Source organism: Onychomys torridus, chromosome 6 (genome assembly GCF_903995425.1).
Source record: "Onychomys torridus chromosome 6, mOncTor1.1, whole genome shotgun sequence".
Taxonomy (NCBI): domain Eukaryota; kingdom Metazoa; phylum Chordata; class Mammalia; order Rodentia; family Cricetidae; genus Onychomys; species Onychomys torridus.
Window position 1 is genome coordinate 89,276,660 of NC_050448.1, and position 144,179 is coordinate 89,420,838.

At 36.8% G+C, this 144,179-nt stretch overlaps 2 protein-coding genes and 1 pseudogene across 7 annotated transcripts; all 3 read right to left on the reverse strand.

The window, feature by feature from the left end:
- Positions 1-11,908: 11,908 nt before the first annotated feature.
- Positions 11,909-62,036, reverse strand: LOC118585281 (alpha-amylase 1). 3 transcript variants are annotated; one of them, XM_036189629.1, is made up of 11 exons: positions 61,985-62,036; positions 19,671-19,884; positions 19,210-19,356; positions 18,277-18,474; positions 17,607-17,837; positions 16,772-16,905; positions 15,940-16,062; positions 15,747-15,846; positions 13,584-13,702; positions 13,348-13,473; positions 11,909-12,130 (listed from the first exon to the last, which is right to left on the reverse strand). In XM_036189629.1, exons 2-11 carry the CDS (start codon positions 19,836-19,838, stop codon positions 11,941-11,943), a joined length of 1,536 nt encoding a protein of 511 aa, XP_036045522.1. In that variant the 5' UTR covers positions 19,839-19,884; positions 61,985-62,036; the 3' UTR covers positions 11,909-11,940. The 3 variants fall into 3 exon arrangements, with proteins under 3 accessions (XP_036045522.1, XP_036045521.1, XP_036045523.1); XM_036189628.1 differs by lacking the exon at positions 61,985-62,036 and adding an exon at positions 34,762-34,820; XM_036189630.1 differs by lacking the exon at positions 61,985-62,036 and adding an exon at positions 27,814-28,771.
- Positions 35,884-90,337, reverse strand: Rnpc3 (RNA binding region (RNP1, RRM) containing 3). 4 transcript variants are annotated; one of them, XR_004945172.1, is made up of 16 exons: positions 90,064-90,337; positions 88,549-88,596; positions 84,101-84,219; positions 81,826-81,909; positions 81,377-81,488; positions 80,471-80,539; positions 79,322-79,464; positions 75,474-75,599; positions 74,145-74,293; positions 69,388-69,546; positions 67,969-68,063; positions 67,800-67,858; positions 65,506-65,638; positions 64,806-64,877; positions 61,985-62,060; positions 35,884-36,236 (listed from the first exon to the last, which is right to left on the reverse strand). XR_004945172.1 is itself a non-coding variant. In XM_036189626.1 (15 exons), exons 1-14 carry the CDS (start codon positions 90,253-90,255, stop codon positions 64,821-64,823), a joined length of 1,545 nt encoding a protein of 514 aa, XP_036045519.1. In that variant the 5' UTR covers positions 90,256-90,337; the 3' UTR covers positions 61,984-62,060; positions 64,806-64,820. The 4 variants fall into 4 exon arrangements, 3 of the variants coding, with proteins under 3 accessions (XP_036045519.1, XP_036045520.1, XP_036045518.1); XM_036189626.1 differs by lacking the exon at positions 35,884-36,236 and having other exon boundaries at positions 61,984-62,060; XM_036189627.1 differs by lacking the exons at positions 35,884-36,236; positions 61,985-62,060 and adding an exon at positions 62,793-63,759 and having other exon boundaries at positions 69,388-69,513.
- On the reverse strand, positions 90,334-98,483 carry LOC118586241 (annotated as a pseudogene).
- Between the last annotated feature and the right edge of the window lie 45,696 nt (positions 98,484-144,179).

Genomic DNA, 144,179 nt, shown 5'->3' on the forward strand with positions numbered 1-144,179 from the left:
TGCTGGGACACTTTGCTCAGCCTGGGTGAAGGGAGGAGGGGACTAAACCTACCTGGACTGAATCTAACAGGCTGAGCTGAATCCCCAGGGGAGTCCTTGCCTTGGAGGAGATAGAAATGGGGAATGTTGGGGGGGGGGGGGGAGTACAGGTAGAGGGAGGACTGGGAAATCTGTGGCTGATATGTAAAATTAGATTAATTATAAAAATTTTTTAAATGTGAACAAAAGTCCAAAAATCAAGCAGTAGCCAAGAGCTAAGACCAAGACCACCTTCTTGCCACTCGCTGTTGCTGTCATCCTTTGCCTCAGAAAGAGGCCTACTTCCTGTGTGTCTGTCTTTTTATTGACTTTCTGTTCTGCCTTCTCATTGGTTGTAAACCCAACCACATGACCTCTTTGTCTGTCTATACAGACTTCCAGGTGTCTACAGTTGGTATTGAGATTAAAGGCGTGTGTCTCCATGCTGGTGGTGTCCTTGAACACATAGAGATCTTCTTGTCATATGATCAGGATTAAGGGCATGTGATATCACTGCCAGACTTCTGCTAAATGGCTTGCTATTAGCTCTGACCCCCAGGCACTTTTATTTATTAACATACAAATAAAATCACATTTCAGCACAAAAAAAATATATATATCACCATAGGCCAGGGACGTAGACATGGCCCTTGGAAGCAGCTCAGGCCTGGATGTCTCTGTGGCCCCAGGTGTCAGCACAGGCCACTCAGATCAGGATGGCCCCTGTAGTGGCATGGCCCTTGGGCACCAACAGGGCCATATGTGATGGCCCAGTTCCCAGGCAATCTCATAGCCTTCAGTGATAACTGGAGCCATGGACATCAACACAGACTGTGGATGCAGTAGGACTATGTATCCAAACATGGCCCTGGGCAGCAGCCTCAGCACAGACATCACTGTGGCCCACAGTACCAAGCAGGTCACCCACAACATTCCATTCCTCACCATCTTCACCTCTTCAGATCTGCCTCTCTCCACAGGACATGAGCCATTCTGCCTTTTTCTTTCATACCTCAATTTACTGAGAATAAAGGCACCAGGTGGGTCATTGGTTTCTTCTACCTGCCCAGGCCAAATAGCCACAGACTAAGGTGTGGGATGACTCATCCCTAACAGGCTTGTGGGCCAAGTAAAAAGGATACTTTCTGAGAGCCAGCCTGGGTCTGCCTCCTGGTCTTAGCAACAGCAGCTGAAACATGATCTGGAGATGACCTGGACCAATGAGAGGCAGCCATGTCACACCAGCACATGCATATTCATCAGACCTCTCCCCAGGGTAGGGTGGAGGGTATATAAGGCTTGCCTCCTTCTGAATAAACCGAGCTTGTTGTTTTGACATTCTCCTTGACTCTGTGTGGTTTGACTGTGTGCCTACATGGCCCCCACCCCAAAGGGAACAACAGCAAAGACCCTGCTACACTAAGGAGTGGAGTTCTTCATCTACTCAGTCCTAATTGCACCAGACAGCCCCATGGTGTCTTCCCCCTGCCCAGGCCACCCATCTGATCCTAATGGTGCCAGCTTGTTCTTTTCTAGAGAGACAGACAAAGAATGTATCCTAATGGGAGGGGGGGGGTGGAGACTGGAAGTACTGCAGGGAGGATAACTGTAACCAGAATGTATTTGGTGAGGAAATCATCTATTCTTTGTAAAAGAGGAAAATGAGTTTTTAAAATGACTTCAATTTGAAGTTGAACATGTAAGGTTGTTATATATGTATGTAAACTCTGCATTTAAACTGTGAAAAGCAATTCCTTGTACCCACCCACTCCAAATCCTTTGAGAGCTAAGCATTGCTCACATTCCCTGGCACTATCAAACCAGTGTCCACTATTCAAACATGTGGACAATAGCAGTCTGTCCCTATTGAGTCTATACCTGTGTCATACTGAACCGAGCAGCACCCAATAGCTGAACACAGCAGGAAATCTTTATTTTGCACTGAAGTTGCCAGTGATGAATCATACACTGAACATGCATGCATACAGGAAATAAATAAACATTTAGAATACAAACTAATCATTCATCATGAGAATGATTGCCAGTAATAATGTTAACAGGTGAAGCACACTCAGAAAATCTCACAGGAAAATAAAGGAAATGCCTGTTGAGAACATGCATTATTTCAATGGTTATTGAATCTTATTTCTGATGCCATCTCCTAGCACCAGGAAATCAAAATTGAAGCTGAAACAGGATTCTCAGTTCATCTTGGTTTTTCTTCTTTTACTCAGGTTTTTTTAATTATTTTATATTAGAAACATGAGTCATAAAATCCTTGTCTTAATCAGTATCTATACCAACAGGATTGTGGTGGTAGATTTTTCCTCCTTCCACAATTATCTTTTATACCTAAAAAAAAAAAAAAAAAAAAAACTAATAAAATAATTAAAATGCCCTTTCTTACTCACTGTTAGTGAAATCCTATGAGAGAGAATGACACTACAGGTACGAAACACCCTTCCCCAGCCACTCAACAGGTGTTGAATGAGTGTCCTCAGGTTGCCAGGCACTGGGGGTATTGATATTGATATGATGATGAACAAGACAGACAGGTCCCCATGCTTGAAGTCCCTTTTAGATGAAAGAGAAGAAAACATGTTAATAAATATAACTATGATTATAAAATGTTGATAAAATATTTCAGGTAGAATAAAGATCAATGAAATAAAAGTGATAAAATATTGAGTTCAATATTGAGGTCTTCCATACTTGATTATCAGGGAACACCTCGCTGATGGCTCTGACTTACAGGGTGAAAGCCATCAGTCCTTTGAAGGACAGGGAAAGAGCAACCTATGTAGAATAAAGCATAGGAATGAAGTAAGCTTTGAGTAAATGGTAAGAAGTATAAGGTGTGCTTTACAGACACAATAGGTGTGAGGGGCTAAGAGTGCCAAAGTAGGAAAGGTATTATTGCATATGTTCAAAGTTAGGAAGAAGGAAGCACATTTTTTTTCTGAGAGACAGATGAATCTATCTGTTATATTTGAGATTTTATATTTTTGAATTGTATTAAAGGTACTAAAATGCAGAGACTACTGAGAAATACTAGAAAACTTGTTCATTAGTAATCAGTTTAGTACTTTTATGGTACTCCTGAATGTTTGAACCAGTGGGGCTGTGATTCTTAGATCTTCTCTTGGGATGATTTTTCTTCTGTTGGTTTGCCTTATCGAACTTTGATGTGATGGTTTTGTTTTAGCTTATAATGTTTTATTATGTTAAAAACACTATTGAGGGGTTGGGGATTTAGCTCAGTGGTAGAGCACTTGCCTAGCAAGCGCAAGGCCCTGGGTTCGGTCCTCAGCTCCGGCAAAAAACAAACAAACAAACAAAAAACACTATTGAGACAAAAGTCCTCTAAGCATCTTTAATTGATGACAATTATGGTTGAAAGGAATTATATTGTGTAAAGAAACTGAAGCATAGAAAAATAAAACCAGGAATTTTTGATGGTAATCACTAACTCTAGAGAAAAGCAAAAGCAGAGAGTCTATTATCAGAAAGAAATAAGCAGATAAAACTTTACAAACATTATGTTGCATAATAACCTATTTTGATTTTGATTTTCTTTTTCACAATTTTCTATGTTGAATAAATTTTCTACAAATGTAAAAATAAGAAATCAAAGGAAGTTAATTATTTCTTGAAATTAATTTGATATTTTAATAAATACAAAATTTATAAATATCAAATATGTATATAGTATAAATCAGTGACAACCTAGCTACAATCTGTAGACCAAAGAGGTTAGCCACAGAGGAAGGGACTAAGGGAATGCATAGATCTCCTGAGGTGGGTGAAGTTGAATAGATTTTATAGGAGGACCTGGGCTGGGGGAGGGGAGGACTGGAGCAGGAAAATTAGATGTGGAGAGAGAGGGAAGATGGAGCTGATGGCGGAAACACAGGGAGAGACAGCTAGAATTGGGGGGCATTTGATGGGTGGTTTGGAAACTGAGTACAGCAGAAACTTCCTAAAATACATGAAGGCAAGCCTAATGAAGGCTCCAAGTAATGAGGGAGATGTATCTTCAACTGGCCATCTCTTGTCACCAAATAAAGCCTCCAGAATAGTTTGCATCTAATTGAGTTTTTGGCCAAAGGGGTCCTATGGAAATTCCCAAACAACTCAGCCTGTTACCAAGACAATTGGTTCCTCTCCAAAAACTGACAGCAAGATCCCATTGCTAAAGAAAATACCCACACAATTCATTGAATATGGAAAGCTAGGGTTAGTACCTACATAGGACCTTCACCTCCTAGTGTCTTTTGTATGGGAAGGTACTCTGCAGGCTGCCAGAAAAGAAGAGTGAACACTAACCCAGCCACAAACCCTGTGACCTACAATCTATCCTGTCTGTAAACTATGCTAGTGACATGGTGACACAAGGCTTGTGGAAGTCACCAACCAATGTCTGATTTGACTTAGGGCCCACTCCACAAGATGGAACCCATTCCTAACACTATTTGGGTGACCAACAACCAGAGACCAGATAGCCCAGAGACCTAGAGTAAAACCAAACACTGCCAAGCTAGGGAGGATAGAAGACATTAAGAGAACAAGGCCTTCTGAATCAACTGAGCAAAGCTCATATGAACTCCCAGAGACTGAAGCAGCACTCACTCGCTTAGCCTCCACAGATCTGTGGCATGTTCTCTGTGACTATATTACTTAGCACAGTAATGGAGGCTTGATCACTTGCATCTTAAGACTGTTGAACTTTGTACATAGTTGTGATGAAAGTCTACACAAACAGATCTACTTGTCCCTCTTCATACCAAATATTTATGTGGGTTAGCTAATGAACCACAGTTAAATGGCATTCTAAGCTAATCCAGACAAAAACAATATACTCCACCTGTAGTCTTATGACACACAGATTATCATACATGAATAACTAATGTGACAGAAGAGAGTGAGGTAGGTGAGTATAGAGGACAGGATAGGAGGGACATTTCTATAGTTTGAAAGTAAATATAAAATGTCTCTCATAGGCTCATGAACTTGACAATTTGGCACTCCAGTTATGGTAAATTTAGGGAAGCTATGAAACCTCTAGAAAATGGAACCTTGCTAGGAGAGGTTGATCATTGGAGGAAGGTTCAATTTTATAACCTTGCCCCATTTCCTTTTCCCTGTTTGCTTCTGCAGGGCAGTGGGAAAAGCACCCGAAGGCTGCTTTCTCTAACCTTATGGTTTGTATCCTTTCAACCATTAAATTGTTTCTGTCCAAGTCTTTTGTGATTGCCATGAGAAAACTTATTAATAATTAAGACCAAGAAGTGCCCCGTCACTCTGAAAATCCACATGATCCATAGGCTTTAGAACAGCTTTGATGGACAAATAAGGAAAAATTTGGAATTAGGGATTAGAAAAGCCATTAAATGTTGAAAGTAGATATATCGGGCTTTTCTTCCTGGATATGGAAGGCTACTAACAGTCGAAGCCAGGTTCATGCAGCTTCATAGCAAAATATGGACTCTGGAAGCTCCTGGGCTTGAAGTCCTTCACAGTATAGTCCAACAAAATCTGCTGTATTCTCCGAGAACTAGTCTGAGGCTAAATTTTGACATGATGGAATAATGTGCTTGGCAGAGGAAGTTTCAATTTAGGCTCTGGAATGATTTTGCTCACCATTCTAATCAAGGTCCATATAGAAAAGAGCAATAAATATGGAAGAAAGATATGTATTAAAAATGTTCAGTTTGGGGTAATAAATGGCTCACAAACTACAGGCAAGACCAGTTCTTGAAAAGCAATTATAATCCTTAAGGGGAAGCCTATTGTAATTATAATCCTCAAGGGGAAGCCTATTGCTAATCACTGGGACAAATAAAAGAGCTGTCCTAAAGGACAGCTACATGTCACATGCTTCAACTCATGGAAATGAAGATTCATTTGAAAAGAATGTCACTGATGTGTTTTCCTGGTTTCTCTAAGGCAGGATTTCTTCAGAGTCAATACCATAACCAATCTGAGGAGCAGGAAATTTCACAAGTTATACCTTTAAAGAGCTAAAATATATTACTATTGTGAGGAAATCTGTAAATAAATTGTTGATGTATGTGATAACAATTCACACTCTTACAGTCCCTCCTCTTTCTCAACAATTGGACTCCTGGAGCTCCACCTGGGGCCTGGCCGAGAATCTCTGCATCCACTTCCATTAGTTATTGGATGAGAGTTCCAGCTTGACTGTTAGGGTGTTTGGCCATCTGATCACCAGACTAGGTCAGATCAGGCTTTCTCTCAACCATTGCCAGCAGTCAATCATACCATAAGGGCATTTGCTCAGCTGTGTTCATATCAGCATTGTTTGTAATAGCCAGAACCTGGAAACAACCTAGATGCCCTTCAACTGAAAAATGGATAAAGAAAATATGGTACATATACACAATGGAGTACTACTTAGCAGAGAAAAACAATGACATTGTGAGGTTTGCAGGCAAATGGATGAATCTAGGAAAAATCATCCTAAGTGATATAACCCAGACTCAGAAGGACAAACATGGTATATACTCACTCATAGGAGGATACTAGGTGTAAAACAAAGATGACTAGACTGCTACACAACTCCAGGGAGGCTACCTAGAAAATGGGACCCTAGGAAAGACACAGGGATCACCCAATGACAGAGAAATGGATGAGATCTACATAAACAACCTAGACGACAGTGGGAGTAATGAAGGGCAAGGTTTGAGGGAAAGAAAGCTTAGGGGAGCAGGAGATCCCAGCTGGATCAAGAACAGAAAGGGTTGCTAGTGTGGGGTAGATTATATTCCTCAGTGTTTTATACACTAGTCAGTTGCTTTTGTTCATGTAATTACTTTCTACCCAGGCTCAAGCAGGCAACTCTACTTAAGAGTGGGTCTACTGCGCTAAGAAGGCATCCTGGTCTACAGAGCGAGATCTAGGATAGGCACAATGCTACACAGAGAAACCCTGTCTCAAAAAAACAAAAAGAAAAAGAAAAAAAATGAGGAAAGGAGGGATTTGTTGGGCAGAAGGGATCTGATGAAAAATGGGAGGAAATAATGGAAGATAAGGGAGTGAATAAGATCAAAGTTATTATATATGTATATATGTATATATATATATACTTACATATATATGAAATCAAGAAAACAAAGAGAACTTAAGGTACTATGAAACATATGGTACTTGTGGTAAAACAATATATTTATCAGGATGTCTTCATAGATCTGAAAATTGCCTTTGACAAATAATTTAAAGATAATCTTTAGAACATATTAAAACTTATATTTAATTTTCTCATAAATATATATGATTTTAATGAGCTTTTTATTACCAATTCAGGTTCACTGTTATAATAGATTTTACTACATATGAATGAAGTATAAAAATTAAAATCATCCCTGAGATGCAGGGATGGTTCAATATACAAAAAAACTGTCAATAGAATCCATCAGATAAACAAATTGAAAGAAAAAAAAAAACACATGATCATCTCATTACATACTGAAAAAGCCTTTGGAAAAAATTCAGCACCCCTTCATTGTAGATGTAACCATCTTGTTAAATAAGAAACACAGAACCAATTGCAGAGTTAAAAACCATGAGGTCAGAGCAAGAACGGAAAACCTTACCCTTCACTGCTTCTGCTGTCCTTCCTCTCTCCCAGAGACCTTCTGCTGTGTGTCCTATCTTTTTTATAGACTTTCTGTTCTGTTTTCTCATTGGTTGTAAACCCAGCCACATGACCTCCTCATCACTGCCTGTTTGTACAGACCTCCAGGTCTTCTATGGTTGGTATTGAGATTAAAGGTGTGTGTCTGCCATGCGGGCTGTGTCCTTGAACACACAGAGATCTACCTAGCTCTGCCTCCCAAGTGCTGGGATTAAAGGCATGCACCACTACCACCCAGGTTCTGTTCTGGCTTGCTCTGACCTCAAGGCAACTTTATTAACATACAAATAAAATCACATTTCAATACAAATAAAATATTACTATACTTCATGATAAAGGTCTGGGGGAGATTCAGAAATAAAAGGAACATATCTAAAGACAATAAAGGCAATTTACAGCAAGCCAACAACCAACATCAAGTTACATGGTGAGAAACTCAAAGTGATTCCACTAAAGGCTGTACTCAAAGTTCTAGCCAGAGAAATAAGGCAACAAAAGGAGATCAAGGGGATAAAAATAACAAAGGAAGAAGTCATTTTTTTGTTATTGGCAGATGATATGATGTGACCCAAAAAATTCTTATACATAAGTGACCCAAAAAATTCTACCAGGCAACTCCTACAGCTGATAAACTCCTCCAGTAATGTGGCAGGACATAAGTTTAACTCAAAAAATCAGTAGCCCTCCTATAAACAAATGATAAATGGGGTGAGAAAGAAGTCAGAGAAACATCATCCTTTATAACAGCGAAAAATAATACAAAATACCTTGGGACTCTAACCAAGCAAGTGATAGAACAGTCTGACAAGAACTTTAAGTCTCTGAAGAAAGAACTTGAAGAAGATATCAGAAAATGGAAAGATCTCCCATGCTCATGGATAGGTAGAACTAACATAATAAAAATGGCAATCTTACCAAAAGCAATCTACAGATTCATTGCAATCCCCATCAAAATTCCAACAAAATTCTTCACAGGCATTGAAAGAATACTCAACTTCTTATGGAAAAACAAAATGCCAGGATACACAAAACAATCCTTTACAATAAACTAACTTCTGGGGGCATCATTATTCCTGATGTCAAGCTCTGCTATAAAGCTATAATAATAAAAACAACTTGATGTTGGCATAAAAAAAGACACATGGACCAATGGAATTGAATTGAAGACCCTGACATTCACCTATGAACACCTGATTTTTGACAAAGAAGTCAAAACTATAAATGAAAAAAAGAGAGCATCTTCAAAAATGGTACTGACATAACTGGACATCAACATGTAGAAGATTGCAAATGATCCATATCAGTCACCATGCACAAAACTCAAGTACAAATGAATCAAAGACTTCAACATAAATCCAGCTGCACTGAATCTGATAGAACAGAAAGTGGGAAGTAGCCTAGAACACATTGGCTCAGCACACCACTTCCTAAATATAACACCAGTAGCACAGACACTGAAAGCAACATATAACAAATGGGACTTCTTGAAACCGAGAAGCTTCTGTAAGGCAAAAGACATGGTAAATGAGACAAAACAACAGCCTACAGAATGGGATCTTCACCAACCTCACATCTGACAGAGGACTGATCTCCAAAATATATAAAGAACTCAAGAAAGTAGGCCTCAAAATACCAAACAACCCAATTAAAAATGAACTACAGAGCTAAACAGAGAAATGTCAACAGAGAAATCTCAAATGGTTGAAATATATTTAAGGAATTGCTCAACATCCTTAGTCATCATGGAGATGTAAATCAAAATGACTCTGAGATACCATCTTTTACCTGTTAGAATGGCTAAGATCAAAAACACTGATCATGGCAGCTTATGTTGGAGAGAATGTGGAGCAAGGGGAACACTCCTCCACTGTTGGTGGGAAACCAAACTTGTACAACCACTTTAGAAATCAGTATGGTGACTTCTCAGAAAATTGGGAATCAATCTACCTCAAGACCCAAGGATACCACTCTTGGGCATATACCCACAGACACTTGCTCAACTATGTTCATAGCAGCATTATTCATAATAACCAGAACCTGGAAACAACCTAGATACCCCTCAACTGAAGAGTGGATTTAAAAAAAAAATGGTACATATATACAATGATTACTCAGCTTAAAAAAATAGTGACATCATGAAATTTGCAGGCAAATGGATGGAACTAGAAAATATCACTGAGTGAGATAATCCAGACTCAGAAAGACAAACATGATACGTACTTATTGAGATCTGCTCATAGCAAAAGGCCATGGGAGTATACAGCAGGTGCAACTACTGTTTAGAAGGTCAATTGATCAGAACCAAGGGTTCTGTTGGAGGAAACCATCACACAAGGCATTTTGGAATTACTGCCTTTTGATTGAACTGGCTGTTTCTTGTTGTAAACTTCTTGTGAAATAACAGCTATGCTATTTTCCCATTACCATACATCTTCATGTAATATATATATATGAAATCTCATGATTATATCTCAATCTTATGGATAGGCACATATATCTGTGGGTAATCAAGAAGATGACTTTTCATTTAGCTGTATATTATTGATATATAGAAAATATACTAGGATATACTTCATAGCAAGATCTATTTTCCCATGAGACTGTAGACACTTAAAGCCTGCTTTGTTCCTTTTGCTCAGATAACACAGAAAATAATAATGTCCTCAGTCTAACACAAACTGCATACATTTAGTTAATTTTCACCTCAGAGCAAACTAGACTAAATGACTTTGTGTATAGATTATAAGTTTAAAACTTTGCAGTTATGCACAAGATCAGAGTTGCAGGTGTCTGCCAAGGTTACTAACACAAAACACCCTAAGAAAAGCCTGCCAATTCTTTGCTTACCAAGTCTGCTGATAAAAAGCTATGTCTCAAAGTTTATTGCATTGGCCACTGCACCCCCTCCCTCTGGTCCTAAGACCTTGAAACCTTGTGTTACTATGGTATTGGCTCTGCTCCTTCTCATCTATTCTAGGAATGTGTGATGGCCTTGAGGGTTTTGAAACTTTTCTCAGGATTTTCGGTAGTCTCTAGTTAGAAATGTAGGAAGTCAGGCAAGAGAAAGGATGAGAGGAGAGAATTAGCTTGCATAGAACAATAAAGTGAATGTACTGAAAGAGCTCGGTGTGCATAGATTAAATTGATATCCCTCAGATTAGATATCTTTCACTTATATCTTCCACAGGACTCCAGGAGAAATCTCCTGTGGCAGGTACCCCTGAGACTTTTGATATGTACTCACTCATAAGTGGATACTAGATGTAAAACAAAAGATAATCAGACTACAATCCACAGCTCCAGAGAAGCTAGGAAAGAAGGAGGACCCTAAGAGGGATGCATGGATCACCCTGGGAAGGGGAAATAGATGAGATCTCCATAAGTAAACTGGGGACAAGGGGAGGAAATAGAGGGGAGGAGATGAGGGATGAGAACATGAGGGAAGGGGATGGTTGAGCTGAGAGAGGGATAGTGTGGGAAAGCAATGAAAGAGATATCTTGATAGGGTTAGAGAAAAACCTGGTGCAAGGGGAATTCCCAAAAATCCAAAAGGCAACCCAGGTTAGACTACTAGCAATAATGGAGAGGGCACCTGTACTGGCCTACCCTGGTAATCAGATTTGTGAATACCCTAACTGTCGTCATAGACCTTTCATCCAGTGACTGATGAAAGCAGATATAGAGATCCACAGCCAAGAACCAGACCAGGCTTCAGGAGTCTAGCTGAAGAGAGGGAAGAGAGACTATATGAACATGGGGGGGAGGCTGTCAAGATCATGATTGGGAAATCTACAGAGACAACTGAACCAAGCGCATAGGCACTCACAAACTTTAGACCGACAGCTGTGGAACCTGCATGGGACTGGACTAGGCCCTCTGTGTATGAGAGACAGTTGTGGTCTGTTTTAGGGGCCCCTGGAATTGTGATCAGGATCTATCCCTGTTGCATGAGCTGGCTTTCTGGAGCCCACTACCTATGATGGGATGCCTTACTCAGCCTTGATGAATGGTAGGGCTTGGTCCTGCCTCACCTGAATGTACCAGGTTTTGCTGATTCCCCTTGGGATCCCTTCCCTTTTTGGAGGAGAGGGTGGGAGGAAGCCAAGGGAGGGGGTAAGGCTGGGGGGGGGGAGTGGGAGGAGGGATGTGGGGGGATCAGTAGTTGGTATATAAAATAAATTTTTAAATGTCTTAAATGAAAAATTAAATTATACAAAAGAAAAGAAATACAAATGATTGATGCTCTCAATATGTATTTATTTTAAACTTTATATTTTTGATTCCACATGGATTGCAATAAATGGGTCTTCAGCAGAGTTACTAATAGAAAAGTGAGCATTGCCATCACTGCCAACATAGACTTTAATTCCAGTGCAATTGCCATCAATTTTGTCTCCAGAAATGACATCACAGTATGTGCCAGCAGGAAGACCAGTTTGTAAAGTTGTTGACAATTCCCTGAAAAAGTAAAAAGAAGTCAAATTCAAAATAGGAAAAATCAAGAAAGCAAACTATCTCCAAATTAAATAATTGTCTAAACTTTGTGATGTGCAAATAAAAATTATAATTTACTGGCCAGAAATCAAGTAAGTGAAATAGATAGAAGATAGATAGATAGATAGATAGATAGATAGATAGATAGATAGATAGATACATAGATAGATAGATAGATAGATAGATAGATAGATAGATAGATAGATAGAAAAAGCCCTTGGTAAGTTAAAATGTTGGTCCCCATATAGTGACATAGTTTGGGGATGTTAGGTAAAGGGGACTTACTGGAGGAATTGTGTCACTGAAGGCAGTGCCTTGAGAGAGAAAGAGTCCTACCCTTGCTAGTCAGCTCTTTCTGTGTTGTGATGTGGTGCAAAGTGTGAGCCATTGGTTTCTTGCTCCTCCCCCATAGCTTTCTTTCAAGGAGTCTAGTCTATTCCCAGAATTGCAAGACCAAATAAATTTTCTTCTATAAAGTACCTTGCACATGGTATTTAATAACAGATTTAATACAATAATCTAAGTGAACAAAAGATAATTTTCAAATGAGATAGTCAACTGCTTACATGGAAATTTTCTAAGAATAGTTGTATAAATATATATGAGGAAATTATTAAAGGAGAAGAAAAAAATGCATGCACCAAAAATGGAAGACCAGACATTGGAAACTGTAGAACCAAACTTCAGCTGCCTCTTGAGGAAAACCACCAGCCATAAGTATACAAAAGCATTGAAACTACTCATCCCAGAGAGGCAGAGAATTTAAGATTATATATTTAAAAAAAAAAAAACAGAAAAATAAATAGTTGAGATACAGAGCTGGGAATGTGGGGAGTACTTTGAATCTAATAATGCCCATACTTACACTGATTTTTAGGATTTTATTGAATGCTTAGACTTGTACAGATGTCACATGAGTATATGAGTGAGAATATATGCACATGACAGTTTAAGACTACACCAAAAACAACATTAGCAACCAAACTCTACTTAAAACAAAATCTATAGAAATGGAAAAACAAATTAAGAGCAGGTATCCTTTTTTTCTACAGTTTTCAGGTCACTCTGGTTTCTTAAATCCATTAATGAAAAGATTTTCAGGTACACATGAGTAGGAAACAAAAAAGAATGTTCTAAAAATATAAGAGTATACAATCCTACTTTAATTGATTTCCTCTTACCAGTCGTCATTGTTAAAGACAATGAATCCTCTGTTCCCTCTGCCAAAAGCCACTTGGTTGCTGCCATTATCCCACCAGTTAGAGAAAGGCTGACCATTGACGACATTTCTGAAGGCAACCATGTTCCTAAAAGCACAATATCATGTGAAATGCTGGTACCCTTAAACTTCAACAATTTAAAACATGAAGTTAAACAACTTTCTTATTTGACAAGATCTGCAGGGGACACTCCCAACCTTATTTGACGCCATCGATGTTCACAGACCCAGTCATTGCCACAAGTGGTGTCTGGATTAAGGGTTACTTCTTTGGTTACTCCATTGTCATTTGGTGGTCCAACCCAGTCATTAATATCCTTAATTGTAGGGAAAATTTTAGGATTTTCACATGAATATTTCATTTCTACTGCACAAAACTCAAAAAGTTCTGCTACTTGAGTCTCTATAGTATCTATTTAGTGTCTAACTTATTCAGTATTTATACAGATCTTTACCTAGTCTTTACTATTTGAGTGTATACACCACAGTTCTCTAGAGTCATATTTCAAAGAATTACACATTTTTATTCACTCAGAGCCATTTCATGCAACAGCTTCTTATATCTCTCTGACTTCTTTAATGTCACTAAAATGGCAAGAACATTAGTATTGGGAAGATTAGGTGGAAAGAACAGTCTCCAGTACCAATGACTTTAAAAACTACTCATTCAAGATAAATAAATTCCCTAGGCCTGAATTTCATCATTTATAAAATGGAAATATTGTTTGGTTGCTACACAAAAATCAGTGTCTGTAAAGCCTTAAAATTTTTTAACAAATATAATTAATTCCAAATTAATATCAGTTTAGGTTTTGTACAATCTTTTAAATAAAAGAGCTAATAAATATACCCTGATATTCTGTGATAAATTTTCTGAAATTTTAATATGCCATTTTATGATTATCAACACATTTAAACATCTTCCTAAAACAATCAAACAAACATTCTCTCCATTGTCAATAGAGGGTCTGTCCCCTAAATCCAGAGCTGGCCAGTTTTATGATCCAGGAATCTTGGTCTCCATTTGTTGGGCAATTGCCTTACAGGTGAGATACCAACCTGCTCAGCATTGCAAGGTGACAGCAAACTGAACCCCTGTTCCTCCTGCAAGAGCTTTACCCTCTAAGTCATCTCCCATGACCCTTAGTTGCTTTTTGAAATTATTCAGATTAATGTATTGCATAAGATTTTTGGAATGCTTAGTATTCTTGAATAAGTCTTCAAATTTATTTGCTTAATTTAGTATAATCTCTCTGTGTCTCTCTGTGTCTCTCTTTCTGTCTCTCTCTCTGTCTCTCTCTCTGTCTCTCTCTCTCTGTCTCTCTCTCTCTGTCTCTCTCTCTCTGTCTCTCTCTGTCTCTCTCTGTCTCTCTCTGTCTCTCTCTCTCACACACACACACACACACACACACACACACACACACACACACTCAAAGTTAACCTCAGTTAAATTGAATGATTTCTTTCCGTTCCATAGGAAAAAATCTAAAATTATTTAGCAAATACTTATCTTGGTCAAGTTTTAAACTGCAGATGTGGCATGAAACTAAGAAGGGGTCGAAGCATGCCTACAACCCCAGACTTTCTCATCCTGAAAGCAGCAGGAGTTGGGCTGCTCCATCCCCAAACCCATACTTGCATCCCCCATGCCCCACTTTGCTCTGCATCAACAAACCCCAGAAAATAGACTGGGTGCTGATGTGCCCTGGTGCATGTAGCAACTGATAAACTCATGCATCTCCAAGGCTATGAAGACTAGTTGTTGTTTATCTGAATGCTAAAACATTCCAGGCTGGACTTCCTTTCTTTTCCATATGACCTCATAAGATTCCTTGCCCTGGCCTTTGCTGCTCCCGGGTATGCAAGTGAAGCACCCTGGTTGTTTGTGCCCGAACCAATGACATACCACCATATGGATCCAACCGGTCATTCTACCTAGGGTATACTGTCCCCTGCTCCCTCTTAATAAACAAGTTGTCCTCCAACAGTCTCCTGCTCTTCTTTCTGGTAGTACTTAGGATCCTCCTTCAGCCCTGATTGATGTTTGCCCAGGATGAAGGGGAATCCAGTTGGGCATTAAACAAATTTGTTCACCTTCTTTACAGGTGTTACTCTACACAATCTCCATATTAAATGGATGAGGTAAGTGCTATTAGACTCCTATGTTTTGCTATATGTACCTCGTTTTCTAATATTCCAGGTTTTTTTCATAGTGATAAAGTAGTGGATACTTCTATGATATACTTACTTTACTAAAATTACATTAAATAAATATTTGATGACAGGCACTTTATGCAACAATTTTTATGTAAAATTAAAACAGGACTGCTTCTCTTCTCTTGAAAATATATATTCACTTACCTTTCCATTCTCAAAATACCTTGGCCAATGGTAACTTGACATTACTCGTGTGAATCCGTAAGGATGAGCCAACATAAATCCAATTGCCATTTTATATAATCTGAAAATTACAAAATACATTATAATAGAAGAATAGAAAACTTGCCATCATTAAAGGGGAAGTAACAAAACAGTGAAGAATGGTTTTACCTACCTAGCATCCCAGAATGTCAGGATGGATGCTCCTCCAGCCCCATGTCCTCGCTGATTATCATGGTTGTCCACAAAGACAAGGGCTCTGTCAGAAGGCATGAAACCCCAACCTTCTCCCCAGTTCCTGTTTTTAGAAAAATATGCATATATTATTCTTTTACAACACCTTTAGTTTACCCTAAGTCTGCATCTCTTTTTATAATCTATTTTCACTTAACTACTGATTCTCTAACTAAATGATTATTCCATAGGAAATTTTTATTTTACATATGTGCATATATATGTATGCAATTGTCTAATATGTTCCATGATTCTATGTATGGTAAGTTTATTTGCATTTCATTCACATTGCTCCTATAAGATTGTAATGTAGATGGACTCAAGAAGGGTAAATATTCATATCATATTACATAATAAAAAATAAATAAAATGAGGGTTGAATATTACACTGTATTATAGACAGTTAAACATTTCAGATTAATTTATTGCAATGTATAAGTGTAACAGTATGACCACATTATAGTTTTATTTATGTGTAGTAGGGTTTTTAAAGTAGTATCTTGACTCTAACAGATCATAATTACCAAAATCTAGTTGACTCATATCACAGGCAGAAAAAATCTCTAGGTGATGTTTTGTGTTTCAGGAATGCCTCCTTGTTATTGACATTTAAAATGAAAATTATTAATTCCAGATGATTAATTGTGATTTAGAGAAAAATGAACCTTCTGGATAAATATTTAATAAATTACAATGTTCTAAGATGATTGTATATTGTGATAATAGGACAACAGATACGTGGCAGATGAAATTACAAAGTGTGTTGTATTTACTTTAAGTAGGCCATCTTCTCTCCATTCCACTTGCGAATGACTGTGCCCAGTTTTGCTCCATACTTGAATTCTGTCACACGGCCATTTCCAAAGTACTCACTGCTTGTCACTGCTTCACCTCCCAGATCAATGACCTAGGAGAGATGTAGGGGAAACTGTTATTTGAATAAAGTCATATTAAAATGTTTAACATGAAATAATATCCTACAAATTCCTTATGCTGTTGATGCTCAAACTGGTTTTCTTTATTTCTTTATAAATATATACATCACTCTTGAAAGAAACTTAACAATGCCATCTCTTGTCCAATAAAGATGGCTGACAAATTTCAATTAAACATATAACTGAAAATTCAGAAATTCATATCAACAAATTACTTACTGTCAGATAAACAATTTTATCACTTACAAATTATTTTAGTTCATCAAAGAAATCAAATACAAAACAGTACTAACCTCTTCACATGAAAAATTTGCACAAAAATATTAATCAGTTTACCCAAAATTTACTCATTTAATAATACCTCAGACAAAATTGAACTCTAGAAAGACTGGCTTGAGTCAACGACTAAGACTTTCTGTCTTGCATAATGGTCCCTGAGTAAATATCAAGTGATGCAATAATGTCGCAGGCTACACAAATTCCCTATACACTCTCAGACCTTTATTTTGGAAAATAATTAAGCCTGTTATATCCAAACAAAGGAAGTTAAAGAAACGACATATGTAATAAGGCATTCAGACATTAATCTACTAAACTTATGTTTAATAAAACTTTCCCTCTATCTTCTAGTTAAAATGGTGTCATTTATATGCACATATATGTATTACTTTACCTCTTGATAAATGAAAGGTCTGCTTCCTTGGGAGAACCACTGTGTATTTAAGTCATGCAGTTTGTCCAAAACAGCCTTTATGTCTCCAGGCCACATGTGCTTAGAAGCATCAAGTCTGAAACCTGCTACACCCATGTCAATGAGATGGTTCATATAATTAGCCACTGTGGTACGAACATAATCTTTCTCAAGTGCAAGATCCAGAAGGCCAGACAGACGACAGTCTCTGACCTGTTGAGACAAACAAATAAATAAATAAAACAAAATGGTGATTGATTTGTAAATGTCAGCTCTCACCCAAGAATCCTTTGGTCTATAGGAAGCTTCATAAAGCCTCTTCATGGGACACCGGGAACATTCACATTCTACTGTGGATACACTCTAAGGATATTTTCCCATATGAAGACTGAATTATGAGGAATAAAGTAGATAATATTACCCGTTGATGGAGGAAACACTTTTTCTTCCTCTCTCTTTTCCTTTCTTAGTGTGGTGTAAGAATCAAACCCTGAGCCATCACATAACTAGGAGCTCTTTGATGATTGAATTGCATTTCTAATTCTTAGTAATATGTTTCATGAGGTATCTAAACCACATGTCAAATGGTATTCCAACTGTTCTATGTGCACAATAAGGCCAGATTATTTTTTATTCTGATCATTTTCCTCACCTGATAAGCATCATTGTAGTTCTCAATGCCTCCACTTCCACTTCTACATTTGCCATCATTAAAATCCCAACCAGAGTATGGAACTGCAGGGAAGTCCCTGTTGTGTGGGTTGAAATAACTTCCACACGTGCTGCTTGTTCCTGCTTGAACTCCTTCTCCACACATGTGGTTAATAACAGCATCCACATAAATACGGACCTGAAGAGACAAGTGTGTGCTTCAATTCAATGTAGAGAGCTAAAACTTATATAATTAAACTTCACAGCATGTAAGTAAAACTAATAAATAGATAAATAGATAGGAGATAGATAGATAGATAGATAGATAGATAGATAGATAGATAGATAGATAGATATGTTATTTCAGAATTTAATTTTAGATAAGTCAAACAGTGAAGTATAAAAGAAAACCAGCGTGAAATGAAGATCACCAACAGTCCTAATATTTAGTTAAGGATTTATAGAACTGATCAGTGGAAAACCAGGAACTGTCATCACTAAAATCAAATGAAAAATGCTGGGTTTTTTTAAAAACTAGAATTAGCTTAAAAATAATTGGACGTTCTTGATTTTAAAAGGAGTTAATGTGAGTCCATTTTTAGTCTCTGAAGGAAAAAAGGTTAGATACTGATCTTTATTAAAAGAAGAAATAGCTATTTATCATAAAAATGACAGTAAGTATTGCATCTGAAATTTCTAATCAATGATGAGAAAGGGGTTAGTAGAAAATAAGTGTGGTTATAAGCATTAATAGTCAAAGTTTTGCTTTATATGTATTCTTCTTTATATGGTTCATATGAAAGAATTTGTCAAAGTTGACCATAAAGGAGTATTTAATTTTGAGTTATAGCTAAAAGGTAAAAAAAAAATTAAAGTATAAAGTTTTTTGCTCAAGAAGAATAAGAAACTTCAAAGGAAATATGAATTCACTTACACCAACATTGTTGCACCTTGTTACCATGTCCCTGAATTCATCTTCATTTCCAGACCTTGAGCATATTTTGTAGCTAATTGGTTGGTATCTTTCCCACCAGGGTCTTGAAGGATTGTTAACTACTAGATTTTCATTGGGTGGAGAGACCTACAAATAAAACAATTAAGATTGTGAGATTATGGTTTACTCCTGTAGAAAACTATAAGTGATCCTAAAATTTTTGAACTGTGTACTTGTAGATATGTGTACTTGTAGATACATATTGCTTTAGAAGGACTAAATCATTGACAGCATGATGGAGAGGGCCTCCTGGTGTCCTAAAACATCACATAAAGTCACCGACCTTTTTTCTTCCTCAAGAAAATTATGCATGAAGTGAAATACTGCTTCAGAATAATTATAAGCTATTCGAAAACAATTTTATATAACCTCTATTCATTTAAGTTGTGAACAAATCTTACCTGCACCCCTCCAAATCCATGAGGAGCTAAGTATCGCTCACATTCCTTGGCAATATCAACCCAGCGCCACTCGAACAGGTGGACAATAGCAGTTCGTCCATATGCAGTATGTGGGTCATATTGAGCCCAGCAGAACCCAATGAGGGAAAACAGCAGGAAGAACTTCATTTTGGTATGATGTTGTTAGTGTTTTTTTCTAAAAACCACTTTATTCCTGAAAAATAAAAAATAGAAAAAAAGCATAATGAAATAAAAGCTAACATGAATCAATATTTGAATACTAACTAATTTTCAACTGTGAAGGATTACTAGTAATATGGTCAACAAGAACCTAATAACAGGAAAAAGAGAAACACTAAACATCCAGGTATTTGAAGGTGATATCACCTATTAAGGAGAAGAAATTAGAAAGTATTAGAATTCTGAGAAGGTTTTTCAAGACTGATACAGATATTACTTATTTCTCTATCAATTATGATGCTCTCTTTTTCTTCTTCTCCAACAAACTATATGAACACTACCCTTAATAGAACTAGACTTTTCCATATTTCACAGGCAACTCCATACTACTCCATGTTCTCCCTATGACCCACCACCCTTAGGTACATGGCACATATTCAACTGGAAGAATATTTTTGTTTTAGTCTACATTTATATTCCCAGGTGAAATTAATAAATAATCTGTGTGACAGCTTTTAGATTATGCTAATGAATTGTTTGATTTATATTATAAATATATTAATATTTACTCATTTACCTTTCTGAAACAAACTTTATTAAAGATGTAATTCATATCTAGCAAATGTTTGTAAAGTCTCTTATGTTCTCAGTTAATGGATATAACAGGCGTACACTAAGTTCTAGGTATTGTACAAGATATTGACATGAATTGTGTCCTAACTTTTAGTAAATGAAAAGTATATCAGAAAATGTATTTTATGGTCAATTATAAGCCTTGTAATACACACAAAAATATACACACAGGACTAGGGAAACTGTCAATTAGGTTTATGTAATGATTGACAATGTCAGAATTTGATAATATGTCTAACTAAAAATCAGTGTATTCTTTATTTTAACAAAATTTCTGATGTTCTACTTCACAATATGATACCCATTAGTAAGGAGTACTTGTTGAATCAAATTAAATGGAAGGAAATTACAGCAACTCCATTAAAATCAGGAACATTACAAAGTTGTACACTCTTTCCATATCTATTCAATATAGTCCTTGAAATTCTAGATAGAGCAGTAAAACAACTGATGGAGATCAAAGATATATAAATTGGAAAGGAAAAGTACCATTATTTACAGATTATATCATAGTGTGCATAAATGACTCCAAACATTACACCAGAGAACTCCTACATCTGATAAATGGACTGAATCTACCAGGTTGAGCTGAATCCCCAGGGGAGTCTTTGCCATGGAGGAGATGGAAATGGGGGGGGGGGTATCCTGGGGGGAAGGCTGGTCAGAGGTGGGAGGGGGAGGACAGGGGAATCCATGGCTGATATGTAAAATTAAATTAAATTAAAAAAATATGAATAAAAAATGAGTAACCCACCTATAAACAAATGACAGACAGACTGAGAAAAAAATATCAGGTAAACAACAACTTTCACAATAACCTCAAATATATTGGGGTAACTTTAGCCAAGCAAGTGAAAGACTTGTACAACAAAAACTTCAAGTCTCTGAAGACAGAAGTTGAAGAAGATATCAGAAGATGGAAGGGTCTCCCATGCTCATGGCTCCATAGGATTAACATAATAAAAATGGCCATCCTACCACAAGCAAACTAAAGATTCAATGCAATCCCCATAAAAACTCCAACACAGTTATTTGAAGACCTTTAGAGGAAAATTCTCAACTTCATATAGAAAAACAAAAAACCCAGGATAGCAAACATTCCTGAAAACTAAAAGAACTGCTGGAAGTTTCACCATCTCTAATATGACCTTGTACTGCAGAGCTATAGCAATAAAACCCATGTAGTATTGGAATAAAAACAGACATGTTGATCAATGGAATCAATTGGACACACAGGAAGAAACCCAAACACCTATGGACACTATTATTTTTATAAAGAAGTCAGAAAAATACACTGGAAAAAAGAAAGTATCTTCAGCAAATGGTGGTGGTCAAACTAGATCTCAGCACAAAGAATAAAAATAAATACATATCTTCACCCTGCACAAAACTCAAGTTCAAATAGATTAAAGACCTCAGAGACAGTGAACTAGCCTTGAAATCATTGGAACAGAAGATGATTTTCTGAACTGAAACTGCCAGAGCAGGCACTGAGATCAGCACTTAATAAATGGGAAATCATGAAACTGAAAATCTTCAGAAAGAGAAAGAACACTGTCAATTGGACAAAGTCACAGCTTAGAGAATAGGAAAAGAATTTTGCCAACTCCACATCCAATAGAAAGTCTTCTATCTAATACCCAAAATATATAAAGAACTCAGGAAAGTAAATATCCAAACACCAGGTAATGAAATTTAAAAATGGCATACATACATATCTAAACAGAGAATTTTCAAGAGAAGAATCTCAAATGGCTGATAAACACTTGATGAAATGTTCTTGGCACCAAATCAACTAAGCAGGACTCACATGGGCTCACAGAGACTGATATGGCAAGCACAGAAACTACATGCCTTTGCATCATGTTCTCTGTTTATATGTTATGGCTGTTAGTTTGGTGTTTTATGGGACTCCTAACAGGGAGAGTAGGTGCATCTCTGACTTGTGTCATCTGCTCTTAGGAGTCTTTTCTTCCTATGGAGTTGCCTTGTCCAGCCTTGCTATGAGGGCCTTTGCTTTGTCTCATTTTGTCCCATTTGACTATTGTCTCTTAGAGGACTGTTCTTTTCTGAAGAGTAAACGGAGGGGAAGTGGATCTAAATGAGAGGGGAGGTGAAGGGAATCTGGGAGGAGTGGAGGGAGGGAAACCCATGGTCAGTATGTACTGTAAAAGAGAAGAACCTATTTTCAATTAAAAAAAAATAAAAGGTAGAAATTTTCAACATCCTTAGCCATTAAGGAAATGCAATCAAAACTACTTTGAGATTCCATCTTATACCTGTCAGAATGGCTAAGTTCAATAACACAAGTGTCAGATCATACTGGCAAGGACATGGAGTAAGGGGAACATTCGTCCATTGCTTGTGGGAGTACAAACTTGTACATTCACTATGGAAATCAAAACATCAATTTAAGAATGTTGAGAATTGATCTATCCCAAGAACCAGTTACATCATCTTGGGCATATACCCAAAGGATGTTCTATCCTACCACAAGGACATTTTCTCAACCATCTTCATTACAGCTTTATTCATCATATCCAGAACCTGGAAACAACCTAAATGTCCCTTAACAAAAGAATGGATAAAGAAAATGTGGTATGATTACACAATGGAGTATTACTGAACTGCTAAAAAAATGATATCATGAAGTTTGCAAGCAAATGGATGAAATTAGAAAAAATAATCTTAAATGAGGTAACCCAGACCCAAAAGATAAATATGGTATGTATTCACTTATTGGGGGATACTGGCTCTTAAGTAACTGATAACCAAGCTACACTCCATAGACCCAAAGTGGTTAAGGAAAAATGAGTGGTCTAGGGGGAAATACAGGGATCACCTTGGGAGGGGAAATCAAAGTATGGACAGACTGGAGGAAAGCAGGAACAGGAGTGGGAGAAGAGATATGAAGGAAGGAGAGAGTTCAGGGAGAGGTGGGTAGAATGGGGGACACTTGGGAGGTGGTATGTAAACTTAGTACAGTGGAAACTTCCAGGAATCTATGAAGGTCATCCTAATGATGACTCCTAGTAATTAGGGATATGGAGCCTGAACTAGCCAGCTCTTGTAATCAGTTGGCGCTTCCAGTGGTGGGACTAGTGTGCATTCAATTGTTGTTGGGCAAGAGATCCCTTGTAAATCCCCAAATAAGCAAGCCTGTTACTAAGGCAAAAAGGTGCTTTTCACAAACTGACAATAAGGCCCAGCTGCTGAGGACAACACCCACAGAACTAGCTAAACATGGAGAAGTTGAGCTAGTGACTACATGGAGCCCTAATCCTTATTTTCTACTCCTTGTGGTGTGGGAAGGTAGTCTGCAGGCTTCTGAAAGAGAAACAGGGATACCAAGCCAGCCCCAAAACATGTGACCTACAGTCTGTGCGGTCTACAAAATATGCTAGGGCAATGGTGGCATATGGGGATAGCCAACAAATGTCTAATTTGATCTAAGATCCACTCTGTAAGAATGAACCCATACCCAACACTGCTTGGGTAACCAAGGACCAGAGACTAGATAGTCCAGAGGTCCAGGATAAAATAAAAAATTACTGGCCAAAATCTAAAATCAATAAAATGATTCCTAATAACATTCTGCTATATTCATATATCAGTACCTCTCCCAGTCATCATCATAGACGATTATTCCAGCAGCAGATAGGAACAGATGCAGAGGCCCACAGTCATAAATTATGTGGAGAGAAAAATCTAAGTTGGAGATCTTTATCAAATCTCTACCCAGAAGAGGAGGCAGAAAAACTGTATAATCCAGAGGGGATGGGGGATGCCAGGAGAAAAAGGCCCTCTGAATCAACTAAGCAAAGTGTATGTGTGTGTGTGTGTGTGTGTGTGTGTGTGTGTGTGTGTGTGTTCACAGACACTGAAGCAGCAAGCACATGGCCTATAGGGTCTGCACTATATCCTCTACATATATACTATAGCCTTTAGCCTCATATTTTTATGGGACTTCTGGCTGTGAGAAAGAGTGGGTCTCTGACTCTTGTGCCTGCTCTTGGGACTCTTTTTCTCCTATTGGGTTCCCATGTCCAACTTCAATATGAAAGGTTTTGCTTCATCTTCATATATTTTATTATGTCATGTTTGGTTGCTATCTCTTAGAAACCCGTTCTTTTATGAGAGACAGAAAGAGAGTCATTCTAAAAGGGAAGGATGGTGAGAGGGAATTGGGAGGAGTAGAAGGAAGGTAAACTATAATCAGGATGTATTGTTTGAGAAAAGAATCTATTTTTAATAAAAGAAAAAAGGAGGAATTGGGCATATAATTTTGCCTGGGATAATATTCAGCTAGCTAGAAAGTGTTCATATAAATGTAGATGAGCTAACAATGTAGTAAACTAATATTTCCAAGTGATTGAATGATCAATGAGCTCATTGAAAAAAAAATTATCTGTTGAACTATTAAAATGCTGGTAGTCTGAACAGACCAAAGCTCTTCCCAGAAATTATATGTTTTTAAGGCAAAATCCCAGTGTCACATGTGAAATGAATGCCCTACAAGTTGTTGGCCAGGGAGCCCCCAAGGCAATACATGTATTGCTATTGCTAATGATTCTGGTTACCTGCCAAAAGAAAACTCAATGTGTTGAGCACAACACGTTATTTGGATAAAGAACACAAAAATCAAGTTGAATTGAGTTGGAAGTTTCCTTCCCATTGACTAGTTTTCATAGTACTGGAAGGTTCTGTACAAGTGATGGAGAGAGAAAATTCAGCGATGATCTAATGCAGTCTTGAACCCTGTATTATAATAGCAAGAAGTATTAATAACATGGAAATCCCAGGGACAAACTATCACTTTCTTTTTGGATCTTGGGGCTGCAGGAATACACACTTCATACTGTAAACCTGGTCAAGTATTTATGGCCTGGGATATCATGGGTCCCATGGTAGACTCTACTACCAATGTTTTGTTAAATAAACTAGTTGAATTGCTTTCTAAATATTTGTGTTTACAACCATAGATTGGTATAAGTCTCAGCCTTAGCCAAAGGACTCTTTAGCAATTGATGACAGTCAAAGCAATTACTCAAAACTCTTCAAAGGGCTGAGAATTAGGGAATTTAGAGTGTTCAGCCACAAATAGGTGCTGTGGATATCGCTCTGTGTAAATAAAGTTCTGATTGGCCAGTGGCCAGGCAGGAAGTATAAGTGGGACAAGAGAGAAGAGAATTCTGGGAAGTAGAAGGTTGAGGAGAGACACTGCCAGCCGCTGCCATGAGAAGCAACATATAAAGACACCGGTAAGCCACAAGCCACGTGGCAAAGTATAGATTAACAGAAATGGGTTAATTTAAGATAGAAAAGGTAGATAACAAGCAGCCTGCCACTGCCATACAGTTTGTAAGCAATATAAGTTTCTATGTGCTTTCTTGGTTGGGTCTGAGCAACTGTGGGACTGGCAGGTAAGAGAGATTTGTCCTGACTCTGGGTCAGGCAGAAAAACTCCAACTACAAATAGGATTTCTTTATTATCCACAATGGGCCCCACAGAGCATCATGGAAGAGGATCAGGAAAGCTAGTAAGAGTTTGGGGCTGGAGTGATAATTCAGACCACAGGACCTGTTTTTGATTCTCATCACCCACATGCAACTCACAACCATCTGTAACTCCAGTTCCTGAGGATACAACTTCCTCTTCCAGCCTCTGGGGGCACTACATGCATGAAAGCAAAGCATTCAAACATATACTAAGTAATCTTTCAATTTTTTAAAAAAGAATCTAAGATCTGGAGGATGGAGTTAAACAGTGTAATATGTTACCTTCTGGATATAAGACAATTTTTGCAAACATAAGCACAAAGCAAATATGATCATATGTACAAGACTTGCATAGAAGAATAATAAAAGGCATAAAAATAGTAGTTGGACTAGTTAGGAAAGACATCAAAAGTGTGAGTATAGATAGGACTAAAAAGGTAAAAGGGAAGAGAATGTGATCACAATATCTTGTATACAAGTAAGAAATTTTAAATAATAACAATGTCAAATAGGGCTAAGAACAGTTCATTGCCTGAATCTGTGCCTAGTATTTATGTGGCTTGGAGTTCAATTTCCAATACACATACACACACACACACACACACACACACACACACACACACACACATATATATATATGGATAGCAATTACAGATTTAGCAAAAACTTTGAGGTGGAAATGCTGACAACCCCAATTTTGTTATTGTTTGAATAATTATTGAATCAACACATAATATTTCATAGTTATGCATAATGCAAATTAAAATATGTAATAAGAAAAATAAAAAATCTTAACTATCATTAAGAAATATAACTGAAAATTAAACATAATATTATCAACAGAATTTTTCTAATCAATGTTCTAAAATAGGTCTTATTACTTCAGTATAAATATTAAAGAGGTAAGACTATTTTAAATTCAAGATTCCTCTTAATGCATCAGCTATCATAAATTTAGGCACTTAGCTTAATTCTACTTAGGGACACCAAAATCAAGTAATTTGAAGAAACTTCATCTAAATGTTAAGAAAAAGGTAGTAGTAATCTCTAATTTGTATTTGTATCTCTATATATCCATGCTTACATATGTAAATACTAATTATTTACAAAATTATTTTTACTGGAATCTGCCTGAAATTGATGACACACTAAGACATTATAAAAATGAATTAACAATGATCAATAAGAAGTAGCTCATCTACTCCCATAGATGACTCATAGTTAAGAATCCTTACAGTGAATGATTTAATAGCAGTGTCATTAAAACATTAGTTTCTTCAATTTTATCATCTATGTCTGTATTAACACTATCTCAAAGTGTTGAAAATGCCCATGCTTTATTTTTAGTTTTTAACATTCTAAAGTATTAATAAGAAGCATTAAATAAAAAGTATTCAAGTTATGGTTGCTTTACTTAAATAATTCATAATTTCTCTGAATTGTACCTTGCATTCTGTCTCAAATCAATGAGCATTTACCCAGCAATATCACCCACCAGAAAAATATATGAATTACACTTAACATTAGTCACATATAAAGGCTAGAGAAGAAGATTAAGTTTTTCAAGTTTGCACACCAGATCTCCGAAATTAAAGATAAGGCTCAGTAGTGTTTCCAACACAAATAGTACATTCTGTGCCTCTGGGCAAGCAAACACGATCTGTCAACAAACCTAAAAAAGACCGTGAAACCCTTAAGCCTAAAAGGGACCATGAAACCGTTTAAACACACACACACACACACACACACACACACACACACACACACACACCTCTTATTTAAGTAAAAAAAGGAGAGTAAAAAAAAAGTATGTATTTTTAGAATAACTTACCACAGTAACTTCTATAAATCAGCAATCATCCAAACCTACAGCTAAGTGTTTGTCAATTATAAAACAACAAATTTCACGGTTTTGGTTTCAATTTCTTTTCAGTTGAAAAAAGGCCAGATTTAGAATTTTATAATTTTCTATAATCTTATCCTTTCAATATTCATTCTTGAAAACCTTATATAATTTTCCAAATAGAATTTCTGCCGTCACTGTGATCTGATCTCTACAGTGACTGACAGTGGACTGGGCACCACCACCGTGGTGCCCTTAAAAGGCCGCTGCCTGCCCTCAGCTGCTGCTTTTCCAACTCTTCTGTTACAACACAGCTCATCGGCTTGCTTTTTCAATATGCAACATTATTTCCTCCTACTTTCAGGTTTTCCTCGTATGATTTGTGTGAAATGCCAGGGTAAAAGTCCAGGAAGACAATTTTAAAGATCATATTAGTTTGTCACTGAGCCAAACTGAATCAATAACATAAATGAAAGCACAATGGGAACATGTTCACTGAATAAAACATCTATTGTTAAGTCTGAATTTGTCACCCACAATGTGATGCTTAAACAAAATATTAAATTCATAGGACTCATGATGTGCCCATGTATCAAATAATAAAACTATTGATAACTGTGATTTGGAAAAAAGAAAAGAAAAAGAACAAACACTTAATGTTTTGTGACATGTTTCATCATACACCTGAAGGATGGAATTGTAATTACATTTAGAATGAGAAAAGAAAGTTATGGACCAAGAAAGTGGCGAGATTGGTTCCAATTCATATAACAGGAAATATTGCTGTCATAATTCTAAGCCAAGCAGTCCAGCTCCACAATGAGTTCCCTCCTCCTACCTTGTCCCTTAATATTTGCTATTTTAAAAATCAAATCATTTTTATTGATGAAAGTATCTTGGAATATAGAAAAAAGTAATGTAACAACAGTGAACATTATACTCAATTGTCTTATTTTTTAAATTTTCACGCAAAATGAGATTACTTGTCTCTGTTACATTACTCTTTAATCTTACACAGAGAAAATAAATTATTATGAAGAAAGAATTTGATGCTTTTCCATTTATATATGTATATTCACAGCTGAGAATGACTATGTGATGCTGACAATTAAATGTGAAAAAATGATTTTTTTGTTTTTTAAACTCTTGAATTATTTTTTATTAAATACACAATGCTATAGTAACTAGAGCCTTGAGAAATTAACATGAGTAAAATCTATCTCAGAAAAAAATTTCAGAAAGTAAATTCAATACATCTAATACAAAAAGTCAGTGGTGTTTCCCTTGCTGTGTTTTTTTATTAAGAAATTTTTTATTCATCTTACATACCAATCAAAGGTCTTCCTCTTCTCTCCTCCTGCCCCTCCAGCCTTGTCCCCTTAACCCACGCCCCCATTTCCTCCTACAAGAAGGAAAGGCCTCCTATGCAAAGTCAGCAGAGCCTGATACATTCAGCAGAGACAGGTCCAAGTCCCTCCCCACTGTCTCAAGGCTGTGAGAGGTGTCCCACCACAGGTAGTAGACACACACACACACACACACACACACACACACACACACACACACACACACACACAATGTTTTACGTAAAGGCCTCCTAAACTGCACATCTCAAAATGAACTTTTCTTTTGCATGTCTTTTCTTTATTTTCATGACAAAGAGACTTCCAATAATCCCCTTGTTGATCTTTGAAATCTTCAGGGTCTTTTTGGTTTTGTTTTTTTTTTGTTGTTGTTGTTGTTTTTCTAAAATATATCTTTTCTACTGATTAGTAAAGGCATTTGATTTCAGTGCTTGCTTTCTTCCTTCCTTCCTTCCTTCCTTCCTTCCTTCCTTCCTTCCTTCCTTCCTTCCTTTATTTATTTATTTGTTTGTTTATCTATCTATCTATTTAGTTAGTTAGTTATTTGGATTTTCAAGACAGGGTTCCTTTGTATAGCTTTGTGCCTTTCCTGGAACTCACCCTGTAGCCCAGGCTGGCCTTGAACTCACAGAGATCCACCTGCCTCTGTCTCCCAAGTGCTGGGATTAAAGGCATGCACCACCACTCCCCGGCTTCAGTGCTCAATTTAATTCATAACATGTTCTAATAGCATTCATTTCTCCTGAGAAGTATGACGCCAAAAGTGGATTAAATCAAAATGTAGTAAAATATTAACAATGAAAGAAAACTTTGGAATAATTTAGTTCAGTGATTTTCAGACTATTGTAGAAAACCAATATAATTTTCAGTATTTATCAATCCCCTTTTACTGTTGTCTTGAAGATAAATCTGTGACTTTTTGTTTGCGAGCAAAGCACTCTAGCATCAAGATATATCTCTAGCCCAAGTTTCAAAAAAGTTACAGAAAGATTTTCCACATTACTAAAACTATCATGAATGCATGAATGCACTGCTCCTTCTTAATGTCTCTGTTGTGTAAGGTCACATACATCCATTCTTCTTTAACAGCCATGGAAGATGAGAGTCAAAGCCGACAAGTGCAGATGCTTAAGTGGCAAATTGTAAAATTAACGACAATTTTACAAAGTAAAACGCTGAAAAACTGATTCTAGGATACCCTAATTACTAACCTATACTTACCTAAACTTGCACCAGAACAAACACTGAAAAATGAGCAATAGGACAGAAGAAAAATTTAACAACATAGTATACATTCATGACAGCTTAAGAGCTCCAGGAACAAAATAAAAGGGGAAATAGAGAGAAATTTGATACAAAATGAGCAGATCTTTTCCACAGGAAAGGGGCTCAATGAAGCACGGTGCAACTGAAAGTATTTTTTTTTTCAGCCAGAAAGGCAAAAGTTTGAGACACAATAATATCAATTTTCTGTTAGAATGTGGAAAGTGATCCTACAGTGCTCTATAATTAAAAGAGAAATTACAAAATACTACTGTTTTAGAGGAATTTTTGTACATTCTAATTCCAAATATACTGCACATTCTACTTATCTTTATCTGTGCTACAGAATGGCTCGCCTATGCACACAGAGAAAGTTGCACACACGTTCATTAGACCCTTTCTTATGACAGCGAAGTCTCAAGCAATAATTGTCCCTTGTATAAGAAAGTGGCTAGGGTTGGGGATTTGCAAGGCCCTGGGTTTGATCCTCAGCTCAAAAGTAAAAGAAAAAAGAAAGAAAGAAATTGGCTAAACACAAGAATACATGTTTCCCATGTGTTCTAGTCCTATTGACAGCAGAATGCTGTGCTGTTCAAATTCTCTACAAGACTCGCTTTCTGTCCTCCCACATAGACAACTGTGCCAAGGATATATAAATCTGTGGATATGTCCATTTGATTCTTCACAATTACTTGTGTTAGTATTTTAAATATCTCCCAATTTGATTGTGAATTTCTTAATATTCCTAATTTCACCCGCTTTGACCTTCATCTTTTTTTAAACATAAAATTGGTGCAAAGATTTTTAAATTGATGAGCTTTTAGCCAGTGTAAAATAGTTTGATATATGAAGATTTACCTTGACCATTAATTTGGCCTCTACTTCATTTTGTGAAAACCCACACTGGGTTTTATAGTTATATTCACTGGGTTTTTGTTGTTGTTGTTGTCTGTTTGTTTGCTTTGGTTTGGTTGATACAATTTGCCTGGGTCATTTTTGTTATAGCCTTTTATTTTTATCAACTACTTTTATCAATTTTTTAAGTCATACCTGAAAATGCTGTGCTTTTAACATAAATAATTTTCTTATATTGGGTTAAACTACTAATATATATTTGCATTTAAATACACGTTCTTACTGAATTGTTAATTTTTCTTCTTAATGTCTTGCCTACTTAAACATTGTTTTTATGATGCAACTTCCTTTTTGCTACAGCAGAAATTTTGTGCTCTGTTTCTGATCTGTTACTGGGCATTACATCATGCAGCTTGTCAAAGTTCAAAAAAACATCAAAGCTGTTTGCCAGAGAAAGTACAGTGACATCAGGACAAATGAACATTTCTTCTAAGTTTAAAGACCCCATGTTCGTTCTTAAGTCACCCTCATATTAAACCTGAAAGACATTATCTTCTGAAATGGGGGAAAATAGTGTAGGTTCGCCCATATCCTTGCCCCTTCACTTTTTGATAATGAATCTGATTGCTCAGAAACTCTATCTAGGATTACTCTGGACATCCAAAATTGTTTCTTTATAATTTTTTTTTTTTTGGTGACTATCTCCTCAGACAAATTCTGTTACTTGGTGGCCTAGAAGTGACTTTTTTTACTTTTATTATTAAAATTATTACATAAATAGAATTATAAAAAATAATTTTCTTTCATCCCTTTGAAGGTATTCTGAAGAAATCTGCTATATGTTTTAAGCATTCAGTGTAAAAATATTTTTAGTATTTACTACTTTAAAATATTGTGTTTATAGTAGATGCCTTTACAAGGGTCAAATGCATGGATTTTTATTTGTATGTTTCTTGGATCTGGAGAGATAACTTAGAAGTGTTTACTACTCTTGCAAAGGACCCAGGTTCAGTTTCCAGCACCTACATGGCAGTTCATATTTGCCTGTGACTCCCGTTCCAGGGGATCCAATGCCATTTTCTGAACATCATGGACTCCAGCACATACATAGTACACATACATTCATTCAGGCATACCCTCATACATAAAAAATAAATTATTTTAAAATTGTATTTATTCCCTTAGTTTACATACAAAAAATATAAGCCATAAGAATTGCAATGTTAAACAATGTTTTACTTCTTAGGGCTTTGTTTTGCGTAGTTTCTTCCCACTTTTTGTAACTTAAAGGAATTATATAAAAGTTAACATTGATACTAAAATTTTTGTTAAGCTTAATTCCATGTGGTCCATTTTTCACTTTGTACTGTCAAAGCTGGGTTTTGTAGAATTTCTTTAAATATTTATGGAGAAAAGTCTTGCCATGCTTTGCGATCCACTCTGTTGTACAGAATAATAACATTCCAGCTCTGCTTTGCCTGAGTGAATTGATCTTACAAACAGAAGTTTGCCATTAAGTACTGCATTTTGACTGCAAGTGCCAAAGTAGAATGCCCTGTTTATACAAGTAAATACCAACCTGCCAGCACACCACAGGCCACAACTGGTAAATAATTTATTAGTGCCAATAAAACGTTCCACCCATAGACATTTCAAAACTAAAAGAACTATCAGACACATGAACTCCATCTGTTACACTGGTTCTCTCTCACATACCTAAAGACTAGAAACAAGGCACTCCAAGACAATGGCACAACTGCCTGCCCATCACTCAGTCATTTGTCAGAGAATTGCTGGGGTGCATCACAAGAGAATTCCCCACTGTCCTCATGTTTCAGTTTAAGCACGCTTTCTTCTTCCAACTCTGCATGGTCCACTTCAGGGTGACCCATCAAAATGACATTCAAACCTGCCTACTATGTGGGCCAATGCATAATTTCTCTGTGTCTTGGCAGCTCTGGGATGGGTTTCATGATCACTTATTCAGCCAGCAGTATGAACCTTCTACACCAGTATCTGCGCTCTAAGTTTGCTTTCTGTACTGACTGTTTACTTGCCATGGCCTGTTCATTTACTTACTTGCTGGTCTGTAATCCATATGTTGTTGTGTGGAGTATAATGTATGGAATTTTATTAATTTAGCAATAAAAATTTGAAGGGAATCTAGAACTATGATTGACATAGTCATGTTTACCAAGCTAACTCAAAAGTACTTTGTGGTTTAAAGCTGATGAAAGAAACAACTTGTAAATTCTGACATAGATATAAGGTCAAATATATATGATTACATTCCTGGCATATTCTACTAATGAGAACTGTAGTAGTTATCATGATTCCACTAAATTTCAACAAATAAAATCGCTACTGCTAAATATTTGAAGTGATATGATTTTCCAAAAAAAATTAAACCATTTGATGATATGAACAAATCCCTGTGGAGATTTGTGATCAGAAACTAAAAATTAATTCTGTTAAGCCAATGTCTGCCTTGTGCTGTTACATCCTTCTTTGTTATACTTGATCACAGGGCTGGAAAGAGGCATAGCTTCAATCAACACAGATGAAAAATTAATGTTTAATGAGACTGGAAGTCATACCACTAACAAAGGGAAGGGTCTTATTCTCTGAGAGACTGGCTAGTAAAGGGAATAGACAAAGCACCATAAAGAAGAGAAGCAAACATCAAATCATGTACCTAACACTATTTTATTGAAAATTCTTGTGTCTGTGTTAATTAATTTGTGACAATGTTTTTTAAAGATTTGTGTCTTTATTTATTTGATGCACATTGGTGTTTACCTACATGTATATCTGTGTAAGGGTGTCAGATCCCCTGGAACTGGAGTTACAGGCAGTTGTGAAATGCCATTTGGGTGTTGGAAATTGAACCCGGGTCCTTTCAAAGAGCAACCAGTGTTCTTTACTGCTGAGGTATCACTCCAGTCCCCATGATATATATATATATATATATAGAGAGAGAGAGAGAGAGAGAGAGAGGGAGAGAGAGAGACAGAGACAGAGAGACAGAGAGACAGAGACAGAGAGACAGAGACAGAGACAGAGAGACAGAGAGACAGAGACAGAGACAGAGAGACAGAGACAGAGACAGAGAGACAGAGAGAGATTGCTAAGAATTTTTAAATTTCATTTTATATCTTATATAACTGTTCATGTTACATTATCCTTAACTAACTGCTTTGTGAAATGATATGGATACCCAGATATGAGCATATGTTTAGGTATTTTCATGTCTAGCCAAATAATTACTGGATATCATTTAACTCCACTTAAAATAGCACCCAATACTTTTCACTAGCAATAAACGAACAGTTCTATGGATTTCACAAACATGCAGCCATAACATGAAACACAAACTCAGTTGCACTGAGAGCATAACATGACAATACTAACAAAATCCATACTCAAACTAGCATGTCCTTCAAAGAATACATACCATGTGCAGTCTTCCAGTGCAGTTGGAATCTTCTGAACTGGATCAAGAGTGGCTGCTCTAACTCGAGCAGCTCAATTTATTATCACCTAAGAAAAACATGGTTCTTATTTTTGGCCATTCTATTGGGATTCTGCTTCCATACAGCTTTTGCCGGTAATCTCCATAATGCATCATGTAGAAAGAACAATGTGTTTCTTCTGGCCACAGAATCATTGCACTTCTGCTGTCAGAGTCATGGGGTAGATTGCAGAGAACAGACTGTGCTTTGATCTGCACTGGTCAATACTGAATAGAATGTCAGCTTTGGGGTTGTGTACTACCTTGGATTTTCTACTTTGTGAGGCAGTAGTTTTTCATGAGTTATTCCATTATGAGCACAGCGGTCAAAGTAGAGTAACTCTGTGTCATGTTTAAACGAGTAATCAGCCACCAGCTACCTACCAGCACATGAAAAGACAGACTGAGTATTTATTCATAATGATTAAAAATTCCATTTTCAATAATTCAAAATGATATCAGAAACACCAGAAACATGTGCTGATCAATATAACTTCCCTCCATGAGATTATAAAGGAAGTAGCGGTACTAGATGATGTGCTGTAGCATTCAAACCATCTCTCTGACCCTTCTTAGGCGATTCTCCTGACAAAAGCACCCGAAAAAGAACTTCTTGCTTTCTCCAGGCTTCAGCTCAGACATGGTTTCTCCTGTCAATGGTACATGGTCAGCTTCAGGATGACACTCCAAACTGCCCATCACACGAACCTGTGCCTGATTGCTTTGTGCCTTAGCATCTTTGTGGCTAAATTTATCTCTTAGCTTCTGACAATCACCAGCTGTCTCTACATGTGACTTCAGTATCAACTCCATATTCCTTGGCTTCTTCAAACATGTTCTTTGCTGTTCTATAGTATATATGTTATCTACATATGATAAAACTCATGCATGTACTACTTTGCAAAGTATAATGTGAAATTGGAGTGTTACTGGCTTTGGTGATTAAATTTTAATAACTTAGAAGTTGTGATTGCTGTAGTACTTGTTATGAAGCAACCCAGTTGTTCAGGGAGACTAAAGTTGCTGGCGCTGAGATAGGAATAAATTTTATTCGATAAATGATGATACAAATTATGCAAATTCATTTATTTAAGTTAATATACTCCTTCTTGGCAATTGGTAGAGTTCATAGGATTTGATTCATTAAAGAGGGAATAGAATAAATTAACTGACCAGTGGCATAATATTTGAAGTTATATGACTTTATCACAAACAAGTTAACCAATTCAGTGATGTATATAAAATGTATTTACACTACAGGGCAAGATTATCCTTTTTACAGTTATACCTGTTTTCTGTAATGAGAGGTAGCACACCTCTGATGTGGAGATCAACAGCTGAAACTTAAGAGACCCTGAGAGGCACACACTATCTTTCCTGCCTACACAGCAAAGAGTCTCAGTCTCAGGAAAAAGTACCTAGCAAAAGAAATATACAAACTGCAATAAATAAGAAAATAAAATATCTAACATAATATCCATGTAAGTTGGATTATAATATATTAAGAGTTATAATATACTAAGCAATTATTTGAATTAGCCTGAAGACTAGACTATGCAGAGGTTATACCCCCAAAACAACAAATAAGATAATGCATTTTACTAATACATAAACAGGATATCTAAAATTCTCATTCAAGAATCAATCCTTGATTTACAGAATAGTCTTAATATATTACCACCATCATAATGATCATCATTATGTCCCAATCACATAAAATAACATTAATGACAAAATATCTTTCAAATTAGGCCTCCCACAGCCAGAAAATAATTAACCTTAGAACACTACATTAACCGCACACATCTCTGACGAACTCTATAACAATCCAAAATTGTAGAGTATAACAGAAAGTACACAAAAACTGTACCACAATAAGTAAGTGATGCATATGATAAGCCCAGGAAAGTGTAGGACAGCTAGGTAGTTACATGAATGTAAGCAATAAAGCAGAAAAAGTTTTCAAAGAACACATTCCCTCCAAGAAAACAGACAAAAAGAAGCGTTTTTTTTCTTATAACCTAGAGGGAGACCTGGACAAAAAAATCATCATAAAAACTTAGGATAATAAATCATACATACAATTAGCACTGGAAATTTTAAAAATAGAAAATCACATTCACATTACTACAGGGGACCTATTTTACATATAAGGTTACATATGAAAAATTGTAGAAGGCTGAATTAGAAGACAAGAAATTAATTAACATGATAGTAAAAATTTCAGTGCAGCTCAGCACTCAGGGGGTATTATAGGTCTTTGTAACTGCTGTCAGTCAGATATACAGTGAGAATCAGGAACAAAAAGCAGAACAACAAGAACTTTCAGTTTGGTGAGGAAAGAAGCAAGCTTAAAATTGGTACTTATAAAACTAGTGGCTGAAGAAATTAGCATCATGAGAGAAAAAAAATGGTATGGTGACTATAATGTAATTGAATAAGGGAGAGAAATATCCTTACATATTCTTTTATGATTCTTGTGTCTTTTTCCTATATTTCATAGTGTTTCTTACTGTAAGGACTACATGTTTTATTAGCCCATTTGTTCATTTTGTTTCCTTGGTGTTTAATTATTTATATTATTTATAAATTATGAGTATTAGACCACTGTCTGAAGTATAGCTGATAAAGACTTTTTCCCTTCTGTGATCTTTTTTATCTGTTAGTATGTTTTTTCCTTTGTTTAATTTTCTTTTGTTTGCTGTACACAAACTTTTTTGGTCTCATGTTGTCCCATCTGTAGATTCTACTGCATTTTATATAAAAATTATAACCATAATCTGCCAGTATACCACAAGAGTAATTCAATCATTTCAATAACAATTCTGCCTCTGAATATTTCAAGTCATCTCTGAAATGCCATATTGTGAACTGATCAATATCCCAGTATAATTCCCAAATTTAAGACTATTAAAAAAGAACTGGACCCTGTAGATTTCATGGCATGTGACTCATCAGTCATTTGTTAGGGAACTCTTTCAGGAAGATCACCTGAGGATTAACTTCTGACTGTCCCTGGATCTCAAGTCAAGCATAGTTTCTCCTGACCAGGATACATGGTCCACTTCAAAATGATGCTCCAAGATGACACTCAAAACTGTCTGCCAGGTAGATTTGTACCTGAAAGTTCTGTTCCTTGGCAGCCCTGTATCTGTGCTCCTTAATCCCTTTTCCAGTCATGGGCATCACCTTTCTGCACAAGAACCTACCTTGTATTTTTGCCTTCAATATTAACTCTTCATATACTATAACCACAACCATTTTTTGGCTGTTTGGTAACTGGAATAGCATATTTTCTTGTGAAATAAAATGTGTCAACTGTTACTGACTTTAGCAATCAATATTGGAACAGATGGAAATGGCAGATTAGGATCTCCTGCATATGGTAAATGAATTTCAAGAATTCTATATTTAAATTTCTATATTTGCAAATATAGACTGTATTCTAACAAAACAGTTTGAGAGAGCATCAGAAATCAAAGATGGGATGATAAGACATTGGAAAAGTGCAGAGAAACAGAAGCCTAACTCAGCACAGAGTGCAAAGCAGCACATCAGTCCATGAAGCCTGGACTCCCTAAAGGGTTGTAGGTGTGGATGGGGGAAAAACACGGACTTTTCATTCAATAGATAAAGCAGATGTTCCTGATGAAATGTAGTTGGAAGTCATACCCATAGCATAAGCCCACAGTTCTTTAAAGCCGTGGATCTAGTTGGAGAATTTGATGAAACAATGATTCTTCCTTCATGCCAGTTCAGCAATGAATAGGAGATCAATTTTGTTACTTTTTGTTACTCCTCAAGTTTCAGAGAGTCATAGCAGAATATCATCTTCAACAATAACATATCATTTAATGTTAGCTTACTCTAGGACCCTTATAACAGGGAACAACCATGAAGCAGTAAGTACCTGGAAATAATTTAAATGAAATGAACTTTAAGCAAGAAAATTCTATTATAGGTGAGGGTCATGTTTGTCCATCAAATTAAAATACTCTATAATTTATATGAATAATTCACTTGATAATTGAGGTGTAAATGATCATCATCTATTTTAGGTAACACTTAGTTTAGAAAGACTTTTTTTTTTTTTACTGCAAAAGCTCAACATGGATGGGAGAATTTTCATGAGGCCTCACCCTTAGATGAAGAGATAAAGGCAATTAATGGCTACTGAAAGATAGGAAATTGATCTTCTCCTGTGATGTCTCCTAATAGATTATCCATTCCCAAGTGGTCAGTCCTAAAAGAACACACTCATATGATATCTCTCTCTCTCTCTCTCTCTCTCTCTCTCTCTCTCTCTCTCTCTCTCTCTCTGTGTGTGTGTGTGTGTGTGTGTGTGTGTGTGTGTGTGTGTGTGTCCATAAATAAATGAGACCATGAATTTGAAAACAATATAGGTGGGGCATGGAAAGAGTTGGATGGGTGGGAATGGCATAATTAGAATAATCCTGGTGATCAGATGACCAAACACCCTAACAGTTGTGCTGGAACTCTCATCCAATAAATGATGGAAATGGATGCAGAGATCTTCAGCCAGACACCAGGTGGAGCTCCAGGTGTCCAATTGTCGAGAAAGAGGAGGGACTGTAAGAGCATGAATTGTTGAGACCAAGATTGGAAAAGCACAGGGACAAATAGCCAAATGAATGGAAGCACATGAATTATGAACCAAAGGCTGTGGAGCCCCCAGCTGGATCAGGCCCTCTGGATAAGTGAGACAGTTGAATAGCTTGAACTGTTTGGGAGGCACCCAGGCTGTGGGACAGGGACCTGTCCTTAGTGCATGACCTGGCTGTTTGGAACCTTGAGCTTACACAGGGACACATGCTCAGCCTGGAAGGAGGTGACAGGACCTGCCTGTACTGAATCCACCAGGTTTAAATGAATCCCCAGGGTAGTCTTGGCCCTGGAGGAGATGGGAATGGAGGGGAGGGAATGGGGGGAAAGTGGGTACAGGGGCGGGAGGGGGGAGGACAGGGGAACCCATGGCTGATGTGTAAAATTAAAACACAAATACAATAAATAAAAAAAAGAGATTCTTAATTTTTCAAGCAAAAAAAGAAAAAAGAAAAGATACAACCTTTCATCCATGTTCCTATGAGCATGTGTCAATCTAAAGAAAAAGAAGAGCAAGAAGGAGGAGATATTTCAGGGTTGGGAATATAGCTCAGTTGGAGGAGTGGTTGCTGGTTCATAGATACTAGCCCCAATGTCACAAAGACTATTTTAATAACTGGTAGTTATAGCTTCATGAATAATATTTTTCTTGAAATTGTATTATCTCAAGTAATCAAAACATTTAACAAGAAAAAACAAAAGGAATTATCAGGATACAAAATATCATTAGTCTTAAAGTTCTCCCAAAATTTTATTAAGCATTTGTCTGAATATCTTTTGAATTAAATTTGATTTATAACTCTGGTTATATAAGATCCTATGTTTCACAAGAGTTTTCAAGTTTTTTTAAAGTCTGGTGTTCCTAATGGAATTTTATCATGATTATTGTTTTAACATGCTATAAAAGTACCTAAAATTGGATTGCTAACTTACTATCCTGAACACATATTATCAATGTTATTTCAGATTGCATGAGCTGCCTGGGTATAGTTAGGAAGGGACAATCTTGCTTTATTAATTTCATTTTTTGCATGTGTTTATTCTTTAAGTTTTTTGATGGTTTCTCTTATACACAAAATGTATTGTGAGTGTATTTTTTCCCTACCACCCCTTATATCCACTTTTTCCTTTCCATCTTATTCCCTTATTCTTCCTGCTTATTCTCCCAGTGACTACACCATTAGAAAAAAGGGACACTCCCTCTTCAATAGACATTCCCAGCCATAGATGTCCTGAGGACCCATCAAGTTACTTATTCTCAACACTTTGACCATATGTAAATCTATTTATTAACATTATTTTCTACAAAAACTCATAAGCCCAGGCTAAGAGTTTCACTACTCTGTGGGCATAAACATACATGTTTAGGAGTCAATTTGGCAATAAATTCATTTAGGGAATAATGGTAGTGTTCACAACTTGGTTACTTATCTTTACCAGATACAAGATTTAGTTGGGATGATAGCATCTTGTGTGTATTCTCTAGTATGGTATGTACCCCAAAACCTATCAGTTATTTTGAGGTTTTTAATCTCAAAATATTCATACCACCACTATTGCACTGATAAACGTAACTTGCCTACTTTATTAGTAGTGTAGCACAAATACTTTAGAGTCAGATAAAGTAGTTGATGCATTTTCAAACTCAGCAGCCTGCATGCATGACATCATCTGGCACTGTGAACACTAGATAGCAGGAAGGGAACTACCAGTTAGGTTCTATCTTGATTACTCTGGGACATGTAACCTAAATGTGGTGTTCTCATCAATAGGGATTGCCATCAAAGTATGGTGGTAAATAAGATGAGTTACAACAATCTATATTTTGCTGTGTTTCTCTGAGGCTTTTTTTTTTTTTTTTTGGCCAACAAATAATAGGGAGTTATCCCACATCTGACCCTAGAATTCTTGTATCAAAGTCTATGACTTCTGGCGAACAACATTATCTATCTGGGAAGGGTACCTTTGCTCTATTGTTTTTTTTTTTAATTTTTTTATTTTAATTAAACATTTTGTTCATAAATCAGTGGAGTTTCATATGGGTGTGTGTGTGTGTGTGTGTGTGTTCTTAGATTTTGTTAGCCCTTTTCCCCATTTCTCCACTCCCCTTATCCAGCCTATCTCAACCATTTAAACCTCTTTACATCCAGTATCTCCCCAGTTTCAAATTTAGTGTATTTTATAATTCCCCCTTTAGTTCACTACCCACATGGCTTTGTTATTGCTCACTGGCTTCTGTAAACACACTTAAATTTAAATACAAAAATCTAAATTTGAAACAAGGCTCTGGATTAAACACTTTTCTTCCTGAGCCTAGTTATCTCACTCAGCATATTTTCCATTTCCATCAACATTTTTTCAAAGTTCAGTTTCATTGTTATGAATGAATAGGATTAAATTATGCATATGTAATCTTTTTTATTATCCATTCATCAGTTGATGTATATCTGCACTGATTATATTACCTAGATATTGTAAATAGATCCGTGAATTATGCTGTAAAGTCCTTTATATCACATGCCCAAGAGTGGGTGGTATAGCTGGACCATAAGGAAGTTCTACTTTTAGCTTTTCAAGAAACCTTTATACAGATTTCCGTAGAGGTGGCATGAGACATTCTCACCAACAATGAGTAAGGATTCTGCTCTCCCACTGCCTCTCCAGTATTTTTCTATATCATTTTCTTATATCCATTCTGACTGAGGTGAGGTGGAACCATAAAGTACTTTTTACTCACATTCTGCTGGGGCTAATGATGTTTAATACTTTCTAAAATGTTTTTTTAGCATTTGTATTTTTTTCTTTACTTTTTTTTTTTTCAAGAATTCTCTGTTTCATCCCATGGACCAATGTTTGATTGGGTTGTTTGCATTCTTGATGTTTAATTTCTTGAGACATTTGAATTTTCTAGATTTTTTCCTTTATCAGATATTTAGCTGGCATGATTTTTTTCTGTTCTGTTAGGCTACTTCTTTACATGATTGATAGTTTACATTTTGGTATAGAAATTGTATAACTTCACAACATTTCATTTGTCAATTGTCCTTCTTTCCCTAGCAAGTCAAGTCCTATTTTTAAAGTCCTTATCTATTCCTGTATCTTGTAGTGTACTCTTTACATTTTTCTCTAGTAGGTTCAGAGCTTTGGGTCTTATGTTGAAACCCTTGGTCCATTTGGGTTGATTTTTGTTCAATGTGAGAGAAATATATAGTTCCATTCTACTACACATGAACATCATCTTTTTAGTATCATTTGTTAACAAAGCTCTCTTTTTCTATGTTTATTTTTTAGAGTCTGTCAAAAGTCAGGAAGATATAGGTTTGTATCTGGGTCCTTACTTTATTCCATAGATCTATGTGTATGTCTTTATGTCAGTATCATGCAGGTGTTATTACATTGGTTCTAAAGTGTAGCTCCAAATCAGGTAAGATAATCTCTCCAGCAGGATGATTATTACTTGGGATGACTTTGGCTATGTAGACTTTAAGATTGAGATGTGAATATAACATCTGTAAAATTGGCTATTATAGGGGTTTTCTCATACTATTTATAAATACTGGAATATTAAAATGCATGGAAGACACAATGGGGCCTGGAGAGATGGCTCAGAGGTTAAGAGCACTGACTGCTCTTCCGGAGGTCCTGAGTTCAATTCCCAGCAACCACATGGTGGCTCATAACCACCTGCAATGAGATCTGGTACCCTCTTCTGGCCTGCAAGGACACATGCAGACAGAACATTGTATGCATAATAAATAAATAAATCTTAAAAAAAAGAAGATACAATTAAGATGTGATTATTTATATAAATGTGTGTATTCATTATTATTAAGTAAGCAGAATTTCCTAGAGACTGAATCCAGTGTCTTTGAGTTTCTGTGTCACAGGCCTAAGGAGTTCTAAAGATGTCTATAAACAAAAACTTTTGACTTCCTGTAGGAGACTCTTTTCAGGTTCCTTGTGGCTTTACCCAGCAGGTCTACATAGAGAGGATGATTGGGACCACGGGCCTGAGTGCAGGTGTCTGAGGTGGTCTGCACTTGGCTGTGCTAGGGGAGGGGGGGAGGTCTTTTGCTCCACCCCTTGGCGTCTCTATAAATACCCTGAGGCAGAGACAGTCAGGGCCCATTGGAATAGGTTCCAGGTCCTCTCAAGGCTATCCTGTGTTTTCTGTTTATCTCTGCACTATAAATCCTTCCATCTAATATTTCCTGCTGCTCACACTCAAGAAAACTCCGGGGAACTGTAGGGTTGGTGGGTAAATGCCCTGCAACTTCCAAAACACAGTTCTTCATATTCTGTGAAATTACATTTTGATCAACTTAGCACTTTGAAATGATACTTAAAACATAGTTTTCTACTTTTTTTATGTTGAATATAAAATGCATCTACCCAAATGGTCATTTTCCTTGTTTTTAACTTGTCTGTTACTTTTATAAATGAATCAATTTTAAGCTTCTAACTGTGAACTGTGAAATATTTCCGGGGTACCACTTCTGCTTTGTGATGCTATCCCTCTAATAATGGACTTCAGTTAATCTCAACCTAAGGGCCACTCTTTCCAAACATACTTTCCTCAGATTAGGTAGAAAGATATTTTTTTCTTCACATTGTCATTCCCCCATTTAAGACCAGATGACAGTAAGTCATATATGTTCCTCAGAGAAACCAAGGCACAGAAAGATTAGTGATGTTTTCAGACAAAAAGTTTTGAAAGATTGAAATTGCCCCATAAAAAGCTGCAATGAAAACAGGCAGTAGAAAAGTTCTGGTTCTTCTCGTGCGTCCTTCCCATAGGTGCTGCACTCAGCTCTCATCTGTCATTGGCTCCTTCTCCACTCCTTTCAGGCAAAAGCTGGGGAATCTATTACTGATGTGCTGCAGGCACCCTCATCCATGGAGGAATTCAGTAACAGATGGCCAAATAGATAACTAAGTGTCTGAAGTGTCTCAATATTAGAGAAAAATAAAGAAAAGAAGGGGATTACAAGTGAATCCTAGAAATTAGAATCAATTTTCAAAGTTTGTCTTGTTGTTGTTGTTGTTCCTAATTCCAACTCCCTTAAAAGGGAAGACCAGGCTAGCGCTGTAAGTATGATTTATCTTCAAGTTATCTATGGTATCTGAGCCCCACAGATAAAGCACACATGTATATTTACTGGCTTTTGTTTCTTTTTTTTTTTTATGTTACAACATTGATGTGGGCAAAGTGGAGACTCAAAAGTCTTACTATTTTTGATCAAGCTATAAATGTATATGTGTGTATGTTCTCTCCTCTCCTCTCCTTCTCCACTTCCATCCTCTTCCCACCTCACCCCCCACTCCCTCTCTCAATGTAGTACACCTGGACTCAGAGCCAGGCCTCTGGTCAGCAATGCTTGTAACATTTCAGTTGATTATAAATTGCTCTGAAAGCTGTCTTTTTATGTTACCATATGAACTGTAAGTACAATTTACTTATATTTCACTCATTTTCAGTGAAGAGGTCATTTGCCTGTGATAAATGTGTAAATCAGTATAAGTACTATCCCATTCAAGATGGAAAACACTTTCTCACTAGAAAATTCTTTCATTTTATCTTGATGTAAAGATTGGGCTACTCATTGATTAGATCCTCACCAAACTGAGGATTTTCTACAACTTAATAAATATAAAACATTGTAGTGACAGGCTTACCAGGGTCAGAAAAACACCTACTCTGGAAAGAAACTGCCAGGAAACTAGGAAAGGCAGAAAACTACTACAATTTGGTAAAGAAAACAGAACAGAAATATGGGGTATAGCTAGCACCGTTTTTGATAGATAGACACTTTAAGCTCTCTTGAATGTTTCTCAGAGTCTCTTTCCAGAACTATATAGAAGGTTCTATTTAAGAGAAGAAAAAAATTTAAATGAAAGGTGTAAAGATGGAAAGGGAAGAAATGTATTTGCAGATGATACAACTGTTAGGTTATAAACTTTTTTAAAGTGATAAAGAAGGCAAGGGGAAAACAAAGAAACAGGTGATTATAGAAAGCTTATATGATACTGTTAATATGCAAATATCAGCTGCTTTCTTATATACCAGCAATGTTAACTTTGGATTTTAATTGTTTTAATTAGCATTGTTTTGTAACTATCTAAAGGTTGAGATGTATTTGTCTGGTTGCTTTGATTTTTTTATTGAATTTCATACAGAAATACAAAACATTTTAATCATATGGCATTCCTTTCTTTCTCTTACAATTCCTACCATGCCCCCTCATATCTACCTTACCAGAAGTATTACACATCAATCATGAGACATACAGAAACATCAAGGCCAAGTGGTTTTTTGTTTTGTTTTGTTTTAGTTTCCTGCATGAAGAAATAAGTTGGCAGAGGAATAAATATGGCTGTTTTGAATACCTTCAACGGCCTTTGGGTAATAGTGGTTGTCTCTGATTGGTACCTAAACATAAACAGTTTGGATGGGTATGAAGTTACAAGACTTTAACAGTTCTATAAGGAGGTGGCTGGGTATTTTGACTAAACTATTTAAAAGGGGGACTGGCCAGGCCCTCAAAACTAGATCAAGATGGCATTCATGAAAAGTATATTATGACAGTCTTATGCTTTATATGACTATGTGACATTCTATACATATAATATACCATCATATGTTTATCCAATCACATGTTGGTAGACATTTGAGTTGTTTTCATTTTGAACAAAGCTGTTATGAAAAAATATTAACAATGCTTTCCACAAACAATTTTTATATCATATGTGTTAATATCTAGAAAAAAGATTGTTTATATTGTATATGCATAGACATTACAAATGCTTGCCCATTTTCCAAATGCTTGCACAAAGTGAGAGTAACATTTAATACTCTAAGCTATCAAATATCAGTGGAGCTTCTACATGTTATTCATAACATTTGACATTGCCAGTCTTTTGAATTTTAAAATGCCATTCTACTGTATCTTTTTTCTGTTTTTGTTTTTATTTTTTGTTTGTTTGTTTTTTGTTTTTGAGACAGAGTTTCTCTGTGTAGCTTTGCGCCTTTCCTGGAACTCACTCTGTTGTCTAGGCTGGGCGAACTCACAGACATTTGCCTGCCTCTGTCTCCAGCACTGAGCCTGGAGAAGTCCCCGACTCAGCTTAAGATGAGGGTAACACCTCGAAGTCCCTTGCGGGGTGAAGTGAGCCACAGGCCTTCTGAGACCAAGTCCTTGATCCAGATGGGCCAGACTATAGCTGCCCCAGCTAAGCTAGAGCCCTGGCCCAAAACCCCACCACCAAAGCTCCACAGTCTGTGTCCTTGTATGCATGTGTGCAGGTGGATGCACCTAGAGATGGTAAAAGAAATAAAGTGGAAGAGACTCAGAGGACCCGGGAGGACTGAGGCTTTTCCCAGTGTATTACAGCTCAATTTTTGCAGTCTGGGAGCCCTTCTGAAATGCTGTCAGAGCCTATGAAGGAGCAGATAGAAGCCATCCCATCCTTGGGCTGGGGCTTCCTTCTGATTCCTCAAGCTGTAGATTTACAACCCTGAAGCCTATTGAAGTCAAGCAGGCCCCTAGAAAGGATCCCAGGAACTGATTCAAGAGAATGAGGGTACCCAAAGCCAGCAGGGCAGACCTGGAGAGAACAGGAACCCCACATGGAAACTGCTGGCTGCTGTGTTAGAGAGTGGCTTGTCCTGGCTCTCTCCATGCAGGTGCATTGATATTGCCTGGGACTCTCACCTTGCTGCCCACTTGCTCATCATGCCAAAGGCTGTTTGTGAAGACCTTGTATATGCAGGTGTCCATGCCCTTCGTGTGTGTCATGTCTGGAGGTGGGGGTGTATTAAGAAACATATGTATGTATGAAAAGAAACCATTTTTCACTGCATCCCAGTACCAGGCTGGGCCTATATGCCTGCAAATTAGAATTGCAGACATGGGTGGAAGTGGAGGGTCAGGGACACATTCAAAGTTAGTAGGTTCCAGATCCCTGTTCTTGTCAGCCCACTAAATAAGTCTAGGGCAGTAAAATAGAGTTTATATAGTGAGAACTGGGGCTGGTGGTGTTTGTTGTTTTATTTTTGTTTTTGTTGTTGGTATTGAGACAAGGTCTCAAAGACACTTGTCTCAAGACACATCTGGCCTTGTACTTGCGTAGCTCTTTCTACCCTACATTCATAGCAATCCTCCTGTCTCAACCTCCCATATGCTAGGATTACAGAAATGCACTACTATACCTGGCTGCTGATGTTTAACAGAAAGACAACTACTACAGATTCAAGGGGATGGGAGGGAAGAGAAGCAGGAGTGAGTGGAAAGAGATATTAGAAACAGACACAGCTTGAGAAAGCACCCAGATGTCCATAGAGTGCAGTCGAATTGGCCCCAGATGGGGTCAAAGGGAACAGCAGGATGTGCACATGGTAGAGAAGAGGTCCAAGAAGGAAAGCAGAAAGGACAGAAGGGAAGGTGACCCAGGAAAGGAAGGGAGCCAGAATGGGAGGTCACCAGCAGGGAGAACTATCTGCCCCAGAGGGCACCAGGACCTGGATTTGGCAACTGTTTCCAACACAGCCACATCTGTAAGTGGCAGCTAACTTGGCAGCAGGATCCAAGGCAGTCTGCCCTTTGGCCACTCCCCTCCCATAGATTGGCAGCCAGAGCACATGAATAATGAGCTAAGCCAGGCCAGGCATCCAGAAGCAAACTTGTCACCTCTGAGAATGTGTGTGCACAGAGCAGGGGCTCCATGTGCAGACATGTGTGAGCTAATATATGTGAATAGGCACCTGACAAAGTCCAGCTGGGACCACTGTAGAAGTGTGACACCCTTCACATGCCTTGGTCTCCACGGGACATTTCTGTCTTGACTGTACCCTGTACCGCTGTTGAGAGAGAAACTATTCTAGCTATTTCTTTCTATAGCTCTAGCAGTTCCTTCACTTGGCTCTACAAAGTCTTCCCTTTGTGTCCTTGACTGTGGACCCTAGGATCTTTTGACAAGACTGGCTGGGTTGGGCTGGACTGGGTCACCTCAGTTCCAGCAGCCTGAACCAGAAAGGCCAGATCTGGTCCTGACAATGAAAGTGAACTTCAGCTCACTTCTTCAAACCAGACCACACTGTCGACCCCACTGTACAGTCTGAGGTGCTGTACCAGACAGGGGAATCTGTGTTTGTAAGGGTGCATGTTGGATGTGTCTGTGTCTCTAAGTGTCATGGATGTCATGAAAGCATTCATAAAGATCAGATGCGGGGATTGCTCAGCCAGTGTCGTGTGGACCCCAGGTGTCAGGAAGAGCTCCTGTGACTATAATCTTACATTTCCCATACTTTACTAGCTCAAATGTATTCTCCTCCATGAAGCTTCCTTAAGACTTAGCTAGAGATGAACACTCTTCCTCCGTGTTCTGCCAGGATGAACAGAATACAGCAATTGTTTATTGTCGGTGATTTTTATGCATCCAGACATGCAAAGTGACATAACAACACCTTGTGAAGGGAGGTGTAGGGGTCCCTGTGATCTTCTCCTCCTGGTGTTCATGACTTTATATAATGGCCTCCACCTTTGAATGTAGGCAATGCCTCTGACTTGCTTCTGATAGAATCAGGAAAGGGGATAAGATGCCTCCTGACATCAGGTTGAGTAGAGCTTGATCTATTTCCTTCTAAATTCAGATGGTGATTCCATGACCATTATGACAAGGAGCATAGTAGCAGACAGGCAGCATGGCCCCGGAACAGTAGCTAAGAACTTACATCCTGATCCACAGGTTGGAGAGAGGGAGACAAATAGATTTGGGAATGGTATGAGCTTTTGAAACCTCAACGCCCACCTCCAGTGACACACTTCCTCCAACAATGACATACCTCCAAATTTTTTTCCAACAGTTCCACCAACTAAAAATCAATCATCCAAACATGTGAGTCTAGGAATTCTCATTCAAAGCACCACAGTGGTCCTTGGCTCTTGTAGTGAACATTGTCAGTCCAAATGAAAAATTTTTATTTAAACTCTACATGTGTATTTATACAAACTTACATGTATTGTGGGGCTTTAAAGTGTAGTTAATAGTATGATTTCATATGACTTTTGCAGATATCATTATGGTTATTCTACCATCTCCCTCCCCATACTTTTCTCTCATCTCACTCCCTAATTTAGAATCCCCCTTTTTTACTATTTCACCAATCAGATCGTTTGTACCCTGCTATTCTTCTCTATTGATCCTACAACCACTTACCTTGGCAGTGGTCTCATTTCCTGGTTTCTGCAGTTACTCCATTATATGTACTCATATCTAAAGATTTAGAGCTAGGAGACTCCAAAGAGAGAACATGTGACATGTGTCTTTCTAGGTCCGTGTTACCTCATACAATATGGTCTTTTCTAGTCCCATTCATTTACCTGCAAATTACATGGTTTCATTTTTCTTCTAAGTGAATAGTATTCCATAGTGTATATGTGTACTTTCATTATCCACTCCTTGGTTGAAGGGCATTCAGGTTATTTCCACTTGCTAGCAAATTTTGAGTAGAGCAGCAATGACTATGGCTAAGCAGGTGTCTGTGGTGTCTGATATTGAGTCCTTTGGGCACGTGCCAAGTAGTATAGCTCAGTCATATAGTATATTTGTCTTTAGCTTTCTGAGAATCCGTCACACTGGTTTCCATAGTGACTGCACCAGTTTTCAATCCAACCAGCAATCAGTGTGGGATAACTTTTCTCTCAACCATCTCTAGCATTTATTGTTGGCTGTTTGATTGGCCTTTGCCATGGTCACTGGGGTAAAATGAAATCTTAGAATTGTTTTGCTTTGCATATTCCTAATTGTTAAGGTTGATGAACATCTTTTGAGATACTTCTTAGACTTGGTTTCTCTTTTGAGAACTCTCATTTTGGATCCCAAGCCCATTTTTAATTGCTCATTTGACTTTTGTTGTTTTATGAGTTTTATAGTCTGGTTAGTAATCTTTTGTCTGACATATAATTGCAAAGATTCTCTCCCATCATGTGGGCTTTCTCTTCACCCAGTTGATTTGTTTTGTTTTAGCTGTATGTGCATATTTTTAGTTTTATGAAGTTCCATTAGTCATTGGCCTTAATTCTTTGCCAAATGGAGTCCTATTTAGAAAATCCTTTCCTACATCTATATCATGAGGGGAATTGCCTATGCGTTCTTCTAGCAGTTTTAGTATTCCCTGTTTGTTTTAGGTGCTGATCCACTTGGAGTCACTTTCTGGGCAAGGTGACAGATATGGGTCTAATTTCATTTTTCTTCATGTAGATATCCAGTTTTCTCACCATCACTTAAGACACTTTCTCTGCTCCAACTTATATTAAATGTCTGAAGTTATGTGTACTCATGTTTGAGTCTTTGATTTTTTTCCCCCGCTGGCCTAAATGTCTGTTTTTGTGCCAGTATCATACTGTTTTTATAATGATAGCTCTGTAAAATATCTTCAAATCTGGAATGGTAATCCCTACAGAATTTTCATTTTTGTTCAGTATTGTTCCAGCTATCTCATCTCTTTTGTGTTCTCATATGAATATTAAGATACCCTTTTTCTATATCAGTGAAGGAAGTTTTTGATTGAGGTTTACTGGGTCTGTAATTAACTCTTATAATCATTTTCAAAATATTCAGTCTACTACCCCTTGAGTATTGTGTGTCTTTCCATTTTCTAGTGTCTATCTTCTCCTTCATAGATTTAAAAGTTTTATTGTAGAGGTTCATTTCCTTGGCTATGTTTATTCTTATTTTATTGTCTTTGAGGTTTCTGTGAATGGGAGTGTGTTCATGATCTTCTCTATGTTGTTAGTTGGTGGTGTATAGAAAAGCTCATGATTTGTTCAAATTAATTCTGTATCCTGTCTCATTGCTGAATTTACCCTTTCTGGGAGTTTTTACATAGAACTTGAAGTATCTTTATTGTATAGTATCATACCTTCTACAAAGAGCAAGTTTGATTCTCATTTCCTTTAATTTTCTTCTCATGTCTTATTATCTCAACTAGTACTTACATGCACAACATTGAAAAGGAGTAGGGATAGTGAAAATTCCTATTTGGTTTCTGACATCTATGGGTTTGCTTCAAGCTTTTCTTCATTTAAGATGATGTTTTTATTATGTTGAGGTATTTTCCATTCAGTTTTACATTCTCTAGGATTTTTTATCATGAAAGCCCACTGAATTTTATCAAAAGCTTTGTGTGTGTGCTTATGATCATCCAATTTTTGTCTTTAATTTCATTTACATGGTTTACTATATTATTGACTTGAGTATGATCAATCATCCCTATAAGGATAAAACCAACTTGGTCATAGTGTATAAACTTTTGCAGGCATGTCTGTATTCTTTTGCATGTATTTTATTGAGCATTTTTGAGACTATGGTCCTCAGGGATATTGGCCTAGTATCAAGGTGATACTGGCATTTTAGGAGGAGTTTGGGAGTTCTTTTTCTGGTTTCTTTGTATAGTCTACAAAGGATGGTTGTAGATATTCCTTGAAAATATGGTAGAATTCTGTTGTAAATCAATCTAGCCCTGGATATTTTTAGCTGAAAGGCTTTCTATTACTGTTTCAATCTCATTTATTAAAGGTATGTTTAGGCTGTTGACTTCATCTCAGGTTAATTTTGGTGATTTTACTGAATCTAGAAATACACCCATTTCACCACCTTCAGCTTAATGGAGAACAGGTTTTTCAAACACTGCCTTATAATATTCTGAATTTCTTTGGTATCTGTTGTAATAATTCTTTATTCATTTTTATTGTTAGTGTCCTCTTTCTTTTGGTTAGTTGCACCAAGGGTCTGTCAGTTTTGTTTATCTTCTCAAAGAACCAGATCTTAGGTTCATTGAATCTTTGTATTGTTTTCTTTTTTTCAATTTCTCTGACTTCTGCTCTGACTTTTCATATTTCTTGTCATCAACTGGGTTTGGATGTGGTTTGTAATTGTTTTTTCAAATTTTTTAGTTCTACCATATCATGTATTTACAAATTTTCTAATTTCTTATTGTAAATACATAAAGCTGTAAGTTTCCCTCATAAGACTGCTTTCAATGTGTCCCTGAGGTTCTGTTATATGTTTCCATTCATTTAGTTCCAGGAAACCTTTGCTTTCTGGATTTCTTGTTTTACACTCATCATTCCATAATGATTTCTTTAATTGACATTAGTGTATTTACTACAGACTTGTTTGGTGTCAATTTGTTTAATTGCACAGTGGCCAGATGAGTTACAAGGAATCACTTCAAGCTCTTTGAATTTGTAGCAATTTATGTCCCAGGATGTAGACTATTTTAGAAAAGCTTCTATGTGTTGCTGGGTAGAATGTATTCTGTTTGGGTAGAATATTTTGTAGGTTATCTGTTAAGTCCACTTGACTTTTATTAATTAACTGATATGTTTATTTATCCACATGACCTATCTATTGGACAAAGTAGGTAATTGAAATCACTTGCTATTAATGGGTTGATATTAATCTGTCTTTCCATCCAGTTGTATATTTTTAATGAAATTGGGCACCCCAGAGCTTGATGCAAATATGTTTAGGACAGTAGTATCTTCTCGATTAACAGTTCCCTTAATTAGAATGAAGTGTCCCTCTCTTTTCTGGTAAGTTTTAGTTTGATGGGTTTTTTTTTTTTTTTCCCAGATATTAGGATAACAACACCCACTTGCTTCCCAGTCCCATTTGATTACAGTACTTTTATCCATTCTCTTACTCTAAGGTGCCTATCTTTAAAACTGTGGTTCTTGTAGAAGGAAGCCAGATGGATTTTTCTGTCATTCCTTATAGATTTGGAGTCAGTATAAAATCTTCTGTGAAGCTTAGCAGTTGGGAAATATTAGAGAAATAATAGTGTGATTCTTTTTGGTAAACTCCTATAGCAACATAACTGCTTGCTTTTCCTGAATTTAAAGTGGAACACTGCTTTCAATGTTCCCAGAAAAGAAATGTTTTCTATAATATATAATTACTTTGCAAAGTTTGTCACACACAGACTCACAGACATAATATATATGTCATGTAATATGTAGCAGTACTAACAAGTTTTAAATGTTATGTGGACATTTCTGCTAAACAGTACTGTTAAGTTGGTGTTATACTGTTAACATGGAAATCAACGTTCAGAGATGTATGAAAGGCAAGAATTTAGACCAAAAATTGCATTAACAGCTGCAGATACAGGCAAAATGTTCCAATCAATAGCAATAGTAACAACGAATATCCTCAAATGGGCTTACAGAAATAAAAATCAGTGATGAGCCTGGCTCTCCACCTAAACTGAAGACACTTCATACATAAAATAGATCACAGATTTAGAAAAATCCTTGAAAGGAATTCTTAAAGGAAATTAAGGGAGAAAATTACATGTTTAATGTCTGCTTAATAGCTTGGTAACTAATAACAGATACTCAAGGTGGATCAAAGCTCATGAGAAATTCTATACTACTTATCACAAGGATATACACAAATCACAAAGGGCATAAACAAGACAAATACTTTATTATGTGAATTTCACATACAGTAAAATCTGTTGTCTGATGTATAGATCTATAGTTTTGAGAAAGTACCTTTTTAAATAGAACCACAATACAAAATAAAGTTACAGTATCCTAAACTCTCACATCATTTTGTACTCAACTTGTTCACCTACATTTGAATTCTGACTAGCTGTGCCCTGTGTATCCTAGAGTCTGCCTTCACATTGTTTTTTGAAAATGCTGTTACAATAAGTTTTAAGCTTGTTGTCTTTATAGTTATTTCTCAATTGCATGTAAGGTTAACATTTGGGTGCTATCTTGCACCCATTAGTCCTTGAATTAAGTGTCTATTCAAATTTGTTCTTTCTATGTTGCCCATTTTCTGCTCTTTCCTATTTTGATTCGTTTATGTGTTTTAGATACAATTGCCATCAAGATATGCTTTACAAAAATGTTTCTCTATCAATTGTCTCTTTAGAAAAGTGATTTTATCTTATGTTAATATTTAGTTTTCCACTCTACAATAGGCACATCTTGAATGTTTCTGTGTGAACAATATACAGTTTTTAAATGGTGTTCAAATATTCTATTTTGTGCATAGATATATTTAAAAAAAACACCAGGACACTACTTTATGCCTACTGAATTGGCAATTCATTGTGTCAAAGTCTCAGCTCACTGAATTTATGTGGAATGAATTCCTAGAATTTTGTTAAATTATTTTTGTCTTATATTCTGAAAAAAAAAAAAAAACCCTCATGTTGATGAGTTTTGAAGTCGTGGGTTCATGTAGAAGTTGTCAAATATGAATTCTGTATTTCTGCTGTTTTTACACAGATTTCTGAGTTATTTTGTCAGCATAAAAACCAATTGTCTGTGATACTTGAATGATAATGAATCAGAGGAAAAGCAGATATCTTAAAAAAAAAAAAAGTCTTCTGACTAATGTACATAGTATATCAATAAACCATGTTAGGTTTGCAGTATTTAGGTCAAGCAAATTTTGGTGACTTACTCCTGATTATTTATTGAAATACTTTAAAATAAAACTCAATTTTAATAGCTTTTTGTTAATAAACACTGCTTTTCAAATCTAGCAACTTTGCTTAACAGTCTGTGAGATCCATTTTGCTATTTCTTAAGTTTTCTGTCAATTATCATGGCAACACGCAATGTGAACAGCTTCATTTCCTCATGCCTAATATTCATGCCATTATTATTATTATTATTATTATTATTATTATTATTATTATTATTGATATGTCAGTAAGACTTGAATAGGAACGGTGATATTTGTGAAGCCTTGCCTTGTTCTTAATTTCAGATGAAGACAATCACTAAGTTCTTCAGCATTAAGAAAAGTTGAAGCTGGCAAACATCTCTTCTTGGTTTACTAAATTGTTATTAGACATGAATGTCAATCTTTTCTGTTTCCACCATTTTATGTTGTTATTATTAGCAATACTCATTTTTAAAAGCTGAACAAGTCCTTCATCTCCCAAGATAAACACATGGCAGAACTGATGGCCACAAAACAATTACATCACCTGCCCCCCCACTCTCATCCATTCCAGCTACCCTCCAATGGCCCCTCCCACTCTGAAGTTGCCTTTATAATTATCATTGAATAATATATACCTGTTAATTTATGCATGTCTTCACTAAATTTAAGATGTTCAAAATGTTATCTTTTCATAATTTGGTGAATATTTGAGAGATTTAATGATACTATGTTGGTTACTGGTCTTTTGTCTCAGCAATGTGGGTAGGACAGAAGATTAATTGCATTAATCTTTTCTCTGAACCAGGCTTGTGGATTTATTTTTTAATTCTATTATTTTTTTCTACCTATTTACTCCATCTAAAAGCTCCTGAAAGTACAAAGCTATTAAATTAGCCTTCACTTCTAAAATCAGTAGCCTTTATACACTCCTTTAATTATATCTCATAATTAAGTTTCTCATTTCCAATCTATTAAAACACTTGATTTCCTCAGAGAATCTTGCTTTGACCCATGTTGAGTAGTGTTAATATTCAAAAACTTGAAGAATTTTCAAATTTTACATTGTTGAAGTCAAGCTTTCAGTTATAATAGAATATAATTGCATGATCTTTTTTAGATTATAAACTTGTTTAGTTTTTCTTAAATGTGTTCTGTTCTAGAGTGCAGAGAAAAATCTGTGCATGGACGGAGCATGCACAGTACAGTAACAGACATACAGTATATTGTGTTACAGAAATTTCATGAGTTAATTAGTAAAATTTAGCTAAGGTTGGCCAGGGCTTCAAGATCCTCTTGCCTCTATTTCCTTAGTACTGAGGTAACAAGGTACATGCTGTTACCAATTTTAGTAACCTGTTTAAGGAAAAAATAAACTATTCACAGAATTGCTCACTGAACCTCAAACTTTCTACTAGGAAACCAGAGAAATGGTTCAGTAAGAGTGCTTTTTTCCAAGCCCAAAAAGCTGAATTTAAGCTCTGGTATCAATATGGTAGCAAAGTATCTGCACCTACATACCCACATAGATAAATACCACTCTCTCACAATCTAAATGTAATTTAAAAATTAAGATTGTATCATACAACGTAGATAGAATCATTTCCACATGTTGTATATAATGCTGTATTACTTGATACTATTAATGTGAGCAATGTATGGTGATGGAGCCAATTTGGGTTTCCTAGTGGCTTTATCTAGCAGGTCTGCAGAGAGAGGATGATTGGACCAAGGGCCTGAGTGCAGGTGTCTGAAATGGTCTGCATTTGGCTGTGTTGGGTGGAGGTCCTTTGCTCCACCCCTTGGCATTCCTTTAAATACCCTAGGGCAGAGACAGTTGGGGCGCAATGGATTCAGATCCAGGCCCTAGCCTGTATTTTTGTTTCTTTCCCCTCTGTTCTAATATTTCCTGGTGCTCCTACTCAAGATTACTCTGGGGAAATGTGTGGGTGAGTGATGGTCCCCCACAATAAGGTAGCATCTTGCATAGCAATCTTTTTCTAAGTTGTAGAATATCACATGCAAGTGCTCAGTTTCTTCTAGCCTTTAGATTTTCAAATATCTTGGTAAAAACCATCCCTTTCTTTTTTAAGATGCATTAATACCTTTTGATCTTAATTCTTAAGTGTTTCCTTTACAAAACTTTCCAAGAAACAGCATTTTCTAGGCTAATTTGTGTGAAAATAACTTAATTAGGATTATGCAATTCCACTAGACAGTACATTTACATTCTTGTGGGAGTGACTATTCCCTTAACCTTTAATCCTGACCAGATGATCACACAGCAGCTTGGCCACCAGGCCATGTGTGGCATAAATGGGAAAGGATATGCACTTGAGCTTTATACAATGAACACCAAGGTAAGACATATGCTTTCAGACACCTCCTATGTAGTTTTCTGCTGACTTTTTAGTGCTATACTTTCCCTGTGCAGAACAAATTCCCATCCTCATGTATTGAAAACTTCCCCTCTGTAGTGTCTTTATTTGACCTCCATTTAACTAGTTATAATGCAAAATTCTTCCACTAAATAGTAAGGGACTTGGTTAAAGTAACAGTATTCATTTGTGATGACATTTTATCTGTGCTGAAATGTGACATTTTATTTGTATGTTAATTAAGTGGCCTGGAGATCAGAGGTCAAAGTGAGCCATAAACAGAAGTCAGGCAGTAGTAGCCCATGCCCTTAATCCAATCACATGGCAAGTAGAGTCTCTGTGTGGTCAAGGATACAGCCAAACAAGGTGACATAAACCTTTAATCCCAGTACCAACCACAGAGACCTGGAGGTCTGTACAGACAGGCAATGATGAGGAAGTCAGGTGGCTGGGCTTAGAGCCAATGAGAAGGCAGAACAGGAAGGCAATAAAAACTCAGTTTAGACAGAAGAAGCTTGCTCTGTGGAAGCTATTGCATGGTGGTACGCTAAGGCTAGCCGTGGCTATTCACTCTGATCTCTTCGGCTATTACCTCTGTGTTTCTTATTTAATAAGACTATTTAGAAATTCATCTACATTCATTTTCTACAAATTCAAATCACATTTTCACTACTTCTCTTCTGTGACAACTCTAGTCTTGGTTCACAGGTAATGACAATGAACTGTCACCAGGATGACGCATAGCATAATGGAAGGCAACTCTTGATTTAGTTCTATCCAGGAGAAAAAAGGTTCCTGTAGTAGTCTAGGCATTTTTATAGCTAAGAAACTTGGGCTGCATTTTCCAGAGATAAGGTGAGCCTAAGATTCAAATTTTATTTCTCTTACACTGTGTGGTGATTTCAATGAAAATGGATTCCACAGGCTCAGGGAATGGCATTATTTGAATAGATTAGTACATGTAGCCTTATTGCAGTAGGTATAGCCTTGTTGGAAGTGTGTCACTAGGGGTAGGCTTTGAGGTTCCAAATGCTCAAGCCAAGCCCAGTGGCTCACTTTTTCTACTGACTGCCAGTCCATACGTAGGATTCTCAACTCCTTCTCCAGCAAGCACTATGTCTGTCTGCATAAAACCATGCTTCCCACCAAGCTTCAGAGGATTAAACCTCTGAACTGATAAGCTAGCCCCAATTAAATGTTTTCCTTAGTGTTGCCACGGTTATAGTTTCTCTTCACAGTATTAGGACCCTAAGACATGCATACTTGCTTTATTAAACTTGTCAAATAACCCAAAGCTCTAGATGAGGAAAGGAGGGTAAAAAATATAGAGGGCATCTCAGAGATAACTAAATTGGAAGGATGAGTAAGAAATTTTTGAACACTTTGTGATCTTTACCCAGTTTACAACCGAGTTAGTTTGATACTAGTTTTGACATGTTTTAGTTCTTCCTGTAAGAGGTTAATATTAGTGGCTTATTCTTTGGTGTGATTATGTTAAAGTGATAGAATCTTTTATGAGATGGAGCATGGTGCTAGGTGGTTGGGTCTCTAGGAATATATCCTCAGGAAGGGCTGAATATTTCTCATGGAACACCAGTTAGTTCCCCCAAGATAATTGCTGAAGGGCAAGAGCACTCCTTCAAAATCCATTCTCTGCTCTTCTGCCTCACTGCAATTTGTCCCTCTAACCATGCATTCCAATGATGGTGATGCCATTTTACTATGGAACCTCCATGATCCAGTAGAAGTCAAAGCCAATCCAGGCCCCTCAGAGATATGCGACAAAGAAACTTTATTCAATCTCAGATATTTCCTTACAGCTATGGAGAACAGATTAATAAGTAGATAACATAACTAAAATGCTGTGGAATGTTCTGTATGTCAAATGTGTTGCTCTGATTGGTCAATAAATAAAACTCTGATTGGCCAGTAGCCAGGCAAGAAGTAATAGGTGGGACAAGGAGAGATGAGAATTCTGGGAAGTGGAAGGCTGAGGCTGAGAGATGCTGCCAGCTGCAGGCATGAAAAGCGAGATGTAAGATACTGGTAAGCCATGAGCCACAAGGCAACGTATAGACTAATAAATATGGGTTAATTTAAGTTATAAGAACAAGATAACAAGAAGCCTGCTGCGGCAATACAGTTTGTAAGCAATGTAAGTCGCTATGTGTTTACTTGGTTGGGTCCAAGCTGCTGTAGGACTGGCGGGTAAGAGATTTGTCCTGTTGGTGGGCCAGGCATGACTGGAGAAAACTCCAGCTACACAAAAATCTCTTACTTAATCTTAATTGTTTTATGTTTACATTATATACTAACATTATAGATACTATTATCCCTATAGAAATGAGACAGAATAAATAATTTCCCTCATATTAAAATTTAGGCTATAATGTAGTATTTAAATTCAAAGCATTTACTCCTGATGCTACTACTTCCAGGAGAGTTGGCATGTGCTTCAGATCTCCACATTGGAGGCTGAGATAAAGGGCTATAACCTCAAGGCAAGCCCCACTATAAGACCTTATTTGAAATAAACAGAAAAAAAAAAATCACAAAACCAAACACAATTGTTTGTATTATTTAAGACTGAAACTTCCTATTACCATTGTAGTATGTAAACACAAAATTGTAAAGCTTATTTTAAAAACTCTAAATTTTATTTATTATATTCCTAATTGTATCTTCTTTATTTCCAAGTCCAACTTTTAGGAGAGAACCCTAAGCCATCTTTGGCTGTACCATTAATCTATATATGATTTTCTACAATCTCTCTCAATCTCTCTCTCTCTCTCGTATGTATGTTTTGCTTTTGCATTTTGAAACAGGGTATATCTGTGTACCTCTGGCTGTCCTGGAACTCAATTTGTAGATCAGTGTTCTCAAACACAGAGATCCACCTGCCTCTGTCTCAGGAGTGCTGGGATTAAAGGCCTGTGTCACCACCCAGCCTGTCTCAATCTCTTTTTCATTTTATTCCTTGGATAATCCTTCCTATCTTCAAGATCCTGGTTCTTGTCAGGTTTTGTTATATTCATTTAGGGAAATCTCACCTAAGCACTTAGGCAGAACTTAAACACTCAATGCACTATTTTGAGAGGTACTGTAAATTTTTAGAAGGAACTTATGTGGAAAATATTGGTCATTGTGGGTTTTTCTTAAGAGCTGTATCTTGCCATGTCCCTTTCAAGTTTGTCTCTTTAAGGTTCCTGTCTGCTGCGATGTAGCAATTTTGTTCTAAATGGCCCTCAGCCATGTTGTATCATCTCACCATAGCTCCAGAAATAATGGGAGTCAGAAACTACAGACTAAACTCTGAAACTTTAAGATAAATCTCTCCTTCTTTAAGAACGATATCCTCATAAATTTGCCATGGAAACATCAAAAATTTAACATAATTAATGCCAATAAAAGTGTAATATGGTCTATCAAACTAAAAATATGTAGGCTGAAAATTGGTCTTTCACAGCATTAGTATTAATGAGCTACTTGTGTTCCTCTTTAAAACTATCCTTTCTGCCTATATGCAAGATCTATAATTCAGAAACAGTCCTTTCCTTTCTACAATGTTTCTCCTTTTATCAGCCCCATTACCAAACCAATTTCCCTGCCAATCTTAAAAGCAAAACAAAAACTTAACAAATGTCCCATTAAAAACCTATTTCCCTTGTCCACTTAAAAGACAGCCTTTAAGAGTTATCTTCTGAGAGGATGATATAATAAAGTGTATACTTATTTACCTGAGAGAGAATTGTTTTCAATTTTTATTAAAATCTTCTCGTCTATTTTACTGAATACTATCTCTGTTTTTATCCAGCTAACCAGTTCACTCTGATCCAGGTCATGTTTACAAGTAAAACTTAATCTTCTTTAGTGACTCAGCAAGGAACTTCTACTGTCTGCATTAGATCTCAAGATTTTCCTTCTTGTTCTCTGTTAAAGGTTCTTTACCTACTTGACCAACTAAACATTATCCACGTCCTAGGGTTCACCTCTATTTCTAATTGCTATTGAATTCTTTGATTCTGCCCATTCTGCAATGCCATAAATACAAGGGAAGGAGCTATAACTCTCAACAGCAAATTGGTGACGGCACCAGCCTTTGGGGAGCTGCTCTAAGGTAAAGATATATTCTATATAAAGGTATATTCACTGGTGACAAATAAGAACTTTTGTAAAAATCTAATTCTTCTACCAAAAATAAATTTAACAAGGGAACAAAATAATTTACTATTAAGAAACATGTTTACCTTTGAGCAATGATTCTACTGATACTAAGTTTAAAGATGTAAAATTCAAATTAGAGGTTAGAAATGGTCACAAATATTAACACTTTATAACAAACACATCTACCATTATCAGAAGAGGGGGCGATAGTCTCAATAAAAATTGAAACTCTCCTTAAAACAATTGCCTAAATAATACTTGTAAAAAATGTATAAAAGTGTACTATATATAGGTAAGAATGGAAAATAAAAGTATTAAGAATCATAAAGGAAAATGTATAATTAGTACTAAAAAATTAATAGTTCATATTCATTGCTAAGTAACAATTCCTTAGATATATAAACAAGTAATAAAAAATTATCGACACTGCTGAGAAAATAATTTATTAAAGATGCAATAAACTATTATAAAATATCTCCAAACACTAATGTGAAGATATTAGACTTTTGAATGCTTTCAAAGTTGTTACGCACAGTTCCACAGTCCAGATGGCCAATTGCTTCTCTCATAATTCCACAGCACTTGAAAGACAGAGAATTCAGAAGGAACCTAAAACACAAAAGCCCATTAAAAATAATAATAATTCATTAACTTTAAAAAGCCCAAATATTTATATGTAGAAAATTAGTGAATCATGTCAGCCCAACAAAATACATATTAATGACTGCTACTTATAATATTATAATACTTAAATCTAAACTAATTCAGTTGTATATATCAAGAGAATATAATCTCAATTTTGGCAAGTTTCTAATACTAGGGTGACAAACAAGAGAATTTGTAGTAGTTTTACAGCACTTATACTGGCACCATTTCGACAAAATGTTGAGGATATTTATTTTACTACTAAAAAAAAAATTATATGACTAAGTTGGTATGCAATGGCCAATCACTTTAACAAAGTAGCATCTAAACTTGTCAGTGGTCCTTTCTATTACTAAGGGAACCTTTCAAATTATATTGGACATAATTTCAAGTGATTTTGATTTATTCATTCTAAGATAAGAGTCTAAAAATATTTATACATAGAAACTCTTCCATGGTGTTTCTCTCTATATTAATAAAATACTAGAATCAAACTCTAAGTAATTCATTATTACCTAATTTAGAGTTATCTGGATTTAAATGTGCAGGAAAAATTGAGACTAACTGTTCTGAGATTCTAGTCATCATATAGCCTGGAATCACTGTTCTTATTTCGAGAAGATAATTTACTAAGCTATCTAAAGTATAACATATCTTATTTATATATGTATATCAAAATTTATATATATATATATATATATATATATAAAAAAATCTAGTTTTTTAATTTTTTATTTTTGCTTTGAAAAGACCAAGAGTAAGGGTAATCTTTCCACTTGTCAAAGACATTTCATTTAGACGATAGATGTGCTATCTGTTACTCTACTTTCAGATTTTTATAGAATTTTGTTAGTTTCAATATATGTATTAATAAAGGGAAAAAAGATCCTTCCCAAATTTTAGAACATGTTATATAGAACAACTCTGCTGGATAGCCTTGTCAACTTGACACAACACTGAATAACCTGGGGAAAGAGTCCTAATAAACCATTATCTAGACTATGCTGGTCTGAGGGCATAGGTCTTGATTGCTAACTAATGCAAGATCCAGCCAATTTTGCATAGCACCATTGCTTAGAAACAGTGTAAGAGAGCAAAAGGCTAGCTCATATTAAGCAAGTGAGGACCTATATGTTTATTCTCTCTGCTCGACTGTAGATATGAGCTCACCTTCCCCACAAAAATGAACAGTAACTTGGAATGATAAGACAAATAAACCCCTTCTTCCCTAAGTTGCTTTTTGTCAGGGTATTTGTCACAGCAACAGAAATGAAACTAGAACAATACCTCAATGGATATACCATGAAACAGAAAGCCAATACAAAGGAAACACTACCATACTCTGCAGTAAAACATATGTATACACTAAGTGACCTGATTCACTAACTTTCCCTGGAAAAAAACTCCTTGATTATAGGACAACACAGAAAGTTAAACAGTGAATCTACAATACATGTAAAATATTTGTTCAGGCTACAAAACTAGAGAACCATTTCATTTGAATGAAGTATAAAAAGTATTGCTTAATCTGGATAAATGATAGAAGGAAGACAAAGCATTTCTAGAAAATAAAATGAAACAAAACCACTGCCCCAAAAAGGATACAACAAGAAAGGATACACTTGTATGACAGTATTACAGCAGTATTTACGCAGGAATGCTTCTAAAGAAGAACAGCAGAATGTAGTTTATTTTTTTTCTAATTGGTAGCAATAGATTTAAACGATTTACTAAAACACAGACTGAAATTCTTCATTTTTTCCTGTACAGTATTTATGAGACATCTGTCTGTCTTGAAAGAAAACTTAAATACTCCAAGAAACTCAGAGATTTAACAGTAAGTAAATCTTTCTATTTTTAGTGTTTTTTTTTTCCAGTTGAACAGCAATTTTTGACCAATTATTTTCACGTTCTTCCAGGTTCTAAGAGTAGAATAACTAAAAGTAAAATATCTAACTCACACCCAAAAAAATCCAGAAAGAACTATTTCCACTCATTTCCCAAAATAAAATAACTTAATTTAACATCTATAGCTCTGCAACTTGAAATCATTTACTTACTTACATAGGTAGTCAACATGTTCCAAATAAATTATGCCTCAAAATCATGTTTGTAAAGAATGTTAATCACTCTAAGTTCACAGCACTGTAGAACTGTAGTAAAGTTTCCTTCAGTTTTCAGTGCCGTCCCTGACCAAACACATCACTGTCACTATGAACTCAATGACTGTGCAGTTGGTCCGGTGTCAGTAAGAATACCAAACTAGACCTGGCTTCCATGATATTGCCCCTTTCAGCACTGCAATGATTGCGAGCTGAGAAATTCCTTAATTACAGGATGAAGGAGACTACCTGTCACCTACCTCAGAACTACTGAACCAGAAACTTAGAGGAAAGGACCAGCAACCTGTTTATCAAGCTCTCCAAGTGAGTACAATACAGATTAGAAATTAAAAGCACTATCATGCAGGAACATATATATACCAAACAAAAAGCAATACATTCCCTTTACAAAATTCTCTAAAATTGTTACATACAAACTGACTTTATTCTATTTATAATTTTGAAGTTAATGAGAATGAACTATGTACACCGAAATTTTCTTAAAAATTCATAAAATACATCTGAATTAGTAACCCATAAGATTTTATGCTTCCTTACTTTTACTCCAAGAAATTGTCATATCTTTAACTGTTTTCTCCATACTTACCTTTATCCATTCCTTTCACTTTCGTTTTCCTTCTTTAGAGTCTTGTTTTGGTCTAGCAGATCGAGCAAACTGCTAATGCATTAAAATTAAGGCTTCCATCGAGAACACAAGCGATTTTTTTAAATCTAATATATGAAAATATATACTATACAGTTCTAATATCTAATATAGAAAATAGTACTAACATTATTTTCCTAATTCTTGCATAATATTCAATTTGAAAGGAAATAAAAATATCTGCCCTTCTTTATAACTGTCACTTTTTTAAATCTGTACCCTCACTAATATCTAACTTAAAACTTGAATTTACTACAAGACAGTTATGCAATGATGTATTTTGGCCACTGAAATACCAAAGCAGAAATGCAAATTATAATAAAACTACAGTGGGATCCCTTCCAGTTAACCCAAGTATATTTCTAGATACTATGTCTTGACATTAACATGAGGAAATAATTCAGAGCTGAATAAATGTATAAACTTGGCTGAACTTTTCCTTACATTGCAAGTTATATTATTTTCCAATAATGATTAAGAAAATTTGACATCTGACCTAATAAGGCATGTTGAACTGTTAAGTAAAAATGTAACCTTGAATAACAATTACTGATATTATAAGTGATAACTTAAAATTAATTATTTATACCCCACTGCTAAAAACCCTAGGATTTTACAATGGATTGATTGGTTTAAAGGATACAACCACCATGGGTTTTCCAAAAAGAACATAGCCATTAGCCTCTTTTAAGGCTTTAGCTGCTGCTTTTTCATTTGGAAGTCCAACGAAAGCTTGTCCTTTCATGCGTCCTTCTTTCATCAAGCGAATATCAAACCTAAATAAAAGTAATTATGACTTAAAGCATATCAATTTTAAAACCATGGGTCAAAGGTTTTAACAATCCAAAAATTTCAGTTTAACAACAGAACTATTTGATAAATATTAAAACTAAATATTCTAAAATTCTATTCTGTATTATTCTTAACAAGCAACAATTATATTATGCTCACAATTTTAAAATTATATCACTAGCAAAGATAAAAGCAAACTCTTAATTTGTTGTACATCAACAAAGCAAGCTCAAATTTATTTATTCTTTTTCATCATACAACTTGCAATGAATTCAATATTATATACTCAAGTGATTTTTAAAAAAAGAATAAAAAGCTAAATTAACATAATTGGTTTACATTGTTGAATTTACATTATCATAAGCAAAGTATCTACCATAAGTATCTTCCAAAGTGGTAGATACTTATCAGATACTCAAAGCTATCATTTTATTATTGGCACATGGACACAGAATGACTCTTCCAAGCATAGGGATAAAGTCACACATTATTCCTAGTAGACTCACCCAGTACCTTATTATACAGTACAATCATATGTAAACATTTTTGAGAGATAACTGTTTTTAAAAACTATTTATAAAAATGAGATTGCAATTTACAATGAAAACATGATCTAATATTATAAACCCCCAAAAGATAAAACAAAAAGCTGGGCATGGTGATATATGCTTATAATTGCAGAAGTAGTAAGGTAGAAACAGTTGGCCCCTCATTTACTGGCCAGCCAGACAAGCCATCTTCACAACTTGGTGAGTATTAGGCCAATATAAACTATAGATGTAATTCTGAACGGTTTATTAAATAAGAAACACAGAGTGAAATGCAGAGTTAAAAGTCCAAGAGGTCAGAGCAGCAGCCAAGAGCTAAGACCACAACTGCCTTCTTATCTCTCAGAAAGAGACCTACTTCCTGTGTGTCTGTCTATTGACTTTCTGTTCTGCTTTCTTATTGGTTGTAAACCCAACCACATGACCTCCTCATCACTGCCTGTCTATACAGACCTCCAGGTCTTCTATGGTTGGTACTGAGATTAAAGGCGTGTGTCTCCATGCTGATGGTGTCCTTGAACACACAGAGATCTGCCGGTCATGTGATCGGGATTAAGGGCGTGTGCTACCACTGCCTGACTTCCGCTATGGCTTGTTATTAGCTCTGACCCCCCCAAAGCACTTTTATTTATTAACATACAAATAAAATCACATTTCAGCACAAATAAAATATCACCATAATAAACACTTATCTCAAACAAGCAAACAAATGTTAAAAAAGGAGGGTGTATGCTGAACATTTAGAGGCACATACACACACAAACAGGAGTAACCATCCACCTATATGTTTGTGAACACACATGTAAACATAAGTGAAAATAAAAGGCAATTTTTTTTTGCAGTGAATTTTTTTTAAACATCATTACTTGTCTCCGAGGAAACAATCATTTGGGGATCTACAGCTTTTTCTAAATCGATTTTCTTTCACCTCAAATTGTAATTATAGGCAAGATAATACCGAAAATAGTCTTTACAATATACATCTTGTATGTACTTGTACATATGAACATAAAATATATCCAAAAGACACACAGGCAGGTAAGATTTTAAAAGTATTGGTTTCACTTAGAAATTAAATAGCTAATGTTATTTTAGAAATGTAAATTTATGAGCTCTGACCCACCTAGAAAACCTATCTTTGGAGATAGGCCAAAGAAACCAATGAACCAAGCTCTCCAGGTGAATATTAGGCAATGTTAAAAAAAAAAAAAAGAAAAAGAAAATGAGAAAAAAAAGTTGAGTAACAATGCTTTGGTGCCAAAGGGCTATGGACAAAAATATTTTAGAAGACCTGTATGTATAAATAAGGATTTGGCAGAATATAACAATAAGAATTTCTTTATGTTTAGTTTATATCCGCTTTCATACTAGGAAAAATTGAACAGTCGTAACAAATATGATCTGATTCAAAATATTAAAAATTTTATTTGCTCATTTATATAGAAATTCATTTATTCCTCTTCTATACTTATAAAAAGACATTTATGTAAGAGAACAAATGATTCATCATGTGAGTTTTAACACTAAAGAAAAAAAACAAGCATAGCGTGAATTTGTAACAGCTAAAAAACATAATTTGAGATTGTCTGCCACTTACATTATCCGCTGTGTTTCTGAAGAAAAGTCAACATATCTTCCAAAGATAAATTTAAGGTCCTGAAATTTGAAATTAATAATTTAAAAAAAGGTAAGAAAAAAAATAGACAAATAAGAAAACTAGGGGAGAAAAGTACAGTAACAAAATCAAACTGCAAATTTCACCTTACCTTTTCTTGAACATGTCTAGCTAAATTCTTTACATAAATTCGGCAGTTTGGTTCACCAGGTTCGTAACTTCTGAAAACTGAAAGGTTTTCCATTTCTTTTTAAGAACAAAGCAAAATAAAGATATAAAATTAAAATACGATTAGCAATTTTTTAAATAAAATAACATTCAATTGTAACTTCTAAAAAGGCAAAAATAAACCATGAAAATTGTTAACAGATAGTAGTAACATTATACAAATAGGTATGAAAATATTCATTAAAATCTAAAATGAATTATATAAAAAAATTGAACTTTTGTTTAAAATTTCTCAATTATATAGAATTAAAATTTGTCCCCAAAACCAGATTAAGGGTTCTTTAAGAGGAATCACTTTATTAGAAATCCTAAATATGTGATGTCAACCATTTATATAACTTCTGCTTAAAATGAATGTCCCAAATCACTAGTCACTGTCACATTCCAACATAAGAATAATGCATTCAAAATTAGTAGCCAGAAATATCAGACAAAAGTCTCCAAAGCCCTAACAGTTACTCACATTTACTGCCAGTTATTTGCTTTGGGAAACTAGACTTTATATTCAAATATATTAATTGGAGGCTGACTCTTCATTATTGTGGAGAAAGGTATTTGTAACAATGACAAATCATTAAATTACAAAATAAATAAATAAAAAATCATTTAGTAGTGTGGTAGTTTGAATGTGAATGGGGTCTATGGGCACCTATGTTTAAATACTTGGTCCCTAGTTGGTAGAACTGTTTGGGAAGAATTAAGCAGTGTGGCCTGGAAGGAGGAAATGTGTCGGTAGGAATAGGCTTTGAGATTTCTAAAAACGTGCACCATTCCTGGTGTGCTCTCTCTTCCTCCAGCTTGTGATCAAGACATGAGCATTCAGTTGCTCCTACCATGATGTCTTTGTTCTGCCATCATGGACTCTAAAACACGAACCCTACTACATGCTTCTCTTGTAAGTTGCCTTGGTCCTGGTATTCTGTCATATAGAAAATTATTAAAATATATGAAAAGATTTTTAAAGGGAAGAGTATTAGAATATTAAATCCTAAATTCAGATTTCTAAAAACCATTTTTAATAATCACCTTGTATCTACTTTAGATATTGTATGACAATGATTTGCAGCTATTTTATATACAGAATAGGTAACTTCAGACTTGTCAGACTTATTGATTACTCAAATATTTACTGCAATCACTGTATGGTAAGGAACTTCCCCAGTACTAGGTGAGTCTTTCAAAGAAGAAAGAAATGTCAACAAACTAATTATAGAGAGACACTAAAGTGCCCATCCTAATGTAAATGACCCATAGAGTTTTCTAATTTCAATAAGACAAGAAAAATAGAAGTAGAACACTAAATATAAGATGGATTATGAGGTGGTTTATGTCATAATATTACCTTCTCTAGAAATTCGACCCTTTTCCAACTCCTTTCGAGAAATACATTGTGAGGGCATTTCATCAGAATCATCTTTAATCTCTTCCGTGATGCTCAAATTAGGTTTGGGGAAAATTTTTCCAAATCCTGTATTTGAATCAAGTCCAGTGTCTGGTAAATCTAAGAGTTCAACATTAGCATCAGTCATTAAACAAATGAATGAATGAATGAAACAAACTAAAAAAACGCCTCATGTTAGAAAACATACTTTAGGTTTCTTTTCCTGTACAATTTACAAAAGTATCATTTGGCAATTTTTAGTTTTTCTCAGTATCTAAGGACAAAAGCAGGCTAATCTTTCCTGTAAAGTCCAAAGAATAGTGGTTTAGGGTTTTGTGGCGAGGAAATGATTTTGGTTTTGACTATTCAGTTCTGTTATTGGAGCATGAAGGCAGCCATAGACAACAGCTAAAGAGTCAACGGCTTGCTTTGTAGCGCTAGTTAGGGGGCAAACAGAAAAGAAAATGAATTAAACTTTAGCATACTCAGTTTGATGTACGAAATGGGAATCTGATGCAAATGCTCAATGTTAGATAAGAGTGTGTATACTGGTGTGTAACAATGGATTGTTTAACCTACTCACTCCAAAACAGTACTAACTACATGTTAGATAACTACATACAATGGTTATAAGAACTTCATAATAAATACAGTCAGAATACTGTTAAACAATCTTACTGCTTTCAACATAATTAGAATATTTGTGTCAACATGTTAGGCTGAAATGAACAAAATAAAAGAGTTCGTTCCATTTGGGGATACAAAAACATTCCATTAACCCCCCTCCCCACCGCTACAGGAAAAGTAAGTAATATGTTCATCCTTCATGGATAACTATATCATACTTAAAAAATTATTTAACTAAGTATTTTTCAAGTTAACATTTTACTTTAGATACTCACATACTAAATTTTAAAAATATGAATTTTAGCATTAGCAGTAACTGACTAGACCTGGCAAAAAATGTTGGATGATGAATAGGGTTAAGTGCTACTGTAAGTCCTCCAAATAAAAGCAAACACTGGAAACTCAAAAGTTAGCTGGGGAAATGAAACAAAATATGTTACATACAAGATTATAAAGTCTTAATATAGGAATATATTATACAAATAGAATCTCTCTAGTCTAAAAACATAAAAACAGCGGAAAGACTCATGTTTCTACTATCCAACATTACAGCTTTGACACTGATACAGAATGGGACGATGGACTGCCTTTCATAAACACATAGAATGTTTTATTCAAGCATAAAATTGTATCCCATAAATGTGTTTAATTTTTACTTATCAATTATACTAAAAGAATATTAATGAAAGGTGAGTTGCTGTGGATATCGCTCTGTGTAAATAAAGTTCTGATTGGCCAGTGGCCAGGCAGGAAGTATAGGTGGGACAAGAGAGAAGAGAATTCTGGGAAGTAGAAGGCTGGAGAGACACTGCCAGCCGCCGCCATGAGAAGCAACATGTAAAGACACCGGTAAGCCACAAGCCATGTGGCAAAGTATAGACTAACAGAAATGGGTTAATTTAAGATAGAAGAAGTAGATAACAAGACGCCTGCCTCGGCCATACAGTTTCTAAACAATGTAAGTTTCTATGTGCTTTCTTGGTTGGGTCTGAGCGACTATGGGACTGGCGGGTAAGAGAGATTTGTCCTGACTGGGCCAGACAGGAAAACTCTAACTACAAATGGCGTCCAACGTGTTGGCAAGACTTTCCACCTAAAACCTGAAAAAAAGATTCTAAGATAGAGCTAAAAACAGCTTCCTAGTTGTCTCTCTGAAGTTAGCGGCAGCCTGCCAGTTTGAGCTACTATGGCGGGTTCCTGGTGGGTTCGTCTGACCTGCAGTGTGGCGGGAATGAGGAGTCTACAAGCAGCACTTTACTCTGTTGCATGGTGGATTTAGCCTTTGCTAGTTTAAAAAAAAAAAAAAAAAGGTTTCTGGGCTATGCGCTGCTTTGATAGAACTGCTTCTGATAGTTGATGGTACACATGGCTCCAGACCCAGAGCTGGCGGTAAACTGTACCACCACCATGTTGGGAAGCTGAGGTGGGTGGAGCCAGCAGCCACAGTGGCATTTCAGTCTTACAAAGATGGATATTACACAGAGAATCTGGTTTATGTTGTCTTTGGGATTTTTAACTGCAGAAAAAGATTTGATTGTAAAAGCTGTTAAATTAAACAAATATGTAAATTTTAAAGGTACCTTGACTTCAAAATTTGGACATAAGGACATGTTGCTTTGGAAAAGAGTCTCTGCTTTTGTTTCCACAGAAATCCAGAGGCTGTGGATTTGTTCCAGATTAAGATATATCAAGTTTGATCAGCCAAGACCACCTGAAAGGTCTCCTATGACACCATGGCCCAGATGATCCAACATCCAGAATGCTTTCAAGGCAACTGGTTCAGAGGTTCACCCTAATGGACTACTCCATAATCCTAAAATTTTCTTTGTGTCCCCATAAGATACAGCGCCCCCCTCCAGCAGGAAGTAGTAAGAGAAACTACGCCCAAATTCCCAGCTGGCTTTGGAGATGGAATTGGCTCACTCCTTCTCTAAAGCCAGGCATATTGTTAAAAGAAAAGATTAAGAGATTCTTGTGTCCCAATTAGAAGAGCCCTCTGGTGTGGGACAGAGAAAAACCAATATTTTTCTTTAAAACAGGTTGATTATAAATGCGATCTCTTTCTAAAGAAGAAAAGGGGATATGATATAGATATAATAAGATAAAAGGGTAGATTAAGGAAGGAATTTACTTCTAAAGAGCAACAACTTGTTTAAAATGTTTTACATTGGTATAGATTTTAGTTTATTGATACAAACTTAGTTAATTTTGTTATATTGTGTGTATATTTCTTGTTTAAGGTATTATGTTCATATAGTTCATTTAAAATTATAATGGATAATTAAAAATAGATTAATAACTGGTCATCTATGATAATCATACTCATAGCCATGTTAAGTCTTCTAGGTATACATAGAGATATTTCAGATAGATAGGTAATCTTCAAATACTTCAAAGACCTTCAGAATATGGCATTTAAAGTATTTTTAAAATTTAGACTTTCTGGACAGTGAGACATGTCTGCTCCTGGCAACAACGATTTACTTCAGAGACGAGGATGGGCATTGAAGACACTTCATATCTTATCTTCACCTTGGCAAAAATAGCCATTTGGGCAAGAAACTGTTCTTGCCTGGACTGCTTGATCGACTGGATGTGCAGGACCCATAGAAAGGTGACCACTAAACTTTGCTTGAAAAAATGGTCCTTCAGGTTCCTGCTTCGTAGAGGAAACTGCCAGACATTCTACAGGACACTAAAAAAAGTGACTAAGAGACTCTAGCCCTGTGGGCTGAAGACAAATGCCCCAACTTTACAAAGGAACATTAGGTGACTGTCCAGGCTGCCAGCTGTCTGTCTACTCTTGCAAGACTCCTGAAAAATGCTTACATCCTTCTCCTGGTTCTCAGGTAATATTATATCCTTCTGAGGTCTTTGATGTGGTTGAAGACTAGATAGTTATAATTTCCTCAGTTATGATAAAAGATAAGTTAGGTATAAAAACCTTAGACTCACAAATATAAGATAGATAGGATATCTTCTTTAATATTGTAACTGTAATTCTTGTTTGATGATTGTTTTGTTATATGTAATTGTACTATGTAAAAGTTAAAACCTTCCTTTAAAAAAAAAAAAAAGAAAAGGGGAAGTGCTGTGGATATCGCTCTGTGTAAATAAAGTTCTGATTAGCCAGTGGCCAGGCAGGAAGTATAGGCGGGACAAGAGAGAAGAGAATTCTGGGAAGTAGAAGGCTGGAGAGACACCGCCAGCCGCCGCCATGAGAAGCAACATGTAAAGACACCGGTAAGCCACAAGCCATGTGGCAAAGTATTGACTAACAGAAATGGGTTAATTTAAGATAGAAGAAGTAGATAACAAGACGCCTGCCTCGGCCATACAGTTTCTAAACAATGTAAGTTTCTATGTGCTTTCTTGGTTGGGTCTGAGCGACTATGGGACTGGCGGGTAAGAGAGATTTGTCCTGACTGGGCCAGACAGGAAAACTCTAACTACAGTGAGTAGCCATTAAATGAGAAACAATGAAAAATAGAAACATTAAAAATAAAGCTAACTTGGGCTACAGAGATGGCTCAGAGTTTTTAAGAGCATTGGCTGCTTGCTCTTCCAGAGGTTCTGAGTTCAATTCCCAGCAACCATATGGTGGCTCACAACCATCTGTAATGAGATCTGGTGCCCTCTTCTGGCCTGCAAGCAGAACACTGTATACATAATAAATAAATCTAAAAAAAAAATAAAATAAAGCTAACTCAAAGGGCAATACACTGTTACTTACTATGCACAAAAAAAGGAAAAAGAAATGGAACAAGAAATTAAAAGTTCACTCACTACATATACAATCCTTACTAGAATTCTTTATTATAAAAAGTAATCAAACATGCAACAAGAAATATACTCTAGTATTTACTCAACAAATTAAAAAGAATGAGGCTGGAATTACAAGCTTGCATGCATTGCTCAGTTTAGGAAGTACTGGTGACTAACCCTGAGCTCCATGCATGCTCTCTACCAACTGAGCTACAGCCTCAGTCTGTAAATGCAAACTTCAAGTAAAGCAGACAAACGCTACTATAAAATTTGATTTTAACCTAAGAAAGGTTGTTAAGTGTAAGAAATAACTAAAGTTTTCTTACCAGAATTTTCTTCCTCGTTATTCTGTTCCTTCTCCAAATCATTCTTAAATGCTGCTGGCATGTTGGTAGATATATTGAATTCAATTTTTTTATTGCCTACAGGTTGTGGTTGGTCAAATACATCTGATGGTAACAGCACAGGATGCAAACTAGTATTTATAAACAATCATAAAGTTATTATATAAAATAAAATTCTAAAAACATCTCAGATTTTCTTTAAATTTAAAAAGCTCATGATGATAAAACATTCTATACATTTTAGGCACTACACAAACTGACTAGATTTAGTATTTCAATAAAGCTCAACAGATGGTAATGGTACTATTAAACACCTAATTTATAAATGAGGGAACTGAGGTTTAATCAAAGTTTAATAAAGTCATTTGAAATGAAAAAGTTGGGATTTATCTATTCATTTTAAACAGCAGATTACCAGGGACAGGGAGGTGCACACTTGTTCAGTCAGTGTAAGAGGATAACTTTTATTTGTTATTTATTTTTTATGTGTGGTGAGGAACATTTTTAGGTCAGAAGACAAACTGAGGTAGATAGTTCTTTACTTCTGCCATGTGGACATTTAGGATCAAACTCTAGTCATCACCACTGGCCACAGGAACCTTTACCTATGAAAGCACCTTGCCAGTCCATTTAGCACAGCAGTAACCTTGGTATATGTAGTAGAGAATTACTTTGAACTTCTAATCATTCTGAGTTCCTCTCCCTGCAGTATTTGTACACTATGTAATCAGTGCTGTGGTATGCAACTTAACAGTCACTGGCTACATGCAGATAGTGAATTTCTATAAAGAAAAATGTCTAACTACTCAACATTTTTATAGATTGTATGATGAAATAATATTTTGTGTATAATGAATTAAGTAATTATAACTAGCCTTGAATTGTTCATTTTTACTGTGTAGTACGGCTACTAGAAAATGTGGCTTACACTGTTATTGCTGTTTAACATTGTTAAGAGTTAAAAGCATGGGACTGCCATGTGAACACAGAAAAGGTTAAGGTGTCATAATTTATACATAAGATTGTTACTATTAAAACGAAACGTATAGAAGAGTAAAATGAAGTTAAAATTGCAATCACTAGTAAGAAGTAGTAAATATTCCCAATAAGAGAAGATACGAATGTGAAACGAATAGTGAATATTATTAAATGCTGGTAAACAAATAGAATTTTGAAAACTTTGTAAGTTTGCCAAACAGAAAACTAGTAATCAAGAAAACTGACAAACTGCCAGACTGAAGAATAAGGAGTTAAGTGAATAATCAAAGCACATACAAACAACCCTCATTTCATAAGTATACATAAAACTACCTGTGTGAAGTTGACGAAGGTATAGTCAACATAGCCTTTATTTTTCGCTTTTTTCTCACTTGGCGTGGCTTTGCAGCTTTGGGTCTTTTGGGCTGAAGATTCGCTAGTTCCATTAGTTTGTTCATTCTGTTAAGAAAAGGGAAGGTAAACTAGAGTTGGTATTCTAGAATATAGTTTTTATCTTTAATACAAATATATTTAAAACTAATTAGGATAACTTCAAAGCCACCAATAGGCATAATCAATATGAATAAAATTCACATTCTAAATTGACCCATACCATTTAAATCTTATTTATTTATTTATTGATTTTGGTTGTTTGAGACAGGGTTTCTCTGTGTAGCTTTGTGCCTTTCCTGGAACTCACTTGGTAGCCCAGGCTGGCCTCGAACTCACAGAGATCCGCCTGGCTCTGCCTCCCAAGTGCTGGGATTAAAGGCGTGCACCATCATCGCCTGGCTAAATCTTACTTTTAATAAAACCATGCATTTAAAAATTTACACAAAGTGACTAGATAGTCTTGTCTGTGTTTTATCATTGATTTTGGTGTATCCTTACAAAACAATGTAACAAAAATTCAGGACATTTTCCCTTTCTATTTTTAAGCATCCTGTCTTCCTAACCTGTTTTCCTATAGAATATGAATGATATGTCCCAATGGCATTCTATAAATTCCTTGTGCATGCCTAGATGTCTAGAAATTCCTTATTCTGAACATTATTTCTTTTATTACCTCATTAGTATCACCTTATTTATTAATTTCTCTGTCACATTTAGTTAAAGAAAAAAGTTTCCAAATACTAAAGTTGCTTATAAGTAACAAGTAGAAACTGACAACTGTTATCTCATACACAACTTTCTTCCATTATGACATAACTGGTCATAATGTTTAGAATGGATCCTATTTGGATAGTTTGATATCTGTCACAAATAAGCAATTAAAAACAACTAGGTACAACTCTCTCAGGGCTTCATTTATGAAACTTGAAGGCAAAATGGATATACACATACAACACATTATATAGAAAGGGGGGTGTGGCTAAAATTTTAGGCTATTTTTCTAATAAAGAGGTGAAAATATAAGCATATACTACATAGTAGGAAATTTCACAACAATCAAGTCTCATAAAAACTTGCATTAAAAAGCTGAGCAGGGCAGCACAAAGTTGTAATCCAGTACTCAAGGAGCAGTGGAAGGAAGATTTCAAACTTGGCTCAGTACATATAGCAAATTCCTGGCAGCTAGGGCTAAAGAGTGGGGCTGTTTCTAGAAGTCTCCAAACCAAACATAATAAAAATGTTATTAAAAATACAAACATCTGAATATTCAAAATACATGCTAAGTATTACAATTATCCACCCAAAATATACCAACCTTCTAAAACAAGACCAAGCATATAATAAAAAATATTTGACAACTAAATATATTTCTTAAAAATGTTGTTTTATTCCCAGTACGTAATAAAAACATGCATTAGAAACTGGGTTAGTTTTCTTTTAAGACTCGAGATGAATTTTGGGTAGAATTTCATGCTACATTTCCAAATAGAAACTTACAAAAATTAAAATGGGTTTAGTCTAGAATATTAGAGAATTTCTAATTAGGATCACTACTTTTACTTTTTAAAATATTCCTAAATAGTACTAAAAGTTTACTGAAAATTTTTTAAATTATCTCAGAGAATAATTAACAAAATGTACTATTTTCTATTACTCTTTAGCTTGAGCAGGGGTCACGCTAATCTCTGTATGGTTCCAGTCTTAGTGTATGTGTTGCCGAAGAGAGCTCTACTAGCTTGTAGTAAGATAGATTACCACGAACAACTGCATGCTTTGCTAACATCTCTCTTCCAAAAAGATTCTATCCATTTCCTCAGTAGTTTGAGTCACACCTGCAATTTGATTTTTCCAGAGAAGAAAATCACTACTTAGATGGGCAATGGCTTAGTAAAACTGTTGCTGATTAAATGTGTTTTCAAAGTCTCTCTTTGGGTCCTGACTCATACTAATACTTCCTTTTATATCTGACTTTCTGCATAGTTAATGAAGACTCACATCATTACCCATTAATTATCATAAGGTGGGGGTTGGCCCAAGGACCAAATCAAGCTAGTTATCCACTCTTGTATATACATAAAGTTTTGCTGGAACACATCACACCTATTCATGAAGTATAAATATGGCTGCTTTCCTGCCATTAGAGGAGAAGTTGTGATATGTGACCAACACCACACCTCACTCACAAAGTAAAAAAAGCATTTCTTCTTTGGATTTACAAAGAAAATGTTTGGCCAATTCTTGTACTAAGATAGGTTTAGTTTATATGTCAGAAAATTGTTATGGAATTCACAATTTTTTTTTAACAGAAACTTTAAATAAACATTTAGAATCTCTAGGTCAACCAATGAGGGGAGTTATTTATTGGCAGTAACTAGCATGAATGGTTATGCATAGAGAACTTCCAAAATTCCTCTAGAAATCATTCTTAAGGGAACAGAGTATAGGGCAATCAGCTGTTGAAAATATGAAGCCAATTAATGCTTATTATCTAAGACGCTTTTTTCTATGAAATCATGGTAAACACTGAATAATTAGTGAATAAAATAATATACCCAAAGAAATGTGTGTTATCTTCCTGACTGCTTATAGCTTATGATCAGATGATAATACACAACTATGTTTTATACAAGAGATGTCTTATTTAACAAATATTAATGATTTAACATATATTCAATGCTACTATAACTCTGGCCCAATTTTCTCTGTAAGGTATAGTTTCCTTGAGTTTAACATCACTAGACAGACCACAGTTAAACTTTATAACTGAAAATCATTTTGAATATATTAATTAGTAATAAAACAAAAGTGTGAAAAAAACAAATGAAATTAGACCACTTGAAAAAAAAGCATGACACACGTGACTAGTACGAGAGTTAAAACAAGAATGTAGGAGATAACTGCTATAATTTGAATATGAACTATTTCCCAAAGGCCTATTTGTGAAAAGCTTGATTCCAGAGATGGTAGAAGCTGCTGAGCCTTGGGTTACTTAGAATATACTCTCAAAGAAGTTGTGGGTCCCCGATTTCTTCAGTTCTCTTGTTTTTATGGTTCTAAGTTGAGTACTCCTGTGCTGTCTTGTGATCTGCTATGACGGACTGTTTAACCAGAGATCTAAAGAAGTGGGAACACAGCTGGTCATGGACTGTACCCTCCCAAACAGTGAGCTAAAGACAATTTTGTTTTTGCATATTAACTCACCCATACTTCAGTATAATGCTGGAATGCTGACTAACTACTGGCTACTTTGTGTCTAATTTAGGATCCTATGTGTCCAGTGTGTCAGTTTTTCAGGACACTGTTTATACTCTTACTTATAAAACACCTTATAAATACATCAAGCCCTTGTAAAAAAAAAATTACCAGTCAGAAAAACAAAATTTTTCTTTTTAAAGAAGATCAAAGGTAATTTTTGTGCTACTAAAATTTTAACAAGCAAAGTAACAAATACAGAACCATAAATAATGAGGTTCAATTATACTCTGTGATGCTAAAATCGTCAAACAAATTATTCTTTATCCAAAGACTTTTCCAAAGACCCTAGTATTCACTGAACTATTGCAGATGTTCAAGATCATGGGGAGGTTTGAGAAACAATTTAATGCAGTCTAATTTTGAATAAATTATATGTGAAATATAGGAAGAGCAAGTCTTTTCCACATTCCTTTTTTTTTTTCCAGAGCTGAGGACCAAACCGAGTGCCTTGCACTTAACGCTCTACCACTGAGCTAAATCCCCAACCCACATCCTTATTCTTACAACAAAAACAAGTATGTCATATCACAAACCTCTGTCGGTCCTCCTCATCACTGCTCTCATATTCGGATTCTTTACTAGACAAATCTTCATCCTCGTCTGGTAAGGGAGGCTCCTCAGGTGGTTGAGGTGATGTGGGTGGAAGGGGTGCATGCAATGGCATATAGTCCTCATACTATTTAAAAGAACAAAGCAAACACTATGGGAACTAATGATATTTACAGGGTAGACAAATTATTTTGTATAAATTCTTGACTCTCATCAACAGACTCTAATGCCACAGAAATACTTGAATCTCATTTGTCTTCCACGATACATTCAATGTACATTCAGGGAATATCTGTGATGGTAGACTACTAGATGGTAACAGTTTTGTCTTCTATATTCCCTAGCCATCTAACTATATAAAACTTGGAAATAAACCTTGTATTTCACCATGTAAATAACCCCATGGAATAAGAACTTTAAGTCTACATGTAATCCTTCCTTTGTTTCTGATCTACAGTATTTCCTAATCAGCATGGATAGGCACATAATGAAGACAACTTGAGTCTTATGAATGACTAAAAACATCTCTCCTTCCCTATTATTTGAAATGGAATAGCCATGACAAGACTTGACTTACTGTATTAATAGTATTTAATATTACCTTAATAAATTTCTAAGCAACAAGTACATGGTGGTATCATAATAAAAAGTTAGAAAGCTAATAACTTATACAACAGAATAGTAGCCAACTTCAAAGAAAACTCTTTTATCTGTATGTTGAAAGCCAAAATAATTTTCCATTAATACTATTGATAAATACAGAGTACCACTGTGAAATAACTTCAAGAGCTGACAGCCTACTATGTAAATTACTGAACTTTTAGCAACCTTATTTACCTTTCCAAATGAAGCTAGCTGTATCTGAATTAAAACCATAGCAACAAATTTTTAGATAATTCATTTAAATACAATTATCTTTTACTGACAGGATAATATAATACTTGGGATCAAAGGACAGAAAACTGGAAGAAATTTTGGCTTTATTAATGAAAGCGATTCTTCCATAGTCTCACTTGCTTCCATTTTCAGTTCTCACCATTACTGTTAGTATATCCACAGTTGTTACAAAACTGCTAACATTTACCACTCAGGGAAGAAAATGGTGGCTTCTAAAAACTCTAAGAACTTCTTACCATAGGGGGTCGTGCAGTAATAGGTCCAAACGGGGTGGGCAAATTCATTTTATTCATAAGATGAAGCACCTTAAAGGAGCAAAATATTTAAAAGTCACATGGAATTAAAGTCATGATTAATCTCATATATTTTACATAATTAAAAAATTCAGAAAAACATTCTATTGTTTTGAGAATGTCTCACTACACAGACCAGGCTGATCTTGACTCACAGAGATTCTCCTGCCTCTGCCTTCTTAGGGTTGGAATTTAAGGCCTGTACTACTACACCCAGCATGTAAAAACACTCTTGATTAATGTAGTAAAAACCAGAGTCACTCTCTAGCCTTCATAGTTCTTAAGACAAGAGAAACTAAGGCACCAGTGTATCTCAGAACCTTGATCCTCCTACAATATTTGTCATTTCTACAAATACAGTGATTTTAATTCCTATTACTAAGAATATAATGGTCTTACAATGTAAAAACCTACTGAATATGTTCTCATACAATTGTCCTTGTTTACTGGGAGACCATGAAACAAAGGAAAAAAACCACACATACCATCTATATTTTATAATTCTAAGAAGTAACAAATTACCATCAAGTTTTTCAAGCATTTGATGAACCAATACCTTTTCTTTAATGATTTCTGTAAGTCATTGCTATACTCAAGTAACAGTTATAACAAAGTACATCATCCAATGTAGCCCTCTATTAGTATCTATTCACTGTATTTATGAAGTTATTACTTGAGAGTAGCATGACAATTCATCACACTTAAAACACTACACAGAACACTGTCTCTCTGGAATTAGTAAGTTAAGTTTCCTATGTTATAAATATATTACAAGCATCAGCACAGTTATCTAAAGTACCAATTAATAAACCTCATCCAATATGCAAAAGTAAAGTTGATTCTGCATACCTGTACATAGAATTTGGGCACGCTTGCCAGAGCATTTACTATATTTGCAAGAATTGTACTTGAAGGTGGTGGGTACATATATTTGAGGCACGAATTTAGAGGAAAAGTCAGCCTAAAAAAAATGAAGTAAGAAATATGCTTATTACATTTTAGTAATTCTCTATCAGTAACTCACTTTAGATAATCTATTAATAATACACAAAGCTGCCAAAATGATAACAGTCATGTATTTATCTTATTTCTTAATATCCCTATTACCTTAGAGAAAATGGAAGCATTTCTTATCAGTTATAGACCTGAACACTTTAACACACTTTATGCCTAATTAAATTCAGTGGGAAAAAAAAAAACCTCATACCTAAAAACTTTATACTTACAGTATATATGTATAATATACACACACACACAGCAACAAAGACAGAATAACAACAAATAACAAAAATGCAAACCCATGATTTGGTGCAATTCCATTTTCTATTGTTAAAAAGTCAGGCTCTTTCTTCTCTTTATCATCTTCCACATTGTTATCCGACCTAGAACATACAAAAATCAAGAATTATGTTATCTTTAGAAAGAGTGAGAAACTATACGGAAAAGAAAAATCTTTTCAAACATGTCATTATGAAATCAATTTCATTAGAAAAAAAACACAAACAAGTACTGATGAGAAAAAAGAAGAGTATAATTAATCTCTACTTAATCTCCACAGCCAGTTTATGAACATGGTGTGGCAATTCCAAATGATCCCAAGGAAACTAAGATACACATTATATTATTCAGGTATTGGGGAACTCAGATCTTTTTAATGGGCATCTATAAACAAAATGACAGATTTGGAGGGCCTTACCTCTTTCACCCTCATCTCCTAAATTTCTGATTCTAATAAGAGTGGGTCTTACACTAAAAGGCCTAGAATGCTGTAACTGAGCCAAGTTCCTGGACAATGAAGGGAGTCTGGGTATTAAACTTTGAGGTCGACTAATGTAACGACACTCTGCAAATGCTAGGATTGCAACTAAAATACTGCGCTTTAACTTTTTTCTTTTACTGAAAATAGATGTTTCTTCTCATCCAATGTATCCTGATTATAGCCCCTCCTCCTACTCTTCTACTCTCACTACTGGGAGCCTTACAGAAACACCAGGCTATCAACCATAACACGCAGAGGACCTAGCCCTGACCCACGCAGGCCACCTGACTGCTGCTGAGCTCTGAAGGGAGGGATCTGATGGCACTAGGAGCAGCTGCGGACTGGAGTAGAATATGGGGAGAGATAAGGTGGAGGGAGAGAGGAAGGGGAGACAGCTGGAACTGGGGGAACGTTGGCGGGTAATGTGGAAACTTCCTGGAATGTATGAAGGTGATCCTAACGTGAGGACCCTGGTAATGGGGGATATGCAGTCTCAACTGGCCATCTCTTGTTGCCAGACAAGGCCTCCAGTTAAGGGACTGGGTTACACTCAATTGAGTTGCTGGCCAACAGGGTCTCATGGAAATTCTCAAACAACCTTAGGCTGTTGCTAAGACAAAGGGTTGCTCTCCATAAACTGACAGTGGGGCCCCAATGCCAAGGACAACATCCACACAAACTCAGTGAACAAGGAGGAATTGAGCTGGTGTCTACATGGAAGCTTCATCCCTATATTCTAGTGTCTTTGGTACAGGAAGGAACTCTGCAGGCTACAGAAAGACAAATGTGGACAGCAACCCAGTCACAAAACCTTTAACCTACAATCTGTCCTGCCTGCAACATACTCTAGGGCTATAGTGGCACAGAACCTGTGGGAGTAGCCAACCATGTCTGACTTTACTTAAGGTCCACTCCACTAGAGGGAACTAATGCCTAACACGGCTTAGGTAACTGAGAACCAGAGACTAGACAGCTCAGAGAACTACAGTAAAATCAAACACTATTGGTCTTAAAAAAAAAAAAAAAAAAAAAATCATTAAAATGACTCATGATGATATCCTGCCATACTCATGGATCAGTGTCTTATCACTCATCAGAGAGACTTGCTCCAGCAGCAGATGGAAAAGATGCAGAGACCCATAGCCAGACATTATGAGGGTCCAAATGGCTGGTCAACAAAAAAGCCATGCCTATTCAGGACACCTTATTATCTCTAATAAAGAGTGTTATTCCTACAGTTTGAACTCTGAAATTTGAATCTCTTTGAGGCAACATGTTACAAATTAGAAAATTCTACTGGTAACCTCATATAACATCATAAAACAGGGACACACTAAAAATATTATATAAATTACCTTCAGGCAAAGTATACAAGGCAGATACGAAACAAACGAATTCCATATTTAGGCTTGGGATAACACTTCAAAGATAATCATGTATTGGTAAATATTCCAAAGAAAATACTATTTATCCCAAACATTTTGGGCAATGGATAATATTGGTGAAATTATGAAGGCTGCAGGAAAACTCCAGCTACAGGATAACCAACCTGTAGCTGCCCTTCTTCCTTAAAAGTAGAATGCCATCCACCCCACTTCCTTTTACTTTGTTACCTTTCAAGGCTTAGTCCTCAGCACAACTAGAAACAGAAATACTGCTTTACTTTTTAGATTTACTAAAGCAACATTTTATTATGCTTTCAACTTATTTTGTCTGTCAATAATGCAATAACTATAAAAATGATTGAACACACACACAAACGCACATACACAGGTCCTTTTCAAGATGTTAGGAAAACATGAACATCTACGTACCTTTTCTTTTTCTCTGTATTTGAGGTGGGACATGGGGAATTAACTCGATCTTGCTCTTTTGCAAATTCAACAACTAAAGTATGGCCTAGAAGTTTCAGCTGATGGAGTCTTGTCAATGCCTTTAGGTACGGCAATAAAAAAATACGATAAAAAACAACAAAAAAAAAATCACTTGTTAAATCATCTTAATTTATACTCTTTTACTATTAACATTGTATCTATTTCCTTCTCAGGCTATTTTATTATTATTACTTCTCAAATTACTGTACTTTAGTAAAATGAAATCTAACTGACTTCAATATTCTGTTAACTGCTTATACCTAAGCTGAATATAGCAACAACAACAAAAACCACAATAAATCTTCTGGTCACACACAGTAAATTCCAACCACAAAAATCTCAAGGTGACCCTTACTGACACCAATTATTACATATCACAATCTTGGCCTAAATTGCTCTAATCTCCAAGAGAAAATTTTGTTATGTTTTACTTGGTATGTAACCTCACAGTTTCTTCTCCTACCTGCTTAGCATAGCACCTACTGTCCTACTTGGAGACAAAAGAGTACTCTGGACTATAAATCCTATTTGCATCCTCATGCTCCCCTTTGTAGCCATTATCACAAATTAGCTGTCCACATATTCTAAATCCAGCTGTTATCAACTAAACTCCATTCTCTATCATCTCATATGTCTTTCTTTAGCTACTCTTTGGACCAGTGGTCTAATGCTGAGACCCTTTACTACATTTCCTCATGTTGTGGAGCACCCTAACCATAAAAGCATTGCTGCTCCAGAACTCTAATTTTGCTAGAGTTATGAGTTGTAACATATAACTGATACATAGGATAGCTGATATTTGACATCAAAAGCATTGTGACCCACAGATTGAGACCCACTGCCCTAAACATGAGGGAATATTTCAGAATATTCCTTTACAATGTATGAAGATGTGTCACTGTGATTCGTTAATGAAGAGCTGAATGGCCAAGAGCTGGCAGGAAGAGATCAGGTGGGACTTCCAGGGACAGAGAGGACTCAGAGAGGAAGAAAGGTGAGTTGCAAGCCAGACATGGAGAAATCAGCATGAACAATATGAAGAGATGAGGTAATGAACCACACAACAGAATGTAGATTAAAATATATGGGTTAATTTAAACTATAAGAGCTAATAGGACAAGCCTAAGCTAAGGCCAAGCTTTCATAATTAATGCCTCAACTGAAGGTACCAGGCTCTACTGACTCCTGATAGGAAACTTTATCTGGTCAGAGGAGAGAATGTAGGGTGGGTTGAGGGGTGGAGGCTGGGGGAAGGGGGGATGGAGGAGGGAAGAGAGGGGGATCTATGGTTGGTATGTGAAATGGATAAAAAAAATTCTTAATTTAAAAAAGTCTTTGTGTCGTGTCCTTATTTAAGAACTGGCAGTACAGAGAAAGACATTATGTTTTACGTCATCATTCAAGTACATAAACTATATTCTCTAATAATCATATAAAATCATTCAGACGATTATGGGCCAAAATATGGATGTGAACAAGTTTAATATCTCTTATTTGATACGTCTGGGATCTGAATTCAGATTTTTGGGTTCTTTCATGTTTTAAATATTCACAGACATAATCAAGCATCATGGGGGTAACATCTAAGTCTAAAAATGTAAAAATGGCGTTCACTTGCGTCATACATGACACAGACTCAAGAAACTTATACAATATTTTTAATGTATGCAGTTTGTGGCCTGTTAACTGAGACATAGAGTAAAAGTTTTCACTTGTGACAACACGTCAGAGATCAGAACATTCAAGTTTTATATCATTTCACATTAAGGATGCTCCATATTTTTAAAATTACAGTATTCCTCCTTGATGAAGCTTTGGGTTAGTTCTATTTTTTTTTTCTCCCTGTTTTATGAAGAGTATGGGCAGAGTGTGGTTTAATCTCAAAACCCAGAAGGCAGAGGCAGAAGCAGTGGCAAGGTAGATCTCTGAGTTGGATGCCAGCCTGGTCTACACAGTGAGCTCCAGGTCAATCACGACTACATTGTAAGATCTTGTTTCCAAAAAAGTCCCTGATTAACTCTGATTAGTAAGACTATGCTCACATTTCAGTTACGTCTCAATCACAGACTCTCTCCCTAATTTCTTTTTGCATTAATATAGCATGTTTTGCAGTTCTGCGTTTCCTTGTTCTTCCTTTCTTTCTTTTTTTAAAATGCATTATTTTTCTAGGCTTTTTTTTCTTCTTGATTAATCTTCCTTTGGCCCATCATAGCCATTTACATATTTGAAGAAACTTTCTTAACCTTGCTCAGTGCAAGAAAATATTTTAAAATGTTTATGATTTCCATAGAATTATTCCAAAGACTCCCCAAATTAACAGATAATGTAAGAATTCATTACATGTCTGTGTAAAGACCCTCATCTTCCTTTTTCTTATAAGCTAATCAATCCAAAGATCTTGAACTAGGGCTGGGAAGATAGCTCAGCTGGTAATGGTGCTTGCTGCCGAGACTGATAATCTGAGTTCTAGCCTGAGACATGTACTGTGGAAGGAGAAACCAACTCCTGTCCTCTGACCTCCACATCTGTAGCGGCAAATGTGCAAATAAAACATGCACATACATGAAAATAAATAAAATTGTAAAAAAAATATTTAAGATCCCAAACTACTCTTTTATTGTTAGTCCTATATCACTAAGACCTACAAACTTTATTTCTGTAACAGTGAAATTTCAACTCAGGACCCTGTGTATCCTATATAACACTCTACTGAATTACTTCTGTAGCCTAAGACCCATAAAGAACTTCTCTCCAAAGAATACATGTACTTCTCTCCCTTTATTTTCTTATTGCCCTCATCAGATTCTTTTCATATTTTTAGCCTTCTCAAAAGTTTCAGTTCTTTTAGGTCACCTACTAAAGAAAATTTAATAACTCTCTTCTACTTAAATATAGACTCAATTTTTTAGTTCTGTTACTGCCGCTGCCTTTAGCTCCGGCCTGACTTATTAAGAGTCTATGCCCAATTCTATTGTTTCAGAAACCGTAAAGAACAATTTCTCCTGTTTTCATCTCAAAACTTAATCTCATTTGAGGCCTAGTTCAAAGATAATAGCTTTAACAAATGATTCCTTAGGTTTAGACCTTTTAATATTAAAAAAAGTACTATAAACATTACAGAGAAATTTATATAATATCCTTTAGGATTTCCTTAAAAACTTATATATGTTATTCTTACCTTGCTTGATAATTTATGATTCTTACATCTCAGTATCTAACCACTGGACAAGCTCTAAAATCTGCTAAGCCAATTGTAACCTTTGGGGAAACTCTTAGAACAGAAATGATTTTTGTTGTGGATATCGCTCTGTGTAAATAAAGTTCTGATTGGCCAGTGGCCAGGCAGGAAGTATAGGCGGGACAAGAGAGAAGAGAATTCTGGGAAGTAGAAGGCTGGAGGGAGACACCGCCAGCCGCCACAATGAAAAGCAACGTGTAAAGACACTGGTAAGCCACAAGCCATGTGGCAAAGTATAGACTAACAGAAATGGGTTAATTTAAGATAGAAAAGGTAGATAACAAGCAGCCTGCCACAGCCATACAGTTTGTAAGCAATATAAGTTTTTGTGTGCTTTCTTGGTTGTGTCTGAGCGTCTATGGGCCTGGCGGGTGAGAGAGATTTGTCCTGACTGTGGGCCCGGCAGGCTGCTTGTTATCTACTTCTTTTCTCTTAAATTAACCCATTTCTGTTAGTCTATACTTTGCCACATGGCTTGTGGCTTACCAGTGTCTTTACATGTTGCTTTTCATGGCGGCGGCTGGCGGTGTCTCTCTCCAGTCTTCTACTTCCCAGAAGTCTCTACTCTCTTGTCCTGTCTATACTTCCTGCCTGGCCACTGGCCAATCAGAACTTTATTTACACAGAGCGATATCCACAGCACGGGTCTGAGCAACTGTGGGACTGGCGGGTAAGAGAGATTTGTCCTGACTGGGCCAGGCAGGAAAACTCTAACTACAAATGGCGCCCAACGTGTTAGCAAGAGTTTCCACCTAAAACCTGAGAAAACAGTATCTAAAACGGAGCTAAAAACAGCTTCCTAACTGTCTCTCTCAAGTTAGCGGCAGCCTACCGGTTTCAGCTACTATGGCGGGTTCCTGGCGTGTGTCTGCCATGCTGGCTGTGTCCTTGAACACACAGAGATCCGCCTAGCTCTGCCTCCCAAGTGCTGGGATTAAAGGCGTGCCCCACTACTGCTTGGCTTCTGCTCTGGCTTGCTCTGACCTCAAGGCAACTTTATTGACATACCAATAAAATCACATTTTAATACAAATAAAATACCACTATAGATTTTGCCTTTGAAAATAACAGTTTACTATTACCTTCAACTTCTGTCCTAAGAAGGGATAAGAAATCTCTAAAAGCTTTAATAATAAAGAAAAAGACTTACCTTTATTGCTGCTTTTTCATTAGGGAAAGTAGCAAATGCTGTATGTTTCTGAAAAAAAAAAAAATCAAGGAACATATTATTCCCAGTAAGACTTAAGTTTCTCATAAAAAGTAACAATTTAATATATTAGTAAAATTATAGGAAAGGATGGAAATTTTTTTTACTATTAAAATTGTTTTACTAAAAAGTTTTTTTACTATTAAACTGTTTGCTTATTCATGCGTTTGTTTGTTTGTTTGTTTGTTTGTTTATTGTACTAGTTTCAGTCTAGTAGTTCCAAATCTTTCTTGGGTCAGATTTCTTGAACTGGAAACAGTTCAACAGACCACAACTTCAAAAATTCCTATATTGGGGGGCTAGAGGGATGGGTCTGCGGTAAAAATGAGTAAGGCTCTTCCCAAGGACCTCAGTTGGGATCCCAATATCGGTGTCCATAACTCCAGCTCTAGGAGATCCACTCTAGCCTGCAAGGGCACATATACTCCAGCACCCCCCACTCCCACCCCCACCCAAACATACATAAAATAAAATAAAGGGTAAGACATCCCCACTTTTCAAAAAGGATCAATCTTAAAACATGCAAACATAGGGAATACCCTCTTATTCACCACACCCAACGATCTTAAATTTTCATCCTGTCCAAGATAAAATTTAAAAGCATTTATTAATAGAAGCACCCCTCAAGTTAAATGTTCTCTTTCTGCTTTATTTTTCTAATTTGTTCCAACAGTATGAGTCTAGTTTTTAAATTCTGAGTATTTTTAAAACCATCCTGGAAAGGTGAAAGGAATTATATTACTGAAAAGTTATATTCTGGTAAGTTTGAGTTTTTTTATTACAATTCTAAAGTTAGCCAATCTGACCCAACATGACCTTATACTTAAATTGAGCCAGAGAATATTTTTATTTGCATTTGTTGGAATACATAACACTAAGTGCTCAAAATCAGTCTTTCTTCTAAATTAGCAAGTCTCAATTTTGAGTACACAATTCAGTCTCCTGAAATTTTAAAACCACTGGTGTCTGGCTCCATTAGACTAGTATCTTGTATAGACTTAGAAACATCAAACTTTCGCGCGAAGAAAACAAAACAAAACAAAACTAGCTGAGCATTCCAGAAGGACTTTCAACTCTCAAAATAGCGTTCCCTGAAAGATTCCGTCGGGAACGTTTCATGACTGTCAGAAACATACAAGGTCGAGTTCACTCAGCTTTCTGAAACAATGTAATTCCTGCTCCACAACCCGAAATTTAAAAAAAAAAAAAAAAAAAATCCTTTGTCCACACGTCTGTGACAACCGAACAGAAATCCGTCCATGTCTAGCGCGTTTTGAAATCGCGGGACGGACGGAGGCACCAACGCTCCGGAAAAACACACACGGCGTCCCCCACGCCTACGCCTCTCCTCCGCCGTCCGCGGCAAGGTCGTGATGACGCCACGGCCGGGCTCGCCGCGCACGCGCCGGGCCCCTTCGCTTCGCCCCGCCCCGCCCCCCGCGAAGTGAGCACGCTTACCAGGCGCCCCTTGTCGGACAGGACGCGCACCGACTGCGCCCCGAAGTACTTGAGCAGGTCCTCCTTCTCCTCGGCCGTCAGCTCGGCCGGCAGGTGCCTGACGAGGAGGGTCCGGTCTCCCCGGGGCGGGGAGAGCGAAGCGGAGCCGGGGCCTCCTCGCGGCAGCGGCAGCGGCGGCTCGGGCACCGCCATCGTCCACGCAGAAGCAGCCAGAGACAGACGCTCCCTCCGGACGCCGGCGGCTGCGGGGAAGTGGTGTTCCGCCTCGCGCTAAGGATTCTGGAACCTGGGAAATACCGCGAGAGCTGGCCTCCTCGCGAGACTGGCCTCCCGCAGCAGCCTGCTGTTAGTAGGGAGAGAGCCGTCCCTTAAATTCAGGGAGACGTTGAAAGAAAACGGGGCTAAAGAGACGCCGTTGTTAGAAGACCAGAAGTCTTGTTTTGTTTGTTGAGACAGGGTTTCTCTGTGTAGCTTTGCGCCTTCCCTGGAACTCGCTTTGGAGAGCAGGCTGGTCTCGAACTCACGGAGATCCGCCTGCCTCCAGAAGTCTGATCGAAGAAGAGGAACCTCAATCGTGTGAAAGACAGAGGCTGTAGCCCCAAGGACCGAGTGCTGAGGAAGCGTGTGTTGCATTTAACGCTAACACCGTGTCCGGGCTGTTGCTCTCTGGGAACTTAATCCAGGTTTTCAGGAAGTCAGTCTGACTGGCTGAGGGGAACTCTCTAGAAAAGCTAAGAGTGTTCCTAGAATTTGGGAGTGGTGAAACCCAGAAGTAGCCATCCTGTGTATGAATCATGTCAGCAGGAGAACACACCTTTGTCAGTAGGCATATACAGCCTGAAAGCCATGATTCCTTGCCATTGGTGACCTCCAGGAAGAAATGCACTAAGACGTATAAGCATACACGAAGGAGAGTACTGCCATAGACTAAGTCACATTGCTAGTCAATAGGTGACATCTCATCCCTTGCACCTAACTTGGGATCTACACTCTTGTGATTGAGATTAGGCCATGAGGATCAGAAGTAATATCCCTTACAGATTAATCCAAAGTGCATATGTGCAATCCATAAAACCATGGTATCTCTTACTTCTCAATTTGCTTGATGGATGTAAGCCAGTAAACAAAGTTATGCTTTGAGGAAGCATTGGCTGGGGGTGGAGGCTGGAACTACAATAACATTGACAGGCCATATGAATGGTAAGAGGTTTGTTAAGAACCTTAAGTGTAGAAACCAACAGACTTTGTAAAGAGTGTGTGGAAAGGAATGACTAAATTTTAGGTTTGAGATTTCCTCCTTGATTTCACTGTGAAAAACAAAAGCAGAGGTCTGGCAGTGGTGGCACATCCTTTTAATCCCAGTAGGGAGGCAGAGGCAGGTGGATCTCTGATTTTTGAGGCCAGCATGGTCTACACAGTGAATTCTAGGACAACTGGAGCTATGCATGTCTCAGAAGAATAAATAAATGAAAAGAATGTAAGGAAGAAAAAGTGGAAGCACTAAGAGAGGAAAGCCAGTTCCGCTTTCACAGGAAGTTACTAGTTTCCAAGTATCAGACTGGAAGACATATCACCTCCCCACCAATACAGTATTATTTATGGGGCAAGTTCCCTTCATAAGCTCTTAGCATTGTACATCCTCACTTTTACTTATTTATTTGTTGATTGGTCAGTAAGTTTGTTGTCTTTAACGAGAAAAATAAAACTTCATAGATACAGCATGACTCTTAAAAGGCCTTATTAATAAAACAAAACCCGGAGCCAGGCATTGGGGTGAATGCTTAAGATCAGAGAAACAGAACAGGCCACAGCCAACCTCACCTCGCCAACTTCTCAGCCAATCCTGTTTCCTCAGACTGGAAGCCTCTGAGTCCTCATCTGGAATGATCTCAGTTGAACTACTAAAAACCTAAAGGCTTAACCAGGCTCTAGTTCCTGGTCCTCACACTTTATCTATCTTTCTTCTTCCTGCCATCACTTCTGGAATTAAAGGCCTGTGTTACCATGCCTGACTGTTTCAAGTGTGGCTTTGAACTCAGAGAGATCCAGACAGATCTCTGCCTTTGGAATGCTAGGATTAAAGGGGTGTGTGTGTGCCACCATTTTCTGGCCTCTATATCTAGTGGCTGTTCTGTTCTCTGACTCCAGATAAGTTTATTAGGGTGCACAATATGTTGGGGAACACAGTATCACCACACAATACAAGATTGCATTACCTCTCAGCAGCCCATTCCTGAGCTCTGAGGAAGCTTGCCTGCTTTTGAGCAACACAATCTTCTGGGCAAGGAAGGACTTTTTTATTATTATTACTATTATGTGTTTTAATTTTATACATCAGCAATGGGTTCTCCTGTCCTTCCCCTTCCGCCCCCCCCCCACCTTCTCCCCAGCCCCTCCCCTCCATTCCCATCTCCTCCAGGGCCAAGACTCCCCTGGGGACTCATTTAAACCTGGTGGATTCAGTACAGGCTGAGCATGTGTCCCTGTGTAAGCCCAAGGTTCCAAACAGCCAGCTCATGTACTAAGAACAGGTCTCAGTCCCATAGCCTGGGTGCCTCCCAAACAGATCAAGCTATTCAATTGTCTCACTTATCCAGAGGGCCGCTCCAGCTGGGGGCTTCACAGCCTTTGGTTCATAATTCATGTGCTTCCATTCGATTGGCAATTTGTCCCTGTGCTTTTTGCAATCGATTGGCAATTTGTCCCTGTGCTTTTTGCAATTGATTGGCTATTTGTCCCTGTGCTTTTTGCAATCTTGGATTCAACAATTCACGGTCTTGCAGTCCCTCCTCCTCTCGACAGTTGGACACGTGGAGCTCCACCTGGGGCCTGCCTGAGGATCTCTGCATACACTTCTATCAGTTTTTGGATGAGAGTTCCAAGACGACTGCTAGGGTGTTTAGTCATCTGATCACCAGGCTAGGTCAGATCAGGCCCTCCCTCGACCATTGCCAGCAATCCACAGAGGATATATCATTGTGGATTTCTGGGGACCTCTCCAGCACTCTGCCTATTCCTGTTCTCATGTGGTCTTCATTTACCATAGTCTGTTATTCCTTGTTCTCCCTTTCTGTTCTTGATTCAGCTGGGATCTCCTGCTCCCCTACGCTTTCTTTCTCTCGAACATTGCCCTTCATTACTCCCACTGTCGTCTAGGTTGTTCATGTAGATCTCATCCATTTCTCTGTCATTGGGTGATCCCTGGGTCTTTCCTAGGGTCCCATTTTCTAGGTAGCCTCCATGGAGTTGTGTAACAGTCTAGTCATCTTTGTTTTGCATCTTGTATCCTCCTATGAGTGAGTACATACCATGTTTGTCCTTCTGAGTCTGGGTTACCTCACTCAGGATGATTTTTTCTAGATCCATCCATTTGCCTGCAAACCTCATGATGTCATTGTTTTTCTCTGCTGAGTAGTACTCCATTGTGTATATGTACCATATTTTCTTTATCCATTCTTCAGTTGAAGGGCATCTAGGTTGTTTCCAGGTTCTGGCTATTACAAACAATGCTGATATGAACATAGCTGAGCAAATGCCCTTGTGGTATGATTGAGAATTCCTTGGGTGTATGCCCAAGAGTGCTACAGCTGGGTCTTGGGGGAGATGGATTCCCAATTTTCTAAGGAAGCGCCATATTGATTTCCAAAGTGGCTGTACAAGCTTGCATTCCCACCAGCAGTAGAGGACAGCTCCCCTTGCTCCACATCCTCTCCAGCATAAGCTGTCTTCTGTGTTTTTGATCTTAGCCACACTGACAGGTGTAAGGTGGTATCTCAGAGTCGTTTTGATATGCATTTCCCTGATAATTAGGGATGTTGAGCAATTCCTTAAATGTCTTTCAGCCATTTGAACTTCCTCTGTTGAGAATTCTCTGTTTAGTTCTTGTCATATAGGTCCTTCACATGCTTAGTTAGAGTAACCCCAAGGTATTTTATATCATTTGTGGCTATTGTAAAGGGTGATGTATCTCTGGTTTCCTTCTCAGCCTGTTTGTCTATTGTATATAGGAGGTCTACTGATTTTTTTGAGTTGATCTTGTATCCAGCTATGTTGCTGAAGGTTTTTATTAGCTGTATCAGTTTCTTGGTTGAATTTTTGGTGTCACTCATGTATACTATCATGTCATCTGCAAGTTGGGAGACCTTGACTTCTTCCTTTCCAGTTTGTATCCCCTTAATCTCTTTGTGTAGTCTTATATCTCTGGCTAGAACTTCAAGTACTATATTGAATAAGTATGGGAAGAGGGGACAGCCTTGCCTTGTTCCTGATTTTAATGGTATTGCTTTGAGTTTCTCACCATTTAATTTGATGTTGGCTGTTGGTTTGCTGTAGATTGCCTTTATTATGTTTAGGTATGTTCCCTGTATTCCTGATCGCTCCAAGACCTTTATCATGAAGGGGTGTTGGATTTTGTCAAATGCCATTTCTGCATCTAGTGAGATGATCATGTGGTTTTTTTCTTTGAGTTTGTTTATATGGTGTATTACATTGATGGACTTTCATATGTTGAACCACTCTTGCATCCCTGGGATGAAGCCTACTTGATCATGGTGGATAATTGTTTTGATGTGTTCTTGGAGTCTGTTTGCCAGAATTTTATTGAGTATTTTTGCATCAATGTTCATGAGGGAGATTGGTCTGTAGTTCTCTTTCTTTGTTGCATCTTTGTTTGGTTTAGGAATCAGGGTAATTGTAGCCTCATAGAAGGAGTTTGGTAATATTCCTTCTGCTTCTATTGTGTGGAACAATTTAAGGAGTATTGGTATTAAGTCTTCTTTGAAGATCTGGTAGACTTCTGCAGTGAAACCATCTGGTCCAGGGCTTTTTTTGGTTGGGAGACTTTTAATGACTGATTCTATTTCCTTAGGGGTTATTGAACTATTTAAATGGTTTATCTGTTCTTGATTTAACTTAGGTATGTGGTACCTATCCAGAAAATAATCCATTTCTTTTAGATTTTCCAGTTTTGTGGAGTAGAGGTATTTGAAGTATGACCTGATGATTCTCTGTATTTCCTCATTGTCTGTTGTTATGTCCCCCCTTTCATTTCTGATTTTGTTAATTTGGATGCTCTCTCTCTGTCTTTTGGTTAGTTTGGATAAGGGCTTGTCTATCTTGTTGATCTTCTCAAAAAACCAACTCTTTGTTTCATTAATCCTTTGTATTGTTCTCTTTACTTCTATTTGATTGATTTTAGCTCTCAATTTGATAATATCCTGGCATCTGTTCCTCCCAGGAGACTTTGCTTCTTCCTGTTCAAGGGCTTTCAGGTGTGCTGTCAAGTCACTAGTGTGAGATTTCTCCAGTTTCTTTATGTGGGCATTCAGTGCTATGAATTTCCCTCTTATCACTGCTTTCATAGTATCCCATAAGTTTGGGTATGTGGTGTATTCATTTTTATTTATCTCTAGGAAGACTTTAATTTCTTTCTTTATTTCTTCCTTAACCCATTGGTGATTCAGTTGAGCATTATTCAATTTCCATGAGATTGTAGGATTTCTGTAATTTTTTCTGTTGTTGAAATCTAACTTTAAATCATGGTGGTCTGATAGAACAGAGGATGTTATTCCAATTGTTTTGTATCGGTTGAGATTTGCTTTGTGGCCAAGTATGTGGTCGATTTTAGAGAAGGTTCCATGGAGTGCTGAGAAGAAGGTATATTCTTTTTTGTTTGTGTGGAATGTTCTGTAGATATTGATTAAGTCCATTTGAGCCATAACATCAGTTAAGTCCATTATGTCTCTGTTAAGTTTCAATTTGACCGATCTGTCCAGAGGTGAAAGTGGGGTGTTGAAGTCTCCCACTATTAATGTGTGGGGTTTTATATGGGATTTAAGCTTTAGTAATGTTTCTTTTATATATGTAGGTGCCTTCCTTAGGTTGGAATTTTCCTTCTAGTGCTCTTCTGTAGTGCTGTGTTTGTGGATAAGTATTGTTTAAATCTGGTTTTTGTCTTGGAAGGTCTTGTTCACTCCATCTATGATGATTGAAAGTTTTGCTGGGTATATTAGTCTAGGCTGGCTTCCATGGTCTCTTAGTGTCTGCATTATATCTGTCCAGGTTCTTCTGGCTTTCAAGTCTCCATTGAGAAATCGGGTGTTATTCTGATGGGTTTGCCTTTATAACTCACTTGGCCTTTTTCCTTTGCCATCTCTAATATTCTTTCTTTATTCTGTACGTTTAGTTGTTTAATTATTATGTGGTGAGGGGACTTTTTTGGGGAGGTCTAGTCTGTTTGGTGTTCTATAGGCTTCTTCTATCTTCATAGGCATTTCCTTCCTTAAGTTGGGAAAGTTTTCTTCTATGATCTTGTTAAATATATTTTCTGTGCCTTTGAGTTGGTATTCTTCTCCTTCCTCTATCCCTATTATTTGTAGGTTTGGTCTTTTCATGGTGTCCCAAATTTCTTGGACATTTTGGGTCATGACTTTGTTGGTTTTCGTGTTCTTTGACTGATGAATCTATTTCTTCTACCGTATCTTCAACACCAAAGATCCTCTCTTCCATCTCTTGCATTCTGTTGGTTATACTTGCCTCTGAAGTTCCTGTTTGTTTACTCAGATATTCTATTTCCAGCATTCCTTCTGCTAGTGTCTTCTTCATTTTTTCTATTTCCCTCTTCAGGTCTTGGACTGTCTCCCTTGCTTTTTCATGATTTTCTTTCAAGACTTATTGTTTTCTTCTGCTTTAATTGTCCTTTCCTCTAGTTTTTTATAGCATTCTTCCCATTTTTTGTTTGTCTGTTCCTCTACTTTATTTTTTATTTCTTCTATATAAGGATCTAGCCTCTTCATGATGTTACTTATAAGGTTGTTTTCTTCTTCTTCTTCTTCCATTCTGTGATGTTCAGGTCTAGCTGTTGGAGTAGGGCTAGGTTCTGGTGATGCTGTATTGCTCTTTATTTTGTTGTATGTACTTCTGCCTTGATGTCTGCCCTTCTCCTCTTGGGTTCGTTCTTAGTGTTATCAGTGTACTTGGTCCAGAGAGAGTTGACAGATTTAGGGAGCCTCTCTCTGGTCCAGATGGAAGCTCTAGGCCAGAGGGAAGCACTGGTCCAGATGAGAGTGCTGGCCGGATAGGAGCTGGGGGGCAGGACTCTGAGTCTTGGAAGTCCCTGGGGTCTCCTTATTTTGTTCAGATGGGAGCTGCTCTTGTCCAGATGGGAGTTCCTCTGGTCTCTAGTCCAGATGGGAGTTCCAGGGCAGGATGGAAGCTGGGGGCTGGTCTCTGATTCTCAGGAAGTGGCTGGGGTCTCTGGCAGATGGGTGTGGGGGCAGGGTGTGGAGACTGCAGGGTCTGCCTGCAGTCTTGGAAAAGGGGAGCCTTCCCGCAGGGCCTGCTGATTGGCCGGAAACTGGGGTCAAGTTGGTCAGGTCCTCCAGAGGTGGCCTGTGTCCAGCAGTGGGACCCAGGGGCAGTTGCCTCTCTGGCTATAACCCCAGGCACTCAACTCTGGTCCAAATGGGAGTTCCAGGGCAGACAGGAGCTGGGGGTTTGTCTCTGAGTCTCAGGAAGTGGCTGGGTCTTGGGTAAATGGGTGTGGGGGGCAGGGTGTGGAGACTGCAGTGTCTGCCTGCAGTCTTGGAAAAGGGGAGCCTTCCTGCAGGGCCTGCCAATTGGCCAGAAACTGGGGCCAAGTTGGGCAGGTCCTCAAGGAAGGACATTTGGTTCTATTTCATTTGTCTCCTGGCCTTCTTATAAACTGGGTTCTGTCAGATAGCAGCATGAGCTTTTGTATGAATCTCCTCCATCATGTCTGGAGTTTTGATGCTCTTTATGAACTGAGAGAACTGTTTCCTATAAGCATGTTCATCTTTCTCCATTAGTTAACACATGTAGTCTGTGACATTCTAACCCATGCTGTGTTTTTAGTGTACTTTTGCACTGAACTTGCTTTCAAAAGCAGGGAATCTTTTGGTATAGACAGCCTCCATCTACCATACCCCTCAGACCCCCCAAAACTTATTTCTAGTTGTAGTTCAGGCAAGACCTGCATCCAAATAGCAAGTGAAGGCACCATGCTGACCATTGATTTCCACATTGTATTCATCTCAATTTGGCCTTCATAGATCTTGTCCAGGCCAAACCTATTGAGAAGCCTTTTGGACAGCCTCAGGCCAGTACTATAGCCTGCAGCAGAATTTGTCAGGCCACTTTTCACACTGTATTCTGGCAGTTCACATGCATATGCTACACAGACTATCATATGTCCTTCTACAGGCATACACAATCTAGCAGAGGATGTTTCTGTTAGTTACACAAACTATCATCCTTCGTTTGAGTGAGTTGTACTTATTTTAGTCCTGGATCACCAGTCGTTTCTGAGCATAGGAGTCAGTTTTACCCTCTCACTGACTTCTGAATCTCACTTGGTATCTCTTAAAGTAGGCCTCATTCGTGACAACTTTAATAAACTCCATCCTGAGGAAGAGAAACTTACAATCTCAGCTCCACACAGACCCACAGGCCTGCTGGGACTCAGTGGGGAAAGACCAGAATCTCGTGCACCCATTGTAATTTTTTACCTAGTTAAAATGTACATGTGCTTTTTGATCTAGTTTTTTGTTTTTAATCCAATAGTGAAAAACATGACTTCTGTATTTAAGTATGTGGAGTGTTCCTTTTGGTTGGACCTATGAAACTATGGAGTTACCCCTCCCCCTAAGGAATATTCTGTTTTATAATGATGGCACTATGCTCATCGGGTCAAGTGAGCAGTAGATAGCAACCAATTTGAACTCATTGCTAACACATAAGTACCTCATTTCGCCTACTCCTCTGCTGATCTTGTTTCCTCAGACTGAATGCCTCTAAGTCCTCACCCCTGAGGGTCTCAGTAGTTCCTGTCTCCTACTGTTCTCTACCCAGTCATGTCATTTCCTGGGATTAAAGGCGTGTGTGCTTTCCAGGCAAAGGCATGAGTTCTCAAGCACTGGGATTCAAGACATGTGCTACCACTGCATGACTCTGTACCCAGGGTGGCCTTGAACTCCCAGAGATCCAGACGGAACTCTGCCTCCCAATTGACAGGATTAAGGGTGTGTGCTACCACTGTCTGGCCTCTAAGTCTAATCTGGTGACTGGCTCTCTCCACTCTCCCCAGATAAGTTTACTAGGGTACACATTATATCACCACAGACAGATGATCAAGATCCCTTCTAACTAAGTTATGATACAGAGCTGGAGAGTCAATGCATCCTTGAAGTAAAACTGTAATGGTATACTGCAAGTCTTGCCAACTGAAAAAAAAACCAAAAAAACAAAAAACTACTGGTAGTTCTATGGACAGGTACTTAGAAAAAGTCATTTGATGGAGTAAATGCATATCATGAAGCAGGAGATGTGTTAATCTTCAAGTAAGCACAGCACATCTAATACTGCAGCTACAATTGGAAACGCCACCTGACTGCATTTTTGATAGCCAGCTGCCATTCTCTACCATCCATCTTCGATAGGAGAGTTAAAGGGAGATGTGTTGGAAACCACCACCCCTTCATCTTTCAAGTCCTTGATGGTGGCTCTAATTTCTACAAACCCTCCAGGGATGTGATACCAGTTTTGATTGACCAATATCCTTTGCAGAAGCAGCTCTAAAGGTTTCAGTTTAGCCTTTCCAAACACAATAGTCCACACTACACAGGTTAGGGAACCAATGTGAGAATTCTTCCAACTTCTAAGTATTTCTATCTTAATTACACATTCTGGAACTGGGGAAATAACCACAGGATGAGTTCAGGGACCCACTGGACCTACTGTGCATTGGACATCAACCAAAACTCCATTTATCACCTGACCTTCATAAGCCCCTACTTTACCTTGATAGCCACAATTTTTTTTAGAATCTCCCCAAATTCAGAACCAATACCCAACAAACCCCAGAAAGTCTGATTGTTTCCTTTCCCCCAGCATACAGTTACCCTTGTAAAAGGCCTTTGGGGAGAGACTGCAAGAAAGGCTAACAGTGAATTTAGATATTTTATCAAAGTCCTTCCTCTAGGAAAATTCAGCCTGATCCAGTTTTATGTTCCTTCCACCATTATCCTGCACCCTTAAAGTCCATTCCCACACATATTCTCCAGACTTCTGCTTGAATGAACTGGTAAATTAAGCTCTTTTGCAGTGTTGCACACATCTTGGATTTTACTTTCTTCTTCCCTTCTAGGAGCCTGCTTTGCCTTAATAAGTCTGATTATACATCTAGAGGCAACTATTGGTAGGTCCTGAAGGACATCAGGATTGTCTTGCCTGGCATTTCCTTCAGAGAAAGTCACTGCTGGTTTAGCAGACAATGAAGGATTAATTTTCTCAGTGAAAGGTGGCAAAAGTAATATTTCAGGGAGTGGCTGTGTGAGTTCATCTTCTGCTGAGGATAAAGAGACTACTTCCACAGAAGATAAAAATCCTTTCGAATCTGAGGGTTCAAAGTCCTTAGCTTCAATAAGGTCCTCCCTCACATCCCCATCCCAAGTTTCAATATTTCAGTAAAGACTTTTTAATTATCCTAATTAATGCCCTTACTTTAACTACCAACACCTTCTGATGATGAGACTTGAATTTTTTTATTGTAATTCAATCATCTTCTAATGAGGGCTGCAGTTTGATTTTCTACAACTTGAGCTCTGTGGCTGCTGGAGAGATCTATTCCAGGGCACACTTAGAAACCTTTAGACTGTTTGTGCACATCTGGAGATGTTTAGTTTTATAACTAAGTTCATTGTTGTCCTTTACTGTATTCTGAGATGCTAGAAGTTGGTTAACTTTATCTTGAGTTCATTCCTTTCCTTGGTTAATTTATCCAGAGATGCTAAGAGCAACCAGCTAGCAATATCATTTTCCTTATTTTTCTACAAACTGTCAGAAGTTTGATATGCAGGGTCACCAAATCCGTTGCCTCCCACAATTGGTTAATCAGGATAATCAAATGTGTCTATCTCCTTAAGTCCGTAAAATACTTCACACCATGGGCTTTTAGTAATCCCCAAGATCCCAGGAGAGACTTGAGTACTGGAGAGGCTTTGGGAACTTTGGGTGTTGGTAATTTGGAAAGCCTATTCCAGATACTTAAGAGATTCGTCCTTATACTTCTGTTGCTCTAAACCACTCCTGGTACCAAAATCTGTATTATTCAAGGTTCTCTAGAGTAATCCAATATTGTTCAGTCTACCAGGCTGGACATCTCAGCTGGTCTTCAGTATATGATGAAATCTCTTAGATGTAGGCTGTAATGCCAGACAAGAAATGGACACTCTAGTGAGATGGAAGCAAGCAGGCAAAGTGCAAAAGCTTCCTTGTTCCATGTCCTATACAGTGCATCATCTACTATAGAATATACAGGCTTCCAGCAAAAGGCATGGACCAGATTACGGATGGATTTTGCTATTTCAAAAAATCTGGATTAAATGTGTGTCTTCTTACCTCAAAGATCTGGATTAGAAGTAGGTCTTTCTAATATTCCTCATGTGTGTGATCCATTTAGGGGTACAGTTAATTCTAGATGTCACGTTGCTAGCCATGAATACCCATGGCACTTACCAAACTATTTCAGAAACAAAGTTTCTAATAGTCTGTGACTTTAGAACATATTTTTCAGTACTGTCATTTGAGTTACTTAAGCAAAAATTTACAATTTTACACTACCATGGCTTTGTACCACCTTTTATTTAAGGGCACCTTAATTCTTGTTTTTTTCTGTCGAAGCAAGGCTTATCTTATAAATGAGTGAAGACTAGAACAGGACCATAGCCAAGTAGAAGACAAACTGTCTTTTCTTCAGACTACTTGTGTTGTGTGTGGGGTCTGAGAGTCCACACAAAGTGAAATCTTTTTTGAACTGGACAGCAAAAACTGAACAGTCAAGAACAACAGTACAGATCGCAGAGCTGACTACATCCCTGAACGTTCATTTCAGCAAGTATTTAAAGCACAAACTCCATAAACTATGCCGAGTTACAATTACGTTTTCCCATCTATCAAGATTCAAAGATTAGGGACTTTCCTAGGAACATTTCCTTGTGGTACACTTTCCTGGCCTTCATTGGTTGGTTTGCTCACCTGTAGCAGGGTTGCTCAGCTTTCATGTCTCAACTTGCCAACCAGGATCTCAGGGATGTCAGTTACCCAGGAAGGTCTCGGGAGATCTTGGGAACTTAAACTTTTTTTACTCTGCTTTTCAAGATGGAACTTTTACTCAAAATGGCTTCACTTTGGTTCCTTCTTACACTTGTAAGCCAGTACTAAGAGCTAACGGTTGCTTACAGCTTGTTGGTTGGGGATTACTGACAGATGAATGGGTGAGTTAAAGGCTACTCCCTCAATGAAGACCCCATCTCAGTATGAGCAGTGAGCCACAAACTACATCCTCAGAGCTCCCTTCGTGACTTGCAAGTAGCCTCACTGATTAAGAGTCTCTCTCACTAGCAATTGTCACTGCTCATATAACCTTAAGAAGGTTATATAAAGGATTCTAAAGGATCTTATAAGTTCAAGAGCTTACTATTTTTTTTGCTATTTGTATCATAACTGAAAATCCTCTAGTCAAGAGTTGTAGTTAGATTTTTCCTGCCTGGCCCACAGTCAGGACAAATCTCTCTTACCCGCCAGTCCCATAGTCGCTCAGACCTATCCAAGAAAGCACAAAAAAGACTTATATTATTTCCAAACTGTATGGCCGTGGCAGGCTTCTTATTATCTACTTCTATCTTAAATTAATCCATTTTTATAAATCTATACTTTGCCATGTGGCTCGTGGCTTACCAGTACCTTAGATCTTGTCATGGCAGTGGCTGGCAGTATCTCTCTCCTCAGCCTTCCTGTTCCCAGCCTTCTCCTCTTCCTTGTCCCGCCTACCCTATGCTTCCTGCCTGGCTACTGGCCAATCAGCACTTTTTTTTTTATTTTAACCAATCGGAGCAACACATTTGACATACAGAACATCCCACAGAAAAGAGTGTTTAACTCTGAAATTCTGAGGAAATAAGTACACACACACACACACACACACACACACACACACATACATATATATACACGTGTGTGTGTGTGTGTGTGTGTGTGTGTGTGTGTGTGTGTGCTTATTATCAATATTGTTCATTTTTTCAAAGGGGCAACCCTTTGGTTGATCCTGTATATTCTGTTTGCTATTTCATTAAGTTCTTCCAAAGGTCTTTATTGTTTCTTGCCACTTAGTGCTTTAGGGTATAGTCCACCATACTTTGCAAGCCCTACCTAGCAGGAGTGGATGGAGGATCTGGTGATAGTGCACCCACAGTCAAGAAGCGAAGAATGATGAATGCTGGTGCCCCTGTGGTGGTCTGAATGAAAATGACCCCCATAGACTCATAGGGAGTGGAATTATTAGAGTAGGTGTGGCCTTGTTGAAGGAAGTATGCCACTGAAGGGTGAGCTTTGAAGTTTCAGAAGCCCAAGCGAGGCCCAGTGACTCACTGTCTCATCCTGTTGCCTGCCGATCCAGATATAAAACTCACAGCTATCTCTCCAGCACCATATCTGCCTGCATGCCACCATACTTCTCACTGTGTTAATAATGGATTAAATTCCAAACTATAACTCAGCTCCAATTAAATGTTTTTCTTTATAAGAATTGCTATGGTCATGGTGTCTCTTCACCAGAATAGAAATCCTAAATAAGCCAGTTTCTTTTCTCCTTTGTATTTGTCTGGCAGTTAGGTTAACTCTTCTTATCTCAATTAACCTAATCTTAATAATCCTTAGCAGGAATGCCCTAAGGCTCGGCTCTTAGATGGCTCTAGATCCTTTCATACTAACAATCAATATTAACCATCTCAGTATCTAGAAATTTACAATGGTTACAGCTGTTTGATGAGTTATTCTGACTAATGTTTAGTTTCAAAATTACTTTACCATATATATCAGAATAGCTTGCATTTGATTAACAGTTTTACAGCTGTTAACTGTAAGTCTGTGGGTGTCTTTATCATTGTGCAATGTTTCTTGCAGAGAACAGATAACCAGATTTAGTTTTTTAATCCTGTCTGCCAGTTTGGGTCTCTCTACTGGTGAACTGAGGCTATTTACCTTTAATGTCATTAGTTAAAGACTTTTTCTTAGTTTTAATCACATTTAATTATATAGTTTCCTAATTGATACATTTTTGTTGGGTATCATTAGCTCGACTTTGATCATGCATTCCTCTTTTGAAATGTATTCTGTTTTTCTTCTCTGTGTAGAATATCCCTTTATTACCTTGTGTAGTACTAGTATGATGGCTATGAACTTCCTGAGCTTGGCAATATTTTTTTTTCACAAGTTTTAAAATACAGCTCTGCTAAAAACAGCAGTATTTATTGGTAGTTATTTACTGCCAAGGCTTACAATGTATTATCTCATGCTTTTCTAGCTTTGTAGTTTCAGGTGAGAGACCAGATGTCATTGAAATGTCAAACTTTGTGCTTGATTACAAATTGTAATATTATCCCTTTACATTTATAACATCTTGACTGATACATGCCATGGGGAGAGTATTCTGTGGTTGAAATGGTTAGTGTTCATTGTCGTTGACAGGATCTGGACAAGCTAGGAGATGAGTCTCTGAATATACTCGTGAGATTACCGTGGTTAACATAGCTTCTGGGTAAGCGTGTAGGGTTTCCTTGATTAGATTAATTGACTTGGGGAAGCCCACCCACTGTGGGGGACACCATTCCCTGTATGGGATGCTGGACTCTTTAAAAAGGAACAGCTGAGCTGGGCCCAAATATTCCTTGCAGTCTGTTTCTTGATTGTGGACGCAGCTCCCTTAGGCTTCTGCTGCCTTGATGGAATTCCCCACCATGATGTACTGTGACTCTAAACTGAGCCAAAACAAACACTTTATTAAGTTTCATCTTTATGTTCTTATTTATGCACATATGTGTGTGTTTGCTTGCCTGTATTTGCTCCACATGCATGCAGGCCCTTTTGGAGGCTAGAAGATGGAGTTTGAACACCTAGAAGTGGAGTTACAGTCAGTTGTGAGCCACACCATGTGGAATCTGGAAACTGAACCTCATCAAGAGTAGTAAATTCTCTTAACTGCTAAGACATCTCTCCAGACCCTAGTTAGCTGTTTTTGTCAGGGTATTTTATCACACAAAAGGCAAATTAACTAAAACCCTGGTCATGCTTTTTTGTGTTGTAAATGCCTCATACCTCAATATTTATTTGGGTAATTTTCCACTATAATTCACTCAATGGTTTTCCTACGCATTTAATTTTATCTCACATCCTTCTGTACTGTACATGTTTAGGTTTAGTGTCTTTACCTTTTATTAAGGTTCCTGGATTTTGTGGCCATCCTCCCCTCCAAAATTAATATTTGAATATTGGATTTCATAACCTCGTGCTCCATCCTTGGTATTGTTCCTACTCTGTGTTGAGTCTATTGGTGATATTTTCCAATGTTGTTTTTATTCAACTGAGTTTTTTTTCACTTACAACATTTCCGTATCTTTTCTTCCACCTGAAAATCTGTTTCCTTCCTGAATTTTTCTTCCATCTTCCTGATGTTTTCATCTGTGTTAGTTGTGGTGATATTGTGTCCCGCAATATATTGTGGACCCTTATAAACTTATCTGGGGTCAGAGAACAGAACAGCTACTAGACAGAAAATGGTGGCACGCACCTTTAATCCTATAATTGGGAAGCAGAGATCTATCCCGATCTCTGTGAGTTCAAGGCCACTCTGGAAACAGCCAGGCTTGGTGACACACACCTTTAATCTCAGGAAGTGATGGCAGGAAGCAAGAAGGTATATAAGGCATGAGGACAAGGAACTAGGCTTTTTAAGCTTTTAGGCTTTGGAGCAGCAGTTCAGCTGAGATCCATTCAGATGAAGACTCAGAGGCTTCCAGTCTGAGGAAACAGGATCAGCTGAGGAACTGGCAAGGTGAGGTTGAATATGGCTTGTGCTATTTCTCTGATCTTTCAGCATTCACCCCAAAACCTGGCTCTGGGTTTGTTTTTATTAATAAGACCTTTTAAGATTCATGCTACAGTTAGTTCTCTCGACTACTTTGTTGAGGTTTTACTGTGCGTGGATGACTTTCCTTTTCAGATCCTAGTTTGAATCCATCTTGATCTGTACTCCTTCAGGCTATTAATCATTTTACTAGTAAAGTTTTAAAATACCATCTTCTGTATTTACACGTGTTTATCACTAGATGGCAATCTTGTCCAGGCAACACAAGTGCCTGCTTTAAGTCCTCATAAATTAAGTATGGTTTCTTTCAGGGGTAAATGCTGAATATGTGGTTTTTAGACTGTTATAATCAAAGAAAGGGGACAGTTTATTTGTGTAACATCATTGCTTATGACTTATTCCTGTTCATTCCATTTTGTTCTGTATCTTCCTGACAAGTTCATCTTTTGCATAATGATGTTTTTTTAAATCATCTCTGCTACTAACCTCTTATTACTATATTGCTTATTATATATTAACATCTATCTATTAGAAAAGAAGTTTTGAAAGAACATTTAATACTGCTGGATCTTATTAAACTTGGAGTCCTTGCTAGTTGTCCAAAATACATTTTCATTTTAACTGGGACATAGATTACCTTATGTTATAGTTCATATCTAATCTCATATATGTAATAATATAATATATAATATGTAAAGCCTAGAATATAAAAGAGTCTATAAATAATATGATAATTTAACTGGTCATTTTTTAATTATAAATTTATATATCAATTACAGAGGGCTGGATATGCTTTGACAAATTAAATTTACCAAACTCATTAAAATTGTAGGCATATAAAAATAAGTAATAATACTGTAAGACAGTGATAAAAGCTTTAATTATATTAATACTTAAAGTTGTATTCACATTTACTTTTTAAATTATCTTTTCAATTATATGGACATAAGACTAACTTTAAAAATACTTTTTATGACTGGATATGACGTATTATGAGCTAAAATAAATTATTTTCCTTTCTTTTCAACCTTTTTTTTTGTCCTTTATGGGTATTATGATCTAAAATAAATTATTTTCCTATCTTTTCATCCTGTTTTAGTCCATTCTGGCTTTTGCAGCAAAATGCCATGAGCTAAGTATAAATAGAGATGTATTTATTATAAACAAGAAACATTTATTTCTCATAATTCTGGAGTCTGGGAAATCCAGTATTAAGACATCAGTTAACCCAAGCATCGGTTTGGTAAATAAAGCACTCTCTGTTAGTGTACACATGGCATCTTCTCACTATAATTATCATAATAATCACATAAGAACAACTTTAAAGGACACATTCCATTCTTTTTCATTTAAATTTATTTATTTATTTTACATCCTGACCTTAGTTTCCCCTCCCTCCTCTCCTCCCATTCCCTCAACCCACCTCTCCTCTGCACTGTGTCCCTGCCTCCATTCACTCCTCCTCTGTTTCTGCTCAGAAAGGGGCAGACCTCCCATGCAACAAAGCATAGCATATCAAAAGTTGCAGTAAGACTAGTGGCTCCCCTTGTATTAAGGCTGGGGCAAGGCAATGCACAGTAAGAGGAATAGGGTCCCAAGAGCCACCCCTGCTCACATTGTTGTTAGGTTCTGGAGAAGTCCCACAAAAAGGCCATTCCATGTATGTAATCAGCAAGAGTGATCATTATCTTGAGAAAGATCCCAGTATACTGTGACCGACCATTCTACACAAAGGCAAAATGGCAATGACCCTGAAAGATGCCTACAGGTCCTTTTAAGCATAGACAAGGGGAGGTCCTAGAGCAGTTATGTCATTTTAGATATGACTGGCTTAAGTAAGTGACAATCCTATTAGTACATTCTAATTGGCCAGGCTAGTCATGGGCTGATCAGGGCTACAGTTTTCCATTTGGGGGCAGGCCTGGACAAGTCCCAGGCCTTGTTCTTACTTAGTTATCACCTTGAGCTTGCTGAGTATGGCTCTGGCTGGCTTGATACTCCATGTACCAGCCCTCCTCACCCTTGCTGTCAGGGGTAGGGGGTGTTGGAGAGTGACTGTCCTTTGTTCTTGGCTCTCTTAGAAACTGCTTGTTTAGTCTCAGGAAACTGGAATAAAAGCCTGATCTTGGAGAAAAGACTGAGCAACCTTTTATGATATTTGCCCGGTTCTCTCAATTGTTTGGAGTCCCATAAATAGACCAAGCTACACAACTTTCATATATATATATATATATGAGTAAGTCCCATGCCGGCTCCCTGGTTATTGGTTCAGACTCTGTGAGTTCCTATGAACTTGGTTAGTTGTTTCTATGGGTTTTCTTGTGATGTTCTTGACCCCTCTGACTCCTACAATTCTTCTTTCCTTTCTTCAGCAGCATTCAGCCTAATGTTTGGCTGTGGGTTTCTGCATCTGTTTCCATCAGTTACTGGATGAAGGCTCTCTCACCAATCTGACATTTCTTCAATGGTGTAGCCACTTAAGTTGCCCATGCTCATGTAAGCAATACTAATTAATTAATTCATTGGTTTACTAAGACTTGAGTGAAAAAATTTCTTTCACCTTTTTTTAATTGGTTTTCTGTTTGGAGAAAAAGACTTTGTCTTCCCAAGGAAAAATTAACACAACAGTGCTTGGCCAGTTTTCACCAAAAAGTAATTACCAATACTTGAGAATAAAGATATGTTTAATCTGATTTAAGCATCACACTGCATATGCATACAGAAATAGCACAGTACCCCACTAAAGAAATACATATAATTTCTGTGATTTGCTGTAATTAGTTTAAAAATAAATTTAGGAAAACCATAAAAGAAAAAGACCCTTGTCAGCAAAAATAAATTGTTCTAAAGCTTGTAAAAATGGTTTACAATTCTATGTACAATTATTTCAATTCACTAATTTTAGAAGCTTAAGATAAATATTTGCCCATCCATTACTTTAATTCCCTTCAAATCCACTTGATACATATGGCCTGGCCACAGCATAGTCATTGAAAATGCAGTACAATGATATATATTTAAGTAAATGTGAATTAGAAATTTTTATTATAGAAATGTATTTTAAATTATTTAAAATTTCTCTCAAAAACATTTTATGAAAATTTTCAAATAGTTATCAGAACTATTAATGGTCCAGCAATTCCATCATAGGATTTCTAATCAAAGGAAACAAAATTGATATATTAAGATAATATCTGCACTACCATGTTTGCTGTAGCAGCATTTATAGCAGTCAAGAATGGAGGCATGTACCTATTACTGATGAAAAGATCAAGAAAATGTGGCCCATATACTCTATGGAATACTATTAATGCAAAATGCAAAAATGGATGAAACTGGAGATCGCTAGAATTAAACCATTCACAGAAAGACAAGTACCTTGTGTTGTATGACAAGACTTTTCTGCATCCACTTCTATCAGTTATTGGTTTTGAGTTCCAGCACGACCTTTAGGGTATTTGACCATCTGATCACCAGACTAGGTCAGATCAGGCTTTCTCTCGACCATTGCCAATAGTCTACAGAGGATGTATCATTGTGGATTTCTGGGGACCTGTCCAGAATTCTGCCTATTCCTGTTCTCATGTGGTCATCATTTATCATGGTCTGTTATTCCTTGTTCTCCCTTTCTGTTCTTGATCCAGCTGGGATCTCCTGCTCCCCTAAGCTCTCTTTCCCTCGAACATTGCCTTTCATTACTCCCACTGTCGTCCAGGTTGTTCATGTAGATCTCATCCATTTCTCTGTCATTGGGTGATCCCTGTGTCTTTCCTAGTGTCCCATTTTCTAGGTAGCCTCCCTGGAGTTATGTAGCAGTCTAGTCATCTTTGTTTTACATCTAGTATCCTCCTATGAGTGAGTACATACCATGTTTGTCCTTCTGAGTCTGGGTTACCTTGCTCAGGATGATTTTTTTTCTAGATCCATTCATTTGCCTGCAAACCTCATGATGTCATTGTTTTTCTCTGCTGAGTAGTACTCCATTGTGTATATGTACCATATTTTCTTTATGCATTCTTCAGTTGAAGGGCATCTAGGTTGTTTCCAGGTTCTGGCTATTACAAACAATGCTGATATGAACATAGCTGAGCAAATGCCCTTGATGTAAAATACCCTGGAGTTACTCTAACTAAGCATGTGAAGGACCTATCTGACAAGAACTTTAAGTCCCTGAAAAAAGAAATTGAAGAAGATGTCAGAAAATGGAAAGATCTCCCATGCTTATGGATAGGCAGGATTAACATAGTAAAAATGGCAATCTTACCAAAAGCAATCTACAGATTCAATGCAATCCCCATCAAATTACCAACACAATTCTTCACAGACCTGGAAAGAATAATACTCAACTTCATATGGAAAAACAAAAAACCCAGGATATCCAAAAGAATCCTGTACAATAAAACAACCTCTGGAGGCATCACAATCACTGACCTCAAGCTCTACTATAGAGCTATCCTAATAAAAACAGCTTGGCACTGGCATAAAAACTGACATGTGGACCAATGTAATCAAATTGAAGACCCTGACATTAACCCTCAAACCTATGAACATATAATTTTTGACAAAGAAGTCAAAAATGTACAATGGAAATAAGAAAGCATCTTCAACAAATGGTGCTGGCATAACTGGATGTCAACGTGTAGAAGGCTGAAAATAGATCCATATCTGTCACCGCGTACAAAACTTAAGTCCAAGTGGATCAAAGACCTCAACATAAATCCAGTTACTCTGAACCTGATAGAAGAGAAAGTAGGAAGTACTCTTGAACTCATTGGCATAGGAGATCACTTTCTAAACATAACACCACTAGCACAGACTGAGAGAAACAATCAATGGGACCTGTTGAAACTGAGAACCTTTTGTAGAGCAAAGGACAAGGTCAACAAGACAAAGTGACAGCTTACAGAATGGGAAAAGGTCTTCACCAATCCCACATCTGACAGAGGGCTGATATCCAGAATATATAAAGAACTCAAGAAATTAGACATCAAAATGCCCAACAGTCCAATTAAGAAATGGACTATAGAACTAAACAGAGAATTCTCCACAGAGGCTGAAAGACATTTAAGGAATTGCTCAACATTCCTAATTATCCAGGAAATGCAAATCAAAATGACTCTGAGAGACCACCTTACACCTGTCAGAATGGCTAAGATCAAAAACACAGAAGACAGCTTATTCTGGAGAGGATGTGGAGCAAGGGGAACTCTCTTCCACTTCTGCTGGGAATGCAAGCTTGTACAGCCACTTTGGAAATCAATATGGTGCTTCCTTACAAAATTGGGAATCTATCTCCCCCTAGACCCAGCTGTAGCACTCTTGGGCATATACCCAAGGAATGCTCAATCATACCACAAGGGCATTTGCTCAGAAATAGTTACACAACACTAAGCAACCTCATCAATTTATGCATTCTGCATTCTAAAAGAGTATCTCATAGAAACTGAAAGTAGAAGGTGTAGATGTAACTGGCTTGTTAAATAAGAAACACAGAACTGATTGCAGAGTTAAAAACCACAAGGTCAGAGCAAGAGCGGAAAACCTTACCCTTCACTGCTTCTGCTGTTCTTCCTCTCCGCCAGAGACCTACTTCTGTGCGTCCTCTCTATTTAAAAACTTTCTGTCCTGTTTTCTCATTGGTTGTAAACCCAGCCACATGACTTCCTCATCACTGCCTGTTTGTACAGACCTCCAGGTCTTCTATGGTTGGTATTGAGATTAAAGGCATGTGTCTGCCATGCTGGCTGTGTCCTTGAACACCCAGAGATCCGCCTAGCTCTGCCTCCTCAGTGCTGAGATTAAAGGTGTGCCCCACTACTGCTCAACTTCTGCTCTGGCTTTCTCTGACCACAAATAAAATCACATTTCAATACAAATAAAACATCACTATAAGAAGGTGAATATCAGAGTCTGGAAAAGACACACCAGAGGACAAAATAGTCCATCAGGTTACAGTTGCAAAAAGTATTTTTGTTGTTGTTGTTTTGTTGTTGTTTTTCAAGACAGGGTTTCTCTGTGTAGTTTTGGTGCCTGTCCTGGATCTCGCTCTATAGCCCAGGCTGGCCTGGAACTCACAGAGATCTGCCTGGTTCTGCCTCCAGAGTGCTGGGATTAAAGGCTTGTGCCACCATCTTCCGGCAGCAAAAAGTAAAAAGTTTTAATGTACCATTTTATAGGCACAATATAACAGGAATATACTCCATATTACAAAAGAGTGGGAAGTAAGGATTTTGAATGCTTAATTATGAGAAAGGAAAAAAAAACAAAAGAGCTCATTGAACATTGTACTATACACACACACACATATACATTACATGCTACTCCATAAAGACATACATTTTTGTTTTATGTGCTGATTTACAAATATATTAGTTAACGATACAACAAATGTTTGATAGGATTCTAACACTAAAAATCATCTATGTATCTGAATCCCCAATGACTTTTTATATAATTATATCTTCTCTGGGTTAATGTTTCTTCAGAAAATTATTTGAAGTTTTACTCTGTATGATTTCAACGTTTTTTTTTTTTCTTAAGATTTTTTTTTTTTTTGAGAATACAAGCAGATACTACCATGCCTGACTTTCAAGGTGTATTCAGAAACATTTTCTTTATCTTATGGGACCCTGTGTACCCATAAATGCTTATGTGTTCTACAAGATTCTGTGGGTTACCAGTTGCCGGCTACCTGAGTTATCTCAGTTTCCTTATTATTTTGTCACATTCTTACCTTTGCCAATCATAGATGAATGTGGCTACAATATTTCCAGTGAAGATGTGGACCTTGCTACCTCATGTCTCAGTATGTGATAAGAAGTATATTTCGTACTTAAGATAAAATATATCAGTACATTTTAAAGAAATAGTTGGAACTCAAAACTAGACAGGGCTACTCTCAGATTTTATAACTTAATCCTTAATTGTGCCTAGTGGGTGGTAATCTAACATATTTGTCTGTTCAACTTCTTGTTACAGAGGTTGGATATTCTTTACAAAAAGAATGTCATGGGAATTTCATTCCCTGAATTCTCATGCCTTAATCCTAATAAACAATTATTTTCATCTTCATCTTCGTCCAAGATGACTGATAGCTGGAAGGATGACTCCTTTGGAAAAGACCTTGATGAGTCTTGACATCTAGGACTCCTAATATGCAAGAAAAATTCACCAGAAAATATCCTGCAGAATCACCCATCGGAGTGATCAAGGTAGAAAAAAATACCAAGTGAAGGAGTTACAGTGAAGTGATCTACTAATCTCGGGTTTGCCTTGCGTTTTCTCTGCCGTCTTAACTTCAGTTTTGGCTTTCTCACCCACCTCTGAGTGTCATCTTGACCTGACTTACTTATTGTCAGGAACTAAGATGGGTAGATAGATACCAGAGCTCCACAATAACCTTTAGAGATAACATGTTAATTTACGCTTGAGTGAATGAATACTTTGTAAGGTAAATAAATGCAAAGGAAGTATATGCAATTTTACACAAGACACGCAAATCTTCACCTTAAAATATCTATTCCAAATGGAGTCCTTTTACTTATTTATAACCGAAGTCCTACTGTCTCTGTTACTGTGGCTGTGGTGAAACACCATGACTAAAAGCAACTTGGGGAAGACAGGATTTATTTCACTCACACTTTGATGTAACAGTTATTATCAAAAGCAGCGAGAGCAGGAACAGTAAGGAGCCTGGAGGCAGGAGCTCATACAGAGTCCATGGAGTGGTGATACTTACTGGCTGGCTCCACATGGCTTGCTCAGCCTGCTTTATTATAGCACCAAGGACCACCAGCCTAGGGGTAGCCCCACTCATAATGGGCTGGGACCTCCACACCAATCAATAATTCAAAACAATGGCCTGTGTGCTTGCCTACTGCCTGATGATATAGAGATATTTTCTCAGTTGAGGCTCTCTTCTCTTTGATGACTCTAGCTTGTGTCAAGTTGACATAAAACTAGCAGCATCTCTAATGTTTTCTCTACTTCATAAAAATAACGACATTCATTTAAAGATTATTCATGCTTCTATTTATAACCCTTTAAAATTTTTAGCTATTTTTAGGTAGAAGGCTTTGTAAATTATTAGAAATTTTTATTCTAGTTTACTAAGTCAGAGAATAGCTATATGTGAATATCAAAATAATAATGTATATACTTCTTAGGGATTTTTATGGAATGCCTACCAATAGGAGGTTTGAATATAGTCAATATTTTATATATATATATATATATATATATATATATATATATATATATATATATATATATATAAAACAGTTATTTATTAAATTCACAGTTATCTTGAATTAAGAAATTGGGTAGCTTATACTGTGTACAAATAAACCTCCCTAACGTTCAAAATAGGTGTTAAAATTAACAGAATAAAATTTTGACAATGTGTGGGCATCTTGCTCCTTACCCCATATTTCTCAACTAAGAAGTTTCAACTGTGTAAACTTTGATCTAGACTCGCCTCATACTAACTGGAAAAAAATCATAATCTAAATTGTGAGTATATTTAAGTCTGAGTAAGAGAGTTTATTCAATCAAATCACATTTCAACCCTTATGAAAATGTCATGGGATAACCTCTCTCCAGGGACTTAGAACAGCAGTGAATGTGTGAAAAGCATTTTGTTAAAGTATGAAGAGGGGCCAAGATCCACTTCTCCAAAGAGAGTACAGCCTGGAGATTTATCCTGGAAAACATGTTGCTGTATACAAGAGGTAGATCTACCCTTGTATTAGCCAAGAGTTCATCTTCATTCAGTATTCAACTACCCACTTGCCAGTAAAACAATCCCAGCCAATTGATTTGTTTGTAGATGATTTGAGTCCTTTATTTAAATATGTGTATATTTGTGAATATTTCTTTAAGAAAAAACATTATGTTGTATGGTTTTCAAGCCAACAGTGGAAATGCATACATGAAGGGAGTGATGTTCAGGTACAATAGCATTAAATAGGCATTCAGGTAAGCTTATGGACTGGAAGATTCATGAAGTAAGGAGTGGATCTTGGCTTTCTTTGTATAATTTTTGCTCTCAATTGCCCAAATAATATATTACACTTCTCAGCTTCTTAATTAGTATCTAATACATTAATAAAATTGATGTTATTATTATGTATCTACTTAGATATGTAAACTTGTCAAATTAAGAACTAAGAGTTTTGTGAAGAGTCAAAAGAATTAGGACTGAGTTTTAACTCTGGGGCCAGAGTTGCCAGACATTATAACCTTTTAGGAGGGTCATTTAGTAGATAGAGGTTTAAACCTTACCGGGTCACTATATGCTCAAGAGTTTCTAGTTACCGCCAGGCTGTACTATTAACCTCTCCCATTAGAGTCAATTCCTGTTAATCACTGAAAACACCCCTCTGGCCTTAAGCTATTAACATTTGTGGCCGTTATCCACTCTTACTCTGAGTGTGTTCTACTTTTATCCCATTTAAACCCAACCTATCTTCTCTAATATGTTCTATGTGTCGTCTCTAAATTTCTTTGATGGATATCACAAAGACCAGGGAGCATAGGAAAGTCCAGATTGAGATTATAGAGATGTTGCAATTTAGTCTTTTCTTTTTTTAAATCCGTGTTATTTTTGCCTAAAATATCTGATAACTGTTGAAAAACAGACTTGTAGTTAAACATATTCACCTACAGGGTGCATGATAGCTCAGTGGGTGGGGGGGGAACTACTTTCTTAGCAAACATGAGGACTTGCGTTCAGACCCAGTACTTACTCACATAAAAATCCAAAGGGGTCCTTGTGTTCCAGTAATCTCAGTGGTGAGAGTTGAGGGCAGAGATAGGAAGATCTCTGGAGCTTGCTAACTCCCAATCTATCTGAAAAATAGGGGGCTCCAGTTCACTGACTCTGTTTCAAAGGAATAAGAAGGAAATGAATATTCTACTCTGGCTTCCATACATGTGCATGGACATATATGTCCACATACAACATGTACTCACACACAGCACAAACACACACAAATAGAAACAATGATCTTCTCCTGCAATAAATGTTAATGAGTAGTAAAAATATTTGTTTGTGATCATGAAAAAAATTGCATATCTGAACCTCATCAGAAAAATGTAAATAATTATCCTACTGTGTTAATGAATTTCTATAATAATTTAGTAATTTATGTAAAATTATCACAATTCAATAAATATCAACTATCAAAGTAATAACTGAATGTTGTTTGTGTTAATAATGCCTAGTTGTTACTGTGTTGTTATAACTTTCATGCTTTTGTTGAATGATAACTTGTTTGATTAAATTTTAAACTAAGAATATCCAGTTAGATATGGATTTTCATTAACTATTCACATATAATTTTCTCATTAAATGTCTCTATTTAGGAATATTGCTGGACACCTCTTTTATAGAATGCCTGACAGCATGGCTGCTGAAAATCTCCACTGGTTTGTCCAATTACACTTAGTTCTTTGTAGTAGATAACACATAGTAGTGTAGTCAGAAATTTTCCTGTGTCTGTCCTGCCTTGTCCATGGCCAGTCAGACCCAAGTAAACACACAGAGGCTTATATTAATTAAAACTGCTCAACCATTAGCTTTGGCTTACTACTGACTAGCTCTTACACTTAAATTCAGCCCATTTCTGTTAATCTGTATGTCGCCACATTTTCCATGGCTTTACCTGTGTGCAGGCTGGCATCTCCTGACTCAGCCTTCCTCTTCCCAGAATTCTCCTTGTCTGCTTATCCTGCCTGCCAACACTTCCTGCCTGGCTACTGGCCAATCAGCATTTTATTTATCAACCAATCAGAGCAACATATATTCACAGCATACAGAACATTCCATGACATAGTAGGGACCTGGGATTGCAACTTGCAGTTATGAAAATGAAGAACTAAGTAATAAAAAAATTGGATGGCAAATTATAGAGTCTTCAATTTGCTGTTCCAATTGAGAAGCTGGTGGGGAGGCCTGCCAGAGGAGTCTTCCCTACTGGCCTTAAGCTCTTGGTCTAATCAGAGTTTGTGGATTCTCTCTTCTTTTCTTTCATTACATTATTGCTTCTTACCCTATGGGTCCTTTTTGTATATATATTGGCTTCTGTTTTTTTTGTGCTTTTATTGGATTCCTTAGAGTGTAAATAAGTATGTATCTTCATCTTAATCTATTTCTTGTACTAGTTTTTGGTCTCGTTTCCTTCTGTTTGTTTTGTGCTGTTCCAACTTTTTTGTTTGTAATCTTTTTATATATTTATTTATATCATCCCTTAGACACATGTTTATATTCTAACGAGAGAATGAAAGGTGTTGGATTTGGATGGGAGGGAAGAAACAGTGAGTCGTAGAGAGATGGGAAACTATAATCAGAATTTGTTGTATGGAAAAAACAACTTTTCAATAAAAGAAAAGAAAAAGAGTGTGATGTAGTTATTATTTATACCTTACTAGGTCAATACTGGATTCCTGTGTTCCTTCCTATGTAAGGTGCCAGATATCAATGACCTTTATCAGATCTTACGATTGTAACCAATGCAGAAGCTCCTTACTGAGGCGTAACTACTGAGGACCAGCCCTGGACTGGAGGATCTCCACACCCCAAAAGATGAAAATATAATAGAAGAGAGAAATAACTGGAAGATATAGAGGATAGGATGCCACCATCTGTAGACAAACTGATATTGGTTGTCTAGTTCTAGTAGGAGGTTATGATTTGCAGACTGAAGTAGGTCAATAGCATGCCTTGCATAGGACTTGCCTGAGTTAGTTGAAATGATTGAAGAATGGATGCATATCTGACCTTTCTGTGTGTTGTGTGTCTTACCTTATTCAAATCTTTCCCTAAGAGGGTATATGTGTCCAAACCAATTTTTGAGCTGTATTAAAATTGATTACAATTAAAAAGGGGATAATGGTTAATTTTTATATGTCAATTTACTTGGACCCATTGCACAGGTATATTGTCAATCATTTTTATGGATGTTTATGTAAGAATGTTTATACATGTTACTAACATTGCTTTCTTTAAGTAAGGCATCTATCTGCCCTCAACAGTGTAAGTAGGTTGTGTTAAGTCAGATAAAGACTTGAGTAGACAGGAAAAGAAAGTCTTGACCTCCACAAAACAGAATTTTGAAGCACACAACTATTGTGCACATTTTTAATTTTGCATCCTGTATTATAATATTAACTGTTTTCCTTAAAATAAAGTGTGTCTTTTTTCAGGAGAGCTTTGGATAATAGGATAGACAATATCAAAGTACTTACTAAATATGAAGTATGTTCATACTAATTTTCTAGGAGAAAGTTCTATTTCATATGAAAGTAAAATGGTGATGATCATGTAGATGACAGTTACAACACAGGTGCATAAATTATAACTTACTTTATGACTTCACATTGTTATATTACCCTTAGCATTTTATGGGGCATCCTTCTTAGCTCCTATATGTTACTTATTAATGATTTGACCCACAAAAGTAGTGTGTACAATGAAATACTTCAATCACAAATCTAATAATTTTTGAGAAGTAAACAGCAATGTTTGCTCAGTAAGATTTACCTTTGACTTGGCCTGTAACTGTGGAAAATGCCCCCCTGTGTTAATGAATAGATTCAGTAAGTGTGGCCAAAACACCTGCCAAAAACACATTTAAAATGTTCCTTTCACAGAACTCCAAAATGAAGAGTGTTCAAAATGTTAATTTGAAGCAATAAAGGAACAAGCACATACCTTGTGCTAAATAGTGTTTATATAAAGTAGAAATTGAAATCAGTGAGGCTTAATTATGCAAATATTTTATGCTTTATTAAAAATTTATAGCATTAAAAAATTATGCTATAATTTTGGGTAAAGTGTTTGGATAAGGTATTATTAAAGTAAATGCATGTCTTGCTAGTTTTTGAAGAATAAAATTATTATTATTTATTATAAAATACCATAAAGTAGGAAATAGTGATCGTGAGAGCTGATATGACAAGCATGAGGCAAAAATGAATATTGTCCAAACTCGAGTATTTACTGTGGAAATAGAAGTTATTGAGAGTTTGCTGTTAAGTACTTCCTCTGTGATTGTTTGTTGGTCAAGCTCTCTATTCAAGTGTCTTTGTTTGCTTAATCCTCATGACATCTCTAAGGAGTGGATACGCCCATTCATTAATCTGTTCCACGTATCTCTCCTAAATCACAAGAAATGGCTTTTGTTGAAAATAATCTTTGGAATGTAAGGCCAGATGAATGCTTCATCTTGATTTTCTTTCTCTCTGTGGCATTTCAGTACTTTTAGTCACTTGGTGTGCAGGAAGGTGACTTCACTAAAGTTAAATTTGGAAAACATATATCTTGCATGTATTTATAATAGGAAACCTTGAAAGTACTAATCTAAAGGAAAGGAATACTTACTCAATTATGAAGTGATTATATATTTTTCCATATATAGAAAAAGTAGTACTGTTGTTTTCATTCTTTCGATGGTTCCTGTCTGAGTTCCTTACAAAGAAGCAGAGAAATTGTGTTGTGTTTTGTTTTATAATTATGCAGCAGTACAACTGAAGGACAAAACGGTGATAAACAGTGTAGGGGGGTACTTAGCAAAACCTACTTATTAAGATTCCTTTAAGCTTCAGTGGTCAGAACATTTCTTTCTTCCAGATATAGGGAGGATGTTTCTGGAATGAGGATTTTATGACCCACATCTGGGGAAGATCAACAGGGGTTTATGGTCCTCCTTAAAGGGGAAGAGAGGAAATGTGAGTGTGGCCTTCCTCCTATTTCCTCTAGCAATGTTAGGTATATTTGGGGTTACATATCTATAAGCCAAGGGTATGCATACATAGTTACATACTGTAGATATGCCATTACTTATTTAATCAATGTCTTACATTTTGAAATTTTATTTATTTATGATTTAAAAAACACTGTGATTTTTCTTGGCATGATTTTCCAAACATATATACATATATTTCAAAGTCTATGAACATGTTGCAAACGAATCTCTCTTAGAACTTTCCTCGAGCACAGCTTTCTTTGGACTACTCTTTCCTAGGTGCTGTTAGCCTTGTGTACTAAAGCTTCATTCGCCCTTTGTGCTATAGACATTTATTTTCCAGACACCACTTCTAATAGTGCTGTGCCCATGTCAAGACCATGATTCTTCCTAACAGTTTTCTCCATTGTTTTTTCTTCTGTGTTTTCCCTTCCTTCTTTCTTTCTTTCTTCCTTCCTTCCTTCCTTCCTTCCTTCCTTCCTTCCTTCCTTCCTTTCTTTCTTTCTTTTTTTTTCCCCAAATTTTATTATGTAGCTCAGAATGGTCTCAAACTCTTGATCTTCCAGTCTCTGCCTCCCTTGGGTACAGGGATTTCAGGCATCTATTGCCATGTCCAGCTCTTTTTTTTTTTTTAAACTTTCCACTCATCACTCAACCCCCAAAGCTAATGCCATTTGCTTTATATTTTTAATATTGCATTCACTACATATATCTTTTAGTAAGTTATTTACTGGTCCTTGACAAGTCACTCAGAATTTTGCTGGTTTAAAACATAAAATAATTTTGTGGGTTAGCAGTTCGGCTCAACTTAGTTCCGATTTCTAAGTGATATAGTCATTTGGAGGCTCTGTATGTGAGTGAGGGGGAGGTAAATGCTGAATCTCCTATATTAGTTTATTAGTTTCCTATAGTGCTACAGCAAATTACCCCAAATTTAGTGGCTTGAAGCACTACAAATTTATTATCTCATAATTCCACAGGTCAGATGTCTAGTGTCTAGATTGCTTGGCTGGTTCCTCTGTTCTGGATTTCATGAAGCCAAATGAAATGAGTTGTCCAGCTGGCTTTTGCAGAGAAAGGCTCTGGGAAGAATTTGCTGCCAAGCAGGTTCAGATTGTCCAGAGAGTTTGATTTCTCCAGTTCATAAGACTAAAGTCCTTTCTTCTGCAGTGCCTGCCATTTTTGGGATTGTCATTAGCCCTGTGAGCAATCTTTGTTCCATAGTTGTTGTATGTAGATTTCGACGTCTTAGCCTGTTTCAATTATTGAATTATTCTTAAGCTTGGAAAGTCTCTTACTTTCCATTCTGCTGATCCAACTTATTGCTTTTAAGTGAAACTCACTAGTCATGTAAAAGAAAGCACATCAACATCAGATTAGAAAGTTAAAGACTTACAGACGCAACTGAAATTTGTAACCTGCTACTTAGTGCCCTTATTGTAATTTTTCATACAAAATGATATACATGTATGTGTATTTATACCATTCTTTTGCTTTCAAGTTAGACTAAGAAGTTAAACCCATAGAAACAAAGTTAAATCAAACAAAAATATAAGAAACAAACAGAACTGGAATCATGAAAGCACAACTATCCTTAGGGTGAAATGAGTGAAGTTGGGCCTCATGTGGGTTGAATTAGGAGCAAAAGGAGTAGAGACTACTCTGTTTTCCAACACCCTTTGGATATGCAAACCTGCTTTCTCAATTCTAATTTTTGTTGGGCCACACCCTTCTCTTTCACAATCATCATCTTGCTGTAAACACCATCACAGAGAGACCCAGAGGTATGTTTTGTAAGTGATTCCAAATGTAGGTAAGTTCAGTAAAGATTAACCACGACTAGCTGTTACAGATGGTGTTGAGACCATGGTTTTTCCATTCCTGGAGACAGGAAAGTGGATGAGGTCTTGTTCATTTGTATGCTATATGGTTATAGCAGATTGAGGAGAATGAATTTTTGGAGAGAAATAAGTGACATTAAAATTTAAGTAAAAAGACAGAAAAATTTTAGGAGTATTTAAATGATATTTGTATATTTATAGTTAGTATACTGATTTATGTCTAGTTTTTGTAGGAAAATTTGTGGTTATGTTGACAAATGTGTATGTGTATGTGTGTAAAATACCTTATTTTGCTTTGATTTGTTGTCATTTATTAACGTAGTATAAAGATTTCTCAGATCTTAAGTGTTCTAACTATACACACCAAAAAGAAAATAATTGTGTGAAGTAACAGATAACAGTTTACTTGATTGTGATTATTACGTATCATACATATTCATAATTGAGTTATACATAAATATACATATAATTTTTAACTATGCCTCAGTATAGCTAAAAACAAGATTAATGTTTAATGACTACATTATGTTTTTTAAGTATGGAATTTGCTTAGCTATTGCTTTAATATTAGAGACTTAGTTTATTTCTAGTATTATAGTATTTTGGTTTGATGAACATCTATCCTTCTTTAGTGTGTTTGGTTCTATATTTTACATTTTACTTGTTTTGGTAGTTCTTTGAAGTATGTACTAGGTAAGGCAAATGTAACTACTTTTAAAGCTTCCCAATTTTCCCAAGTAATTATCAAGTTATTTCTCCAAGAATTCTATGGTGTTATCACTCTGATTCTCTTGCTACACTGTTCTGACCTTTGTTTTTGTTTTGCTTTGTTTTATGGTGAGAGAGAACAAGCACAGGAAATTTGGTGGATAGGAAGATCTGAGAGGAGTTTCGGGAGAGGAAAGAGTATGTTTAAAATATATTGTCCAAATTTTTTAATAAATGGAAACAATAAATAGTCCTGAAAATAGGAACTTAGTTGAAATTTTTAAATATAACTCCAGGGAGAAAGATCTAAACTTGTATTTCCCCTAAACTTGGCCTTTGTTTTATGAAATATAGACCATGAAACATAGTCATTTTCTTTTGAAGAATCTATTCATTAAGAAAGCAACTTATTACTTTTGTTTGAAACTTTGTATTTCAACGTAGAACATTACCTGATTAATCATTCTGATAGTTACAGTTACCTTCTTCTGTTTTGTTTTTACAGAAAGCTGCATATGGTTTTTCTATTCTTATCTACTAATGTAGTGTAATATCTTGTCTAAAACACACCATATTCTCTGGGACTACATTCCAGTGTGGAATATCTCAAAATCCTAAACACTGTGATTAATGTTCTGACTAGCAGAAACTCCCTAGAAGCAGAAGTATTGGCATAGGTATTGAGGACAAGTCTCAGAACATAGAGATATACAACTTGTTGTCACAGATCTGGTTTTGCTCTATATTAGCTAGGATGACCTCATCTTGCTGTCTTTTCCCACATCTATTAAAAAGACACATTAGAAATCAAGTCATCTCATGTTGTTTTAAGGAGTAATTTATTTTCTGCATGTCAGTAACTTGACCTGTGTGGTAAACACTCAAAGTGTTGGTTGGTGTTATTGATCTCTAAAGCAAATATGTGAGTGTGGTGGTTTGAAAGAAAATGGGCTGCAAAGGACGTGACACTATTAGAGGGTGTGTCACTGCAGGGGTGGTCTTTGAGGCCTCTTTTTCTCCAGCTTCCCTCAGTGTGACAGTCAGTCAACTTCCTGTTGCCTGTAAGATATAGCACTCTCAGGCCCAGCACCACATCTGCGTGTGTGCTGCCATACTCCCCTTTATGATCATAATGGACTGAACCTCTGTAATTGTAAGCAAGCTACCCTCAGTTAAAGGTTTTCATTATAAGAGTTGCCATGGTCATGATGTCTCTTCATAGCAATACTAAACCCTAGCTAAGACAGTTACTTTTTAGTTAGTTCTCTTCTTTATAATTTTTGCATTATCTAAATTTTAATTTACTGAAACAAATTGAAAATCTAGATCTTACCCAACCTTCATTCTTCCATATTTGTTTTCAAGGGTTATTGGATTATTGATTTTAATGATAAACTTTTCCCTAAATGAACTAAATGTGAAAGTGAAATCTTATTAAATATTAATAATACTTACATGTTTTTTAAAATTACATATTTGAGTACAATAAAAAGTAGTCTAGGATTCACAGTTAAGTTCTGGTCTTTCTGCCATTAAAACATACTTTCTGTCAACATCAATATCAGACAAGAACACTATGGAACCATGATGGGACAATATAAAATTGGCCTATTTTATCATGGTGTCTGAATGATAGAAAACTAAGAACAACATGGAAGCAAAGAAAGCAAAGGATTACTAATTCAAATGAGTGATTACTGCCTTCTGCCACATAGACTTTAACCCACAGAGGGGATTCTACTGAATTACAAGCCAAAAAAATGTCATTTATTTCTGGCAGAATCTGATTCAGGGCATTCTCATTTGATTTTCCCCCTAATTGTTTAAACATATCTTAATCTTGTAATTCCTTTCTAACATCTCTGTAGAGAAAAGCCATTCAATTTCCATGCCTAACCTATTCACCTATGAGTGTTTGGTAGACTTTGGGTCAAAAACCTTGGCAGTACATAAAGTTATTAATATAGTCAGATCTTTTATCACTTTTCCCAACATAAATTAGTATCCATTTTGATAAACAGTGAGACTACTTTTACATTACCACAGTACTTTAAATTACAGTTTGAGAGACTAGAGAGATGTCTCAGTTAAAGAGCATTTGGTGGTTCCAGAGGACCCGGCTTCAGTTCATATCAAGCTGCCCATAATCACCTGTAACTCCAACTGGCCTCTACAGGCACCTATACATATATGGTAGATGCACACATACACATCAAAAAGAAATACATGGTTTTTATGTTTAAGCACATAAAATTATATTTTAAATTTTTCTACTATTTTTTTAACTTCAGAAAATCCAGTATTATTATTTTTTCATTGTGTTCTTTTTTTTTTTTCCAGAGCTGAAGACCAAACCCAGGGCCTTGCACTTGTTTTGCAAGCACTCTACCACTGAGCTAAATCCCCAACCATGTGTTCTTTTATATTTAGCAATAACTGCTAAATACAATTTGCCAAATAATTGCACTTCCATTTAATTTCTATAGTATTTGAGTTGCATTCATTTTACAGACAGTTAATGTAACTGTAACTGGAATGTAACATTTAATATTGAACTGAGAATATTGATAGTTTGTGATTTCAAAATACAATGTGAAAACTTTAAGGTGCTGTATTTTTCATCAGAGTAAAATAAGATAAAGTTGCATTAATTCATGTATTGAACTATTACTTGATGAACTGTTTGAAGTACTGTTTTTCCAAGCACTGTTCTTGTTAAAAGCTCCAAATTTAAGTTTAAGGATATGCATTGTTTATATGTTAAAATACTTGCACACTGGTTGATTATCTGTGCTCAACGGGCTTTATAAAAGAGTTTACTTATACATCATTTAATCTCCTCCTTTATTCTCACATGGTAGAGAAGAACAACTTTGTATCATAATATTTGTGCTGAATTTCTCAGTGAGCTACTTCATTTAGCAATGGTAAAAATTTTTATTTATTTATTTATTTGTTTATTTATTTATTCATTTATTTATTTGTGTGTGTATGTGTGTTTGGATGTTAGCATGTACACATGTGTACAGGCACTTGTGGAGGTCAGAATAGGGTGTTGGGTTCCTTGGAGTGGTAGTTGTGTGGAGCGTGGTGTGGGTGCTGGGAAACAAACTCAGATCCTCTGGAAGAACAGCAAACACTCTTAACCACCAAGCTATTTCCCAGCCCTATTATAGTGACCTTTATGAGAGATCATTCAAGTATGCAAAGGAGGAAACCGAAACTGAGAGAAATTAAACTCAAGACCACACACTTTTATGTAGTGATTCTGAGTTTGACATCAAGCACTCTGGATGCATAATCTGTGCTCTTTGCCGCTATACCAAAGAGGAGATTGCTCTGTCTGGTGATTAAGACACAGACTTTGAAACATGATTTGTTGGTTTCAGATTCTATTTTGTTACTAGGTGGTTGTGAGACCTCTGCCTTGTTTTCTTCTGCAAAATGGTGATAAAGGTAATTATAGTAGTATTTCTTTCATTGGGATCCTGTGAGAAATATGATTAGCCAAAATAGAAATCATTGAAAGAAACAATTGAGAGATCACAGGAAAATCAGTCAGACTTTAAAAAAACAATCCTGCTACTTACCTTGTTTTTAGTAGAACACATAGCTCTTTCCCAGTGTTTCTATGTTGCAGGTCAAATATGACTAAACAGCAGTATTTTCTTCAATAAGTTTTCCTATAACCACATTAACCCTACTATTTAAATTGCTCTCCTGTGGACCTTTATACTATTATTTCATTAATTGCATCAAATTCAAATTTAAAAGTTTTTATTGCATTTCTAACTCTATAGGAAGACCCTGAAAGTAAACTTTGGCCTGAAGAAACAATATGTGTGAGGATATAGGAAAAAAAAGGCAATACAAGAATGGTTGCTGTGCAAATGAAGAAAATAAAGCATAAAACAAAGCAAAATGAACTAAACGACAAGCATTAATACAAATCTTTAAATAGTAACTTAATATTAGTACTTTTGGTTGTTTTACTGACATAGACTAGCAACATTATAAAACAGGATTGATACATATTTTTGCCTCCAAGAAATGTACCTCACTGTCAAAGAAAAATACTGCCTTTGGGCAAAAGTGTGGAAAAGGATATTCCAAGCAAAAGCTAGGAAACAAGCAGGAATCACTACAATGTTTGATAAAAATAGACTTAAAATCAAAGGTAAAGAAAGTAATTTTATACAGACTAAAGGATCACTCTACCAAGTGGACATTACAATTCTATGGATACATCCAATTTCATGAAGGAACAAGTATAAGATGAAAACCCACACATTAACCCAGAACAATTAGAAATAGCAGTACTACTCTACTCTGACCATAAATAAATAAGTAAATAAATAATAAATAAATAAATAGATGAACAGTTGAATTAAATGACACTATTGATCCAGTGGGATTAACAGACATCTGTGGGACAGTCTATCTAAACTGCAGAAACCACATTTTTCTCAGCAGTCCAGGGAAGTCTCTCTAAAAAAAAAAAAAAAAAAAAAAAAAAAAAAAAAAAAAAAAAAAAAATCACATGCTATGACATACAACAAGACTTACAAATATGGAAACAATTGGACTCCTGGAGCTCCACCTGGGGCCTGGCTGAGGATCTCTGCATCCACTTCCATCAGTTATTGGATGAGAGTTCCAGCACGACAGTTAGGGTGTTTGGCCATCTGATCACCAGACTAGGTCAGATCAGGCTTTCTCTCGACCATTGCCAGCAGTCTACAGAGGCTGTATCCTTGTGGATTTCTGGGGACCTCTCTAGCACTTTGCTTCTTCCTGTTCTTATGTGGTTTTCATTTATTATGGTCTGTTATTCCTAAGAGGAGGGACTGTAAGAGTGTGAATTGTTGAAACCAAGATTGGAAAAAGCACAGGGACAAATAGCCAAACTAATGGAAACACATGAATTATGAACCAAAGGCTGTGGAGCCCCCATCTGGATCAGGCCCTCTGGATAAGTGAGACAATTGAATAGCTTGAACTGTTTGGGAGGCTCCCAGGCTGTGGGACTGGGACCTGTCCTAGGTGCATGAGCTGGCTGTTTGGAACCTTGGGCTTACACAGGGACACTTTGCTCAGCCTGGAAGGAGGGGCTGGACCTGCCTGTACTGAATCCACCAGGTTGAGCTGAATCCCCAGGGGAGTCTTTGCCTTGGAGGAGATGGGAATGGGGTAGGGGGTGGGGGTAAGGTGGGAGTGGGAGGGGGAGGACAGGGGGAACCCATGGCTGATATGTAAAATTAAAACACAAATATCTGTATGAAATAAATAAATAAATAAATATATTTTTAAAATATACATGTTAAAAAGTAAATTAAATAAAACAAATCAAAAAAGAAAAAGAAATATGGAAACACTAAAGTGTTCTTTGTATCTTATGTGACCACAATGGACTAGAACTAGACACACACCCTTTCCCAGTGATAGGTCTATAAGAACTTAGAGATGGTTCGATGGTTTAGAGCACTGGTTGCTTTTCCAGAGGTCCTGAGTTCAATTGCCAGCAAACACATGGTGTCTCACAACCATCTGTAATGAGATCTGGCGCCCTCTTCTGGCCTGCAGGGATACATGTAGACAGAACATTGTGTACATAATAAATAAATAAGTCTAAAAAAAAAAATACAAGACACTCAGTACCAAATGTTCACAAACATTGTAGAAGAGGAGGCTGAAAGAGGATCAGGGGACTTGCTGGGAGATTATCTCTCCAAGTAACATACCAGACATGAAAGTAATCAGACAAATAATATCATTCACAATCACCTAGAAATAAGGGAATAAATCTAACCAAGGGGGTGGAAGACCTCTACAATAAAAACTTTAAAAGACAGAAATTAAGGATGGCATTAGAGATGTAAATACCTTTCAAGCTCAAGGATCCACTAATGAAGTCAGTATGAAGATTTCTCTATAAAGTACACATAGCTTGTCTGTATGACTCAGCCATCCCACTTCTGGTTATTTACTCAAAGGAATTCAAGTGAAGATATCAAAGACTCTTATACATCTATATTGATTGTAGCACTATGTACAATAGCCAGTTACAGAACTAGCCTAGGTCTCCAAAAATAGAGGAATATGTAAAGAAAATGTGTCTTGTATTACATATATATATATATATATATATATATATAGAGAGAGAGAGAGAGAGAGAGACTGGAGACTTTTTGCCAGCCATAATGAGAAACAAAGAAAGATTTGTGGTTTGCTGCAGAATGAATACAATTAAAATTAGTCACCTTAAACAAATTAAGTCTAGTGGCACACACCTTTAATCCCAGCACTGGGAAGGCAGAGGCAGATGGATCTTTGTGAGTTCGAGGTCAGTCTGGTCTAAAGGGTGAGTTCAGGAGAGCCAGAGCTACATACTGAGACCCTATCTTGAAAAATCAAAACCAAATTATGTCAGTCTCAGAAAAACAAATAACATACACTTTCTTACATTTATGGTTCCTAGACTTACATTAGATAATACAACCATTTGTGAACACATACAATGGAAGTCAAAGTAACAGTGGCTAGTGGAGCACAAGGGGTGGGTGTGAGGAGAGACCCGTGAGAAAAGGAACGGTAGCAGTATGTAAGGAGAATACCCCTGTCTTACAAAACGTACTTGTAGGAAAACTTAAAATCGAAATGTAAGCATATGTTCCAAACTAGAAAGTACAGATATTGGATGATAATTTTGGCTAATTTCAGCTGGAAATCTTTAGAATGAACCTCCAAAACAGTTCATGTATCCTAAACAATAGCACAGCATTCCTTTGTTTATTTATACAGATTATCAAGTTTAATAAAAATACAAAATCTAGTGATAGAAATACTTATACTACTGTTTTCGGAAGAACTTGGTAAGGAAAAGTACTCACTGTCAATGACTTCAGGGGAGACAGATTTATTTTTTTATATTGACTTTTGATTTATACATTTTTCAGAAAAAGAATCCACATTATGACATCTTCATTTTTTCATAGCAGAATATTAACCATAACACGCGTTAGGTCTTTCTATTTCTAAGTGGATAAAGGGATTGCTTTTTTGTTGTAATCAAGGAGTACTTTGAATTGAAATTAGAGTCTTCAGATTTCTATGAGCCTACAATTTTTTGTTATATTTATAAATATATTTATAAATATCCTTTGGCATTGAAGTTTTCCATATTTTTAATTTAATATTACTGCCACAACCTTCTAGGGCAATTATTGTCTAAGGACATGATGTTGTTTGAGTTGACCTGTAGAGGTCACTCTTAAGCAGACATAGGAAAGCCTCTTGAAATTATGTCAGTATAACTAACTTAATTTCTGCCAGTCCCAAATCACTAGAATGACAATCATATTATTCAGTATTAGGGCATTATACAAATGCAATACAACTTAAAAATTATATTTTGTTTAGAAAATTAAGTAATGAAGCAGCTACTCCTAGTTGAGTGTGTTAGCCAAGTTCTTTGATTTCCTGCCTATAGTATCTTAGGCCCACCAACACAAGACACCCCACTAATTTGAGTTCTAGTGATTGCCTACTTAACTATCTTGTCTAATGTGTAAGAAACTGACATAGAGCAAGGAAATCAAGACCTTACTTAGATACTTCATTCCTGCAGTAGAACAACATATTAAAAATTATGAATTTGACTCATAAAGAAAAATACTGAGGAGGTAATTCTTGTAAAAAGGTAATTTAAAGTAATATTTTTAGCGTTTATTTAGTTAGGTGGCATTCAGGTGGGCACAGACAGGGGAAAAGATCACGCCTGTTCAACAGAGAAATGGCACGACCATGAATGCCAGGAAAACTTTCTCAAAATGAAGGGAATCTGTCATTTTTTGTAAATTCTCTTCTGCTTCCATAAACACAGCCGTAATCAATTAAAGGCTGAGTTGTGAAGGAGCCATTGTCTGTAGTTGATTCAAACATTGCTGAGTTGTCTTTTAGACTACCCGTGCGGAAACCCTGGTAAGGTGATGAGAAAGTTCAAAGCACCTAACTCTTCAATGTGGAGTTTGTTCTTGACAGTTCACTCTCTCTTTTAACTCATTTAGAGAAACTGGAATGTAACCTATGCAGTAGAGGGTTTAGGAATACAGCAAGTGCCTGTCCCTTGTACACTGTAGGTAGCAATTCCTTATTTTTGAAAAGAGAATCAATATTGACTATGTTGGCTAAGAAAATAAACAATATGTGTTATGTGTCCCTTGGAAGAAAGTGAGAGTGCTGTCTCCAACACTAAGGAATTATTCATTCATTTTTTTGTTGTGATTGCTGATTTATTTTTGTTCTCGGCCTCTTCCCTACACTCCTAATTTGAGTGAGACAGTGTTGCTCACACTGAAATTGGCAGTGTTCAGTTATGACTGTTACATTTGGGAGACTGGTAAAATCTTTCTATCAAGGCACTTGGGAAAATATTTTTAGATAAGAATTTGGCATGCATGTTTTAAAAAATTAACAAGGCAAAATTGAATTAACATTAAATATTTAATGCTAACTGTTATATATTGACTACAGGGAACAGACAAATTTTCTCTCAAATATGAACAGTGAAGGCTTCTTAGTAATAAAAATAAATTATTAGGCTTTTCTAGGTAAGGAATGGCCAAATTTCTTCTCTGGCTGTCCAAATAATAATCTGGAGTACGCCTGGAGGAAGTCCCATTCAGCCATATTAAAATGGATATTTATGCCAAATATGAATGTGTTTGGAGTGGAAACTAAGGAATGAAGTGATCATTAAGAATGTTTTGTCTCTTAAGACTCTTTTTCTTTCTGGATCAAATGAAGAGAACAATTTTCTTTGAGTGTTCAATTTAATAAAACTCCTGTGTCATGTCACTGTAATTCAAGCACAGAAGCCTCTCTCTTTTCTTAGAGTGACTCATCTGGGGAGGTTAGAAGGCAGAGCCTGACTGCCCAGAGGAGCCACTGTCGGAATGACTCAGGACACCTTCACTAAATCCATTCATTACCTTGGCCCTGGTGGGAGTTGAGAGGAAAGCCTGCCAATTAGATGTTGGTAATGTGGACTTTGCTTTAGGGAATTGGGTACAACTGCCAGAATTCATTCCTGAACTTTAGCAGCCACAAAAGAGTATTTTTTCTGTCCTCTGAAACTGGTTCAAAACCAGGTCCCCAAAGGACAAGCTTCCTTTTGTGCTTTGCCTACCTCAAGTCCAGTTACTAACAAGGGCACAACATTTGGTTTTCCTGAAATCACAGGAAACATCTGAGGAAGGAGAAAAGAAGAGAAAACGAGTCATCTATGGAACTTATTAGCTTCTGTTTTGATTTTGTTTTTCTTCTGAGTTATGAGCATTCCTTTTGGAAAATAATTATGTGGTGACAGCTTACTAGAGACTAGCTGTTCTTTATTATATAATGTGAGGGTAAATATGTAGTGTGTCTGAGCCATCTGACCCCAAATCTTTAGATGTCAAATAGAAATTGATGTCAGTTTGTATGCAAGACTACTTCCATTTTTCCTTTTGAAAAAAACAAATCTGGCAACCGCTGGTCCCAAAGCTGTGTTAGCATCAGTACTCCATTGTCTTTTCATATGTGAGCAAAAACATGTTCTACTTTCAAATTCTTTGGTGTTAATTGATATTACTTTTATGTTTTATTCAATTTGAAAGCTTAGGTGATATTTTGAAATTTTAATAGGCCAAGTGTTCTTTAAGGAATCTTAAATATATTGCTAGTTAAATGTCAAATCTTGATAAATTCTCTAATCAGCTTTGTAGAAAATGTCAGAGTACCCTGTCAGTAGGGAGTTAGATTGAGAAACTGCTGGGCAGTCCCTGTACACTTTATTCAGAAAGAGTACCCCCAGCCCCTTTAAAGCCATGTATTCTTTTGGCTTCTATTCTCAACTTCGCATTAGCAATTATTCTTAATGTATCTCAGACAGGACCCCTTCTATCCCAGTGTTGAATGAATACAAGTACTGTATCTTTGTTTTGTATTCTTGTACAAACATATTTTATTGGGAACCTACTTCAAATTCTTGTTAAACATATGAGCTTATTCACATGAATGCGCTCAAGAGCTGCGCACATAGGAGTAGAAGCTGGAACAGAGAGACCAATGTCTCCTATGCTTGGCTGCAGCTCAACATGAGGGGAAAGAGGTTTCCTTCAGCAGCTCTCTGCTGGTGCACATTTTGTGTTCCATACGTACTTACATCTTTCTGCTCTGACATGTATACATAGGTGCACTTGTACACATTCCAGTGATCTAAGGGAAAGACAGAGATTAGTCACAATGCTTAGGAGTTGAAAGTAAGTGAACATGGTCACGATAATAACTGTTCAGAACTTGAATGAATCGCCACAGTTTTCACCAAGTAACTGGCTGGCCTTCTCAGGCAGGCTCCAAATTCCTGTTGAAATGAAGACTTTCTTTCCTGGACTGGGCCTGGCATTCCTAGGAAACAATGGTTCTTTTCAACTAGGCTCTGAAATTTCACAGGTGAAGGGAGAGGGGCAGTCATTTGATCCCACCCACATGAAGCCTGTTCGTATTTTAAAGAGTGAAGACAGAGCCGATCATGGAAACGCAGGCAAAGCTGGCTAGTGGCTGAGAGCTGCAATCTAGACCCACGGTTCTACACATCCCCGTGCAATATGGATCGGTTTCAACCCGCATTGCAACTCTTTCTCTGGACTTTTTCAAGAGCAGACTACAGGCCCACTGAAATTGCATTTAGCTTTACCTCATGTCTTAGAAGAGAAGAATTCATGTTTTTTCTCATTAGGACTTGGCAGTAGATTATAAAAGCAAGCATTTACAGATGTATCTGTATAAATTTATTTTAGGACAGATGAAAGGTAATATTTTGTATATGTATAAGCCAGTTTTTATAATTGCATAAATAAAATGACAATTCTAACTAGCATCGTTTTCAAAACACTTGTCTATTTATATTACAATTCAAAGTTTCAAAAGTATTTAGGTATTTAGCACATATTTATGAAAATGTGAACAATATGCAATTGGGGAGAATTTGTGCACATTGATTATTTCATATATACATATAGTTATATAGATTAAAAAAAAACAACACCAGATAAATTTAAAAAATTATGGAATTTTTTGTGAGTAAATTCCTGGCTGTTTTGTAATTTTCATTTGATCAAATCTCTTCATAATTGGGTGAGATAAACTGGCATTTGGGCATTGATTCATCTTTGTGAACAATGAAAGTTCAGCATGTATTTTTATTAACCAAATGTGTTAAAAATAAGTTCCAAGTTTCAAACAGAGAGACCACCATTCCAACTGAAGCGTTTGGACAAGGCAGCCTTCACTGTAGATCAAGAAGGTTTGCTTGGGAAGCCGGAATATACCTAGACAGGAATGCACTTAGTTTTTATTCTGACTCTGGAGGTAACTGTGTCTTTTCCCCATTGGCTGGGGTCAGACCCCACAATATTATTCAGTAAGAAATGGAGACAGGAAAAAGGAGTCAGTAGGAAAAAGGTCATCATCACTCCAGGCCATTGAGTAATAAAGGTTTCACTGGGTGGGGAGGATTAAACATTTACAAGTCTTACAAGGTTTAGGGCACAAAAATACTTTAATTGCTTGCTCTAAATGCATTTTCATTGTACTTCTTAGAAAAATTCACAGTTGATACTTCTTACAAGTAATGAATGAGCACTTTACTCTGTTTCTTCAAGAGGGTTCCTGTTAAGGAGATACCAAGATTTTTCTCTCACTTTTTCTTTCTTTCTTTTTTGCACTTTCTATTATATATCTTTGTTTTTAAATTCAAATTGAATTGAATTTGTCAATATACAGCTAATAAGATTGTATAAGTGTGTGTTTCTTTTCCTTTTACTGAAAATAGATTTATTTTCCTCACATAATATATGTTGATTATATTTCTCCTCCCTCTATGCCCCTCAGTCCCTTCCCAATTCCCCTCCCATCTGGAGCCATACCCTTTCTGCCTCTCATTAGTAAACAAATAGAATATTAAGGAATAATAACAAAATAAAACATAATGAGAAAAAACAAATATTATCATGTCAGAATAGGACAAAACAAACAAAAAAAAACAGAAAGAAAAGAGCCCAAGAAATGGCACAAGAAACAGATACAGACATAGAGACTCACCAGTTTGTACACTCAGGAATCCCATAAAAACACTAAACCAGAAGCAAAAAAAAAAAAAAAAAGCTTGGACACAACATTGTGAGACAAGGAATCTCCAAAATGCTGTTTAACTTTTTTTTTTTTTTTGCTAGACATCTACTACATGGTATGTGGCCTTATCCTGAAAAGTGGCTTCTTTCCCCAGTGAGACTCCCTTGGAAAAACTAAATTTTCATTTGCAAGAGGTTATCAATTGGAGTTAGATTCTTAGATTCTGAGATAGGGATGGGAGCAGGTGTCCACTTTTCCTTTCAGCTGTAGGACCCATTATGGTGCAGATCCATGCAGGCTGTGTACATGCTACCTCATGCATTCATGTGTGTGTCCATCCTGTTGATTTAGAGAGCCTTGTTTCCTTGGTGTCCTCCATCCCCTCTGGCTCCTACACTCTTTCCACATCCTCTTCTGTGGGGGGTTGCCTTAGCACTGAGGGACACATCCCATTTAGGCCTGAATGTTCCAAAGTCTTTCACTCTCTGAATAGTGTTTGGATATGGGTCTCTGTATTTTTTCCCATCTGCTGCAGGAGGAAGCTTCCTTGATGAATGCTGAGCAAGGAACTGATCTAGAAGTATAGCAGAGAGACATTAGGAGATATTTTATTACTCTGTTCCTTTAGCAGAACAGTGGCATCTGATTTTCTCCCAGATTCCTGGGCTACCTAGTCTCTCATTTACCCTCCTTTGGTCACCTGAGCAGTGTTGGCTCTCAGTTCCATCTCATGGACTTCTCCAAGTTCAGTGAGTTGTGTAGTGTTGTCTTCAGCACTGGGGTCTTGCTGTCAATTTGTGGAGAGCAACCTAAAGTCTTGACAATGACCCTTAGAGTTTGAATGTTTCTTTGGGAACCATAGGCAAACAGCTCCATTAGATGTAACCCATTCGTACTGGAAGCTTCATTTGGTAACAAGAGATGGTCATTTGTGGCTCTGTATTACCCATTATTTGATGGTTTCATTTAGATAGCCTTCACTTGTGTATAGGAATCTTCTACTGTATTAGGTTTTCTTCGAAGGGCCCTTATTATTAAGCTGTCTCTCCCTGAATGACCTCCCCTGTCCTCCCTCTTCCCTCCTCCTCCCCACTTGGTCCTCTCATTCCAATCGCCCAACCCATCCATCCTTAATTATCTATTCTACTACCCCTTCCTAGGGAGATCTATCCCTCCTCTCTGTCCCCTTATTATATACCTAACCTCTGTGGTTTTATGGATTGTAGCTCCCCTATCACTGATTGAACAGCAAACATACACACATAAGTAAAAAATACCATAATGACTTAAAGTCAAGTATTCACATATAAGTGAATATGAACCATATTCCTCTGTTTGGGGATAGGATACCTTACTCAGGATAATTTTTTCTAGTTTCATCTATTGACCTGTAGATTTCATTATTTTTAGTCCCTTAGCAGTACTCCATTGTGTAAACGTACAACATTTTGTTTATCCATTCCTCTGTTGAGGAACTTCAAAATCGCTTATATTCTAGATACCATGAAGACAGTAGCAATGGATATGTTTGAGCAAATATCTTGTAGTAGAATAAAGCATCCTTTGGGAATAGACCCAAGAGTGGTACAGCTGGATCTTTTGGTAGATCAGTTCCTATTTTTCTGAGGAACCACCACACTGATTTGCATAGATGGACTGGTTGCTCCACTTCCTGGCAAAGAAGAAATGTCCAGTAGTATAAGGACCACCATATATGGGATTTTAGTACCTTCATCACTCCTTTCCCTCTGTCCTTCCTCAGTTAAACAACACCCTCATTCTCAGCTTCATCACATAGTAAAATGAGTAAACAGATAATAACGTGAACTGCTTTCCACATCCAAAGAAATAATTTAAATAAAACTTACTAGCTGAACAAATGTACTACATATGAGGTATTAAAATAATAATGTCCACCCCCTTAGTAGAACCTATAAGATAAAATTATTTTGCTAAAGGGGATTTTTCTTTTAGTTTGATTGTTTTAGAATTTTTTGGAACACATATATGCATCCTGTACACATAGAGTATTTATGAATTGGCATGTTTTATTTGTAAACATAGTAACTCTCATTTAGATATTTATGTTTTGTGATAACATCTTCAATTGGTAACTCTCAATTCTCAATTTTGCAACACATACAGACTGAGAACAGTACAGGTGACAAAGGCACATATATAGTATTAATTGGTGAATAAGAATTTCTACACATAATATTACATAATATGTTCAGCTTTGCATGGAAAATATGTGTGTATGTGTGTCTGTGTGTTTGTGTGTGTGTGTGTGTGTGTGTGTGTGTGTGTGTGCATGTGCATGTGCAAGTGTATGTATTGCATACAGGATTATATGTGAAAACTGTAGTTAAGTCTCCTAGTAACCATGTGACATTTATGTTATATTTTTTATTTTACAACTGAAGGAATTAACAAAGCAATCCTAAGTAACTTGGTCATTGTTGTTCTACTGGAGAGTGGCAAAGACCAGCAAAATCATATCAGAGTTTCCTTTCATAAATATACACTCTATCCTAATTTCACCAAATCACATTCTTCTTGCCAGTCCTATTCTCGCCTAACAGATCTACAATGTAGCCATTTTCTAATTATGAAAGAAGGAATTAAAGATCAGTATTGCAAATTTCACATATAGAAGTGAGAATTAGTAATTCTCCTTGAAAGTATGAATTTGAAAAGTCTTCTGAGAGTGCTCTGAGCCCCACTGATGACAATAGATCACAAGGATAGGTCCAGAAACAGAGTGCCAACAGAACTTGATGAGTTCAGTTTATAGCTTGATGGACACAGAGTCTCACAATTTTCTGATTCATGTCTAAAAGATCTAAAGAGAAAAGCCAGTCTGAGGGCTACCAATACAGGCAGTTGATACAATGTTTACCCAGCACATGTAATGCCCTGGGTTTGAGCCTCAGCAACATATAAACCCAGTTGTAATGGCTCATGCTTATAATCTCTGAATTTGGGAAGAGGTATTAAGAGTTCATGGTCATTCTAAGCTATAGAGTAAGCTCAAGGAAAGCCTAGGCTACATGAGACTAAATGAAAAAGAAAGGCCAGGCTTTATGATTTGTGGGAGCCTGTTAGTTGTTACATAAAAGAAATCCACTTTCACTGAGATAAAAGTTATATTAATGTAACCCCTTTTCCATATGTGGACTAACATTATGAAGAAATATGTTGGAGTTGTCTTAAACCTGCTCAGAGTCCTACCTAAAGATGACATCACAGCAGAAAAAAAATGTATAGAATAAAGATGGAAATCACACCAATCACCTAGTAGAGATGTATTTGTACTTACCAAAGGATCTGTTGGAGATCTCCAAAAAATCTGCACACTACCCCATGAATCTAGTTGCTTAGATAGCTTCTGTAGCCAATGATAATGAATGCTAATATATAATTTGAGCCCATCACATAGCATCTTTCTTGATACTTGCTTTTCCCAGAGCAATCAGATACTGTAGGTCTACTACCACTTTTCTTGGTGTAAATGGTGTTACTAGTCCTATGCTTCTTTCAATTCTTCAAACACATCATCACTACCTCAGGGTTTTTATATTAGTTTTAAAAACCATACTCATTCACATGATAATTATCAAGTTGGCTCTCATTAATTTACATATTATTTAGTGTCTTTTGAGAAAGGTGTGCTGCTGCAACAGACTGGGTGATTTATAAAAAGTAAAGCCTTTTTAACAGTCATGGAAGCTGAGAAGTCAAACATCACACTGCCAGTAGTCTTGCTGTCTAATGAGGATTGCTTTCTGCCTTCAAGGTGATGATTCTGCATTCTGCAGAGATATAGCAAAATGACATTCTGTAAGGAGAATGTGGGACATGAGGACACATAGTAATTTGCTTTTGCTCCCATCTGTCAGTAAGAAAATGCACAAACTTATATAGCAACAAGAAAATGAAATTTGTCAACAACCTGAATGAGCTTAGACAAGTGCTCCAGCTCCAGATGATACAAACCCCATGCCAACACACCATTTTGTGTCATGTACGCTTCAGTGCAGAATATTCAGCACCTTGGGCTGATCTTCAGAAACTGTGGACCTGAATTCAAATCCCTAGGGCCTACATAAATAGTGGAGTATACCCATGCAGGGTGCAACCCCAGAACTGTGGGAGTGTACAAGACAAAATGATGGCTGGGCTTCCTAGCTACCACAGTAGCTCAAGGTTTAGTGAAAGATCCCATCTCCAAGGCATAAAACAGACAGTTATATAGCAGAATATCTTATATCCTCATCTGACCTCCATACACATGAAAGAATGTGTACCTCTACACATGTATGAATCCATGTTATATTCATATAGCACACATGGGTACATCGTAAATACAACATGAACACACAGACACATGCAAACACACACATGCACTCACATTCACACACAAACAGGTACACATACACAGACAGAGAGATACACAAAGAGACACACAGAGATACAGAGAGAGACATGCACACAGAGACAGAGAGACAGAGGTACAGATGGACAGTGGACACACAGACACATTTATTTGGAAGGGATGCCCGGAGTCAAAAAGACCCACATATGATTTCTGTGTACCTGAAACCCCATGGAGCACTGACTAGCTCTTCCTAACATCTCACTGGTCCTGATAGTAATTAAAAAGACTTCTGACAGGTTAGTGAATTTACAAAATCACACCCTTCCTATCTTCAGGCATTGTAATGAAATGAAAGCTAAATGACCTCAGTTTCTCTGTAGGTAATAGCATACTATTTGATACCATAAATTTTCTCTTGTGGGGACTATATTGAAAAACTTTGGGTCAAGTTATTTGGACATAAGTAGGGAATCATTATAACCAGTCATCAGGTCATCTTGTCTAAAATAGGGGCCATTTAGAAAATGATCTCAGTGTGCTGGAAAGGGGTTTTTCACTGTAACTTCTGATTATTGCAAAAAGATAGTATATGGTCCTCAGCACGTTTTGTAGATGTTTTTCCTCAAAAAGGTTATAATTTTAAAAAAATAAAAATTAGACACTGCTTAGAATCTACGATGGTACCATGAAAGGTTGGGCTCACTTTGAAATTTGGTATTTACAAATATATTTGCAAAGTAGGTCAATGTGGAAAATAAAGTATATTCATGCTTATTGAGATTGAAATGGGTTATTTTGAGTCCATTTCTTCCTAGAAGAACACAGTTGAAATCTCCAGTTTCTTCACTACATAGTTTTAGGTTTTGTCTTACAGCCACCACTCCTAATTAGTAGCTAAGTAAGGAGAAAATAAAGCCAGGAGTGTACCAGACCCCTTTCATTTTGTACATGTAGGACTGGCTCATGGTTGGTTGGTTTTTTTTTTTTTCTTTTTTGAAACTCAGCTTTACCAAACTGGTGTTTTACTTGGCTTGGTAACATTTTTATTTAAATAAATATAGAAACTCAAGAAACATAAAATAGAAGGCTCTCTGTGTTCTGCACAGTTCAGGGGGAAAAGGCTTAAACATTTAGCCATATCTAGTCTGACTATTAGCTAACAGCTAAATAGATCTTTTATAGTGAGGTCAGGGAAATAAGACAGAATTATTCTCCTGGGCTTTGTATAATATTCAGTTTAAAAGTTTAAAAATATTTAAACTAGAACATTTTAGAGATATTTTTAAATATTTGTTATCTCCATTAATCCATCAACTAGAAAACATACTTTTAAAGTGAATAGTTTTATGAAAATATTAAGGAATTAAAATATAAAATTACTGGATGAAAAGTGAGTTGCATATCTAATTTAGTTTCTTAATTCTGAAAAGGCCAGGTAAAGAAAGTGAATTTCATAAATGTCATGTTCAGATGTGGCACAGTAAGTCAACATAGTAGATGGCACCAATATTTAAGCAGTAAAATTTTATGCATATATTCTCCAGAATTTATTTTGAACACATATCATTAGTAGTTCATTTTCTTTCAAAATATTATAACTGGTCCCCTTTTCTTTTTCATATTATGATATTAGAAGAGTTAGAGAAGAAGTAATGATGCTTACAATTTACTACAATATATTGGCACAGCTATTCCATCTTATTGAATATTACTGCACATGTCTTACTGTATCTACAAAATAAACTGTAATAGTATATATATATATATATATATATATATATATATATATATATATATATATATATGAGACAAAAATATAACATCCACAGTATTTGGTAATATATGAGGTTTCAGGGATCAACTGTAGGCCTTGGGACATATCTTTGATGGGGAAAGAATTATATATATTAATGTATAATGCATTCATACAGATGTCTCCAAATTTATTGTAATTACCATAAGGGTCATTGACTTATAGTACAAAATTGCTTATCTATAACCTCATACAATCAACGCTGAGAAACATGGCTTGTATACCTTATTATCCTATCCTCAAAAAATACATTATGGTTTCAGAAGCTAACCTTAAACCTCAATAGTGAAGTACCATATGAATCACAGCATAATACCTGTGTGTATTTCTTTGTATATTTACTTTCAAAATTGTGCAGAAGTACTGTTTTCCATCTATTTTTATCTTTTGGTTGGTTTAGTTCATGTATTTGTCATATATATAACGACAATGAATTTCATTTTTTCTTTTGTTTTTATTAAGAGATTTTCTATTCATTTTACATATCAACCACTGATTCTCCTGTCCTCCCTCTGCCCACCCTCCAGTCTTCCCTCCCAATCCACCTCCCATTCCCACCTCCTCCGAGGCAAGGTCTTCCCTGGGGAGTCAGTAGAGCCTGGTACATTCAGTTGAGGCAGGTCCAGTCCTGTTCTCTCTGCACCAAGACTGAGCAAAGTGTCTCATCAGAGGCACTAGGTTCCAAAAAAGCCAGCTCATGCACCAAGTCTCACTGCCTGGGGGCCCCTTAAACAGTTCAAGCTAATCAACTGTCTAACTTATCTAGAGGGCCTGGTCAAGTTATTCAGGAGCTGGGGGCTCCTCAGCTATTGGCTTACAGTTCATGTGTTTCCACTAGTTTGGCTAGTTGTCTCTGTACCTTTTCCAATCATGGTCTCAATATGTCTTGCTCATATAATCCCTCCTCTCTCTCATTGATTGGACTCCTGGAGCTCCGCCTGGGGCTTGGCCATGGATCTCTGCATCTGCTTCCATCAGTTACTGGATGAGGGTTCTATTATGTCAGTTAGGGTGTTGGGCCATCCAATCACCAGAGTAGGTAAGCTCATGCTTCCTCTCGACCATTGCCAGTAGTCTATAGTGGAGTTATCTTTGTGGATTCCTGGGGACCTCTCTAGCACTTTGATTCTTCCTATTCCCATGGGGTCTTCATTTACTGTGGTATCTCTTTCCTTGTTCTTCTATTCTGTTCCCAATCCAGCTAGGACTTCCCACTCCCCTAAGCCCAGTTTACCCTGACCCTTGCCCTTTATTACCCCACCTCACCCCTAGTTTGCTCATGTAGATCTCATCCATTTCTCTGTCGCTGGGTGATTCCTGTGTCTTTCCTAGGGTTCTCTTTACTAGCTAGCCTCCCTGGAGCTGTGGGTTGCAGTCTGGTTATCCTTTGGTTACATATGGTATCCAATTATGAGTGAGTACACACCATGTTTGTCTTTCTGAGTCTGGGTTACCTCACTTAGGATCATATTTTCTAGTTCCATTCATTTGCCTGCAAATTTCATGATGTCGTTGTTTTTCTCTGCTGAGTAGTACTCCATTGTGTATATATACCATATTTTATTTATCTATTCTTCAGTTAAGGGGCATCTAGATTATTTCCAGGTTCTGGCTATTACAAATAATGCTGCTATGAACATAGTTGAGCATGTGTCCTTGTGGTGTGATTGAGAATTCCTTGGATATATGCCCAAGAGTGGTATAGCTGGGTCTTGAGGGAAATTGATTCCCAATTTTCTGAGAAACAACCATACTGATTTCCAAAGTGGCTGTACAAGTTTGTATTCCCACCAACAGTGGAGGAGTGTTCCTCTTGCTCCACATCTTTTCCAACATAAGCTGTCTTCAGTGTTTTTGATCTTAGCCATTCTGACAGATGTGAGAGAGTATCTCAGAGTTGTTTTGATTTGCATTTCCCTGATGACTAAGGATTTTGAGCAATTCCTTAAATGTCTTTCAGCCATTTGAGCTTCTTCTGTTGAGACTTCTCTATTGGTGAAATTATTAAGGCCACTCCACGTAGTTAAAAGGGAGGTTTATTTTGTGGGGTACTTACAAATGAGGGGGTAGGTTACAGGGTCTGGCAAGGGTATAGCACAATCCTGCGTTGTTCCCTGGAGAACTCTGCTCGGTCTACCTCCAGCGTCCAGAGTCCGGGAACCAAGAGAGTGAGTACTTCCCGATCCTTCGTCTTCCGCTTCCTCCCCTGCCCCGCCTTGTGGGCGTGACCATTACCAAAGCCTCAGTGAGGGTTGGAACTTCCAGGCCAATGCTGGGATGGCTACCCACTACACTTCTCTGTTTAGCTCTATAGCTCATTTTTTTAATTGAACGGTTGGGCATTTTGATGTCTAGTTTCTTGAGTTCTTTATATATTCTGGATATCAGCCCTCTGTCAGATGTGGGGTTAGTGAAGACCTTTTCCCATTCTGTAGGCTGTCGTTTTGTCTTATTGACCATGTCCTTTGCCCTGCAAAAGCTTCTCAGTTTCAAGAGGTCCCATTTATTAATTGTTTTTCTAAGTGTCTGTGCTACTGGTGCTATATTTAGGAAGTGATCTCCAGTGCCAGTACATTCAAGACTACTTCCTCCTTTTTCTTCTATCAGGTTCAGAGTAACTGGATTTATGTCGAGATCTTTGATCTTCTTGGACTTAAGTTTTGTGAATGGTGACAGATATGGATCTATTTGCAATCTTCTACATGTTGACATCCAGTTGTGCTAGCACCATTTGTTGAAGATGCTTTCTTTTTTCCACTGTACAGTTTTGCCTTCTTTGTCAAAAGTTAAGTGTTCATACATATGAGGATTAATGTCAGGGTCTTCAGTTCGGTTCCATTGGTCCACATGTTGGTTTTTATGCCAGTACCAAGCTGTGTTTATTACTGTAGCTTTATAGTAAAGCCTGAAGTCTGGGATTGTGGGGCCTCCATGGGTTATTTTATTGTACAGAATTCTTTTGGCTATCCTGGATTTTTTTTTCCATATCAAGTTGAGTATTGTTCCACCCTGGATTTCTAACCCCTACATGACTTAAATTTTTTGTACACTATTTTTCCTCTGTAACATTCACCTACTTTTGTTTATTTTTTGAGACAGAGTTCCTCTGCATAGCTTTGGAGTCTGTCCTGGAAGTAGCTCTGTAGAGCAGGCTGGCATCCAACTTGAAGATCCACCTGTCTCTGCTTGCTCAGGCTGGGATTAAAGGCATGCACTACCACCACCACTCAACTATTCACTCATTTTTAGTCTACTACTTAATGGCTTGTAATGTACTGACAGAATTGTTTAATTATCAGGACTTTTGAGTCAGAATAAGGCATCAGTAGGAAGAATTCCAAAGCTGACTCAGGTCTAAGGCTGCATGATACTTCAGGCTAATCTACTACATACCCATTTTTGCTTAATGAGGATGATTCTATAAAGAATATATAACCCGTATGTACAATGGGTATTATTCCACTGTAAAGAAATGTGTGACTGTGTGGTTTCCTGAAAAATGTATGGAAACAGAGATCATCAT

Coding starts and splice junctions, on each gene's coding strand:
- LOC118585281 (XM_036189629.1), bottom strand. CDS start 19,838: ATGAAGTTCTTCCTGCTGTTTTCCCTCATTGGGTTCTGCTGGGCTCAA. Junction 19,357..19,670: donor ATGGATTTGGAGGGGTGCAG/GTAAGATTTGTT, acceptor TTTTATTTGTAG/GTCTCTCCACCCAATGAAAA. Junction 13,474..13,583: donor CATCGATGGCGTCAAATAAG/GTTGGGAGTGTC, acceptor TTGTGCTTTTAG/GAACATGGTTGCCTTCAGAA.
- Rnpc3 (XM_036189626.1), bottom strand. CDS start 90,255: ATGGCGGTGCCCGAGCCGCCGCTGCCGCTGCCGCGAGGAGGCCCCGGC. Junction 79,465..80,470: donor TTACTGCACGACCCCCTATG/GTAAGAAGTTCT, acceptor TCTTTTAAATAG/TATGAGGACTATATGCCATT. Junction 74,294..75,473: donor CCTTCGTCAACTTCACACAG/GTAGTTTTATGT, acceptor TATAAATACTAG/TTTGCATCCTGTGCTGTTAC.